Source organism: Dreissena polymorpha, chromosome 12 (assembly GCF_020536995.1).
Source record: "Dreissena polymorpha isolate Duluth1 chromosome 12, UMN_Dpol_1.0, whole genome shotgun sequence".
Taxonomy (NCBI): Eukaryota; Metazoa; Mollusca; class Bivalvia; order Myida; family Dreissenidae; genus Dreissena; species Dreissena polymorpha.
Genome location: NC_068366.1, coordinates 66,211,440 through 66,337,546, shown reverse-complemented (window position 1 = coordinate 66,337,546; position 126,107 = coordinate 66,211,440). Strand labels below are relative to the sequence as shown.

General features: G+C 34.6%; 4 protein-coding genes across 5 annotated transcripts; 3 read left to right on the top strand and 1 right to left on the bottom strand.

Moving 5' to 3' along the window:
• The first annotated feature begins 61,120 nt into the window (after nucleotides 1-61,120).
• Nucleotides 61,121-98,284, top strand: LOC127852240 (uncharacterized). Of its 2 annotated transcripts, XM_052386131.1 has the most exons (9): nucleotides 61,136-61,257; nucleotides 69,659-69,696; nucleotides 70,006-71,081; nucleotides 71,244-71,454; nucleotides 72,047-72,110; nucleotides 73,774-73,902; nucleotides 78,838-78,936; nucleotides 79,643-79,712; nucleotides 86,999-98,284. In XM_052386131.1, the coding sequence occupies exons 3-9, from the start codon at nucleotides 70,022-70,024 to the stop codon at nucleotides 87,058-87,060; spliced, it is 1,695 nt and encodes a 564-aa protein (XP_052242091.1). In that variant the 5' UTR covers nucleotides 61,136-61,257; nucleotides 69,659-69,696; nucleotides 70,006-70,021; the 3' UTR covers nucleotides 87,061-98,284. The 2 variants fall into 2 exon arrangements, with proteins under 2 accessions (XP_052242092.1, XP_052242091.1); XM_052386132.1 differs by lacking the exon at nucleotides 69,659-69,696 and having other exon boundaries at nucleotides 61,121-61,257.
• Nucleotides 74,693-78,701, top strand: LOC127852239 (uncharacterized). Its single transcript, XM_052386130.1, has 2 exons — nucleotides 74,693-76,280; nucleotides 76,653-78,701. Exons 1-2 carry the CDS (start codon nucleotides 75,134-75,136, stop codon nucleotides 77,342-77,344), a joined length of 1,839 nt encoding a protein of 612 aa, XP_052242090.1. The 5' UTR covers nucleotides 74,693-75,133; the 3' UTR covers nucleotides 77,345-78,701.
• Nucleotides 98,285-99,296: 1,012 nt separating the features above from the next.
• On the bottom strand, nucleotides 99,297-114,813 carry LOC127852241 (protein ABHD8-like). The gene is made up of 5 exons (XM_052386133.1): nucleotides 114,774-114,813; nucleotides 109,973-110,962; nucleotides 109,295-109,462; nucleotides 106,400-106,607; nucleotides 99,297-105,050 (listed from the first exon to the last, which is right to left on the bottom strand). The coding sequence occupies exons 2-5, from the start codon at nucleotides 110,929-110,931 to the stop codon at nucleotides 104,841-104,843; spliced, it is 1,545 nt and encodes a 514-aa protein (XP_052242093.1). The 5' UTR covers nucleotides 110,932-110,962; nucleotides 114,774-114,813; the 3' UTR covers nucleotides 99,297-104,840.
• Nucleotides 114,791-116,135, top strand: LOC127852248 (uncharacterized). Its single transcript, XM_052386144.1, has 2 exons — nucleotides 114,791-114,945; nucleotides 115,539-116,135. Exons 1-2 carry the CDS (start codon nucleotides 114,902-114,904, stop codon nucleotides 115,987-115,989), a joined length of 495 nt encoding a protein of 164 aa, XP_052242104.1. The 5' UTR covers nucleotides 114,791-114,901; the 3' UTR covers nucleotides 115,990-116,135.
• The last annotated feature ends 9,972 nt before the right edge of the window (nucleotides 116,136-126,107 follow it).

The following is a 126,107-nucleotide window of genomic DNA, read 5'->3' as shown; positions in this document are numbered from 1 at the left end:
AAATATCGTTAGCGGCGATAGAGACCTTCGTGAGGCTCTTACTAAGTGGAACCAGTCGCCCATCAATGAATACATGTTACAACATCACATTGACTGGCATTTCAACCATTATTATGCAAGGCACAGGGACGGTGTCTGGGCGCGGCTTATACGGTAAATTCGTAGCATTCTCTAGGCTACATTGATGGCTGAAGCAGAGCAAATTCTCAACGATAGGCCTATGAGGCGTGTGAGTAATGACCCCAAAGACCCACCGGCCCTTACACCAAACATGATTCTGCTCATGAGATCGAATGCTTGCCTTCCGAGAGGGAAATCCAAGAAGGAAGATTCTTACTTATGTTGGTGGAAACATATTCATTACCTAGCAGATGTATTTTGGCGATCCTAGATGCAGGAATACTTACCACTACTGCAAATTAAAGAAAAAAAGGCAGAGCGAACTCACAGATCTTCACGAAGGAGATGTAGTGCTTGTTGCTGAAGACAAGTTACGAAGGGGACAGTAGCCTGTGGGACGAGTTGTCAAGGCCATTCCTTGGAGGGATAGGCACGTGCGTAGCTGCTTAGTTCGAATTCGAGGTTCCCAATCACCGAAACCAATCACTCAATCTGTGCTTTTGAGAGACTGCGATCTAAAGCTCTATAGAATTTTCAATCCTAAACTAGGGTTCTTAGACACATGTATGTATTTTTTTAATGACTCATAACATAAGGCGCTTATTGAACCCGTGATCAAATGATATTTATACAAGGTAATGTATTTTATGTAACTTATTTAAATTATATAGCAATTTCAACATTGGCACACCAAAATTGATAATACTTGTTCAAGTCACTTTAAAATTGATTGAACAGTAATATACAATTGTTGTATTAAAGACAATTTTATTTTATCGTCTGATATAGACTGTCGAATGTGTAATTACATCTAAATTATTTCAACGATGGAATTGTTTTATCACAGTTATGTTTGTGGTGCAACTGTTACAAATGACATAAATATGCATTAATGAGTAAATATGTATCATGAGTTATAAATGTTAGGTATATAATACTCACCTATCCTGTTCTGTTGATGCGGTACGAATGTTATATGTGCATGTGTTATGATGTCATATATGTTATATAAAGTAAATGATGTAACATATTACTATTTCCTTTATTTAGATGCAATGGTGAAAAAGAGATAGTACTAGCATACTTATTTAGTAGTACATGTTAATACCTATTATTGTGCTCATTCTTATCTCTTAATATATATGCTTTGATGGTAAGTATACATGTATTAAGTGAAAAATGCAATAATAAATAATGAAATTATTTAAATATTTTAAGTTTACTTGGCGTGTCGTATGCATGACTGTTTTGGGTTTCCCCTGGTAAAATATTGTTTACCTTGTCAGTGTCATAATGAGTAATAATTATCTGCTTTAGGCAGAATGTATGTAAATGTGCTCCAATAAGTATGTCTAATTGAAGTTTAATTGAGGTAAAATTAACTTTTAAATGTCTCTGGTTTTTAAGACCATAAGTTAATTATGCATGATATGTGATGAAATACTGTGATAAATCATGGCGGGGAGTATAAGAACCTACATTATTGTGTTTCGCGCGGCTTCGTCTGCTACGACGACGTCACGTAAACTTACGTCATAAATAGACGTCATAGCGAATGTTATATAAGCAATATATGTGCGTTCAATTGTGGACAGTATCATGCGTTTACATTTTATTCTTCATGAATTCAACGAAGGCAAATATGTCTACGCCTTCCTCATTGTCTTCGTCATCGTCTGCGTATTTGTATTCGTTGAATTTATAAAGAATAAACTGTAAACGCATGTGTCAGTGATTCAGTTAAGTATTTAAACTTTAAATACAAACCTTTTGCAAATTGGAAAGGCATTTCGATGCAAAAGTATAAAGGCAAATATAATTTAATTGGATTCATTATTAATTGATAAAAATATTTATTGAAAGATTGCAATTTAATCACAAAATTTTCATATGTGTTAGCCTACATTAGAGGCCTCGTAGGAAGATTGAAAGAGTTCATGTTCATATAAGTCAAGTAAGTTACTTTCAAACAATAAACAAACGTAAAGCATGCGCTGAGCTGAAATAGGAATAAAGATTAGTAATCTCATAAATGACAGCTCTGTGTGGATATGGATCTATTCATTTATTAAATGTATTTATTTTATGCTTTCCGGTGGTTTATAGAGAAATATCAGTGAATTAAAACTGATAATTTCACTGTTTCAAACAATGAAAATTATCAGTGAAAATTATCGATAATTTTCATTGTTTACTGTCAAATGACGTCATTTTTTGACGAAATGACGTCATTATACCAGCGAAATTATTTAGTTAACTCTTTAACAATGTATATAAACTGTGAAAAAAGCATAAAGTAAAAAGAAAATTTGTTGGATTCAGTAGATTATCAATTTTAATTCACTCGTGATCATAGAGAATATATATTTTCACTCGTGGCTGCGCCACTCGTGAAAACATTATTTTCTATGATCACTCGTGAATTAAAATCATTAATCCACCGAATCCAACAAATATCCTCTATATAGTGTGACAAGAGTATTATATTTCTGTCAGTCTTTACTCAAACAAGGGCTGTTTGTAAAACATGCATGCCCCCATATGGGCTGTCAGTTGTAGTGGTAGCCATTGTGTGAATACGTTTTTGTCACTGTGACCTTGACCTTTGACCTAGTGACCTGAAAATCAATATGGGTCATCTGCGAGTCATGATCAATGTACCTATGAAGTTTCATGATCCTAGGCGTGAGCGTTCTTGAGTTATCATCCGGAAACTATTTTACTGTGTCAAGTCACGGTGACCTTTGACCTAGTGACCTGAAAATAAATAGGGGTCATCTGCGAGTCATGATCAATGAACCTATGAATTTCATGATCCTTGGCGTAAGCGTTCTTGAGTTTTCATCCGGAAACCATTTTACTGGTTCAAGTCACCGTGACCTTGACCTTTGACCTAGTGACCTGAAAATCAATAGGGGCCATCTGCGAGTCATGATCAATGTACCTATGAAGTTTCATGATCCTAGGTGTAAGCGTTCTTGAGTTATCATCCGGAAATCATTTAACTGGTTCGAGTCACCGTGACCTGGACCTTTGACCTAGTGACCTGAAAATTAATAGGGATCATCTGCCAGTCATGATCAATGTACCTATAAAGTTGCATGATCCTAGGCGTAAGCATTCTTGAGTTATCATCCGGAAACCATTTTACTGGTTCGAGTCACCTTTACCTCGACCTTTGACCTAGTGACCGAAAAATCAATAAGGGTCATCTGCGAGTCATGATCAATGTACCTTTGAAGTTTCATGATCATAGGCGTAAGCGTTCTTGAGTTATCATCCGGAAACCATTTTTCTGTGTCGAGTCACCGTGACCTTGACCTTTGACCTAGTGACCTGAAAATCAATAAGGGTCATCTGCAAGTCATGATCAATGCACCTATGAAGTTTCATGATCCTAGGAGTATGCGTTATTGAGTTATCATCCGGAAACCATTTTACTGGTTCCAGTCACCGTGACCTTTACCTTTGACCTAGTGACCTGAAAATCAATAGGGGTCATCTGCGAGTCATGATCTGTACCTATGATGTTTCATGAGCGTAAGCATTCTTGAGTTATCATCCGGAAACCATCTGGTGGACGGACCGACCGACAGACCGACGGACCGACATGTGCAAAACAATATAATAAAATTCCAACGATGTTTTCGACCAAATTATAATCCAATTTATAGAGTATTTTAAATTGTATTAACAAATAACGTATACTATGTACATCTGTTAACACTCTACTCAAAAACATAGTTTTTCAATACGAGAAAATAACTGAAATATCTCCTATATGACAAATGTTGTATTGTATTTTGGATAAACAGGCTTGGGTTGAATCTTTTTTTATCGCGTATGTCAAAGACTTTACAACTTTTACCAACCAAACTAACTAATGAACGAAGGACGGTACATGACAACAATAACTTAAACTAATTTCTTTATTTCTGCCGTTGATAAGATGTAAATATAATTTTAAAGTGGTTGAACATTCATTGATACCTTATTCCACTTATTCAATCTTCAAATTGTTTTAGTTTGAACACTTCCTGTTTTCGAGTTGATGTGGTTAAAGACCCGCTTATTAGTAGAACTCGCGTATATATATATATATATATATATATATATATATATATATATATATATATATATATATATATATATATATATATATATATATATATATATATATATATATTACGTATTTCCGGTCAATGGCGGGCGGAATAAAAATTTGATCGAGCGGTGTTTATATTTAAAATTCTATGTGTTAAAAGTATAAGTAGTGGAATTTGTGGTTCACGAGACAGTTGGAATGGCTAGTTTATCGGTTGATGAGATTATAAGCTCTATGTATGAATCAGACTCAATATCTATGACGGAATACTCAATACCCGTGCAAAACCGGTTCAAACAAAGACAAACTGGCGGCATCGGATCGTCCGACGGCTTCAAACAGTGCAACGAAAACCGAAAAGGAAAAAAGTGAGAAGCAGTAACACAGAACAGTTCGTATATAGATGATAAACTATTGTGCATTTTCGAAAAAATTAACAGCGTTGAAGATAAAATATCACAGTGTAGAAGTGACATAGTGAGAGCAAACACGAATTTCAAACGTATTGACGACAGAGTGTGTGCACTAGAACAGGTATGCGAATGTCAATCAGAAATGACCTGGTCAATGTGTTACCATTCCATTGATAGGGATGCAAGAGACATGAGAAATAACATAATAATATATATGGCCTGTCAGAAAAAAATGTCGTACAATGACAGAACATTGGTGATAAGGTTCCTTGAGAACGAGTTAGAAATCGAAACTGAAAGCATGATGATAGACCGAGCACACAGGCTGGGGAGAATTGATAGTCATCTAAATGATTAAAAACGCCCAATGATAGTCCGCTTTCGCGATTACGTTGACACAGAAACAATTCTTGCTAGGGCCTACAAGCTAAAAAGAAGAACGTTTGGAATAGACAGGCAATATCCAAAGGAGATAGCGAGAGCGCGAAAGGAATTGTATCAATCACATGAAGCTGTACAAGGGAGACAGTAACGTCAGAAAGTCCAAATAAAATATCCAGCTAGATTGTACATCAACGGACGGGTGGTACGCGATATGTTTCCAGAATGGTACAGCATGCTCGCTACAGATAGGCTAAAACAGTGTCCGACCAGTCATACACATGATAAGAGTAGAGTGTACTCTAACGAAACCGTGGTAGAAAGTCGCGAAAATGATGAGGACAGTGATGAAGCTGGAACGGACGAGGTGTTTACATTTACCCAGAGCAAAAGTCAACAAAATCCGTCCATCGTAAACGCCCATCTCGATGTAAACAATCAAGACTGCATGGAAAACACACAAAGCGAAAGTAGGCCAAATAACGCGGACCGTAGTGAAAGCACGAGTAAAGAAAATGGCTACTTACCGAAAGGCAATCTCTTGCACGACGGTTACATTACATTCACCTCTGTGTTGGGCTCAGAACGGACTATTGTTATGAAAGCGTCTCATTCATGTCATGATCATACCAAGCGTTCATCATTGAGGTTACAGTATACTAAACAATCTCTTGCACGACGGTTACATTGCATTTACTGCATTAAAGAAAACCATCTCATACCATGATATCTTATATCAGTCTTAATTCATTATTTAATTATTGATATAGTTTTTGATGTTAAGAAACCAACATACATACACACGTCGAAGCAATTCCTAACGTCACTCAATAAACATTATGTTCGATTGTTTACATTTGTAGAGTGCGTGGAATGATTCCATCTGCGTAAATGGGCAATAAAATAGTTCAAAAGAGTTGCATTAAAACTCGCAAGTTTTTGCAAGATTTATCGTACATTTAAAAGACATATTTCTTAATTTAATGCATGCGATCTTAAATATCGAATCAAATATACATTGAATGCGTTTGTTCGGTTTTACCTATTTGGTAGACAAAATGGCATCCTAAGCCTTACGCAGAGTTGTATGTGAGAGCAAGGAACGACAACTCTGCGTGGAGATTGACCGAAAGACGGTGATAAATCCAACAGGGGAAAATCAATCACGAGCGAAATCGACACAGACTGTTCGCAAAATTAAACGCAAAAAGCGAATTACTCCGATATTTTTATTGTAGTGATTCTGGAATCCTTCGTGTTTTACTATTAAAGGTTATCATGCTGAACAAACATTATACAAAATCAAGTACTGCTTTTACAATTAGGTTATTGTCCGCTCGGATACTACTAAAATGTACCCCAGGTACCCGTATAAATAAATGTACCCCGGGTACGGAAATGATACTAAAAGTACCTGGCGAATTTACACTGTAATCGATTTCTACTCCCGCATAAAATTCGCTGGCGCACAACACGCTACGAAATACGAAACAATTCTCTTTGAACAAAATTTGCCTCAATATTCTTTTTGAGTACGAGCTTCGATAATATTGAGGCCATTTTACCAAATATTGACATAAATATGAACATAATTTATTTGAAAGAAAGCCGGCCACGCCCCATTTAGCGTTAGAATTCCCGGAAACGCTTTAGTATATTTTCCGTACCCGGGGTACATATATATATATATATATATATATATATATATATATATATATATATATATATATATATATATATATATATATATATATATATATATATATATATATATATATATATATATATATATATATATACAAGTATATACAAGAGTACTCGGGGTACATTTAAAGAGTATCCGGAAGGACAATGACCAATCGAGCGTGACAAAATCTTGCAAGATGCATGTTTTAAGTTACAAAACAGTTTGTGTAAACACATCGGTTACATGGCCAAGTCCCTTACGTTTAGCGGGTTTTTGAAGTAAAATGATGTAGTGAAAAGGGAAAACACCCGAGTGATTGGCTTATTAAATGAGCGAAATTGTATGAAGAAAGAACATGATCAAGTTTATTCATTTTGGTCCGAATTAGACATTAAATTGTCAAAAAAACACGATGTATTCCGGAACAGTTAAATTATCAACAACATAATGTTTTATGTCTTTTTGAAAATCGCATTAAAACCCCAAACCATTTCAAATATATGTAAATAAAACAAATGCTGCCTTAAAAGACTGATTAGATACAAACCCATTGCAACACAAATAGATCTTTTAAACTAGTATATGTGATATAAAATATATACTCGTAGTAGAAACAGAGGTACAGCTTTGTCGCATGCAAACCTTCAAACAGATCCCACTAGCCAACCGCTATACAAGCCACCTTCTGCCCAGATTGGCTATTCAATACGAGGAGACTTCCTTTAAATGAAACATTCAGGAAAGCGGACTTCACAGGCTTATCAAGGACCATACTTAACGAATTACCGGTAAGCCTGGTCTCTTCATAGCGCGGCTTACTTAACGAATTACCGGTAAGCCTGGTCTCTTCATAGCGCGGCTTACTTAACGAATTACCGGTAAGCCTGGTCTCTTCATAGCGCGGCTTACTTAACGAATTACCGGTAAGCCTGGTCTCTTCATAGCGCGGCTTACTTAACGAATTACCGGTAAGCCTGGACTTTTCATAGCGCTGCTTACTTAACGAATTACCGGTAAGCCTGGTCTCTTCATAGCGCGGCTTACTTAACGAATTACAGGTAAGCCTAGTCTCTTCATAGCGCGGCTTACTTAACGAATTACCGGTAGGCCTGGTCTCTTCATAGCGCGGCTTACTTAACGAATTACCGGTAAGCCTGGTCTTTTCATAGCGCGGCTTACTTCACGAATTACCGGTAAGCCTGGACTCTTCATAGCGCGGCTTACTTAACGAATTACCGGTAAGCCTGGTCTCTTCATAGCGCGGCTTACTTAACAACGAATTACCGGTAAGCCTGGACTCTTCATAGCGCGGCTTACTTAACGAATTACCGGTAAGCCTGGTCTCTTCATAGCGCGGCTTACTTAACGAATTACCGGTAAGCCTGGTCTCTTCATAGCGCGGCTTACTTAACGAATTATCGGTTAGCCTGGTCTCTTCATAGCGCGGCTTACTTAACGAATTACCGGTAAGCCTGGTCTCTTCATAGCGCGGCTTACTTAACGAATTACCGGTAAGCCTGGTCTCTTCATAGCGCGGCTTACTTAACGAATTACCGGTAAGCCTGGTCTTTTCATAGCGCGGCTTACAGGGAAGTAGTTTGTATCACAGGTGTTGGGCGCGTGGCCAATTCACTGAAACCATATCAATATATCATAAAACAGCATATTTCATCACTTTGACGAACATAAAATCTGATGAGTTCATATATATTATATCATATTTTTTTGTCAAAGTGATAAAATATGTTGTTTTATGACATATTGATAGTGTTTCAGTGAATTGGCCACGTGCCCAACACCTGTGGTTTATATTAATATATTTGATGACCAGTCATCCTTACAGGCTATTTCACAATTTTGGTATGAAATAATTCCTTAACAATATACAATTATTTGCCAAGAAAAATGACTGAAACACAAGAGGCTTACTGAGAGCTTCCATTCATTAGAAGGACCTTTCCACAGACATTTGCATGTATTCAATTTTGTCCGTTAATGCTTAAAATTGATAAATGTAAACATCTGGCCCAGTGTTCACAAAACGATTTTGCAATCGAAAATCGATTTTAACTGACATCGATTTTCATTTTTTCAACTACAATGAGAATCCATTTTCAATGACAAACAAAATCAATTTTCGATTGCGAAAAATGTTTTGTGAACTAAGGAGTTCCAGTATAACAATACAATCGAAAAAAAAGTAACCCACACCTGGGCTTGAAACAATTACCCTTGGAGTAAAAGTCTAGCGGTTTAACCACTCGGCCATCGTTGCCGTCCAGGTACTTGATATATATTTTACACTTTATATAAGCAATCCTTGTAATGTCACAAAATATATTGATTTTGATAACAACAAAACTTTCAAAATTATACAATTTCACCCATTTGTAACGCTTTATAATCATAAGGTTTTTAAATCATGAAAAGATGCTAAACAAATATTTTAGAGTGTAGTAAATATTCAGTATTACTGTTTCCTTGCAAAAAGATATCAAAACATGAAAAGGTCCCATTAACAGCATAACAAATGTGTTACTAAAACACTTACTTAACACTTAACCCTATATGAGCATGTATGAGGTGCATTACCCAAACAATATTAATGTCTAAAAGATACTGAATATTGTTAACAAGGAACAGTCGGAGACGGGTGATGCTCCCCAAATTGTTTTTGGTTACAATTTTGCACTATATATTCAGATAAAAGGAAACGTCTTGCAGGCACAGTAGTTGGGGGGACAAGAATTTGTTTATAGATTTCAAAGGGCCATAACTCTGTGAAAAATGATCCGACCAGAACCCGCTGATAATATGCACATCTCCTCTTGGTATTGAAGCTTCTCATAAAGTTTCATTGAATTCCGGTCATTAGTTGCTGAGAAATAGCCCGGACAAGAATTGCACTACAGTTGAACCCCTCTTAACCGTACAACCCCGGGACCGAGAGGAAATTCCAGTTTAGAGAGGATTCCGGTTTAGAGGGGACATTGGCTATCTAACATTCAGAAAGTCAATTACATAGCCTAATGTGGAAAAAACACTTTCAGCAAATTTTAATTGTTAATTTACATATATCAGCAATATCAGTCACAACAAAAATCAAACAGTGCACCCTGAATAACAAACGATTTTATACATGTATGCATTTGTTAGGTGAATTTACTTTTTTCGCACGATATCCCCGATCGTCGATTTTTCTACCCCATATTTCTCTGACAGCATCTTGAGTGAAGGTTTCGGGAACATCTCTGACTCTTTTATCAATTTGATTTTGTCTTGTAGAGACAATTCCACGCGCATTTGCTTAGAAGGAGGTTCGGACATTTATAGTCTTAGTTATATTAATTACCAATTTGAAAATCTAAATGAATATCTTAATGCAACTGCTTCAATAACTCTGCAAATCACCATTATATATGACACTAAATTAGCAATTGTAATAAACAACACAAAATTAAATAGCATTAAGATAATTAAAAGCACGGGTTCCTACAAAAAAAAAACCACACTTAAGAACTCTTTGTTTGTTTTCAGTAATTATAATCAGTATTATCACCTCTATTGATCGATATGTACATCATAGGACAAGTATCTTTAAATTGTTTTACGATTTTTACAGTTTGCAATTTTTTCGACCACCTTTATTAATTGCACACTTCTTTTATCCGCTATAGACGAGTTAACGCGTGACGTCACACGCACCTGCAAAGTTTAGACTCCGCCCACTGGTTGGCAAAAAGAGGTGGAATTCATATAAGCGCATATAAAGATATGACATGATCATCGTTTTTATTGATAATCATGAACTGTATCAAATATAATTTTACTACTTATGTCTGAATAAAACATAGCATGCGTGGAAATTCATTTTTGGAACGATTATATTGTTGTTATTATTTGTTTTTACTAAAAACGAGCTCTGGAGTGGAACACTATCTACGAGCTCGGTATGTGGTTACCACAAAAATCTCTACTAAACGCAACTTCACGTCCATTTTAGATACACAATTTCAGAAATTGAAATTCTTTTAGAATAAATTAAATTTAATGAGAGAACAAAAATAAGGATGAAAACAAAAAAAAAATAGATCGCTTTTTGTTCGCAACATATAGTAACTGATTTTAACCTTAATATATCTGTACAAACTTACCTTGTTACACAACAAATAAATTCATAAATCTAATTGTTTTATTTAATTGTGCACACCAATTTTGACACTTTTGTTTCAGCATTTCTAACCTGGTGTTTAATTGCACCGTTGTTCGTCACAAGCATATTATCTCGTTATGATCGGAGACTGTCCAGACAATTACACAGAAAAACTTGCCGGTGTCATAAACATAGGGACTTATACTTTAATTATGATACCTCCATGTCATTTCTTGGCATATTGAGCAGTCATATTGAGCAAGCCAAATATTAAAGCCAAAATACGTAACATTTGCTTTAATAAATAATTTAACATATTAAAAAAGAAGATATTTGTCCGAAACGGATTAACAGGAACATGTGTAACGATTGTAATGTATTCGGTTTTGTATGGCTTTGTTTTATAATTGATTAAATGCGCCTCTTATAATACACTTTCGATCGCTGATGAACAATAACAATATCCACACTGTTTATAGTTATAATCAATTTAATATATGTTTTATAAGTTTTGAAATATCTTTTTTTAAAGTCTTACTTTACAAAAGAATACGGCTAATTTATTGTTTTGTTGTGTGGTATTGTCAATATTTAGTCTTCCGACCACGTTTACTCTGATGCTAATAACTAATTTGTATTTTATAAAGAGGAATATATATATATATGAATATACATTTATTGGTACTAAATATGATATATTTGCACTATTGTTTAAGAGTTGTAATGTTTATTTCGGATTTTTATCGTTTAATTGACTAAACAAAAGCCCTTTATACATGTTTTACGTGACTGTAACCAGTGTTTTTGCCAACCAGTCAGTGCGCTTGCGCGGAAAATCCCGAATGTAAACAATAACAATTAACTAGTCTATTCACAACTTTTTTGACACTAGGTCTAAGGTGCAATAAACCGGCCATGAGCGGTTGAGAGAGGTACACTTACGTATGGAATGACCCAATTTTGATCTAAAGAATGATCGGTATTCGGAATTGAGGGGATTCCGGTCTTGAGGAGATATTTTACGCATGATTTTATTGGTGAAAAAATTGGACCGGAAAATTTGTCCGGTTTAGAGAGGATTCAGGTATAGAGAGGATCCGGTTTAGAGGGTTTCCACTGTATATGTACAGGTAATGGAAAAATTCAAAAATTTCAAAGGGCCATAACTCTGTGAAAAATCATCCGACCACAACCCGCTGATAATATGCACTCTCCTCTTGGTAGTGAATCTTCACATAAAGTTTCTTTGAATTCCAGTCATAAGTTGCTGAGAAAAAGCCCGGACAAAAATGTACACTGACGGACAGACAGACAGACAGACGCACACATGGACAGACGAAGCGGCGACTATATGCTCTCCCCAAAATAAATTTTGGGGGAGCATAAAAATGTTATGTACTAAAACTATATGAAACGTTACGTCTAACACTTTTAATTTATTTATTTTTCAATTATAACAATTTGTTAATTGTATAATTTTAGCATGTATATTTGCAAACCATGAGGTGTTTAGATTGACTAGTCTTTATTCTTGAGTCTAAGAATGGCTTGTTGATTACGTGACTTAAATCATGTACATAACAATACTACATAAAGTCACATGAGTAAATTCCATTAACACAAAACAACCTGTCCACAGGTCAATGGCATATTAAGATTTGCCCACTGGGTAAGTGCTTATGGATGTGCCTAAAGTGTCATCATACAGTTTACAGTTTACACAGGCTAATCAGGGACAACACCTTACACACATGCATTTAACCCTCTTTTCTCATAACGCGGCGCCATTTGATTATTTTCATCTATTTGATGACAATATGGACACTTTCTAGGAAAACAGGGCTTAAAGCACTTTCTAAGAAAACAGGGCTTAAAGCACTTTCTAGGAAAACAGGGCTTAAAGCACTTTATAGGAAAACAGGGCTTAAAGAACTTTATAGGAAAACAGGGCTAAAAGCTCTTTAGGGGAAAACAGGGCTTAAAGCACTTTATAGAAAAACAGGGCTTAAAGCACTTTATAGGAAAACAGGGCTTACAGCACTTTATAGGAAAACAGGGCTTAAAGCACTTTATAGGAAAACAGGGCTCAAAGCAAAGTATAGGAAAACAGGGCATAAGGCACTTTCTTGGAAAACAGGGCTTAAAGCACGTTATCGGAAAACAGGGCTTAAAGCACTTTATAGGAAAACAGGGCTTAAAGGACTTTATAGGAAAACAGGGCTTAAAGCAATTTATAGGAAAACAGGGCTTAAAGCAATTTATAGGGAAACAGGGCATAAAGCACTTTCTTGGAAAACAGGGCTTAAAGCACGTTATAGGAAAACAGGGCTTACAGCACGTTATAGGAAAACAGGGCTTAAAGCACGTTATAGGAAAACAGGGCTTATAGCACGTAATAGGAAAACAGTGCTTAAAGCACTTTATAGGAAAACAGGGCTTAAAGCACTTTCTAGGAAAACAGGGCTTAAAGCACTTTCTTGGAAAACAGGTCTTAAGCACTTTCTAGGAAAACAGGGCTTAAAGCACTTTCTAGGAAAACAGGGCTTAAAGCACTTTCTAGGAAAACAGGGCTTGAAGCACTTTCTAGGAAAACAGGGCTTAAAGCTCTTTAGGGGAAAACAGGGCTTAAAGCACTTTATAGAAAAACAGGGCTTAAAGCACTTTATAGGAAAACAGGGCTTACAGCACTTTATAGGAAAACAGGGCTTAAAGCACTTTATAGGAAAACAGGGCTCAAAGCAAAGTATAGGAAAACAGGGCATAAGGCACTTTCTTGGGAAACAGGGCTTAAAGCACGTTATCGGAAAACAGGGCTTAAAGCACTTTATAGGAAAACAGGGCTTAAAGGACTTTATAGGAAAACAGGGCTTAAAGCAATTTATAGGAAAACAGGGCTTAAAGCACTCATTCTAGGAAAACAGGGTTTTAAGCACGTGTGGTAATGTGAAAAAGTTAGAGAGGTATCCAAGCTGCTGATGGACAACAAGTATCACTGCCAAAGACTATAAAAATGTTCAAACTTAGTTTTATACCTGAAAATGAAAGTGTTTGTCTTCCACTTTGAATCAATAAATTAATATTAAAACTATTATAAGAACAATCACACATCTATCAAAACTGTGAATACTTCCATTTAATTTATGTTCTTTGGAGAATTCAATAGACTTACAGTTTGTTTTTTATTTTTATTTTTTAGGGGGAGGCCTGACACTCTTTCTATAACACATGTATATAAAACTAGTTTCAGGGTGAAAATCTTGATTAATATATGGAAACTAATGTGGGCTTGCCAGCATCAATTATATCTCCTTAACATAAAAAATAACTATTTAAACTTTCTTATACTGATATTTAACCCCAATACTATTAATGTCTACCACATTGACTATTAAAAGGCAAAAAAAAAATTTAATTTATAATATTTTTTTTATTTGTTCACACCATTCGGCATGTTATATTGAAATATTCACAATTAAATATAAAATACTAAAGGTGCTGTTTATTATTCAATAAATATTTTGGTGTTGAAATGTGCCTTATCAGTGGATTTTTTTTCAGATTGAGTGATTGGCTGACATAGTATGGTATCAGAGAAGAGATTAGCCCTCCCCCCAATTAAATCAAATTTGCGTCATAAACATTAATCCCTATCAGTGCTCCATCTAGGCCTAACAAAGGTGTGTTGATAGACTTTTGATTGGTTCAGCCACCATCTTTTTGAAAACAAGCGACTTTGGATTGGTTGAAGAACAGGAAGTTATATTTTGAAAACAAGCCTTTTCAGCAACTGACTTTGAGCTAAATTATAGGTATAATTGAGCAACATTAAGACTTGTTATTCTAGTGTAAAATGTCTTGAAATACTTTCAGCATGAAGTATTGAGTGATGAAAACAATGTGTATTTACCACAATGTGTAAATCAACAATGAGTTTGTTGCAAAGGAGATTCAAAGTGGGTGGTGAAAGTGATATGGTCTCATAGTTCAGCAACTGCCTGTTTTTTTAATACTTAAGAACAGTTGTTACAGGTTTGTATTTTCATTTCTGCGTCCCTTTTTTATTTAGTTTATTGAATTAATTATGATCATAATCATATTTATGTATTGTCACTGGATAATGTAAATGGATAAGCAAATGTAATTCAATTTTAAGGAAAAACAACACCATTTGAATTATTATAGCTGTATTTTATGGTTATTGTCATCTTAAACGTTATTTATACCTATTTCTGGTCATTAATGATATTAAATGAGAACTTTTATATTTTTTAATTTGAAGGTTAAACCCCAAGGTGAAATTTACATTGATCGGAAGATTCTTTGGAAAGAAAGTGCATCATCGCCTGCCAAAAAAGGGAGCAAAAGGGGGACTACCTGATGTATGGACTTTAATACCAGGTTTACCCTGCACGAGCAGGCCAACTTGAGGAGAATAGGAATGAGAAAACCGCGCCCTGTCCTTGACCAAGAAAAGCTGGATTTGTTGAGAGGTATAACTATACAGGTTATTGCATCTTAAAGGCGTCACACTTCCGACCAGTCCACACAGCCAAATGAGACCACGTATCTTGGTTCATTTTCAAACAGAATTTTCTACCAAACGTAATTCCTTGTAATTATTTATGAAAAGCGTTTATTCACATGTGATCACGGGATTACAATTGCAAAAACAAACAAACAAAAACAACAAGCAAACAAACTTGTTTTGATTTAATTTTATAATTTTTATAGCAATAAGATTACCATAACAGCAATATTTAACACTTACATTATAAAATATCTTTCAGGACCAGATCTCAAATTTGAGATCATGCACGAGACGCGCCTGGCAAAGGCCATGACAGTAGTTTTCAGACCTGATCAGATGGTGACTGCTCTATGAAGGGTCGTTCAACCTACTCTAAGGGGGAGATTCGAGAGGGTCTCCCGATTGCCGAACGCTGCGCCATAGTTGGTATGATTCTTTTTTTTAGGGAAAAAGGGGATTTAAATATATAAGTGTCATATTGCCTCCATATCCATTTTGAAACAAACATGATGCAATTAATTCAAATTTGACTCAACACATAATCGTCTTGTGTTAATTTAATGCTACTGCTATAATTTAGGAGTTACAAAAAATTATGTTTGTGTATAAAAAAAAGTTTTGGAGCATTTAACACAAAGGCAGACAAAAATATCCTCAGTATAAAGTTAAAAATTAAACTTTTATTTTGAACGATACAAAATTTCAAGCCACAGTAATTCGCCCTCTTGTTTCAAAAACCTCTTTTGAAATCCTTCTAATGTAGATGATGTTAAAATGGGATACCTGAACTGATGATATTGATGTAAAAGCTAATTCCACCAAAATCAAGTCATTGAGATCAGACTTGATTTTGGTGAAATAAACTTCTACATGTATTTTGAATACTGTTATGTACAGTAAAATCTTGAATTGATTGTTCATATACATTTCAGATGTCATCTCCAAAACGTTTGCGCTGCCCTTTCAACAGTGGCAGAAAAAATGAGATGGGCCTTGAGGAGGCGTCGTGCGATGTGCAGCTCGGAGAATTTATGAGATGAATTGTGTAGTGCTGAGCAACTTTGTTGCGTTTGTATATAGGTGTAAATATGTGTAAAGGGATATCCCAGGAAAAAATATGATGAAGGATTCTTTAATAGCGTCATTTTATATATCCGGTACAACCAACACAGTTAAACACAAATTTTATTAATTTTATCCTTTTTATCACCCCTCACTAACTGAAACTGTATACATCATGGCTCATACCCTTTTTCCCGTTTTTACCTGGGATAGCCCTAAGATGAAAATGTTATTTATTTTCATTTATGATGTTAAAGGTGCTGTAATATTGTGATAATGTATCTTGGGTAGATGTTTTCCTGGTTTTGTTAAAAATGCACTGTATAAATGTTCACATTATTTGTTTTTTAATATAACATAGTTTTGCTGCAAATTGTGTGTGTGTTTTTTAACTCACACAGGGCTTGTAATGATCTGTTGTGATTTTATCTCAGTAACCTTTTTTACCAGAAAGGTGTAAAAAAATTTTTTTTACAAAGGTTACAGGTCAGACGAGCAAAACTTTATGATCCCTTCAGTGAACAAAAGACTAACAAAAACCAACTCAAACACACTTTTGTAGACAGAAGTGTGTTTAAGTTGGTTTATGTGAGTCTTGTTGCACGCAAAAAAACACTCAGTTTCGGTTTTTTGTGGGTTTTGGTATGTTGGTTTTTTTAACCCACAAAAATCCAACTTACCAAAACCCACCAAGTGAGTTTTTTCCTGTGTTTTACTCAGTTTTATCCAAGTTGTTAAAAAGACCCACTTTTTAATACAGAAAAAACAACTTACCAAAACTCACAAAAAAACAACTTACCAAAACCCACATAGTGAGTTTTTTTATGTTTTACTCACTTTTAACCAAGTTGGTAAAAAGACCCACTTTAAATACAGAAAATAAACTTACCAAAACTCACAAATAAATCAACTTACCAAAACCCACTAAAAACCAACTTACCAAAACCAACAAAAACCAACTTACCAAAACCCACATATGGTACCAAGTGAGTTTTTTCTGTGTTTTACACAGTTTTAACCAAGTTGGTAAGCTAAAAAGACCCACTTTAACCAACTGTCAATATCGCTTGGTTAAACACGGATAAAACCCGTGTTTAACTCGAGTTTTACACACTTATTTGGGAAGGGCGCCATATGCCTATATATTATCATTTTTTGATAATGACATTGTGTGCATATCTAAATTGTAATTTGTTCAAGTTGTGCTATAAAAATGTTATTTTAATAATCTCTATTTTGACATTTTGTCTCATGTTGGATATGTTATATTTTATTATAGTATTTTTTTTTTATTTTACTTGCAGAAAGTTGCAACCACACATTTCGATGGGTCATGATCATTCGCCCAAGTTCTTGGCGGCACAGTTCTAGCCTTATCAGTTGCAGCGGTCTCAGTCTTTCTCTGCCTCTCAAGCAATTCAAGATATACCCCTCTGCATTCCGACACAGCTTCAAATCAACCCATCTAATTACTTTTTTGGAAAGGTAACACTTTATCAACACATTTATTATTGAGAATAGTTTTTTTTGTTTTATTTTATTGTTTTACCTTTGAATGTTATAGATGATCTTAATTCTTAAAAAGTCTAGAAATAATTTAAAGATTTTTATTTTTAAAGTAGTTGTGCAATGAGTGTTCAATGATGTTTTTATAAAGGTTTCTGTATTTCATTTTCAGGTTATCTAGACTACCAGGCTACCAGTGTACACAAACATTTTCTGTAAAATTTGTTAAAGATGTGGAGACAGAACCAGTTTTATGTACAGTTTTGATTTCAGACACTTAACAATTGAATAGTTCATGTATTATTAGGTATAGCAGGTATTGACTAAGAAAGCATCTTTATTATTTAGAATTTTTCTTTGTCGACATTAATTTATTGTGTATGATATTCACTTTTTTGCCTTGCAAAGAGTGACACAAAAAAGGAAAGCATTTGCATCTTTAAAGTATAAATTATCCTGAATTATTTTTTTATCAAATCTGTAATTTTTATTTTTATGCCCCCGGTAGGGTGGCATATAGCAGTTGAACTGTCAGTCCGTCTGTCTGTCTGTCAGTCCGTGATTCCGTCCGAAAACTTTAACATTGGCCATAACTTTTGCAATATTGACGATAGCAACTTGATATTTGGCATGCATGTGTATCTCATGGAGCTGCACATTTTGAGTGGTAAAAGGTCAAGGTCAAGATCATCCTTCAAGGTCTAGGGTCGAAAATACAAATCGAAGGCAAGTAATAATCTTTAAATGGAGATAATTATCTGACCTGCCAAATTATTTTTTTTAATAAATCAAAGCGGCGCAGTAGGGGGCATTGTGCTTCTGACAAACACACCATGGTAAAAAGTGAAGGTCAATTTACATGGAGAAAACCTAACACACTCCAACAAGCCAGGCTTGATTTCTTTCGAGTCACCAATAATTATATACCACATATCAGAAACTCAAATACACATGCAAGTTATAGATCAGATCACTCCTGTTATTCTAGAACTAAATGTCGGTAAGGTAACACATGGAAAAGGATTATGGAAGTTTAATAATTCCTTGCTTAATGATTTGGAATACTTGAAATGTATAAAACAAAAGATAGAAGATGTAAAGCAGCAATATGCATTGCCTGTCTATAATTTTGAATCTTTGATTACTTTGGATAATAATGAAATACAATTTGTCGTAAACGACCAACTTTTCTTTGAAACCTTATTAATGAAAATAAGAGGCAAAACCATCTCATATTCAAGCTACAAATCAAAAAAGCATAAAGAAAGAGAATGTGATCTATCGAATTCAATTGAACAAATTGAAAAAAATATTACAGTTGAAAACATGGCAGAACTTAATCTATTACACCAGGAACTCCAAAATATTCGTAATGTAAAAAATGAAAGTCTCTTCTATAAGAGCCAGGGCAAAATGGATTGAAGAAGGTGAAAAACCCACTAAATATTTCTGAAACCTTGAAACACAGTATGCGTCTAATAAAACAAATCCTTTTATTGAAAACAGTGCAGGTCAAAAAATATTTGACAACAATGATATTCTTAAAGAAGCTGCACTGTTTTACAAAGTTTTGTATACAAAAAATAATACTAATGTAAATTATAATATACATGAAGATTTAAAGAATATTCACACTGTTAAACTGAGTAATGAGCAATACCAATCTTTAGAAGGCCTTTTTACATTAGAAGAAATCTCAAAAACTTTAAAAAATATGAAAAGTGATACAAGCCCGGGATCAGATGGGTTTACTGCGGAATTCTTTAAGGTCTTTTGGAAGGATTTAGGTCATTTTGTTGCAAGGAGCCTTAATTATCCTTTTAACTGTGGATCTATTTCACTAACCCAAAAACAAGGAATAATTACATGTATAACCAAGGAAGATAAACCCAGACACTTCCTTAAACATTTAAGACCTTTAACACGTTTAAATGTTGTATATAAAATAGCATCTGGCACAATCGCCAACAGACTTAAAACTGTTCTTGATACTCTGATATCTGAAGATTAAACAGGATTCATATTGGGGGAAACACTAGATTATTATATGACATAATGAAATATACAGAAAATAACAGCATCCCTGGGCTCTTGATGACAATTGAGTTTGAAAGGCGTTCGATACCCTAGAGTTTGATTTTATTTATAAAAAAACAATTGACTATCTTAATTTTGGAGTATTAAAAATTTAAAAAATAGATTTCCCTCTTCCTCAATAACACCAAACATCAATTCAAATTAATGGCTTCCTTTCAGACTTCATTACAATAGAAAGAGGTTGCAGACTAGGAGACATCATCAGCTCATACATTTTTATTCTATGTGCTGAAATATTAGCAATTAAAATACTGCATTCTAATACTATCAAAGGAATTGAAATTGATAGCACTGAATATAAAATCTCTCAGTTTGCTGTTGATACATCACTTTTTTTAGATGGCACAGAAGCTTCACTCAATGCTTCTCTTGATCTTTTAAATGACTTTGAATTGTATTCTGGATTGAAAATTAATAACGACAAAACTAATTTAATATGGATTGACTCCAAAAAGTACAGTGCACAATCCTTAAAAACAAAATACAAACTAGTTTGGGGTACAACACAATTTAAAGTTCTAGGTATTCTATTCGATGTTGATTTAAATAGAAAGATAGATATTAACTTCGCAAATAAAATAACTAAATAACAAAATACTACACAATTTTGGAATAGAAGAAATTTAACCCCCCTAGGGAAAATAACTGTCATGAAAACATTTATACTTCCCCTACTTACTCACTTATTTATCTCCCTTCCTAGCCCAGGAGAGAAAGTATTGAAACAAATTACCACCATGTTCCATAATTTTGTTTGGAATGGCCCTGTAAAAATCCAACACAGTATTGCTATTCAATCGTTTGAGGAGGGAGGAATATCTATGATAGATGTATATGCATTTGAAAATACTATGAAACTAACATGGTTAAGAAAAATTGTCTTATGCACTGGAAAATGTTTTCAACTTGTTTATTCAATATTTGATGTTAAAAAAATGATGAGTGTAGGAAAAGATTATGCTGAGAAAATTTGTCAAGTATTAAAGAATAGTTTTTGGAAAGATGTTCTTACATGCCACATTATGTATATCAGTAAGAAAGTTGTTTGCAAGTATGAAGATATACTCAACATGCCTTTATTTTATTATAACACCTTTAAAATAGGTCTTAGAAGTATATATAATAAATTCATGTATGACAATGGAATTCGATTTGTTAGGGATATTGTAAACACATCTGGACAATTTTTACAACAATCTATTTTAGAAAATTATATTGGCACTAAGATCAACTTCTTATTTTATGAAGGATTGATTAGAACTGACAAAAAAAATTCTCAGTCACTCTGACTTCCAAGATATTAAAAAGCCAAATACAAAATGTGCATTTATATCGTCTTACTTGAATAGCATAGTTTTTATGCAAAACCCAAACCAAAATGTTTATAAAACTTGTATTATCAATTCTGATATACCGACTTGCCAAACAAAGTGGAGTACATTGTCTTGTTTTTAATATTTTCAAAAATACTTTCACTCAATGGTTTCAAACAAGAATAGTAAATAGAATCCTAGGAACTAAATCTCTATTGTATAAAATGGATATTTTGCAGGATAATCTGTGCACTACTTGTAAAGAAAATAAGGAAACTATAAAACATTTTTTGGGGGATTAATGTTTTACACAGAGAATTGTGAATTATGTCGTTGAAATTTTATGAGCACATAATGTGCACAAACACTCAGAAATATGTTGTTAAACAATGATATTGGGAAGTACAAAAAGTAATATGACTGATATAAATATTCTTATGCTAGAATTTAAGAAATATATATACCTATGTCAGAGAAAAGGGATAGTTCCAACCATACAAGGGCTAACCATGAGCCTGACTATGTCTTTTCAAATCTAAAACAATGTTAAGTGTCATGAAACAGAACTACAGTCTTTGGCAATTGTAAGTTTGTTTGCTGAACCAATATCATAATATGAATATAATTTCATCCTTTTATAACTCCACAATCAACCATTTGAACGTTCCCAAGTACCAGTACTTAATAAAATTGTCACTAGTCCGAAGCCTTTTTATACTTCCACAATGAAAATAGTTTGTGCATATGCTTTACATAACACTACATTTGCTCTTCTTTTTTTATAATATACTTTATTTGCTTTTTTAAGATGTTTAAACGTTTGTAGATGATATAGTGTATACGTATGTATAAGGATATTATATTCTAACACTTGATTACAACACTGTTTACTCATACTAACACACAAATGTATGTACGGTATGGAGCAGGATTAACTCGACCTGCACATACCTATGGACAAGGTTAATAAAGTATCATTATCGAAAAAAAAGGTCGAAAATACAAATCCAAGGGAAGTAATAAGCTTAAAGGGAGTTAGTTATTCAATATTGAAGATAGCAACTTGATATTTGGCCTGCATGTGTATCTCATGGAGCCGCACATTTTGAGTGGTGAAAGGTGAAGGTCAAGGTCATCCTTCAAGGTCAAATATCAAATACATTGTGTCTGTCCGTCCGAAAACTTTAACATTGGCCATCACTTTTTCAAAATTGAAGATAGCAACTTGATATTTGGCATGCATGTGTATCTCATGGAGCTGCACATTTTGAAAGGTGAAAGGTCAAGGCCATTCTTCAAGGTCAAAGGTCAAATATATGGCATCTGTCCGTCCGTCCGAAAACTTTAACATTCGCCATAACTTCTTTATGCCTCCGAAGGGTTGCATATAGTTTTTGAACTGTCCGTCAGTCCGTCCGTCTGTCTGTTCGACAATCAGTCTGTCCGTCCGTCAGTCAATCCGTCCGTCCGTCCGAAAACATTAACATTGCCCATTACTTTTGCAATATTAAACATAGCAACTTGATATTTGGCATGCATGTGTATGTCATGGAGCTGCACATTTTGAGTGATGAAAGGTCAAGGTCATCCTTCAAGGTCAAAGGTCAAATTTTGCAATATTTAGGATAGCAACTTGATATTTGGCATGCATGTGTACCACATGGAGCTGCATATTTTGAGCGGTGAAAGGTCAAGGTCAAGTTCATCCTTCAAGGTCAAGGTCAAAGGTCAAATTTTGCAATATTGAAGATAGCAACTCGATATGGAGCTGCACAGTCTGAGTGGTGAAAGGTCAAGGTCATCCTTCAAGGTCAAAGGTCAAATTTTGCAATATTGAAGATAGCAACTCGATATTTGGCATGCATGCGACTCTCATGGAGCTACACATTTTGAGTGGTAAAAGGTCAAGGTCGCCCTTCAAGGTCAAAGGTCAAATTTTGCAATATTGAAGATAGAAACTCGATATTTGGCATGCATGCGACTCTCATGGAGCTACACATTTTGAGTGGTAAAAGGTCAAGGTCGCCCTTCAAGGTCAAAGGTCAAATTTTGCAATATTGAAGATAGAAACTCGATATTTGGCATGCAGGCAGATCTTATGGAGCTGCACATTTTAAGTGGTGAAAGGTCAAGGTCATCCTTCAAGGTCAAGGTCAAATGTCAAATTTTGCAATATTGAAGATAGCAACTCCATATTTTGCATGCATGCGTGTCTCATTGAGCTGCACATTTTGATAGGTGAAAGGTCAAGGTCATCCTTCAAGGTCAAAGGTCAAATATATGGCTTCAAAGCGGCGCAGTAGGGGGACATTGTGTTTCACGAACACACCTCTTGTTTTAATTAAAACGTATTAAGTTTATTTTTGTTTATATACAAGTTAAATGTTTCTGATCACTGCTGTATACTTTGTGTTCTTTTAAAGTGAAGCAAGTGAGGCCCAAATTTGTATTTGTTTTACTTTTCCCATAGATGGATGCTCATTTCTTTCATGTTATCCATTTTTTATAAACTTATTAAATGATATACGTTTAAATTATTACTTACTAATTACTTATTTTCGGAATGGTTCAGTTTGTTTACATTTTAACGACGTAAGTGATATTCCACGTCTACAAAAGAAGTAGTTCTCAGTATGGGCGGGACTTGGCAAAAATTGAACGCTGCACAAAATAGTGATGACGTAAAATGTGGGAGGAGTCAAACAAATGTTATTGATAGGCGGTGCTTAAAATTGTTTTCGGATGGGGTATCCGATAACACTTTAAAATATCATGTCAGCGTATCCAACGTAAATGTACAGTAGTGGCATAATAAAATACGATACCGTTGAATGTTCGTATGTTTAAACGCGAGCATGAATCAAAATTGTGTAATTTGCAGCAGCTGCAGTGTTATGGTTATATTGTAATTTAAAACTTTAATCGCCGATTAATTGGCATAGTTTATTATATTTCTTTATTAAACATTTACGTTTTGCAATCCAGTCAAAATCAGTTTTTTCTCTTATTTAACAGTCTCAAGTCAGATTTTAACAAAGTTTCCTTGTCAATTACCCTTGCAGATCGGAATATGTACGCGAAAACGAATAAAAACACAGTTTCATTTTCACATGACATTGTATGACTCCACAAGTAGTATCAATTTAAATGTTTCAACTTACCTCGTACATTGCTGTGGCCTCACGCTCTGTAACGTCGTTTGGGATGACTTCATAAATAACGCTGTCGTTGTAATAACATTCTGCAAAATAAATATATCACAATTGTCATTAAATGTGTGAAAAGACTTATCACACATAATACGTATTAAAACATGTTGTTTTTTTAAATTGTAAATAAAGTATGTGTTTCCGTTTTTTTTATCGAACACATTGCGTGTGTTAAATACCACAACGTGAGACGTATTAAGTTTAACACCTATCATTCAAGAAATGACGTATCGCTTACTGGTTACAAAATATAACTAGGTAATAGATGATTTCAATCACTCGCCTTGTGGACTATTCGATTGTTGTACTTCATTCCTAAACATACAATTTATGCAATTATAAACATGATGTTGATATATATATATATCAATAACGGGGAGTTCAATACAATTTTACGGTTGTATATTCACGTTTGACTTCTTTGATCTCAATCTCAAATTTTAAATACAAAGGAATATGTGTGAAAAGTATACACTTACTGCTGAAGGTCTTTAAGAACCATCTTCCCTGTATTTGAAATAAAAAAACGGGCCTTATCACTAAATTTCATTTAAGCTAAATGTATGTATTATAAGCAATGATTTTAATGAAAACAATGCTCTTTCAAAATACAATAGCGGGTCTAATGGGATAGTATGTTTTACACTAAAAGTATATAATAAAAAAGGAACCTATAAGATATACTAAATTCAAATCAAACATTTAATATTAAACACGAAATAAAACTTGGGTAGACGTTTTGAAACGGTAATCAACATAAATAGGGATTAAAGTCAGTTGATGGTTAGCCTAACCTCACGCTGAGCTCAGAATTAACCACAATATACAATCGCGTATATACACATTTATATAATGGAATCGCAAAAGTGAGATTCAAACAATAAAAGAAAGTAAAGGGTTATTGTCCCCTACCACTTTTCTGGATCCTGCGATAACTTTAAAAGTTTTTAATATTTTTCATGAAACTTGAAACATGGATAGATGGCAATATAGACATTATGCACGTCATTTCATTTTTTTCTACGTATAAAAACCTGGTTGCTATGGCAACAAATAGACTAGAAATACTGCTGAAAATGGTGGTTTTCTGGATCCTGCGATAACTTTAAACGTTCTTCATATTTTTTCATAAACTTGAAACATGGATAGATGGCAATATGGACATTATGCACGTCATTTCATTTTGTTCCCTCGTCAACAATTCTGGTTGATATGGCAACAAATATATTTAAAATATCTGACAATGGTGTAATTTTTAACAATGGTGGAGCCGGTAGGGGACATATATTGCTTGGCAATAGTCTCGTTTAAAATGAAATTTAATAACTCGATGGTTGAAATATTCAATAGCAACGGAATTACAACTTGTTGAATGATTAGATTTAATAAATACAATGTTTGCATTAATCCCTTCTTGCTGATAAGATTTGAGCGCCTTTCATTTACAACATATTACTTTAGTGTCTTACTTCTCTTTCTTCGGATACAGAAGCAAGCAATTGTTACGCCAACTATCAGCAGACATACTCCCAACGTCGCTACAATCCATATAATTGTCGACGATTGCTTTGCATCTTTCTTGGCTATTGCATTATTGATAAAACATAGTACATGTTTAATTGTAAGACTGCTTTATAAAGAATGTAAGTTTAAGTAGTAGTAGTAGTAGTAGTAGTAGTAGTAGTAGTAGTAGTTGTAGTAGAAGTAGTAGTAGTAGTAGTAGTAGTAGTAGTAGTAGTAGTAGTAGTAGTAGTTGTAGTAGTAGTAGTAGTAGTAGTAGTAGTAGTAGTAGTAGTAGTAGTAGTAGTAGTAGTAGTAGTAGTAGTAGTAGTAGTAGTAGTAGTAGAAGTAGTCGTAGTCGTAGTAGTAGTAGTAATATTAGTAGTAGTAGTAGTAGTAGTAGTAGTAGTAGTAGTAGAAGTAGTAGTAGTAGTAGTAGTAGTACGTCCCATACGTTTACTCATTATTTATCCAAATCTAAAAACTTGTTGTACATTTAATGTGTTCATAGATATCTATACACATGTACAAACCTCAAATGATCGATATTATATTTTCGATATGTTGTAAGATGTTTTGATTGTTATATGCGGACGCTACCTATTTTATTTACATGCATAGGGTATGTGTTTTTTGTTTTTGTTTTTCATTTCAATAATATCATTTGCCAACTAACTTTCATTACAAGCTATTCCTGTCCATCCGTCTGTGTAGCCCCCATTTCCACACGCACCTGTAACACCGTCTTATGGGCTCTCACGGCACTGGCATTTCTTTGAAAAGATAACGCTGTAACTTTCGAAATCGCAGCCTGAATACAAACATGTGAACATTCTGGTAACCTGATTGACATGTGGTTCAGACAATAACAAGATGGAATAAAAAATGATCAGTTTTGCGTATATTGCAAATCTTGTTTTTAAAAAAAAAGTATAAATAACGCAAGCGTCTCTTTTTATGTTTTGTCTTCATGTGCCATTAATGAATACAACTTAACATTATTTACGTGAATTCCATTTATATGTTCACTTAATTATTCTTAATCTATACATATATCGAGGAACACTATGTATTTGGTCACATACATCTTTGCACATGTATGAGAATAAAATGGTGAATCTGCTGGCATTGTGTAGAGTATTACATTCGGGCGCTACCTTCCTAAATTGCATATAAGAAATATTTGTTTATAATAGTGGTTCTGTTTTATTATAATTATTTGACAACTTACTTTCATTACACGCTATTCCTTTCCATCCTTATATTCAGCCACCATTACCACATGCATCCGTGACACCGTCGCATGGGCCAAAACGGCAATAGCATTGCTTAGAGAAGTTTAGGCTGTTCCTTTCGAGTGGGTAGTAGTAGCAGTAGTAGTAGTAGTAGTAGTTGTAGTAGTAGTTGTAGTAGTAGTAGAAGTAGTAGTAGTAGTAGTAGTAGTAATAGTAGTAGTAGTAGTAGTAGTAGTAGTAGTAGTAGTAGTAGTAGTAGTAGTAGTAGTAGTAGTAGTAGTAGTTGTAGTAGTAGTAGTAGTAGTAGTAGTAGTAGTAGTAGTAGTAGTAGTAGTAGTAGTAGTAGTAGTAGTAGTAGTAGTAGTAGTAGTAGTAGTAGTAGGAGTAGTAGTAGTAGTAGTAGTAGTAGTAGTAGTAGTAGTAGTAGTAGTAGTAGTAGTAGTAGTAGTAGTAGTAGTAGTAGTAGTAGTAGTAGTAGTAGTAGTAGTAGTAGTAGTAGTAGTAGTAGTAGTAGTAGTAGTAGTAGTAATAGTCGATATGATATGGTCGATATGTTGTCAGATTTCTAGAGTGATATATGCAGAAGCTACCCATCTTATTAACTAATTTGTGATATTTGTTTTATGTTTATTTTTATTTTAATAATATCTTTTGACAACATACTTTCATTACACGATATTCCCATCCAGCCGTCTTTGCAGCCCCAATTTCCACATGCACCCGTAACACCGTCGCACGGGCCCACACGGCATTGACATTGCTTTGAACAGTAAACGCTGTAACTTCCGAGTTCGCAGCCTGAAAACAAACATAATAACATTCTGGTCGTCTGATTGACATGCTTTTCGGTCAAAGACAAAATACAATGAAAAATAACCAGTTTTGCGTAAATCCCATATCTTGTTTAGAAAAACATTGTTTAAATTTAGCAAGCGTCTTTTCGTAAGTTTTGTCTTATGTGCAATTAATCAATACAGATTAATACTATGTATGTGTATTCCATTAATATGGCCAAATAATTAAGATTAATCTATAAATATATTGTTGCACATTATGTAATTCGTTCACATATATCTTTTCACATGAATGAACATCAAATGGTGAATCTGTTGGCATATTTCTAGACTATTTCATGCGGATGCTACCTTTCTTATGTGCATATATGATAAATGTGTTTATTATCCCCCGCCATAGGCGGAGGGATATTGTTTTGGCGTTGTCCGTCCGTCTGTCCGTCTTTCCGTCCGTCCGTCTTTCCGTCCGTCCGTCTTTTCGTCCGGCACTCTTGTGTCCGAAGCCATATCTTGGAAGTGCTTTGGCGGATTTGATTGAAACTTGGTATGAGTATATATATATGGATAAGAGGATGATGCACGCCAAATGGCATTGTACACCATCTGTTTATAACGGAGTTATGGCCCTTTGTATCTTAAAAAACATTATTTTTAGCTGAGTGTCAAATATAACACTTTTGTTAAGAACCATATTGGCGGGGGATATCAATTCAATGAATTTGCTTGTTTGTGTGGTTTTGTTTTATTACAATTAATGGACGACTTACTTTCATTACATGCTATTCCTTTCTATCCGTCTTTGCAGCCATCCTTTCCACAGGCACCTGTGACACCGTGGCATGGGCCTACACGGCAATGGCATTGCTTGGAACAGTGAACGCTGTAACTTCCGAGTGGGCAATCTGGCAACGAAAACAGGTTTTGCAGTCATGATTTGATAGTAAGTACATGTATATAGGGTCGTCTTAAATATCCTAATGAGGTTTCAATTACCAGCAACCAGTTATACGCCGAAGTTAGAGCCATCTTTTGCGCCCTTTATGTATAAAGAATGCACATATTTTTTTCGCTCGTAGAGGCAAACGATATATGTTGAGACCTTCAGATATATTTCGGACAAAGCTGACATCAATACGACTTCGCTGATGCACCATCAAGGCGAGACTGCACTGGAAGCAGCGGCCCCGGTGACTCTTGTATACCGTAAAGCTTTATCGAGATGACTTTTGTATTCAAATACCAATTCGCATATGGAATAATGTGTTTTTGTTTTATGTTGTAACGCAAAAAACGCGTGGTCTTGTTCGTTCATGTATATCCGGCAACCATCATAGTCGGCATAGTATAGGGTCCGATGGACCTAAAAAGGGCCATATTTCGATGCTTTTTATGTTAAAAACCTGATTTTTATTTTTGCTTTTCAATCCGCAAAGGAACTTTTTTTTAAGTCTTCGTCCAAATATATTGCAATATATACATTTCCTATCCAACGTACGTTAACAATACTTTGTATTGATATGCAGTATTCTTTTGTTTATATTAATTTATTTTTGAGTAAAAATGCCAGTTTTTAATGCGCTTTGGATAAGGAATTGTAACTGGTTTATGTTTGCTTATAAAGCCGCAAAACAAAGTAATCAGTAATTATAATTAAGAACACATGTTCTTCAAAAAAAAGTTTATTATACAATTTGCGTCAACAATTATTGGATATCGAGAGATATTTTTCCTTAAGAAAGCTGTTGAAGGTTACGGCGCTTGTGTTATTATTTATACAGAAACTTAGGAATGTTCAGTGCAAAAGTAGACAAATTAAAAGTGAAGATATTCAAGAAGCTGAAAACATGCGGATACGTTACATACAAAGGAAGCATTACCACAAGGATTATAGTGCGATGCTTGCGAAGAAATCAACTCAGTTACAGAAGCAACTGGGATTGTATATTGATGATAATAGGATGATTCGGTGCAGCGGGAAACTTTACAATTCGGGTATGGTTGAAAGAGCGAGACGCCCACTACTTCTACCACAGAGTGAACGTTTTACTAAGTTAGTTATAGAACAAAGTCATAAAGAGAGTTTGCATTCAGGAGTTTCCAAAACTTTAGCCAAAACGAGACAGAAATGTTTGATAACACATGGTTGTTCTGCAGTGAAAACAACTTTAAGATCATGTAATGTATGCATTCGCTTTGAGGGAGGTCCTTACAGGATGCCTCCGATGCCAGATCTCCCGAGTACAAGAGTGAACGAATATACATCATTCTCGAAAACAGGACTCGATTATCTTGGTACACTACAGATAAAGAGCAGTGAGGGATCGAAAAAAGTTCAGATATGTTTGTTTACGTGCATGACAACACGTGCTATTCACTTAGAGGTTATTCAGGATATTACTTCACAGGAGTTTTTTCTTGGATTTAGACGGTTTGTGTCACAACGTGTGGTGTACCCTCAGAAATGTTGAGTGATAACGCAGATCAATTTAAACTTTCAAAACAAGTAATCGAAGATGTTTGGAATACTGTGATTCAAAGGATGTTCATTCGTATGTGTCAACAAATGGAATAAACTGGAAATTCATTGTGGAACTTGCTCCATGGATGGGCGGTTTCAAAAAAGACTAGCGGGAGTTGTGAAACGTTCAATGCGCAAGTCAATTGGTAGACGATTGTTAACAATGATTCAGTTACAAACCCTCATCAAGGAAGTTGAATCAACAGTGAATCCTCGACCATTAGTGTATGTGGAAGATGGCGTAAATTCAAATATTCCCCTCTCTCCAAACCATTTTTTGACTCTAAACCCAATCACTGGAATTCCAGAACTGGATTCAGAATGCCAGGATGAGGATTACAAATCAAGTGAAAGTTCGAAACATAAATTGTTGAAAATATGGACAAAATACGTTAAATTAGTTCTGGCGAATATGGCGTGAGGAATACCTTACTAGCTTGAGAGATATATTTGTGTATATTAGACCACTGTGGAAAAAATGCATTAATAAGAAGCATTGCACAAACATGACAAACTGAAAAGTACGCAAGAATTTCGGACGCCCAAGATTACCGGACAAGACTGTATTTAATCAGTAACAGACAGAGACGTTTCACCGTTGGAGTAACGTCCATCAATGTGCTCATTGATTATTGCGACAGTTATCATCAAGATGGTAGCGGAGTATATAGTCAATGCAAGCCCTAATTGTGCATGGATTGCATGTTGCTACGGTAAGCTACATATTCTTATCATTTGTGAACGCTACGTTTTCATATTTATATATCATCTCATTAGACAAATGCTTCGAAAAGTTTTACAACCTGTGTCAAATGTATGGCGTTTCACAATAGGTTTCCAGTTTTGCATAATTTCAACATCGTTGATTCAATGGCATTGTATTAATTGAGAAGCGCGCCTTTGCAATTATACGATCTGTACTGTGAAATAACCTTATAACAATTAACGCTTTGTATGAGATTTTCATTTCAGCTTAATTACTTAATCATATCAATCCAGAAATCACTGTACATAATAATGTGTAGATACGTAGTTTTTGCATATGTACAAATTTAAATGGTCAATATGTCGTCAGGTTTCTATAGTGTTATATACAGCCGCTACATGATGATGAATAATGATGATGATATATATATATATATATATATATATATATATATATATATATATATATATATATATATATATATATTTATATATATAAATGGAATTAAAAGCTTACTTTCATCACACGCTATTCCTATCCATCCGTCTTTACAGTCGCTATTTACACATGCACCCGTAACACCGTTGCATGGACCCACTCTACAATGGCATGGCTTGGAACAGTTAACGCTGTAACTTCCAATCGGACAGCCTGGAAACAAACACGTGAAAACACATTTTGTTATAAAATAAAATGGAATTTCAAAATAACCAGTTACACCTAAATTCAAAATCATATTCCCAATAGATTTGCGTGAATTAAGCACGCGTGTCTTCGCAAGTTTTGTCTTTCATGTGCAAATAATTAATAGACATTGACACTATTTATACGCATTCAATTAATATGTTCAAATAATAAATTTTAATGTGTACATATATTCATGCACATAATGTATTAATCCACATATACATTTGCACATGTAATAAATGGTCAACCCATTGTCAGATTTCTAGAGTATTATATGCGGACGCTACATTCTTATTTCCATATATGAGATATTTGTTTTTGTTGTGTTTGTTTGTTTTACTTATATTCTTTAACAAGTTGAACTTACTTTCATTATATGCTATTCCCGTCCATCCATCTTGATAGGCCCAATTTCCACATGCACCCGTAACACCGTTGCATGGGCCCACACGGCAATGGCATTGCTTGGAACAGTTTACGCTGTAACGTCCGAGTGGGCAGCCTGCAAATAAACACGTGACAATTCTGGTAACCTGAGTGGCTTGCCTTCTGTTTTACAATTAAATAAAATTAAATATACCGAGCTTCTAACTAAATTTAAAATCTTGTTTCCGTTAACATTGCATGACTTTAGCACGCGTGTCTTCGTAAGTTTTGTGTTCCTTTTGTAATTAATTAATATGCATTAACACGAATAATGTGCATTCCTTTAATATAGTTAAATAATTAATCTTTATCCCTAGATATATTGCTTACATAATGCATGTGTTCATATATACCTTTGTACAGAATGGTCAATCTGTAGTAATATTTTTTTAGAAGTTTATGCGGGCGCTAACTTGGATTATTACCTGTCCGATGTGCGATTTTCTCTTTCCTTATGATATTTAGATGCATTAACAAGAAGTAAAGATGGAGGTATACATATTAAACAAATCTATATTATTTTCGTATTGTTCCCTGACGGCGAAGTTCTCGTATCGGAAACTTATGTCAACGACGGCCTTAATAACTCTCTTTACATTCTACATTAATATTGTCAAAAATTGAATTTAAGAGTGAATATCGAAAAAAAACTAAAGCGTGAATAATTAAGTCCACGCTTTTCGCGAGGATGATTCGACGTTGTTCCTGACTAATAATTTTCGCCTGCGATTAAGCAGAACATGCGATTCTAGAGAAATGTTTACTTATATGTAGGACATAAACAACTTTTGGCAGGGCGTTTCGGAATTCAAAAATTGAAAAACCACGCATTTTCAAAATTCTAACAGGAAATAAAATCTGTTTTGAACAATTTTAAATATATAGATGTAACACTTTATGCTACATTAACAAGTTAGGTAAACACGCGAAATTTTACTTATGCATATTAATAACTTAATGGTGTTATATCGTAATCGTGATCCGTGGATCCCGCCAACCGCGATTGAACGAATCTGTAAATATGAATTTTAAGAAACAAATACATGTATGAGAAAAGTAAAGGTAATAAAAGTAAAGAAACGGTGTCTTCATAGAAACAAAATAATCACGATTTGTATTATGAACATGTAGAATTTTAAATGATAATGATTCCTACTATACGTGTACGTGAGTCTGAAACCCTTCGCACTGCCGCTGGAGTCTGTCCAGAAGACAGTACGGAAAGAGTTCGATTGCGAATTGAATCCCAAAGGTGGCGCTGTCCCGCAGAACTTCCCGATTGACGGAGACAAGGCGTTAGTGGAACTCCAGTGCAAATACTGTAAAGTTCACCTGAAAAAAAGAGACAAGTGATTTAGTGTGAATTAAGTGTGGTGACATGCTGTACCTGTAAAACATATTGCACGTTGGATAACATTTTTTAATCATTTCATGTAATTCTAACACTGTAAAAATGGTACATATTAGAATAATCGTAAATATCAGTGTGATTAGAATATTATTCAGTTTCCTTATAAAATGTAGTTTTACTGTTGATAAATGTAAAATGAGATTTCAAAAAATGTAAAGTATGCACATTGATCCGGCTTCCATCTGGTGCGTTGATGAGCCAGGTACATTTAACATCGTTTTCGTAATATTGTGGGAAGTTGGGGCTCGTGATGACGCCGATGGGATATGTCAGAACCCCGCCACACTCTGTAAAGGCTAGTGATATAAAATGTTGAAATAAAATGGAGTTAGCAATTGAAGATTCAAAGTAAAATGCAATTCAAAAACAGTTTATTATGATTATTTGTTTAATGCACTTAACTCATTTATCGTAATGAACTCGAAGTCCAGTCAATACATGTAACTTGCAAAACAATTGGTTAGCGTCAATTTATTATTTGTTTGCACTTTTACAGAGCATTCAAAAGAAGTAGATATAAGGTACAAAGCTGTCAAAAATAATACAACGGATTTATTGATCGGCAGTTAAATTGTTAGTTGGTCGTTTCTACTAGTAACATGAAAACACTTTTCGTACTCACGCCACAATACTCTTCGTGATAACCATTATGAAAACTTGCTGTAATAAATATTATCATTTTTAGCTCGACTATTATATATGAAATATATATAGTGGAGCTATCCTACTCACCCGGGCGTCGGCGTTCCCGTTCCCGTTAGCGTTAGCGTTAGAGTGCAAATGTTAAAGTTTGCGTACCACCTCAAATATTTTCATTGTCCCTTGACATATTGCTTTCATATTTTGCAAACTTCTTTACAAACATGACCCCAATCTATAAACAAGAGCAGACAACTGTATCAAGCATTTTGTAAGAATTATGGCCCTTTTTTCACTTACAATATGCATATTATTGATAAATGTATGTTAAAGTTTGCGTACCACCTCAAATATTTTCATTGGCCCTTGACATATTGCTTTCATATTTTGCAAACTTCTTTACCAACATGACCCCAATCTATAAACAAGAGCAGACAACTGTATCAAGCATTTTGTAAGAATTATGCCCTTTTTTCACTTATAATATGCATATTACCTTAGTTACATTGCCATAACTTCTGTATTTATGACTATATTTTATTAATACTTTGACAAAACAACACTTACCTGAATACCACAATGTATTCCACCCAAACAGTACCCCACGCCCGAACCCAAAATCCCTGCCCCCCCCCCAAAAAAAATTTTTTTTTATTTTTTTATTTTTTTTTATTTTTCAAACATCGTCTAATAAAAGACCACATTATACCCCCCTCTCAACCCCCCCCCCCCCCACACACACACACACAATTGTGTTTTCCTTTATTTTTATTTTTGAAAGATCGTCTAAATAAATGACCACACCCCATATTATACCCCCCTCTCAAACCCCCTACCCAACCCAAAAAGAATATTGTTTTCTTTGAAACATGGTTAAAAAAAAACAATTATGTATTTACTTTATTTTTGAAGGACCGTCCAAACTTCCCACACAAGCTATTGCTATAAAACCTGAAATAAAATCTTTTTTTTAAGTTTGTTTGTCGTCTTTACAAATGTTTAATAGATTGTGGAAAATATACCTGAACTATTACCTTGATCTTATTGAATAATTTGAACAATTTCCCCATGATGGCTTACATTATACTGCCAAGCACTCGAATAGTCGAGCGCGCTGTCCTCTGACAGCTCTTGTTGTTAGAATGTTCAAGAAAATAAACTCAAAGTAAAGTATAGAAGCAGATTCAAAAATAAAAATGATCTTTATTAATGTTTATTATTATAAGTATAATTCTTATTATTATTATTTATTTTCCTTATTAATCGAACAAGGAATGAGGAAAAGTTTCCGTATACAAGCTCAAAATATCTTATTAAAGCTTTGTTTGTTACAGATAATTAATACTATATATAAATGAATACATTATTTTTAAGTCAATCAAAACAACCGTTTTTTCATTGATGATATCATTTACAAAACGAATTAGTGAATAATGCTTTGTTACCAAATTTGGCATGTATTGAAGCTTGTCATTAAATGCTTTATATTGATAAATTTAAACATTTGAACTATAAATCTCCATTAAAAAAAAACAAGAATACAATTTCAAAAAAGGAAAAGAAAGTAAGCCTCAACAGGGTTCGAACCACTGACCCCTGGATTCCTGGAGTAAAAAAGCATCCCGCCTAGACCACTTGACCATCCGCACTCATATTCAAAGCGGATGTATTGTTAAGCTATTTACGCAATCCTCGTAGTTTCCCAAAATATAGAATCGCGTCGATACGACGCTTTATCTGTTGGACGGCCCCTTTAAGAGAAATAAGTTTCATTCCATCATAAACAAAAGAACCAAATAGCGTATCGGTGATGCCTTGCCATGAAATATGCTTATTTTAAGCACGATTGCACTGAAATCTTGGTTTTTAATGAAACACGGTCAAGTCCGTTCTTTGGAAGAACTAGGACAGGTTGTAGATTAGATCGTAATACCACTCGCTTATCGGGGATCGAACCCGCTACTGAATGATCACTAGATTGACACCTGATCCACTAAGTCACCGACAGCTTAATGGATACTTATACTTTGATCGAATAGTATTGGAACAATAGTTCAACACGTTTTTGTAGAATGTAATTAAGCATTATTAATATAAATGCCGAGACGTAAACATATTTTTGAACTTAAGTGTCAGTAATCTATAGTATTACTGGACTTTTTCCGAATACCATACAAGTACAAACTATTGATTTCGTAACCTTATTCTGAATTAATTTTGAAAACAATTCATGTTCAAACATCTGATTTCTTAGCTCCATATAACAAATCCGTTAAATTGTTTCCGGATATCATACGACTTAGATCGTTTGATTTCTTAACCTGGTCAAATATTTGTTCTGAATTGTTTCTGAATACTACGTTAAAAAATTTGAGTGTGTTACCTAGTATTACATTGACTTTGAATTGTTTTCGAATACCATATGTTTAATTATTTAATTTCTAACAGTAACTGTGGACAGTGTCAGAATATCATACACGTTCAAACATTTGATTTGTTTGCTTCATAAAACGTTACCCGTGAATTATTGCCTACTATTCCTGAAATAAAATACAATAGCTAATACAACAAAGATATGGTGCTATATCATCATCATCTTCTTCTTCATCACCTTCATCATTATCATCATCATCATCATCATCATCATCATCATCATCATCATCATCTTCTTCTTCATCATACCATTGACATAAAGTCGAATACGAATAATGAAAGTAATAATACCTGCGGCTTGGCATGCTTTTAGAAAAAAATCCGAATAAAATAAACGTATGCGTTCGAAGTGTATACATTCTGGGAATATTACATTGTGCACTAGCGTTATTTACGATGTAATGTATATTTGTCAAGACATTTTGTCTAACAAGATGATAATAATGACGTGTCAATTGGTTGCAAAGTTATATATATGGCCAAAGTGAATTACCGCGAAAAACGTATTGTTTAAAGCATTAACCGGATACTGTCTTAATGACTAATTCCGGTGTTTCAAATTATAAGAAAAAAAACTTATCTTTGATATAAAATCATTTGAGTGTTAAGTAATTCAGTTTTTCTGCTCATTACTTCTTGATCGTTGTCTTATACAATTTAGGTACTTTAAGTTCGCTTTTAAATTATTATGCACTATAACTTATGAGTTGTAGAAGAAGTCTTCATTGAAAAGGGGAAATAATGATGAAATTGATCAGCTGGTACATGATTTTTTTAATTTAAGTTCTCTTTTCAATTATTATGCACTATAACTTATGAGTTATAGAAGAAGTCTTCATTAAAAAGGGGAAATAATGATGAAATTGATCAGCTGGTACATTATATTTTTTATTTATTGAAAACAATCATTAGCTTAACTACTATGCACGTTCTTTAATTATGCTTATTTAACGTGATCTGTAAGTTCATTGTAGCCTACAGCTAAAATATTTTATATAATAAAGTATGCCCTATTGATTAAACTAGAGGCTTATTCAACAAGTTGCTTTATTCAACACCTGCTAAGGAACAACATTTGTATTTGCCTTTCACCCCTCGTTCATTTGTTATGCATGAATTGAATGTTTACTTTTCAAATCAATATACCGTATTTAAATAAAAGCCGTAATGTATTTATCCAATGCAGCGTTTCTTTTAAATTCGTTTAGCTAAAGTGAAAAAATCCTGGACTTAACGGGAGATTAAACTAGGGCCTCCCGAGTGATAACCAGACACTCTTACCGCGACGCTAAGGAGCTTGCGCGGTTTAAGATATCTTAGATAAGAAAAAACTTATTTTACTACACAGCTGGAAAATAACTGGATTGCCTCATTCAGGTCAAGGACGCTTATATCTGCAATCGTTATAATTATAACGAGTGTGTGTGTTTACGATGGTTTATTATACTTAATTGTGAATAACAGTGTTGGAATATATTAATGGAATGAAACCGGTGAGACTGAATTTCCGATTTCTTTAAAATGTCGAATGTACTCAAGTAACGCTGCTTTTGTTTAAATTGACGGATTAAGAAAAGCGTCAATGAATTATTCTTTAACTTTCCGTTCTTTAACACACAGACTCTCTCTCTCTCTCTCTCTCTCTATCGCCTCTAGATCTATCTCTCTCTCCTCGCGCTATAGCTCTCGATATGGTATCTCTCTCTACTCTATATCTCTCTCCTCTCTCATCTCTCTCTCCTATCCTCGATCTCTACTCAACCCTTCCCTCACCTCCCTCCTCTTTCTCTCCCTCCCTCCCTCCCTCTCTCTTGACCATCAACGCACCGCGGGCGCGTTATTCAATAATGTATTTGGCTTATAATACAATGAACTAAGCGAAAATTATGAAATTTAAAAGCACATGAACATTCTAAAGAAATTCTTCAGAAAAAAAGATGTGAGACCTTGTATGATAATACTCTAGAAACATTGAAAAGAACCGTTTAGAAGTGAAAACTTTCGGAAATGCAAACATGAGAAACTAGAGAGATCGAGAGATCAGAAGTCGTAAAAGACAGTATAAGAGACATGGTGAAAAGAAAGTAGGGGATATATGCACATTTGATCGTTAGGACTACAAAAGGCTCGGCTAAACGATGAAACCAAGTCGAAAACGGCGATATGGTAAACGCCAAATCTCGTTTTGTTTTAAATACTGGAGACTGACTTTCAAATTGTTTTCAATAAAGCAAAAGAATGTGAAGGATTAAGTTTCGATCAACAAACGGCTGAATTGAAACGCAAAATAGCAAAGCATGGGTAGAATACTTGCCCCCGTATGTATTACTTAAAAACAAGAAGGTAATCCCCAAACTGTAAAATAATTGTTTTATGACAGCGTTAACGCATTTGTATGTGACAAACATATGTTATAAAGCCGATACCATTAACTCAAACATGATACCGACGTATTCCGCTCAACCACCGCTAGATAAATCTTATTCGGACAGATAGTAAAATATTATCATGTGTCTTAAATAATCGCTTAATATTCATTTGAAAAATATGCAATATATCAGTTGTTGAACACACCATAATCCGGACAATGCGTTTCTGTACAGACCTTCGATTTATATGATGCTAAAACATTCGATTCATGCGAAGACAACCGACATTAATAGTTACAGGGTTAGTTACTGACCCAATACGGGATATACGGCTGTGTGGAAATCCGTATCGAGACGAGACCTTCCACAGATATAGTTTTCCACAGAACCGTATATCCCGTATCGATTCATTAACTAACCCTGTAACGATTATATCACGCCAACTACTTTCCATCTCATCAAATTAACAAGGACAAACACTGTTTTTTTATAACTAGCATTATCGAAAATATTAAATTCAAGAACATTGTATGATTCTACTGCCCCATATAGTCTACTGACACCATATAGAATATATGGGTCAGCATGTGACGTCATATAGTCCACTAACACCATATATACTATATGGGGTCAGCATGTGACGTCAAACAGCCAATGAGAGAAGAGTATTTTGTAAATGGCGTGATATATGAGCGTATCATGCACACAATACAAATATTTTAACAGGGTAAATATATATTTCTTGCAAAACTGTTATCACTCGATGGCTAGGGCTAGTTCTACAACATTTCTAAATCATATATCTCAATATAATACGTCTTGATGTAAATGGACTTACTCTGATATAGAATGCTTAGAATCACACGGATAAAAAGGCTCACTACAGTAATCTTGTTCAAGCTGTATAGTAATGATATTGCTGCACATTCAACGTCTATGAACATCGGGATTACGATCTACGTCGAAAATATATGCACTCTGTTGTATGCGGATGTCATTATTTTGAGCGAAAGTGGGCAACACTTACGGACAATGCTTCTTAAGATAAATGAATTGTGTACTTAATCGCAAATTAAAATAACACTTCATAAACAAACTACATGCACTTAAGAAAACTTAGCAAGGATCACACATAACTCATATTCAAAAGAGCAGACGATATATTGAGCGTTTGCTTATGCTGAACAAGGGTTTGCTGTATCTTAACTGATACTTTACTGAAACAGCTAACACATTACCAGACGTATCTTGTAAAGCCAACATTTCAACGCTAGATGTGAAACATGGATTTAACAAAATACAAATTGCTCTTTTTTTGCGGAACAATATATTAAACACGTGTTTATGTACCACGTTATTGAACGTGCGTCGTATGAATAGAAATGGTTGCGGGAAATAAAAAATTGGAACAAAGTGCAACACATAAAAAAAATAAAAACGAGCATTTGGTATCTCTTTAAATCTATATTACCATACCACATCAAGCGTCGAAATGCGGCTACTGCTATACGGAAAGTAAGCCTCAACAGGGTTCGAACCACTGACCCCTGGATTCCTGGAGTAAAAAAGCATCCCGCCTAGACCACTTGACCATCCGCACTCATATTCAAAGCGGATGTATTGTTAAGCTATTTACGCAATCCTCGTAGTTTCCCAAAATATAGAATCGCGTCGATACGACGCTTTATCTGTTGGACGGCCCCTTTAAGAGAAATAAGTTTCATTCCATCATAAACAAAAGAACCAAATAGCGTATCGGTGATGCCTTGCCATGAAATATGCTTATTTTAAGCACGATTGCACTGAAATCTTGGTTTTTAATGAAACACGGTCAAGTCCGTTCTTTGGAAGAACTAGGACAGGTTGTAGATTAGATCGTAATACCACTCGCTTATCGGGGATCGAACCCGCTACTGAATGATCACTAGATTGACACCTGATCCACTAAGTCACCGACAGCTTAATGGATACTTATACTTTGATCGAATAGTATTGGAACAATAGTTCAACACGTTTTTGTAGAATGTAATTAAGCATTATTAATATAAATGCCGAGACGTAAACATATTTATGAACTTAAGTGTCAGTAATCTATAGTATTACTGGACTTTTTCCGAATACCATACAAGTACAAACTATTGATTTCGTAACCTTATTCTGAATTAATTTTGAAAACAATTCATGTTCAAACATCTGATTTCTTAGCTCCATATAACAAATCCGTTAAATTGTTTCCGGATATCATACGACTTAGATCGTTTGATTTCTTAACCTGGTCAAATATTTGTTCTGAATTGTTTCTGAATACTACGTTAAAAAATTTGAGTGTGTTACCTAGTATTACATTGACTTTGAATTGTTTTCGAATACCATATGTTTAATTATTTAATTTCTAACAGTAACTGTGGACAGTGTCAGAATATCATACACGTTCAAACATTTGATTTGTTTGCTTCATAAAACGTTACCCGTGAATTATTGCCTACTATTCCTGAAATAAAATACAATAGCTAATACAACAAAGATATGGTGCTATATCATCATCATCTTCTTCTTCATCACCTTCATCATTATCATCATCATCATCATCATCATCATCATCATCATCATCATCATCATCTTCTTCATCATACCATTGACATAAAGTCGAATACGAATAATGAAAGTAATAATACCTGCGGCTTGGCATGCTTTTAGAAAAAAATCCGAATAAAATAAACGTATGCGTTCGAAGTGTATACATTCTGGGAATATTACATTGTGCACTAGCGTTATTTACGATGTAATGTATATTTGTCAAGACATTTTGTCTAACAAGATGATAATAATGACGTGTCAATTGGTTGCAAAGTTATATATATGGCGAAAGTGAATTACCGCGAAAAACGTATTGTTTAAAGCATTAACCGGATACTGTCTTAATGACTAATTCCGGTGTTTCAAATTATAAGAAAAAAACTTATCTTTGATATAAAATCATTTGAGTGTTAAGTAATTCAGTTTTTCTGCTCATTACTTCTTGATCGTTGTCTTATACAATTTAGGTACTTTAAGTTCGCTTTTAAATTATTATGCACTATAACTTATGAGTTGTAGAAGAAGTCTTCATTGAAAAGGGGAAATAATGATGAAATTGATCAGCTGGTACATGATTTTTTTAATTTAAGTTCTCTTTTCAATTATTATGCACTATAACTTATGAGTTATAGAAGAAGTCTTCATTAAAAAGGGGAAATAATGATGAAATTGATCAGCTGGTACATTATATTTTTTATTTATTGAAAACAATCATTAGCTTAACTACTATGCACGTTCTTTAATTATGCTTATTTAACGTGATCTGTAAGTTCATTGTAGCCTACAGCTAAAATATTTTATATAATAAAGTATGCCCTATTGATTAAACTAGAGGCTTATTCAACAAGTTGCTTTATTCAACACCTGCTAAGGAACAACATTTGTATTTGCCTTTCACCCCTCGTTCATTTGTTATGCATGAATTGAATGTTTACTTTTCAAATCAATATACCGTATTTAAATAAAAGCCGTAATGTATTTATCCAATGCAGCGTTTCTTTTAAATTCGTTTAGCTAAAGTGAAAAAATCCTGGACTTAACGGGAGATTAAACTAGGGCCTCCCGAGTGATAACCAGACACTCTTACCGCGACGCTAAGGAGCTTGCGCGGTTTAAGATATCTTAGATAAGAAAAAACTTATTTTACTACACAGCTGGAAAATAACTGGATTGCCTCATTCAGGTCAAGGACGCTTATATCTGCAATCGTTAATAATTATAAAGAGTTGGTGTGTGTTTACGATGGTTTATTAAATACTTAATTGTGAATAACAGTGTTGGAATATATTAATGGAATGAAACCGGTAGAGACATGTAATTTCCGATTTCTTTAAAAGGTCGGAATGTACTCAAGGTAAACGCTGGCTTGTTGTGTTAATTGACGGATTAAGAAAAAGCGTCAATGAATTAGTTCTTTAATTTTCCGTTCTTTAACACACAGAAATCCTCGAGAGAGACGATGAGGAGATAGAGAGAGAAGAGCGCATAGATATAGCTCTCTCTCTATCTCTCTCTCATCTGCCCAGAAGAAAGTCTCTCTCGATATATGAAGATAGCAGAATTCTCCCTCCCTCCCTCCCTCTTCTCTCCCTCCCATCCCTCCTCTCGCTTGACCATCAAACGCACCGCGGGCGCGTTTGATTCAATAAAATGTATTTGGCGTAGAATACAATGAACTAAGCGAAAATTATGAAATTTAAAAAAGCACATGAACATTCTAAGAGAAATTCTTCAGAAAAAAGATGTGAGACCTTGTATGATAATACTCTAGAAACATTGAAAAGAACCGTTTAGAAGTGAAAACTTTCGGAAATGCAAACATGAGAAACTAGAGAGATCGAGAGATCAGAAGTCGTAAAAGACAGTATAAGAGACATGGTGAAAAGAAAGTAGGGGATATATGCACATTTGATCGTTAGGACTACAAAAGGCTCGGCTAAACGATGAAACCAAGTCGAAAACGGCGATATGGTAAACGCCAAATCTCGTTTTGTTTTAAATACTGGAGACTGACTTTCAAATTGTTTTCAATAAAGCAAAAGAATGTGAAGGATTAAGTTTCGATCAACAAACGGCTGAATTGAAACGCAAAATAGCAAAGCATGGGTAGAATACTTGCCCCCGTATGTATTACTTAAAAACAAGAAGGTAATCCACAAACTGTAAAATAATTTTTTTATGACAGCGTTAACGCATTTGTATGTGACAAACATATGTTATAAAGCCGATACCATTAACTCAAACATGATACCGACGTATTCCGCTCAACCACCGCTAGATAAATCTTATTCGGACAGATAGTAAAATATTATCATGTGTCTTAAATAATCGCTTAATATTCATTTGAAAAATATGCAATATATCAGTTGTTGAACACACCATAATCCGGACAATGCGTTTCTGTACAGACCTTCGATTTATATGATGCTAAAACATTCGATTCATGCGAAGACAACCGACATTAATAGTTAAGGGTTAGTTACTGACCCAATACGGGATATACGGCTGTGTGGAAATCCGTATCGAGACGAGACCTTCCACAGATATAGTTTTCCACAGAACCGTATATCCCGTATCGATTCATTAACTAACCCTGTAACGATTATATCACGCCAACTACTTTCCATCTCATCAAATTAACAAGGACAAACACTGTTTTTTTATAACTATCATTATCGAAAATATTAAATTCAAGAACATTGTATGATTCTACTGCCCCATATAGTCTACTGACACCATATAGAATATATGGGTCAGCATGTGACGTCATATAGTCCACTAACACCATATATACTATATGGGGCCAGCATGTGACGTCAAACAGCCAATGAGAGAAGAGTATTTTGTAAATGGCGTGATATATGAGCGTATCATGCACACAATACAAATATTTTAACAGGGTAAATATATATTTCTTGCAAAACTGTTATCACTCGATGGCTAGGGCTAGTTCTACAACATTTCTAAATCATATATCTCAATATAATACGTCTTGATGTAAATGGACTTACTCTGATATAGAATGCTTAGAATCACACGGATAAAAAGGCTCACTACAGTAATCTTGTTCAAGCTGTATAGTAATGATATTGCTGCACATTCAACGTCTATGAACATCGGGATTACGATCTACGTCGAAAATATATGCACTCTGTTGTATGCGGATGTCATTATTTTGAGCGAAAGTGGGCAACACTTACGGACAATGCTTCTTAAGATAAATGAATTGTGTACTTAATCGCAAATTAAAATAACACTTCATAAACAAACTACATGCACTTAAGAAAACTTAGCAAGGATCACACATAACTCATATTCAAAAGAGCAGACGATATATTGAGCGTTTGCTTATGCTGAACAAGGGTTTGCTGTATCTTAACTGATACTTTACTGAAACAGCTAACACATTACCAGACGTATCTTGTAAAGCCAACATTTCAACGCTAGATGTGAAACATGGATTTAACAAAATACAAATTGCTCTTTTTTTGCGGAACAATATATTAAACACGTGTTTATGTACCACGTTATTGAACGTGTGTCGTATGAATAGAAATGGTTGCGGGAAATAAAAAATTGGAACAAAGTGCAACACATAAAAAAAATAAAAACGAGCATTTGGTATCTCTTTAAATCTATATTACCATACCACATCAAGCGTCGAAATGCGGCTACTGCTATACGGAACATTGATTTTTGTTTATGTCTTAACTGTATTTTTTCGAAATATTGTACACAATTTTGGTGGATTTTGAGTAATTATGTTACTTTAAAGTAAAACAAAATAAGCGTGAGCCTATGTTAGACTAATTGATATTGTGTTTATATATATGTGCCTTGTTCTGAGAAAACTGGGCTTAATTCGTGTGCGTAAAGTGTCGTCCCAGATTAGCCTGTGCAGTCCGCATTATTATTATCATTATTATTATCGCTATTAGTATTATACAGAATTATACACATATAACTATTTTACATTTTTTCCTGTTTTTTTACTTTCGGTAAGAGGGGAGATATTTGATGTTTTACCATGTACATTAAACCTTTTTATAAAAATCGGACATTGTATTATCATATGCCAGAATGATAAGATTGACCACTCATCAATTAAACATCTTAATGTTAACATGCTAACCTTTCATCCTCGCACATTGCTAACATCTTTGGTACTGGGACACCATGATCTTTGATACTCATCATTACTTGAAACTCTTTCCTCAGGTCAGACGGAACATAGTCCACGATCCACTGGTCTTATGTCAAAACGCGCTACAAATTGTACTGCAAAGTCATTCTTAGGTCAAATAGAGCAAGAAATATTTGGTCGCAAGGTCCAGGTAAAATAGAACATTACCTGTTCGGCTGGAAAGTAAAGAAGAAACAGTGCCTACATTTTCACTGCGTGGTCATTATCAAATAGTGAACACAATTGTATGAAAGTTCGAAGTAAAAAGGGCATAAAATCTAAATATTTAACAAACACAAATTTATGCAGTTTAATTAGGCTTTTAAGACAAGATTTAGAAAACTTTTAACTATTATATTAACTTTGTAGAAAAGGAGATATTTTGTTTTTCTCTTGTTGGTTGGTCATTAAGTTTGTCGACCATTCGTTTCCACACAAGAACTAGAGAACCTTTGACCAACAACCATTCAAATTGTAATGATGCTTTTATTGAAAGAAAGAAAGAATCCAATGCAATTACCTATAAACAATTCTTAAGAAGACAAATGAAAGTAATAAAACAGAACATAAGATATAGGATGGTACTTGCACCAAGAAAATGCAATCCACCATTAAATAAAACCCTATTAGACACGGTATGTAGATAACATTATAATGTATCACTGTTAATATCCTCTTCAACATGTCTTATTGTATTATAATGCATGCTTCATCCTATTAAGTGCTGGAATCACCATAGATATCTTTCTGTGTGTCTGTCCATGGGTCTGTATGTCTATCCATCCATCCTAATCTACAAACTTGTTTACTAGCTGGCGTTATCTTTTCAACATAAAAGATGCAAACTTGTAGACACTTTTCATAATGATATGAAGCTGCATGCGTGATTATCATCATAAGTTGTTAAAAGTTACACAAGTTATGCTCCTTTTTCAACTTAAACCGTTTAAGATTTCATGATTATTGATTACAACGTTTAGAAAAAAAGCAACTCTGGAACCACACGGTTCACAGGTTATATATTTGACATGTAACCTTGTATAGTTTTCCATTACACAATTTTGTTACTTTTTACCCCTGCGTTTAACACCTGCATCGGCCAAAAGGTAGCAATATTATATAGACTTCTGCAGAACAAAAACTTTAAAAATCTTCTCCCTTAAAATGAAATGTGCACGGGCTTCATATTTGGTATGAAACTTTTTTTTTGTGGTCTTCAACACAACTTGTTCAAATCATGCCTTTAGGGGCAAAACTGGTCACGATATAGTTTTCATTTATAAAGACGTTTGCATAACAATATTATGTTGGCACAGTTTACAATTTGAAATATTACATGGGATAATGGTCATAAACAAAGTTTCTTGTTTAAACAATGTCCCTGTCATCAAAAATGACCATGCCCAAGGGGTAACTTTTTTATCAAATTAATACATATAATGACGCTTACTTCTATTAAATTGTATTGTCCTCAGTTGTTTTTTCAAAAGCAGTACACTTCTGGGATTTACAAAATATTAAAGGTAAGAAAATATTTAAATTTCTCTATTGTGCCTTTATGGTATGGACCAGTTATAATGTATAATATTTGCTTTCTTATGTGTCAAATTGTATTACACGTTATGTTGCTAAATACCATCTTTATCTTAACAAACGCTCCCTGTGTTATAAATGCGTCCCAACGTGAGCTGCAAAAGACCCGGGCGTGTTTATTAGGATGAGGACACCAAACACGGTTCAGGTAACACAATACTCACATGTTTCTTCTTCATTACCAAGTTCTTCCTTGCATACTTGATCAAATAGGTCACATGTGATCTTCCGTCGGATAACAAACGCACCCATGGCTCAACTATAAAAAAAGATCAAACACTCAATATGACAATACAAACACTGAGATTATTTCTTTTCAGTCGCAAACATCTTTAAATTGTGAAAATGAGTCATACACTTCTCAAATTTGTGAAAAATTGCATTTCTCTAAGGAGAAAAAGAAGCCCTGAATGGTTAGGTTTTATACTTTTTCAAAGCTTTGACATTTCTTTTAATAAATGAACTACAAACAGCTGCGCTGTGATTTAAAAAAGTGTGAAACCAGTCACTTGACAAGACAGAATTTCTCACCCTTATCATGTAGCTTGAGCTGTGTGTTGAGGTAACTCGTGAGTTTCTCCTTATCGAGGATCAGTCTATTAACTCGATAAAACGGTGTGCTCCACTTCATGTATCCTCTCAACGTCAGGCAAAGGTGCCGCTCTACATCCATGATGGCCTGGTCAGGGTCCTTAACCTATGAATATAGGTCTTGTTCTGGTTAAACTGGGCTTAATGCTGGGCTGTCTGCACATTCTAATCTGCGACAACACTTTCTGCATAAAAAGGATTTCACTAAACGAAAAATACCATAAAAGCGGAAGGTGTCGTCCCTGATTAACCTGTGTGGACACGTGTTGCATTCAATCAAAATTTGAATTCCTAATTGATTGGTAGTTAGAATTAAATTGTTACAGTTCTAACTGTACGCTCATCAGTTTATTACCCTTTCTCGATTGAAGGTCAATAACATAAGATCTTTGAGTAGATTCATATCGAATGATGCACATGTTTGTGTTCACGCAATTCTTAAACACATTTTTCATCAAGATTTGTCAGTATTTATACATGTAGAAATTAAATTAATCTTAGAACAAAAGACAAAAAATACAGACAAATTCAAATAAAAGTTTTTTTTCAAATTAAAACAAGTTTTAAGGACCTTTGTTTAAATAACCAAACAATCATTTTATATCATACAATTGCTAACTGAATAGGGTGCCTAAAGTAGCCTTGCATATCCTCCTTGTGTAGGCTTTTGTACACTTATTTTCACATTTTTACGAGAGTACATTCCCCAAGACCACTTTAGTAGATCCCTTTCAATTAAATATGACCTCCTTACAGAATTCTTATTGAACCTCTGAATACATATAATTTTTGTATGAACATTTGAGTCTTAACTCATGTTTGTGCAATTAAAGCAGCTAAGTATGAATATTCTGTGTTTATACACATAAATGTTAACACTGTTCATATTTAGTTTTGTTGTTTTTTCTTTACTTTAAAGGAAATATATGCGATCGTATTACCTTTTTGAAAAAAGGTAAAACGTTAATAAATCAAAATTATAACAGTTAAGAAGAAGTAGTGCCAGAAAATAAATGAAAGAAAGTTGTATTCTATTGCAAAAACGTTTATCCCGTACAGCAGAAAACTCACTTATTTACATAAGACATAAACTCTTTTGAGCAATCCTCATTAGTCTGTGGAGATTTGTTCAATCCACACATAGACACAATTTGGGTTCAACAACAAATATAAGCAAACTTGTCGATATGAGCTTTAAAGGGCTTGTTATAAATTTCACTGATCAGAAGTAAACAATATTTTATAAATGTTAATTAATTTTATTAAACATTCTTTGGTCATACAAATATTCATTGATTTGTTTAAGGTTTAAAAAGGAAATCACATGTTATCATTGAAATCTTATATACTTCCTTAAACTTTGAGCACAATGGTCAAACCGTCCTATTTTGTTTGAGAGTAAAACTAGTGCAGAAAATAACATGAGCATTGTGCTGGGAAAACTGGACTTATCGCATAAGCGTAAAATGTTGTCGCATATAAGCCTGTGTAGTCTGCAACGTCTTATCTGGGACGACACATTCATCATACGCAGCATTGTCATTTAGAAGAGACTTCATTAAACAGAACGAGGCAAAATTGATGGGACTACTACACAAAAAATGGCATAATTTACGCTTTTATACCTTAAGGGTATTTATACCAAACAGACTCGCAGCCTTCAAGTTTTTGCTAATGTCATCCAGGAAGACGCACTGTTGTCCTGGCAACCCTAGCTCCTTGAGAACGGTCTTGTAGATTTCAGGATCTGGTTTCCTGTACCCAACCATGCATGACTCCACAACCTGGGAAAGTTACAGCGCCACATTCAAAAGTATCTGACACACATTGTTAACACTTAACCGCCTTGCAAACGGACAGGGGCCACATTCAGAAAGTATCTTACACCATTTTAAACACTTCACCACCGGTAAAAGGACAGGGACCACATTCCAAAAGTTTCTTGCAGAGTATTAAAAAACTGCAATGGCTACAGTAAGAATGTTTATAACAGTGATTTAAACAAAGCGCCACTTGGGAACGGACAAAGAGACACATCAAGAAAGAATCGTACTTTGATTGTTAACTATCCACAACCTCTAAAAGGGACAAGGGTCACATTTAGAAAGTATCTTACATAATCTTTTAACACTTCACCAAATTGGAAAGAGGCCACAGCACCACCTGCGAAAGGGCTATGGGACACATCAAAACAGTATCTTAGTGTGATTGTTAACTCTCCAAAAACTGAAAAAAGGTCCGAGACCACATTAAGAAAAACATCTCAAAATGATTTTAAATACTGCACCACCTTTCAAATAATAAAGTGGACAGGAACCACATTCAGAAAGTATCTCACCCCATTTTTTACATTTCACTGTCTAAACTCACACAAAGTACTGTTTTTAGGCAGATACAAACTAAACAAAATATGCCCGTACGGGTAGATTCTTACCACATCAAACAAAGTCCAATCCATTGGTATAAAGCTCTCGAAAAAAATTATTTGAGACCAGTTATTAGGCAGAAGCGCCGTCTTGAGTCCCTCAGCCCTGAGGCACTCAATTGCATCGATCATTTGTGGGTACGGGTGCACAAACGTACTGTTGAACATGGGCAAAAGACCTGACATGTCCACTTCCTTTCCAAATTTGAAATAGAGACCGAGTAATTAAAATGTTTGGATACAAACATGCAGAAGTTTTTTAAAAGCGTATATGTATAATCACTAATATAACTTACAGATTAATACGGATAATTCAAACGTATTACTCAATAATCAGAAATATTCTCTTTGTAGAGCCCAGAATGTTTTCGTTTCTTAGTTTACTTAAATATCCGCCATTTGAACTGATTATTTTGCAACCACTTCTATGAACACATTTTCAATAAGAATGAAACTATAAAAGTAATTAATATGAAAAAAATGGAATGGCTCATTTTATGCAAATGTAAAATTTAAGTATTCTTAAATTATTATGAAAATGTTGTCATTCGCTTCTTAACTTTGACTACACACACAGACCAAAAGCTACACATTGATTCATTTTTATCATTTAATCATTATCGCCTTAAATCAAGGGCATATTACTGTGCAACAAATAGTGCGATATACATATAATAATGTAATGCAATTAGACACTGTATAAAGAACACCCATTTAAAGTTTTGTATTGATATATTTAAAGCTGAGAAACAAAATCACGCAAAATGTACACATTTAAGCATCTAAATCCCAAATGTGCCTAAGCTCAACGGCACTTAACTCTGAAAGAGAATACTATGACACACAAAACAATCCTGTCTTGCACATCTATATAATATAAACAAAAAAAATTATTTGATTTCCTGTAAACACAGACTTTAATACGCAAAGAAGTCTTTTAAATGGTGTACTGAAAGTATCCAAAATTTGCCTAAGTTCAAGTGCAGCTTACTTTGCAAAGGATATCGCAAAATACACCAAAACAAAATCTTACAAATCTACATAGTATAAAAAACATACCCAAAAAGTTTCATGTCGACAAGCATAAAACTGAAAGTTCATGACACAAAGTACACATGCACAATGATGGGAGTATCCAAAATTCAAGGGCAAATAACTCCGAAAACAATATTGCGACATGCACGAAATTTACATTTTTTACTTCTATATAGTATCAACAACTTTTAAAACAATATAAAGTTGAAATGCAGAAAACTAGTTGGTGACACAAAGCACACACGTGCAGACTTACAGACCAACTTACCGACCAGACGTCTGACAGGGCGATTCCAGAAAAACCCATACAAACTTTGTTTACAGTGGTATAATTAACATAATTGAAAGAACGAAGCAATTAAAATAAATCATATTAAGTTTATAATGATATAAATGATATTTATTACATAAGTCTCATTATCAGAGCAATACAAACCAGTGTTGAGAATTCCTTCCCGAACTCTTTGGCAAATTTCTCCATGCCCTCTACCAGCCGAGTCCAAGCTGCAGAGTTCTTGTTATAAATGAGCCCCTCATGGAGTCCGGCCATGAACTCAAACTATTTCACGAAAAAGATTAATTAAATGAGTTTGTGCAAATAACAGTCTAACAAAATAAATGGCAAACCTGAAATATGTTAAGATACTGAGAACAAGTTAAACAAGAATATTACAATAGTGTGCTGAATTTCCATTAATCGGGTAGTTTAGCTCAAGCAATTTGATCTTTGATTAGTAAGATTTGTATAGCAACAGCAACATTTCATAGTCGATCCATCCTGAGGGTGGAATCTTAAGATCTCTAAAAAAGTACTGGTTTAACCGGGACACAGATTTAAAAGCCTCTAGATAAGCTATTGACTTTTGATGAAATCAAGCTAAAATAAATAAGTCTAAACTAATTTGGGTAACTTTTGCCAGTCTAGATAGTCAATAACGCGGGAGTACTAAAACAAACGCATCACATCATGCAAACTCGGACAAGAAGGACTTAATAAACTTATAAACGCAATACACACAGCGCTCAAATGTACATACCTTTGAAAATAATCTCTGGGGATGGCAGGACGACCCCCCACATATCAAATATCACAGCCCTTGTCTTGTGTCTTTCCGTTTCTAATGTGCTCATGAACCTTGGTTGCACAGTCGACGTCCAGTGTATGTGTTGTCATAATAGCATCTTTTGTATGCATCTAGTTCTGTACATGCTGAAAATACAAAAATAAAATACATATAGTACTTAATACGCTGGCATTTGTCCTTTTAAAATATATTATTTTCAATAAAAGGTGTAATGTCATTTTGAGTCTCTGTACTTATAAAATATGCTGCATCAATCTATAAGTGAAAAAAACCTTAGTGTATGCTAATGATATAAACAAGTATCTTAAATCTTGAGAGGCTAGGCCACGAAGCTTTCCCAACAATAGCAACTAAAAGTCCCAATAGGTGTCTCAAACACAGCCCCAACGGCTTCTACGTCAGTTTCATCGACAGTTCGTGTATCTGCATGATCCAATACTGATTTTATATTCTATATGATGATTTGTTATTCAAATGCTTAAAAAATCGGTGCTCAATTTCGAAATTATTTCATTTATTCGGCGCAAAATTCCGCATACCAATAGTTTAGAGTATATCACTTTTATTTGATCTAAGACGATGCTCTTGTGAGCTATACTTCATCTCACTATGTTCAACCATTTGCTCAGTTAATGTCTGTCTGTCTGTCTGTCTGTCTGTCTGTCTGTCTGTCTGTCTGTCTGTCTGCCTGTCTGCTGTCTGTCTGTCTGTCTGTCTGTCTGTCTGTCTGTCTGTCTGTCTGTCTGTCTCACACACTATATCTCTGTCACTAAAATTCAGATCTAAAAGGCTTAAAGGGATCTTTTCACGCTTTGGTAAATTGACAAAATTGAAAAAAGTTGTTTCAGATTCGTAAGTTTTCGTTTTAGTTATGATATTTGTGAGGAAACAGTAATACTGAACATTAACCATGCTCTAATATAGCCATTATATGCATCTTTTGACGATTTTAAAACCTAAAAATTATAAAGCGTTGCAACGCGAAACGATTGAATAATTTGGAGAGTTCTGTTTTTGTCGTTAAATTTTGTGAAACTACGAAGATTGCTTATATAAGGTATAAAATACGTAAAGAAAGTACTCGGCGGAATAGCTCAGTAGGCTAAAGCGTTTTTACTTCAGGACTCTGGCAGGACTCCAGGGGTCACTGGTTCGAAACCTGCTCCGGGCAATGTTCTTTTCCTTTTTTTATTTTTTTCTTGTTTTTTTTACTGGAGCTTTTACGATCCAATGTTTACATTTATCAATATAAAGCATTTAATGAATAAGTTAAAAAAATGCCAAAATCTGTGAAAAGGCCCCTTTAACAGTTAGTTTTTTTTTTCTAAATCAAAGATGTTTACTTAAAAATTCAGTCTGACATAAAACAAGGGTAACTCTTCGAAAGTATTAATATAAAAGATTCGATATTTCATCATTTTCCGAGCTTATCAAATTGGCGTTATTTGGAGGGATCATAGGGTAAAAAAGCTGTCTAGTTATGTGTTATCTGTTAGCTCTATATTTTCTCCAAAGGTATAGGTGAACCGTAAACTCGTGACGTCGAATGTAGCTTTTCCAACACCGGATGTTAAAAAGCAATAGTTTACACGTTTACACATATATTCTTAACATTTTATTTCACACGCTTATTTTGTTATCGGATGCAGTTTTTAGTTGTGAGCGTAGGCTCACAACTAATTTAGAGAGGCAGTTTTGCAGGTCAGTCTGCTTTAGCTACGCTAAGAACGATAACTGCAAGTCAGTCTGCTGTAAGCTACACTAGGAACGATAACCACTGCCTGCAGTAAAATTATGCAGACGACGAATGCTAGGAGCTACTGCAGTGTCTGTATTTAATCAATAGTGTTTAACAGCTTGTAAGACGACATTGGCCAGTCTAGTGTTTATCATTGAAATCTGTACATATTGGCTGCTTTCAGGGGAAACGGGGCTTAATACATGTCAAATAAGATTAGCCTGTGCGCACATGATTTTATGGTATTTTTCGTTTCAAGACAGTCTCTGGTACTGGGATGACAATTAATGCATATGTATTGAGCCCTGTTTTCCAAAAATGAAGCTTAAATTATCTGTTTTATTAATTCTTTAAAAAAAACGTATCTCAACCTGTGCTTTAAGACACACTCTTTATAAATTTGAATGGGGTGTGTTCATTTCGTTCAACTTGCGATATAAAAAGCTATAGCATAATTTTTAAAAACTGAGTTGCGTCTAAGATTATACAACAGCGAACAACTTCAGTGCCTTCAGCGCTTTGATGTTAATATGAAAAGATTGTAAACGTCATTTTTAATGTCACTCAGGATTGGTCTACACACAATGGCAGTGCACTCTAGCAGCAAGTGTGACATCGTCTCCTCTGCATAGTTGCATATACGACAAGTTGGATCAACTTCACTTTTGTTGAAACGTGCTCTAGTACTCTGAAGAATCTATGTTTCTGTCATCAATTTTACCTTTTCCAGGGCTCTGTTGGCGTCCCAAGATGATCTTGCAGGTATCTGTAGCAAAGGGTGAGGTCTTCCTATGGCTATGTGTTGTAAATTTGGATGTCGTAATGTACCCTCGTTTAATTCTTTTGTAAGTATCAAGTCTTGCCAGTGACTATAGATGGCAGATTTAACTCTTTTTTCCACTGTTTTTTTTTATTCTGCTGGGTCCCCCAGGTCATATTATTTAAACTTTTTTAGTCTTTACACTAACTTGGCGTAGGGCTAGACGCCCTTCGACCGCATAGTCTTTCTGTAGACACACGGAGTTGAATGTAACAATGGCACGTTTATGGATCATAGCTTCATTTTGAAGAAATCAACTCAACAAAAAGATCGCTGCATCGTAGGTATTTATGTGTTAAATTAAACGTTTTTTCGCCATCTCCAACTTGCCAAGGAGACTATGACATGACAGCACACCTGTCAGCCCGTACAGCAAGATGGGACTGACAAACATTTTAAGGGCGTGTAGAGCTGATCGTGCATCTAGTCCTCCTACAGCATGGAGTCCACTTGACACAAAGCTGTACACAGATCTTCTAGCCTTTTGAATGTTGTTATTGACATTCTGTTCAGCAGTTCCATTCAGTGCAGTTGCAGTCCAAGATGTGTGCTACAGAAAGACTTTATTGATTTTATTGTCATAAATTAAGAACTCATTATCTTTATGATTTTTTTTAAGATGGGAGTACCATGAGTTTCAGTTTTCTTTGGCTGTAGTACATATCTTTCGCAGCTTGAAAAATCCTCAGCCGTGCTTATATGAATTTCGGCATCTGCAGCGATATTTGCATAAATAGTAATGTCATCTACACATGCACTTGCATTGCACTTAATAGTTCCAATCGAGCACCCGAGATCTGCGGATTCCAGACGGTGTAAAATTGGGTCTCTTTTGACTTTATATACCGGTTGTTTTGTACTGAGCACCCCTCCCTGTCGCACTCCTTGATTTATGTGGAAAGGATCTAACAACTCACCATTCCATTTTACTACAATCATTGCATCTGTATTGATACTCTGAATGATTGCTCAGTGCCTGTCTGTTATTCCAGCATGGCATACGCTTCGAAGTAGGTGGCTATGATTAACGACGTCGAAGGCCGCTTTTGCATCAGGGAATATCAGGTATAAAGGCTCACCGCTGTCTTTGCCTTCTCTTGTTACTTCCTCCACACTCAGAGCAGCTTGTAACGGTGAGGTGTTCGGTGTGAATCCTTGCTGGTATGGGCTCTGCTTTTTTGCTGAGGGAACGTGTGATTCGGTTTCTGATCACTTATTCTAGTATCTTTTCTTTAACTGGTAGAACTGTAATTCCCCAGAAATTACACACGTCGAACCCAGCTCCCTTGTTTTTGAAAACAGGTGTTAATAATCGAATCTTAAGTCAAGTTGGGATTGTCCTGAGTTTAATAATATAGTTCAGTTATGTTAACAGTGCTTTGTGTAATTTCTCCCCCTGCTTGATACTTTCGATTATCGGCAGATTTACGCTTACTAATGTTTTTCATGTTTTTTTCAATTTCGTCTACAGTTTTTATACTAACGTCTCGATCCTTTACTAAGTCATTGATAGTTCATTATGAACAGTTTCATGATATATGCTGTGAAACTGTGTTTTCTCCGTGTTTGTTGCTAGAGATAAAGAGTGTTCATAAATCCTTGCAGGATTTCATTTATACCAGTATGCTGCATTCCATCAACATTTAGATCATCGATATGACATGATTGATTTGCGTTGTCTAGCCTATAAAATAGTTTTTGTCGCCGCTCTGTGCATTCATAATATTCTCTCAATTTGGTGTGAGTGTTCGCTCATGCTCACGCCTGACTGAGCTGCGAAAATGTCTTTAACATTTCTACATTTCTTCAAATAGATTATTTTAAAGGTCCCTTGGTTTTCATGCTTCTGTCCATAACTTAAATGCGGAAAGTAATTCTTTTAAGGCACAACTATTTCAAAGTCCAGATTTTTAATTTTGGATTTGATTTTTGCACTTTTACCATACTGGAGAAGGATTTAACAGTGTCTTCGACAATTTTCATGACTTAAGGAATATGCTTCAATGTCTTCATTGTTTGTTAATTCAAGAAGATTCAATTCAGACAATATTTTATCCATTTTATTTTCATACACAGCACTATCAATTTTGTCCCATTTAATCTTTTAAAATTTGAGTTGAGCTTTTTCCTCCCGATTTATACTGCTTAAGTTCACAGGAATTATAGTTTGATTGGGTAATGGTCTTATGTGTTTGACTCCAAGTTCCCGAGGATCTCTTTTTAACGGGTGCTGTTTGATCTTGATGACTCGGATGCTTTACGAAGAAATAGTCAATTTCTTAGCATTCACGGCCTTTAGGGTCGACATAGGTTTTCCCAGAAACGTTAAACTTCAAATTAAGGTCTGTTATTAATTCAATAAGATATATTAAATTCTGGGCAGTATAGGTCTAAGAAGAGAAAAATCTGTATTCATGTCCCCTCCAATCACTGTGCTATGAGAGTTTTGGTATTTTATCATAATTTCCCGCAACTGATCGGTACACTCTTGGAAATCTGATTCAGCATTCTTTGCTTTTATTTTTATTTGTATTGTCTCTACAAAGCATGTACGCTTAGATGATGAGCACTTTTGGTTCACTATTGACCTCGACACACTGTATTATCTCATTTCCGTCGCTACTGGAGTATTAAGGTGGTCTTTGCTTTTCTACCATAACATCGCTTCACCTCCATGTCCTCTTGGGAGTTGAATTGGAAACATTGGGTTATCCTGGTCGGTAGCTTTTCCAGCATTGCAGATTCCTTTGCCAATATCTCCTAGTAAAGACAATTTTCACAGAAATAACCAAGTTTCCCGCAATAGTACAAATTCTGCATTTTTCATTAATTCGTTTATTAAGTGTTCACTTGTAACTATATTTGTGCAAGTGAAGAAATTATACCGGGTCCGGGGGTTGGGTGCGCTCGGCAAAAAAGACTTGATGTGTTTTTCCTGGTGAACCATTTCTGTCTTGCTTTCTATTGGATTCACACTAGTGTGGATTTTGTGCGTTTTATTTTCTGTGGTATAGATAGGCGACTGAGTTATCTCGTTTCTTACTGGCTGTTTGTAAACAACAGTAGGGTAGTACATTGGTACCGTTGGAACCATTCGTGTACTGCTTTCGATTGGATTCACACTAATGTGGATTTTGTGCTTGTCTCTTTCTTATACGGTATGACTTGACCAGTGAGTGCTGTATGTAAGTGTCCAGTAGGCACTACCAAATAGCCTCGGGGAATTGATATCGATTGACTACCTTTTGTGTTATCGAGTTTCAAACATTGGATCTTTCATTTTCACAATTATTCGTAGAATCATATTGACTGTTATGAATTGTTCCATTATTTCTAATGTTCTGGTTCACTATGTTTTTGTTCAGACTAGTATTCCCCTGTGATTCATCTCTAATAAATGTCGGGATCTGTGATTCTTCTGTTGATGGTACTTCCTTGTTTACTTTTATAACTGTCGGGACACTTGTGAATGTATTCAAGTTGGTACCTGAATTTTCTAGTTGTTTGTTCATCTGCTTCAGAATAAAGTTAGTTACTTTGGAGTGTATGGCGAGCATAATATTTTCATTCTCCCTGGATAGTGTTTGACCGTTTATACTTTGACAACCAGTGTCCTTATGTGAGATCATTTCCAGATATGAGATTATAAAGTTCAGTGTTTTAACGGTATATTAATACTCCTGGTATCTTGCTTAAATTTGTTTTACGTACATGGCTTGCTTTATCAATGGATTTGTTGGCTTCTATTATCTCCTTATCTTTAGTTTTTAATTCTGATTCTAAGTTCTTGATTTTCAATTATTTTAGTTTCACATCATCTGCACTTATCTTATTTTCTGTAATTGCTTGCAATCTACTATCCGAAGTAGGATGTATCATCTGCGTTTCAAGTAAGGTTGGTTGAGGCGCTACAGCAGTGATATTATCCAGATGGTTCTGCCACGCTTCCCTGTCGTCTTCATCCTGGGTGGTCATCACATTATGATTGGGTCTTGTCATCTGTGCTGTCAGACTAGCACATGTAACACAGTTAGAAGTGATTTGGTCCTCACTAATTAAAACACAGTGTTCATCACACAGAGCAGTGTAGGTTGTTTGAACATAATGAGTAAGATCTTTATCACAGACAGAACAGCACGACGTTTTAAAATCATTTTCTTCATTTAATATGGACTGAGCCCTATTTACTTTTGATGTGCCAAATGAGGATATAACCAGCTGTATCTTTTTATCGCACTTTTTGTTGATTTTGTTACATTGAATACACGTGTCATTGTCTTTTCTTTTCTGGTCCACAACCATTTCGATATCGCTCTCGGACAGCCCCGAGCTGTAGTATTGCACCCAGTGAAAGCTAGAGTCAAAATAGTCACCTAGATTTGCATGGTATTGAGCATTTAATACAAGTTACATCTTTTACTTCATTGTTTTTAATTTGAACTGTTTGCTTGTTTGTTATACCTCTCTGCTTCTTACCTATTACTGCAGCATTCGTTTCTTCGTTCATGATGTTTTCAATCCCTTCTGCCAGGAGTCTGTTTATACCCGCTACATCCACTGGTTTTAAATCTAGTAGAGCACTCAACACAATGTCCTGTATCTCACAAATATCATTATCTGAAAAAAAGACTGGTGTTTTTCCGTTTTAATTTGCAAAGAGTCACGTAGATATTCATGGTGTTTTGCATACTTGTTTTGATAATGATTTAAACTAAATTCAAGTTTGATTTGTCTTTCACGTATGTCATATTGACCGTTCCTTTGTCACAGGGACAGTTATAGTAGTAAACTAAAAATCCGCCGCCAGTGAGTTCAAATATAAGGCTGTCCACTTTTTAGCAGCTTCTAGTTTTTGTTTGCCATGTCTTTATTCACAAAAAATGTGTATCAAGTGACCTTAGCTTTGTCCCTAACTGGAGTAATCCTGGGCTGCTCTGTAGAACGGCTCGTCTTGTTGTTCTTGGCCTTGACCAGAGCACCAGGAACATGGCCCCCGATCTCAGCCAAAGTCAGGATAATAGTGTTGTTGTCCATCACGATTTCTGATCGTCTTTATACATTATAAAGCTATGCTAGGCAGATAAGTTTAGAACGGTCTCGTTTTACTTAAGAATGAAAATACAGCATACATATGTGACTTTAACAGATACGTTATGAATATCATGACAGGCCTTTAAAATTTTAAGGTAAACATTACTAGCACTAGGATTTGTTGCATCATTCAAGACAACAAAAAACTGTACCAAAACTTGGATACTTGCATAAGATTCATAAGAAGTACATGTTGTCTCATTTTGGCAACCTCGTGCTTTGTTTTGATAACAAAAAGATAAACAGCAGACAAAATCAGACAAGTTTTTTTTAATTTTGCTATCTATCACAAAGTCACAGAGAAATACTCTAGATATCATGTGATGCAAAACAATTTAGAGTTCATTTTTCAGAAATAAAAATGACATCCTTTCTTCCAGCCCGACAGTGTTCTCATGATAATCAATTTACTTCTAATTCCGTTAAAAATAGTCTTAAACCACTAAAACACTGATAAAACACGTATGTATTACTCCTATTAAAAACACTTAAATAATCTTAAAACACTAAATAACACATTAAACCCTTAAATATTAATGAAATATATTCTCTTGTTATTTTCTGCCACCCTGCCGCCACCGTCTACCAATAATCAATCTTTTTTTACTTGTTTGTAGCCTGCGATACTCGTTCAACCGGTTGAGTTCCGTTAAAATAGTATTCGAATTTATATTTTAATGATGTAAAAGCCCACACCGAAGTGTGTATATTAACAAAAAATCAACAACATAACAGTTGCGCATTATGTTATATTCCAAGTGTATGTCTGTCACTTGAATAATTCCAAAAGCGCATGTTAAATAATCTTTATGTGAATTAAATATCGGGTAAGTGTTGCTTAATATTCATTTGCATTTCAGATATTTTCAAAAGTATTTTGAGACCACAGGACATTGTGGTCTCAAAATACTTTTGGGAAGCAAAGATACTGATCAGGGCTTATTTCCTTCTTTGGGCTTTGGCAGGGTCCTTATACAGGCACCTTAATTCCCCGAAGAGAATGGCCCCTTTCCCTAACATAATTTATTTAAAATCATGCACATTCCAAAAAATTAAAGTAAACCAGAGCTCCAGATGATTTACAGACGTTTCGCGCCCAAGTCTTTTCGCACCCTAGTTATTTCGCCCCCAAGACGTTTCCGCCCAGGTCGTTTCGCACCTGGTCGTTTCGCCCCCATACTAGCGGAACAATAGTTGTTGAGTAGTTTAATTGATGACAATTATATAATTTTATTAAGAGGATATTTATCACGTCAATGACTAAACTTATAGTCTAGACTCTAGAGTAGTAACAAAAAACTAAAAAGAGATATTTTTTCTGACCTATTTATTCATTTGACATACAATAACGTAGAATAACAGTGTAAAACAACGTGATGAACACATACGATATTTCAGTAGTTTAGTTACATAAAACGACAATGAAAGCATTCTTTATTTATATATTTTATGAACCACATAAACACAACAGCGTATAAGCAACACAAAGAAAAGTCCATAGAGTCTATTTGTTGTTTTATTTGGCATAAAATAACGTAGAATTACAGTGTTGTAAAACATCGCGATGAACACATACGATAATTCAGTAGTTTAGTTACATAAAACGATTTAGAAAAGGAGATTGGCAATTCTTCACAATGAAATTAGATTACATCCATTAAAGTCATGCAAGTGAGTTCAGTATAAGAACATGTAATCATGTAACTTCGAAACACAATGTGCAGTCACTATGACCAATTTGATTGTGTTAGTCACTGAGAGATATAGTTTTGTTCTCTACATGAAGATAAAGTTTCATATCAACACAATTAAGCTTCAAAAGTATTTCTTAAAAAAAAGGCTTGTATTACTCTACAGCTAACTTAAAATTTTAATGTTATATGTTTTTAAGTAACATTAATGATTAATTTCTTGCTCCTGTGTCTGCCTTGAAAAGAAAACAAGACTTTAAACAGCATCTGAATTAATGTGACAATATGAATTAAAAATGCATATTTTTCAAGTATTATTTATGTTATAATTACATGTTTTAATATATATTTCATGTTTTTTTTTCTGACATTTTAATGCAACTTGTGTCACTTAATTAACATTTTTTAGTAGTTTAGTTACATAAAACGACAATGAAAGCATTCTTTATTTATATAGTTTATGAAGTACATAAACATGACAACACGAAGAAATGTCCGTAGGGTCTATTTGAACACATTCGATATTTCAGTAGTTTTCCGCAGGCACGCAGGTAGGTGAGTTCGACAGCGTACATCACTCCATGTCTGGCGGTCCGTCAATATCGCCGTCATCGTCCCCGTTTCCAGTTGTGTCGTCCATTTCGTTTCCGGTAATGTGATCACCGTCAATAGCGCCATCATCGTCCACGTTTCCATTCCCTTCTGCCCGCGTACTGTCCAAGTCCTCGTCGGTGACGTTGTCATGAATGTCGCTTATGTCGAATCCCATTTCCCAATTTGCAGCAAAGTCATCGACATCAATATCGGCCTCTGATCTATGTGTCTGTTCTTTTTTAGAACAAGGACTGCAGACGAAGTCAAGCTCGCATCCTGACGTCACAGCGGCTTTGTATTCCTCAAGAGAAATACCTGTGAAACGAAGGAATTATTGTTTAATTACTGCATAGCGTCTCTTAAAATAAATACATCTAAAACAAAGGCCTCATTCTAAGAAAAAAGTAATCGCCATACAAATTTCAACTTCTACCTTTACGGAGAATTATTAGAAATAGTGACATCCTTTTAATACTTAGGTATAACAGCCCAAACACTAGCAGAACGCGAAAATAGAGCTCTACATAGACTTTTCACTATTATAAATTAATACGAAAAAATACATACAAAACTACTGCCATGTAATTTAATGTTTGTATAAGTAAATAATTCTTCAATTTTCTCGTATTACAATTTAAGATATAATTTTATAGATTAAGTACTGATGAATTACTGTCTTTTTGTCAACTACATACAAAACTACTTAGACTATAGCAATGTTATTTAATTAATTACATATAATATATCGATGGATTATATAATAACTTTTTTATAATAAGTAAATGTATATCGTTTTATTAGTAAATCAAGTACATAGATGAACAAGTTGAATTATCATTTCATTATAAATAAATAATAATAATAACCCTAAAAAAAACGACATTTTTAAAATCATTTTTACTGTGAAGCGAATACACGACAATCTTTATCTGATAGTTAAAATAATATTACGCAACAACATCGGATTAGTGGCAATGTTAAGATAAGCTGTCCGCATTGAATGGCATGTTTATAACACCTGTTCATACTGTTTATCAAATATCCATTTAGGGAGCACTTTAAAAGAAAACTGATTTGTTTATTTATTGACAATCGAAGGCGGGTGTCAGTAATTGATTGTTGCCTAAGCACCACTTAGTGCGTAAGCTGTCAAGTTAATCAATGGAACTTATCGCAATTAAGATGTTTAATTATGTCTTACGACTTAAACATAGAGTTTCAAGGTTTATTTCTCGTCCATGACATGTACAATATAATAATACATAAAATAACACAATTTACAAACATGCATGGCCAATCTTACAGATTTGCCCCTGTTAACCTTATGTTAAACACCTGTTATAAAATATTGAAGTTGATACAACACTGGTGCTTGTAAAACTGGGTACTAATGCGCATAGTGAAAAATGGTGTAAAAGAGCGACGACCTAAGTGAACTGGTTAACAGTGGCTTTCTGTATTTTTCCTATATAATAGATTCTATACACAAAATATATTCAATATACCATCAACTTATGACTAGAATTTCTTACTATACACAAGTACATTATATAACAGAGATAATAAATATACTATCGCTGCTATTTAGATAAAATAAGCAACACTACTACTTATTTACACATGTCATCACTTTCTTATTATTATTTCCATTTACAAAGTCTTTTTTAATTGAATTTAATAAATAGTAATACTAATAGAATATCACGCATACAAGAAACCAACTGTTTTATTTCCATACATTGTATTGTATTAAATATGAAATTGCACTACATGAATATTTTTTGGAATATAATAGAACAGAACACATAGTTTATCCGAGTATACATAGCACACAATAATAAATTACAGCAAAGCACATTTATAAACTGAATGAGTCGTAATTATTTACATTACAATATATAGCAGCACTGTTATTCTTTTAATACAGATCTCCAAATGTTTTCACATTTCGTTTTCTACAAATGGTAAGCGCTATAGCTACCATAACTAACACCTGTTTTATCACAATTACATAATGAGGGAATGAAATGCATTGTTAATTTAAGACTCATGCTATTTAAATTTACGGTCAATTGCCTCGTATATATATATCTATATCTATATAACCCGCTTATAAAAGATACTCATATCAAATTGATTGGATTGTGATTATCAAGTCAATTAAAAAAATATCTGCATTCATTTTACATTAATATATATACTTATGATGGCTAATTGCTTTTATCACCTACCCTTTGTCGGATAAATGCGTGATATACTTACATTATTGAATATAATGGTCACCAATTTAACTTCTCAACACCTAGTGTTCCACTAATATACTTACATTATTGATTCAGGGTACTTTCTTTGATGATTATATAATGGTCACCAATTAAACTACTCAACACCTAGTCCCTGGTCGTTTCGCACCTTATATGGGGCGAAACGACCAGGTGCGAAACGACCAGGGCGGAAACGTCTTGGGGGCGAAACATCTGAGGACCCTCCAGATAAGGGCCGTACAGCCGTAAATACACCTTTCTCATGAAGGTTTATGCATTTAATTTTATAAACTGGACGTACAATTACGACTTTAATATCCATTTTATGCATTAACAAAAAAACATCTGGCCATACCGATACGTCAGCGCGGCGTGATTTGTTGGTCTAGATCCTAACAGCGCTTTTTGGTAATTTAAATTACCGAAAAGTTGTAGACTGGATTCCGGTAGTATTGTCTATTCTGTCGCGTGATTTCCTGTAACTTGTAAACCCGTCAAAAACAATGTCTGCGCGCAACGAAAGGTCGGCTTAACCGGAAGCGGTTCAAGACAACACTTTGTTGTCATTTAAGGACTACATACGGTGTCGTCTAACCATCCTGACATTCAATCTGTAAACCCAGAAAAAGAAATTGTCGCCCCGATATTATACAATTTGATTGCATCTGTGGCTTAAAACGTTAGAAAACACGATGGGAAACGGATGAGACAGCAACATAAGTGTTCATTTACTTAGCTTACTAGCTGGCTTGTGTTTTCTTGTCAAGATTTGAAAAATGAAGAAATAGGGTTAGTCATGAGTTTTAATGTGTAGTTGTATTTGCATCATAATTCAGAATGGAAAACCTAATCAAGTAACTGTTTAAGAAGCTAAATATATATATTTGAATTGCTGCAAATGTTTATGTTAAGTCAGATATACACCCTTCAATATCCAAGAACACGGGTAGACTACAGTACTACCTGTATTTTTGGATATGGTAGTACAGGTACTAATTGATTTCCAGCGTCACTCCTTTTCTTTCTGTCAGTGGCAGTACCGTTACTAATTTCACAAATCCTTATCTGGAACTTTGGTAAACCTTGGAAATAGTTAACGCCTTCCTTAGCTAAAGAAACTTCAGCGTACAGTTTATATAGTATTGACATACCTGTACGCTGAAGCCAACCCCGTATCGAAAGTCAACCAGAGTCATAAAATATTTATGTCACGCTATAAATCAAAGAAAGCTCATTTTCTTGAATACATTTCTATATATATTGGTGAATGAATATAAATTACTGCATCGGGGAATATTTTAAGGTTCAAATGTTTCAAATGCATAGAGATCTTACAATAGATGAAAATAACTCTCATAAGTCTGAAATTCACAATTTTGACGCCATTGTCGCTTTGTCATGTGACGAGTTTTCATTTGGATACTTTCGGATCGACCTTGACATTTTTTGCTGAAATTGTAAACATTACTTTCATTTTCTGAAATCTATTATTTGTGATTAACAACTGGTGGATTATAAGACTGATTTCAGTGTGAATCAGGTAGTTTTAAATAATACATGTATTTACCTTGAGTTTGTATTTACACTACAATTTGTTTACAAAACATGCCAGAATAATCTAAAATACCGGGAAATGTCATTCTGAATTTGAAAACACTTGAGCACATGGTATGTTACTAAAAATAGAAATAACGTCATATGACTGTGAAATCGCATTTCAAGAAAGTCTGTCACATCGCTGTTTTTCTCGAAATGTAAGAGCAGAATAGATAAAATTGAAATGTTTAAGATAGTATTTTGTGAAAGAATAAATCAGTTTAATGTGAAAAATGTCAATCTTTCCGATCAAGTGGTTGTTTTGGGCCAATAACTGCATTTAAATGTCAACTTTTCGGGAATTTCTGGTTGACTTTCCTAATGGGGTTGGTCCATAACTATAAAGTCGCGCCTGTCAAAAACCATAAAAAGCGACATTTAAAGTTATGGTAGCCAGAACTACCCCTTCCTCAGTATTGTGGATATTTCCCCCTAAAATTGAAGGCTGGGTATTTTCCCCACATAAAAAATACTGTAAAAGCATTGCTTGTATTTAAGTGACTGTTACAGTGACCGAAGAATGTAAATAAAATATTTTTACAGAAAAAATCAAATTTATACTTGTTAGGAATCAATTAAGTACCTAAAACAACATAACACATGTGGGATATCAATAACATATACTGCTTCAATTGGTTGACTGGCTGTACTAGAGGGATATTCACTTGAATCTAGAAACCATCTTCATATATCAGATAAATGATTTAAAGGACAATCATATTTAACTTAACTTTATTGGACAATTGCCTTGCGACGAAAATCCTTTAATATTTACTGCCGAAGAAACAAATCCAACACCACTGTCCGCTATTGTTGTTTATTTTTTCGCCTGGTAGATACGCGGTAAATAGGTTAAACAGCACCAATATGTAATTGAACATGAATAATCAAAGCTCTGACATACTATTGAAAGTTACAATGAATCATGTATATAACAATTTAAATACATGGAATTTAAGACATAAAATAAATAAATAGCACAGTAATGTTGAAGCACTTTCGTATTTTTTCGTTACTACAATTAATTGAACTATAAAAATTCAAATTTTGTTAAAGTCCGAGTTTTACAACATTTAATTACCAAAAATTGGTTCCAACCAGGCTGTAGCGAGAGATGTTTTCTGTCAGATTTTACAAGTAGGTCACGCAGGTTTGTTTAAAAACAATGTCCCGAGGGCGCTAATGAAATATCGCGAGTCAACCCGACCCGTGAGTTAACCGGGTTTGAGTATATATATAAAAGACTAAGTTTAAAAAGAACAATGCATTTATCAGTTTTAAGAAAAACAAATCAATAATCAGTATTGCGAAAATTTTAGTGACACCTTATAATTTCTCAGTCGCGAAATTATACAGAGGTTTCGCTGCCTATCGCCATTGTAGCAACTTGCGCCAAATTTTCAAAAGTGGCGAAGAATTTTTCAGAGTGGCAAATTTCTGACCTTATAATTGTAGTCTGTGCTAATCTTTATGGCACAAAATCATCAGAATGCGTTCAAACAAGCCCGATGGTCACTGATTGTTATCAGGTTGCTGATTGCCCCTATGTTCCAGATGAGAGTGACATCCTGTGAGAGATTATTTTTAATGTAATAGCATCTGTTTCACACTTGGTTGGGCACACTCTGTTGAAATCAAATCAGCATTATTTGTTTTTAATCCTAGTCTTTTGAATAAATTTTTTGCAAAATAGTGATTTTTAATTCAAAATAACTGTGATCATTTACAATTTAAACATATTTTTGAATTGGCAAATGTGGCTTCATTGTTCACATTTTATAGAAATATCAAAGCGTTCATCATAATCAACCAGGGCAGGTAGTACACACATGGGCCTATGATCATTTCAAGTGACATACATGTGGCCATTATGTTACATTTCGTATGCTTGATTTTACTGCAAGTAATGGCGGCCAGCATTAAGTGTTGTCGCTCCCTCAAAGCTTGTGTTCTCATTTTCCAAAATCAATTTTCCAAAACATTGGTGCTTAGCCTTTAGGCATGCTTTATTTGGGTTAACAAATAATTGACAGCCGACTGTGAATCTTTTTCAAAATTTTCTCTGATGTCAATATCTCTTTGATATTTAGAATAAGCTGTTTGTATTTGACAACTTCGCGCTAGTCAACACTCATGAGACCCCTGTATAATAAAGAATGAAATGCATTTTCATATGTTAAGCTTTGACCAAACAAAAAACAAATCTCTGATACCTGTTTAACTTTATAGCTGATGATGGCGATGTTAAATGTTCCTTATAAATATACCGTAAGTGAAAGGTACAGCTTAACACTATTTTAAAACATTACATATGTATCTAAAAAACCTTCATGTTTATTTGGTTACTTTATTAGTTTAACACTATGTGGTAAGAGAGTTATTATATAGAAAAAAGTGTTATTAAAAAAAAAAATTAACAAAAGAAATGTTAATTTATTGTATATGAATGTTATCTATTTAATAAAAAAAAGTTATCTTCTTTAAGAACATTAATTATATAGTGGGAGATATTCTCTTAAAATGCAGCCCAATTTAAGTAACATTTAGAATATAACCATGCTAGACAAACAGCATGTCCATTTCAATCCTTTCGTTAAGTTTGTAACATGATAAAAAGCAATTTACAGACATTATCAAAATTATGTACAACTACCTGGATAATCAACTCACATGTATACCAGTGCTTTCTACAGGAAGTTTTTCAGACGCCCCGAGGCTATTAGGGAGGGCTTTCCCCTCCATACGTTTTTGTTTTACTTTTGTAGAATCAAATGATGTTATTTGTTAGGTAATTGATAACAGTACTGCGGTATATGTGACACCCTTTTCTGCATTGATACGTATAATTATGATTCAATCGCTTCCCCAATACATCATATCAACACGATTCTATCTATTACTGCACACTTACTACTTTTCCTGTCACTATTTGTCGCACAATAATCATGTATATTCCATTCTAAAAATCAAATTCTGGTAAATATCGGGCCGTAAATATCAACGATTAAAGTGCTCCAGAATTTCATAGACACAATTTGATTGCAATTTTTTAAAAGTATCAAAGTTGAATGATTTTACTGCAGGTATGAACTGCCTACGAGTGCTGTTGCTCATTCCAAGGGTAGGTTCTTATTGGCCAAAATTGATTATCCAAAAAGAGTTACATGTCAGTTGATGATGTCATTGACAAAGAATCGTTAATCGGCTCTACACATTTTCGGATAAGCGATATAATTAAGAATGGCAAGTTGCAGTTACTGAACGAATACACTGACCTAAAAATTTTCAAGTGCCAGCAACCTCTAATTTCATCATTCAAGCGCCCCTGCGAGGGCCTGTGGAAAGAACATTTAATTTATGTAATGTAGACAATAGGCTGAGAAAAACAGACTGAAAAGTGACAAATTTACTGCATCTGTATGTATTTCAGCCTGAAGAATACAACCATGGAAGGAGGTCCATCTATCAGTGACTATTCGTGTTCAATAAGAAAAAGAAGGTCATGCAACAAGATATCAGATTCTTATTCTGCCATTCAAGATGGTGCAAGAAAATCCGCTCGAAGTGGCTCTAGTTACAAACAATGTTTGATTGTGGATAACAGTGATGTCAACTGTGTGGAAGAAAAGGATGTTGGTCATGAAACTATGAAAAAGGATGGCACATCTCATAGTTTGTATGCAGCATTGAATTCTATTATAGACTCCCCCCAAAAAACATGGTCAGGCAACAAGAGATCTCATTCTGATTCTGCCATGGAAGACAGAGCGCTAAAGTTAGCTACAAGTGACTTAAGTAACAAACATAAAACTATGATACATTTAAATAAAAAATTGAAAGATTCTTTGAAATCCATCGATACCTGCCTTGAATCTTCAGCTGAAGTTTGTGAACGTTTTACACGTTCAAAATCCAGAAGACAAGGTCGAGTTAATACTAATGATAGATTAATTGATGTGTTAGACTTAAATATGAACACCACTTATGCAAAAAGTCCAGGTCAGACAAAGAAACATTCCGATATTGAACATGCGATTCATATAGAAGAGATATTGTCAGAAATAAGGAAAATAAGATCTCCCCGAAAAACAGAAAACTGTGACAACACTGAAATAGCCCGCTTTGAGCATACATGTACTAGTCTTCCCAAAAGTGTAGGTGGTAATTTGGAATTAGAAACCATTATAAACACAATCAATAAATCCGAACATAATAGCCTTTTTCATGGAGAAGCTTGCAGGTATTACACAAATCGTCTTGAAAATCTTAACATAGAAATGGCTGAATCAGATTTAAACAGCATTTTGAATGAAAAGGCAAATGTTAATGCTTCTACGTTGGAGGCTGAGAACAAAGATTTGGAATCTGAAGGCGGCTGTGTGCATGATTCAGTTGAACTGCATCAGATTTTGGGGACAGATCCTTCCATGTCTGATCTCTCAGGCTCTGACAGCGATAATGACAGTCTGCCAGATTTGACTTACTTCCTTTCACCAAGAAAGAATTGTAAGTACTGTTTGAAATATAAATTTAATGATTAATTAAAATTATAAAGCACTTATTATACATTATTTTTGAGATGTTATTAGAAACAAACACATATTCTTTTTTTCGGCGGCTTGGCCACAACATACTTATTAGTTTACTTATTATGTATCTTTTCTAAAGCCATACCTGTTCCAACAACAACTCCCTGTGACCTTGAACAATCAGTGACCCCTGTTGACACACCCTTGGAATGTTTGGATTCCAAAGAGAGTAATACCATTACCTGTGACCCAGAAGTCGATGACGTAAAGCCCAGTCTGTGCATGGCAAAGACGGGGCAAAAGAGAAAGAAACGTCCCAAAGATGAACTGTCAAAGAAGGGAAAAGAAAGGTAAGAAATGCATATGTGCATAAACATTTTCCCACAACTTTTTACCTGATCTGAGCATGAATTTGGTGAGCAAAAGGTATTTTCACGGCGCCATCTCTTGTCTGTAACTATCCACGCAAGGTGGACTGCTGTTGAGATAGTGTCTAAAAATGTACTCATTACATTTTTGTTATTGTAGAAACCTCAACTGTCATTGTTTTCTTACAACCTTCACAATTAAGCCTGCACAACACGCAATAAAATTTCACAGTTTTTGCATAAATATTTTCCCAGTTCTTCCATGATTGCAGTTATGCACATACACAAACTCCATAATTGCTCCAGACTTCTAATATCCAACAATTGTAAGAGGAGCTTTAAAACTTAGTTAAAGCCACGATTTTAGTAATAATACAAGGACCTTGCAAAATAAATATAAATGTGTATTAAGGAAAATTTAAATTTAAACATATACATGTTCCTATTGCTATCTCATATATTTAACCAAAAAATATTACACTTTGTGCATTTACACACTGTGTGTAAAATAGTTTAGTTTAGAAAGCTTGTGCATTTGATGACATTGACAAATGTTGGGTGTTTTTTTTTTCAGACAACGGCGGATAAGAGAAAAAAATGATGTTGTTGTACGGTTTCTCACCTCGGCAGAAATGAAGGTATGAACACTAAGTATCATGATAATATAGCATTTTGGATCGCTTTACTCCAGAATCTATTTTGTCTGTCTGTCTGTTTGTGTGTTAGGAAATAAACAAATTGCAGCGCTGTGTGGCTGCAGATTGATAAATTAAGCGTTGTAATTTATTAGAGGTTTAATAACAGAGGAACCTTTGGGCTTTATATTTGTGATTTATCTATCATGTTTATTGCAATGTGCACATCATTCATTAGGTGCTAAAAAAAGGTGTCAGTGTTTTATGTTCTTTATGAGCATAGTTTTACATGACTGTTGTTGAAGTGAAGATCAAGGTATTAGATTTTGTAGCTCCTTACCAGACTATGGAAATGCTATATTGTGCTGCATTTGACATAAGACCAATTTTTTTGCAAGATGGGACTCACTTGACCAAATATGAATACAATTAATTATGTTTATATATTTTTTAAATGTAGAAAATAGTAATATTATTTTAATTGAATCATTAAATTTTATTTATACACTTTTACTACAAGATACATACTAACTAATGACTAACTAACTACTCTTCTGGACTCCATTTAAAGCATGATTATGATTATAAGGGAAGATAGTTATTATGTACACTGACAAAAATACCACTACACTCATAGCACAATCATTTAGAGAAATAACCACATCAATTGTATTATTGTCCTTCTATTTGCCAAAACCTATCCAGAAGTTAGGGATGCTCATGTCACAATCAACACTAAAATGAACTGCTTCTTTTATAACTTATAAAAACTTAATTGAAATAAGCCTTGATATCTTACTTTAAAAACCATACAATTATGATCTAAAATTGATTTTCTTTATAAAAAATCATGATCTCTTGTTTTGTTTACTAAAGTGGCTGTTACGATTGTTAAAATATATTTCTTGATTCCTGATAAACTAATGATTTAAAAGATTTCCGAGTATACAGATATTATGTAAGCAGCTCAACAACTGTGAAACATTTAAAACATTTTATTGAAAATTTAGACACTTTACATGATACATGTATAAAGCCTCTTTAAATTGTCAGCCACATTCTCAATTTGTTTAATCAACAGAGACAAGGCCTACAGCACTCAATATTAGATAAGTCTATTTGGTGAATTAAAGAGTAAGCCTTCAGGGCCCTCACTTTTACCGCCGAATATCGGCGGCTTCCCTTATGAAAAAAGTATACTTTTTTCCCCTATTTCAGCTTTTTTTGTATACCTATGTTGCCAGCTGGTATTATGCTACTATCCTTTGATTAAATGTATATTTATTTAAATCACATTAAAATATAGCAATTTTAGGTGTTGAATGGATGGTGAAAAGATCTTCTAAAATTCCTCTTTTCGCCCAAAACGACGCGAAATTCCCGCCTCTAAGGGCCCCTGCCCCAATGCCCCAAAGTGTAGCAAGGGCCCTGGCCTTACTATGTAATGATAAACAAGTTAATGAAAGACAAAACACCCTGAAGAAACCTACTGATCTTGGTTGTAATTGACTCATTTTGTAAAATATCAGGGGAAGCGTTGATGTGTTAAAACCAATCAGTCGCTTTTTCTGCTCAGATGACCTCTGCAAACACATATGCCATTTGTTTTATTCATTATCTTTAGAAACTATTTACAGTACATGTACGGTAATTTGGTTGATAACAGAGACACTTGACGAAAATCCTGTCTAGTAAAGAGCCCAGCACCATGCACGATGAGTATAAGAAGGCAACTCCACGAGAGCGCAGTGTTATGCAGCAGCGGGGATTCGGCCCTCTTGACGACGAAGATCAGGTAGACTACACAAATAATGACCCAAAAAAAATTACGTTCAAAACAATATTAAAAACATGTATATTAAAAACAACAAGAATAGAGTCTCAGTCAATATTGAAAATAATGACTAGTATGGTATAAAAATATTGACAATATAGCTGTGTTATGATATCAGAATTATGACATTTATTTTAATTTGTGTACTTTTGAAGTAAATGTTTGGGTGCAACAACTCCTATCTCTTGCTGACACGTGGCGTCTCATCAGGATCCAAACTGTTTGCTTATTCTGATAGTATTCTATCAAAAAAATCGAAGAAAATGCTAAATTTAGAAATTCAGCAGACAACAAATTTCCCAGCATGCAAAGGGTTAAAATAGATACATTTGACAATTTTCTGCTCAATACTTGAGGTGGAAATATTGGCTGATCTTGCATAGGGTAGTATTTGAGTTAAGTGGGGTCAAGGTCACTGTTACAAAAATAGAGAAAGAGAGTCCACTCAATTGAGGTATTATGCTGTAATTGTGAGTGTAGTAAGCCTACATGCAGACCTTGCTTTCAAAGTTAATAAACTTAATGAAAGTTTAACTAAATTAATTTGTAAAGAGTCTAGTTTCTATGCATGGTCACATTTCTTGTTTAAATTTCTACATTTGGAGCTTGCAGTTTACATAATACACTATAACTTCTACAGATGTTTACATATGTGCTGAATAACTTCTAAAGATATTCAACGTCAGATGGGTCTTTGTTGTCATTTGACCAGGTGACTGACAAAAAAATGTGTATTATTCTATCAAAACAGAAGATAAGTTAAACTCACTGTCTTTGGACAGCTGTCGTTTAATTTTTATGCCGCCTGATCGAATGATCGGGGTATATTGTTTTTGGCCTGTCTGTGTTTCATTGTATGTGTCTGTCATTGAAGCTCATTGGGTCATTGTCGACCTGAAATGGCTTGAAGTCACCCGGAGGTGACTAGAAGCCGATTCTTGACACCCAAAGGGTGACTTCAAGCCGATTCATGTTGTCGTGAATATTATATGAGATTTTAGGCGTAGCGTTGATTGGCGGTTGCCGCGAATGAGCACGTTACTATTATTATTATTTTGACGTCATATAGATTTGTATTGTTGTTGACGGGCAGTTGAATTAAAGGATCGAACCTGAACAGTCGTGTTTTGCATATCAACTCAAAGTACACCATTATACCTTCGTGAAATTGGTGCCGTGAACAAACAGTAAAATGCCGACGACAATAGAGAAGTTACTAGGCCAGCGGCTAGGTTTGAAAAATATTATTGACCGTTTCGACAGTAAAATAGAAGAAGCGAGCGATGAAGACGATGACATTCAGTTTCAAGCGCTTATCGAGAAATTAGAAGAAAAAGTGGCATGTCTGCTAGTCCACAATGATAAAATTCTCTCGCTCACCGACGCCGACGCTGCGCCAGAGGAGATGGTCAAGGCAGAAGAGTATACCTTCGACGTAGAGGTCAAACTACGAAGATACAAGCAGCGTCTACAGCAGCCTAACATTGGCATCACAGACGCCGCCGATTTATTATCGCTTGCATCTGGTTCCGGTAGTCAGCAGGCATCCGGTCCACTACCACCAAACAACCAACGCAGGGTGAACACCAATTCATCAAACAACAGCGGCCAGTCAGCGCCCGAGATAAGTACATCTAGTACTCATAAATTGCCGAAATTAACACTTCCACGATTTGACGGTGATATATTACAATGGCAATCATTCTGGGATTCATTTGAATCGTCAATCCATTGCAATGTCAACTTGACTGATGTGCAGAAATTCAATTATTTGAAAGCACAGTTGGAGGGTACAGCCGCCATGACTGTTGAAGGATTTGCACTCACGAATGCAAATTACACGCGCGCAGTCGAATTGTTACGTGAAAGGTATGGTCAACATTGCAAAATTGTTCATGCAACCATGCAAGCGTTATTGAAATTGTCATCACCAACTTCCACAGTCGCGAGTTTGAGAGGGCTTTACGACCGCATGGAAACGTATATCCGGGGTCTTGAGTCGCTAGGACAACATCAAGATATGTACGGTAGCCTATTGGTGCCAGTTGTATTGGAAAAATTGCCGATGGATAAACGTAAAAATCTCGCCCGCGTAAACGAGAATAATGACTGGTTTTTGCAAGATCTGCGACGAGCGATTAACAAGGAAATCAACATTCTCGAGATCGGCACCGGAAGTTCCTATGAGTTGCCGGAAGTTAGCGACTACAACTCAACAGCATTGTTTCATGCAAGTGCGAATGGTAAGAAGACTTCATACACTCCTAGCAACAAGTTTGGCAAAAGGAATACGCAAAATTATTCTAGAACATGTGCATTTTGTGATCAAGAACATTTAAGTTGTGAATGTAAAAACTTTCCTGACACTGCTGCCCGAATGAATGTTGTGAAACAGAAACAGCTTTGTTTTAACTGCTTGGGTAAACACCGAATCACAGAATGCAAGTCAAACAGACGCTGTCAAAACTGCCACCGGAAGCATCACACTTCTATCTGTAAGGAGCTACAAAGAAAACTGGAAGTTGAATCACCGCAACCGGAAGCCGCCGTATTCTTCTCGTCTACAAAGAGGTCGAACGCAGACGTTATATTAAAGACCGCCATTGCCCCTGTTTCGTCGTCTCACAATACAACGGATGCTGCCATATTAGTTGACGAAGGCGCACAGCGAACCTTTATCACCAGAAAGCTTGCTGACGATCTTCAACTAGAGAGTGATGGAATAGAAACACTTAGCCTGACGGGATTCGGAGGAAGTAATAACAGAAGCTTACAGCAACTAGAACGCACGACAGTGTACATAGTTTCGAAGAGAAAGAAGATACCTGTTAGTGTACTCATCGTCCCCACTATTGCGGCTCCCATCAGATGCGGATATCTTAGATCGACTGCGGAACTTCCGTACCTGCGGGGATTGAAGTTGGCTCATTCCGTTACAGGTGAAACGTTATTTGACATTTCATTACTTGTTGGAGCTGACCACTATTGGGATATTGTCAAAGATCATGTTGTTCGAGGGAACGGGCCGACCGCCGTCAAGTCTAAGATTGGTTATTTACTGTCCGGTCCGATGCCCTCCACGTCTCATGCATCAGCTGATAAGCACATCTTGAACGTACTTGCATCGCGCGCCCCAGAACACAGCATATTAGAACGTTTCTGGAGTCTTGAGAACATGGGTATCTCACCTTGTGAACCTGACCGGAAGTCTGTCGAGTACCTACAGCAATACCAAGCGACAGCTATTGAGTACGACAACGGAAGGTACCATGCCAAACTACCATGGAAGCAAGACCACCCTGCTCTACCAACAAACCACAACATAGCCTTGAAGAGAACTGTTGGGGCTATTCAGAGGTTGTGCAATGAACCGGAAGTGCCTCGGCACATGGTGACATCATAGCAGAGCAGGAAAGACATGGCTTCATCGAGCGGGTACCACTTGGTCAAGAGTCAGCTGAACAAGTGCACTACATTCCTCATCACCCAGTGGAAAAAGAATCATCAACGACACCCATACGCATCGTCTACGATTGTAGCTGCCGTCAGTCACGTGATTCACCAAGCTTGAACGACTGCCTGAAATCAACGCCACCGGCATTGAACGAGCTTACGTCGATTCTTACAATCGTCACAGAAATGGAGGCTGTACTTAACGATCGGCCATTGACGTATGCATCAACAGATCTAAACGACCCCGCGCATATCACGCCGTCGCAGCTGTTATACGGTCGCCGAGTTACAACGCTGCCACACGATGACGTCACATTCGATGCCGGGAGTACTGTCGCTGCAGCCGATCATGCTACATTTAACCGCATGGCAAGGCGACGAGAGCTGCTCATACAACAGTTATACAGACGCTGGAAGACTGAATACCTTACGTCACACCGCGAGCACCACCGAATACCTGGTTCCAACACGCAGACGATCAACACCGGGGACGTGGTGCAGATCCATGATTATGGCCCGAGATGTTGATGGAAACTTGCCGTGGTCGTCGATGTTGTTGCCGAAAGGGACGGGCATGTTTGCGAGGCGAAAGCGCGAATCAGTAACGGATTGTATACCATAAGGCCAATAGCGAAACTTTATCCACCGGAAGTGAAAAGTGCCAATAAAAACTGATGGACAATCATGATATTGTTGTGATGGACTGTTTTTAAATATTTAAGCATTTTGTTATGATTATCGTATTCGTATACTTATGTGAAAACTCTGTTTTTATCATTTTGCGGCCCCCAGTATGTCGTGAATATTATATGAGATTTTAGACGTAACGTTGATTGGCGGTTGCCGCGAATGAGCACGTTACTATTATTATTATTTTGACGTCATATAGATTTGTATTGTTGTTGACGGGCAGTTGAATTAAAGGATCGAACCTGAACAGTCGTGTTTTGCATATCAACTCAAAGTACACCATTATACCTTCGCGAAACATGTCACCCTGGGGTGACTAGAAGCCGATTCATGTCACCCTGGGGTGATTTCGAGCCAATTCTAGTCACCCGGTCGGCTTGAAGTCACCCCAGGGTGACTTCAATCCATTTCAGGTCGACAATGACCCAATGAGTGTCATTGAATGTGTCCCATAACTTTAACCTTGGTCATAACTTTTGCAATATTGATGATAGCAACTTGATATTTGCATGCATGTGTATCTCATTGAGCTGCACATTTTGAGTGGTGAAAGGTCAAGGTCATCCTTCAAGGTCAAACGTGAAAAAATAAATAAAAAAATTCATAGTGGCGCATTAGGGGGCATTGTGTTTCTGTCAAACACATCTCTTGTTTGAATCATGATTTGATATTATAGAAATTATAAATCTCTTTTTACAAGGCTTCCCTAAATCATTAAACAAGGCATTGACCTTGTATTTCCTACATTTTCAGATAGAGACGGTTCTGAACACTTATGTGGACTGGGTCCGAAAGATGGGATTAGAACCGGTTAACTATGTAAACTACTTCTTTGCTGTTTGGATACCTGAGGTACGTTGAAACTTGCAGAGTTGATTGGATTTTAGTGGTGAGGGACATATTGTTTTTGCCCTTTCTGTTGGTTTGTGTGTTTGTTTGCATCAAACTTGAACATTTGCCATAACTTTTGCAATATTGAAGATAGCACTTTATATTTGGCATGAATGTGTATCTCATGGAGCTGCATATTTTGAGTGGTGAAAGGTCAGGGTCATCCTTCAAGGTCAAAGGTCCAAAAAATATCAAAGCGGCGCAGAAGGGGACATAGTGTTTCTGACAAACACATTAATTGTTTTCAGTTGTTTTCATAACTGTCAATCCAATGTAAGGCTTCATTCCTAATTTTTTTTACAATACAAACCCCAGCAGAATTTAGAAAGAAAGTTGCCCATATTATCATGTATCAATATCAATTTTATGACAATGAAGAAAGTTGGTAATTGCCATATAGTTGTAAATAAGATTGAAGACTTGACACTTTTAATAGTGAACAATATTGAGTTGTTTCTGTTTCAATACAGAGACTTCACAATAGGTTAAATATTGAACAATTAAGCTTTACAGATTGAGACTTGGGGGAAATTTAAATAAGAAATGTTGCACATAGGGACTTGCTGACTAAATGCTGGGTATTGTTTCAGTGTTAACTGGGTCCATTTTAGTTGCCATTTCTTTTTCTGTTTATATTTTGTGCTTATCATGGCTTTCTACCTTTCAGGCTATTGTATATTATTTCCGCAAACAAAAAAGGTACTCCAGACCGAAGGCCTTAGAGATGTTTTATAAAGGTAAGCATGTTTGTAAGAAATATAAATATATTTTTATGAAATAGATTTTCTCATTTGACATATTTAATTTTTTCTGTATTATCATATTCATTAGTTTAAACTCTATATAAGCTAGATTACTTTGAAAGCTTATGTTTGATAGTGGCGCTTATAGCCTTTTACTATGGAGAACCAGTACTTAGCATATTTTGTTAAGAGATATTGAACGCTCAGGTGGCGTATTAAATCCTGGACCTCACTATCGCATGGCTGACACAGGGCTATAGATAACAAACATATTTGCGTTATTACTAGAGATGGCAACGGTTATTCGGTTAACCGGTTATCTGTTTGTTAAGGAGGTTAACCGGTTACACAATTAATATTCTGTTAATCTTGAAGAAAACACACACTTTTTGGTTGAACGCAACACATGCTCAAATTGTTAGTTTTGTTTTACTTCATTTCACTGTAATGGCTAATCCACTTATCCTATCGCAAATTATCGGCAATTACCATCCCGTGATGCCCACCTGTGGATCAAAAGCGATTAGAGTTGTAAACCATCGGGGTGCAGCGGATTAATGACCAGACACAAGAGCAATAAGCACCTACTCTGCAGTGTGTTTGTTGAGCACGTTACATTCTATTGTGCCATTGTGTTGACTACCACTGCTTGATATAATCAATAAAGTTGGACACTGTGATTACACCCGATCACTGTTGTTTTAACAACTTTTGCAAATTTAAACGCCCTAATAAACAAAATATATTTACGATAATTGACAATTGTTAGTAATCAGCAAACTGTGACTGCATGCACGGACTCTAGATTACACAGATAAGAAACGGAACCGTTACGCAAAATATCTTGTTGTGTCTAAGTCACGTGACCGTGTCGTAACTATCGATCTTTTATCGAAGCGCCGAGGTTATACATTTGATGTACCCACTGACGTATTTTGTTAAATTATAATTTCATTTCTAGGCCAATTTTGACAAATTATATATCATTGGAAAGCTTACGTAATGTAGTTTTCAGATATATAAATATATATTAAGTTTTATTTCTGATTTTGGCAGCCCGGCGAGTTATAACTTAAACTTTTGCAAATATCATACCGTTTTGGAGTTTTAGAATCTAGATTTACGGTTGACATGTTCGTACTTTATACCGATTTGTAGCGTTTATATTTGGAGTTCAGTTTTTAAAATAACATCTTGCTTAGGAGAATAGAATTCTGTATATGATAGAAAAAAAATTGGTTTAAAAATGAAAGCAAGTAAGGAATGAAGGCGGAAAAAAGTAGCACGCGGTCCTAACGAACGGAACTGATGCTATGGTCTTGGCGATTATGCTTTTGTTTAGATACCGGCCATTGAATTTCCTTTGCCATGATTATATTATAGTTTTTTATGGAATATATTGAAATTTTTTGTTCTAGAGACATATCAATAAAGCTAAGTATTAATGAAGCTTAATAAATAAACGATTTTAGCTCTTGATTATAACACAGAAAGTGTGTTAATTTTATGATGAAACAGCGTATATAGCGGACCCTCTTGATATTTTTCGGCTTTGCATACTTCAAATATAATGGGTGTCAAAACATTCATCGTTTGTTGTTTATTATCAAAAAGGTAATTATAAAAAATTATATGAAAGGTTATTAACCATAAATCATCAATTAAATAAAATTATTTAAAGATTCTTGAAAATCACGGTCAACTGCCTATGCATGTGTATTGAAATATCTTTATAAGTTATCAGAGTTATAAATATATAGAATTCTAAATTATAACTCTGTATTATTTGTATTATTCGGAAAGATTATTTAACCCCGTTGTGGTCAAATGAGAATGCTGTTTTTAATCATGTTGTTCCGTACACTACCATACACGTTTTATAGGACTACGAAATGACAGAGTTTTTACCGGTACCCGCTAAATACGTTCAATGTTAAGTATTAGATTTTTTAAATGTTTAAAATGTACATGTATTAAGCACTTATAATTATTATGATTAAGCTGGCTAACATCTATACAGTATGTAGTTTATGGCAATCTGTATGGGCAGATGACTATAAATGTTTTCAATACGCTACATATCTTATAAACGCAAAATTGAGTATTTGGCGTTACATTGGGCTTCAGAAGTCAAAACAATGCTATTTCGTTATGGATATGGAAATGTATGGATAAGTCAAGAAATTGGTGATGTTAATTTATTCATTAGACACTTTCGCCAACGTATTATTGATTGTTATACTCAAAACTGGCAAAGTGATAAAAATAATTCTTCTCGCTGTCACCATTAGATGTACATGTATTACAAGACAATGCTAAATACTGAAAGATATCTTACCTTAGAAAACATACCATATAAACATAAAATTGCATTTTCTAAATTTAGATGTTCTAATCACAAATTAAATATTGAGATTGGTAGACAATCAAATATCCCATTTGATGATAGACTATAGATGTTATTTTTGTCTGGATAACAATAATATACGTGTTATTGATTGTGAATTTCATGCATTTTTCTATTGTTTTAAACACACAGACATCCGTACCCAATATCTTTTTAATTGGTACCATGGGGGATGTTCAATATCTGATTTTTATTCATTAATGGGATCAAATAATGATGAAATTATCCATAAAGTCGCAAGTTTTGTATACCATCTGTTAAACAACATCAATTCATAACTTTGTATTTATATGTATATCTACATGTGAAACAACGTCAATTTGTATGTATTTATTTATTTATCTAAAAATGTATAATTAAATATGGATAGAAATAGTTACAAGGCAACTATGTGATTGTATACAATTTGTGTATATTGTGTATTTTTGGGCCGGTGGCCTGTATTTACTTCAATAAAATTGTTTGAGTTGAGTTGAGTTGAGTTGAGTTGATTACTCCAAGAAATGACCACTAATACCACGAGAAGACATGGAGGTATCATAAAAAGTGTAAACTTACCAGACATTGCCACCTGTGGGACCAATATACAAGTATAGGTCCCTGCTGTGGCGTATGACACCATAGTGATATTTAGTATTAGTCGGCACAGTATCTGATCATAACGAGATAATTGGTTTGTGCTGAACACAGGGGCAATAAAACCACAGATCTATCAATAAACAAGATTATTGAGATATCTTTTATTGAACACCGCGATAAAAATGCTCAAACCACGGACTCTAGATTACACGGATAAGAAACATGGCAACATTCTCAGAATCATCACTGCTATATGTGTAATCACCTAACAATTCGTCTAAAAATAATGTATATGTTTGAGTTGAAGACGATGTACTGTTGTATAAGCCTGAATAAACTATCTGTCTGCCTGTCTAAATCTAAGCCGTCATCGTCCCAGTGAAAAAAATCTGATTTTGAATAGTTGGACATAATGCCCTGATGTCAAAATACGAAATGACCCGCGTAACACCGACCGTGATTTTCAAGAATCTTTAATAAATTGATAATTTAAGGTAAATAACATTTCATATAATTATACATAATTACCTCGTTGATAATAAACAGCAAACGATGAATGTTTTTGACACCCATTTTATTTCAAGTATGCATGCAAAGCCGAATAATATCGAGAGGGTCCGCTATATACGCTGTTTCATCATAAATTTAACACCCTTTCTGTGTTATAAACAAGAGCTGAAATCGTTAATTTATTAAGATTCATTTATAATAAGCTTTATTGATATGTTTCGTGAACAAAATACTACAATATATTCCATAAAAAATATAATAAGATGGCAAAGGAAATTCATTGGCCGGTTTCTAAACAAAAGGATAATCGCCAAGACCATAGCATCAGTTCAGTGCGTTAGGAACGCGCGCTACATTTTCCCGCCTTCATTCCTTACTTTCTTTCGTTTTTAAACAATTTTTTTTTCTATCGTATACAGAATTCTATTCACCTAAGCAAGATATAATTTTTAAAACTGAACTCCAAATATTAACGCTACAAATTGGTATTAAGTATGAACACGTTAACCGTAAATCTAGATTCTATAACTCCAAAACGGTATGATATTTGCAAAAGTTAAAGTTATAACTCGCCGGGCTGTCGAAATCAGAAGAAAAACTTCATATATATTTATATATCTGTTTACTACGTAACGTAAGCTTTCTTATGATATATAATTTGTCAAAATCGGCCGAGAAATGAAACTATAATTTAACAAAAGACGTGAGTGGGTACACCAAAATGTATAACCTCGGCGCTTCGCTGTACGCGAATTGTAAAAGGTCGATAGCCACAACACGTTAAAACGCGCGGTGGTAAAATATAAAATGTGTATTTCTTGTGTTTAACTCGCTATAAATCCATTAATAACAACGGGAATATACTTAAAGTTATATTTTTTTGAAAGAGGAATTAATAAGCAACAAGATAACGTATAAACCAATAAAATCGGTTGAATAGTATTTGCATAAGATTGAATTTACTACAGTAAGGGTCAAATACTCGATTCATCTCCTATCAATATACACTCCGTGCTGCATGTAATTCTTAAAAGATAAAAAGTGTTAATAAAACACAACATAATTCAAATTCTGCACTAGCTTTTATTGATCAAGGTGTAGAACAATAATTATGTGTAAATGGCATGAAGGTAATATAACAACAAAGAAATATCACAGTTCACCGACAAGCACGTAAAAAATGTTGGAAATGACTTTCGGAAATGACTGAGTATTATATTCAAAATGTAAAATATTAAATTTAGAATTTGATTTACCAATTTAAAGGCCATAATTTTAATGCCATAATTATTGCCCTTAGATTGTCCAAATTTTCATTTTATTATACAAAATCCTTGTAAACACTCTAGAGGTCACAATTTTGTTTCAGATTTTATGAATCTTGGTCAAAATATTGATTTTTGTAAGCAAAGTTTGATGTTTGGTAAGGAGGGTCAACTCAAAATAAAGGTCACCAGGTAAAAGCTTCCAAAAACATTAACACTCCATACGCCAGAGTTTTGGTTCAATAATGATGAAACTTGACCAGGATGTTTGTCTGGACAATATCTAGGTCAAGTTTGACATTTGGTAATTATTAAATGAACTGACTCCTCTCGGGTGAGCAAACTAGGGTGATCTTGGCCCTCTTGTTATTATATTATATATGTCATTCCCTAAATTACCCACTTGAGTTAAAACACCGAGGTTGTAAAACCCATTTAAGCTCAAAAGTAGGGGGTGAAATTTTTTGCTAAAACTATTGAATTTACAAAAACACTATTGTTGTCAAAAACAGGGGGTAAATTATCCAATATACCCCAAAAGTTATCTATAGCCCTGCTGACACCATATCCTCTAGTCCACCATGATCTTTTTAAGGACACATCATTTTGTTACAGTAGAATAAATTGAAATAGCAATAATTATGTCAGCCACAGTGCTCCAGATAAGGATTTGTGAAATTAGTAACGGTACTGCCACTGACAGAAAGAAAAGGAGTAACGCTTAAAATCAATTAGTACCTGTACTACCATATCCAAAAATACAGGTAGTACTGTACTACCCGTGTTCTTGGATATTGAAGGGTGTATAACTGACTTAACAGAAACATTTGCAGCAATTATAATAAATATATGTAGCTTCTTAAACAGTTATTGTATTAGGTTTTCCATTCTGAATTGTGATGCTAATACAACTACACATAAAAACTCATGACTAATACTATTTCTTTATTTTTCTTGACAAGAAAACACAAGCCAACTAGTAAGCTAAGTGAATAAACACTTATTTCACTGTCTCATCCGTTGCCCATCGTGTTTTCTAACGTTTTACGCCACCGATGCAATCAAATCGTTTAATATCGGGGCGACAATGTCTTTTTCTGGGTTTACAGATTTAATGTCAGGATGGTTAGAAGACACCGTATGTAGTCATTATATGACAACAAATTGTTGTTTTGAGCCGCTTTCGGTTAAGCCGGCATTCAATTGCGCGCAGACATATCGTTTTTGACGGATTTACAAGTTACAGGAAATCACGCAACAAAATAGACAATAATATATGAACCCAGTCAACAACAATTTTTCTGTAATTTAAATTAACGAAAAGCGCCATTAGGTTAGAGACCAACAAATCACGCCGCGCTGACGCAGACGTATCGGTACGGCCAGATTTTTTTCGTAAATGCGTAAAATGGATATAAATGTTGTAATTGAACGTCCAGTTTATAAAAATAAATGCGTCAATCTTCATGAAAAAGGCGTATTTACGGCTGTACGGCCCTTATCTGGAGCTCTGGTCAGCCATGATTTGTTAGATTGTTGGTCAATTGGTCAGTTTGTCAGTATGTTGGTCTGGTTTCTTTGTCAGTCAGTTGGTAGACAACTATGTTTTGTAAGTCTAACAGTTTCGATTGGGTCTTCACCAAAGTGAATGAAAATATTTGTTGACAAGTGAGTTAAAATACCAAATGGCTACAGAAACAGCAAATTTAAGATTATTGATTGATCTCAAATTGACATCTTTACATGTTTTAATGTCCTCAGATAAAATGATCAGGGGGTATATTGTTTTTGGCCTGTCTGTCTGTCTGTCTGTCTGTCTGTCTGTCTGTCTGTCTGTCTGCCTGTCTGCCTGCCTGCCTGCCTGCCTGCCTGCCTGCCTGCCTGCCTGTCTGCCTGCCTGTCTGTCTGTCTGTCTGTCTGTCTGTCTGTCTGTCTGTCTGTCTGTCTGTCTGTCTGTCTGTCTATCTGTCATTGTATTTCTGTCATTGTATGTGTGTGTCTGTCCCAAAACGTTAACCTTGCTCATAAAATGAGAACTCTTGGGTCTAAGTTCTTTAGACTTCACATGTGCATGCATCTCATCGACAATCTACAATCAAACTTTGTTTGAGGTCACTAGGTCAAAGGTCAAGGTCACTGGGGGCATTGTGTTTTACAAACACAGCTCTTGTTTCTCTTAATGTCTACTAGAAAGGAACCAAAAGTTCATTTGTTAATAATGACCACTGGCCCATAATAAAGCATACATTAAAACTTTGTGAGAAATGGCTCTGGTACAATCATACACAATAATCATGCGATAAGACAGCTTAAAATGCATGTAATTATTTTTTGTAGTGCAACTTTATTTGTTTATTGCATTAAACATCTAAAGAAAGCAAAAGCGACAGTTTCCGGTCCACTCCCAGATCAATATTGTCTAAAATGCTATTCACTTGCAGAGGAAATTCAGCTTAACATATCAGCAGGATGGGTATGTTGTATTATGTTTGTACTGAATGCAGTCCCATGTTCTTCAGGGTATCGGAGGACCAAAGAAGAGCGGCAGGTTTTGATGGCAAGCCTGCGCAAAACCAGATAGCTTCACCGTTTGCAATAAACATTCTGTGCCGTCATTAATATCAACTCTGTACTGTCATTTAAAGGCGTTGGTGTTCAGAGCTTGCTGTAAAAGAAGTTTGAGAGTAATTTGTTCCCAATGTTTGACTCATGACTTCAAAATTGCAGCCAGAAGATCATGGGCTAGTTGTGAAAAAACACACTTGTTTCTGTTTTCTTCTGAGTAAATTGGCATATAAACACCTACCATATTGAAAAACTACTGACCTTTTTCAAACTTCTGTATTGTTATCTAAATTTCCAAAGTAATAGGCCAGGAAGTTCAGACTTGAAAGCCAATGTAAGATGTGGTTATTAAATAAGGGTGTAAAAGAAGTGCCTTGTGGGCTTAATACAATTCTATATTGAAGGATTTAGGAAATGTTAATAGTTAATAATAAACAGGATTTTTTTAAGTGAATAGAGATTGGCATGATGTGTGTTCTTTGATGCTCTTGTAGCCCACGCAATAATGTATTTTTAAAATATTTGTTCTAATATTAAAGTATCTATTTGCTGCTAGAGCTAACACACAGTCTTGATTCAAACTGTACACGCTGTTTGCTCATATGACTGCTGTGATACAATCCCAGTTTCTTAAACAATTTGTATAAAATAATGTATTTATGTTCCTGTCAGAGTATAGACATAGTTTCCAATAAAAATGCCATGATGTACAAAATATGGCGCTTTCTTTTATTATGCTGCCCACATATTTATATATGGTGAGCATAATAGTTGCCAGTTTGGGGCTCCTTCTTACTTCCGTCACACTTTTGTTACCGTTTCTCATAGGGCTTTCAATATTTTTACTGCTCTCTTACATATTTGGCATGTATGGACCTTTACCTTTTGATGATGTTTGAGGTCACTGGGGTCAAGGTCACTGAGGTTTATAATAGATTTTTCCGTCACAATTTTGTTACAGTTTGTAATAGCACCTTCAATATTTTTCTGATCTCTTACATATTTGGCATGTAGGTACCTTTCATGGACCTCTACTTTTTGATGAGGTTTGAGGTCACGGGGGTCAAGGTCAACGAGGCTAATAATAGATTTTTCTGTCACAATTGTGTTACAGTTTCTCATAGGCTAGCGCCTTCAATATTTTACCGATCTCTTACATATTTGGCATGTACCGGTAGGTACCTTGCATGGACCTCTACCTTTTGATGAGGTTTGAGGTCATGGGGCTCAAGGTCAAGGTCACCGAGGCTAATAATAGATTGTCTCAAGGTCACACTTTGGTTACAGTTTCTCATAGTGCCTTCAATATTTGATCTATCTCTTATATATTTGGCATGTAGGTACCTTGCATGTTCTTCTACCTTTTTGATGATGTTTGAGGTCACTTGGGTCAAGGTCACTGAGGCTAATATTAGATTTTCTCAAGGTCACACTTTTTTCCACACAATTAAACCATATATCGACAAAGCATCATTGTGGAGCATCCATCAGTTTTACTGATATCCTTCTTGTATGAGCTGTCTGTGTTTAATTTAGACTTGTGTATTGCTTTATGGGTTTACAAGACAATTCAGGGAATGAACCTATTTTCATTATTTATTAGATTGTTTGTTTGCATTGTTATGCCCTGACTCCCCTTTGGTCTGTTGCATTCTTCTGCATATGTTAAAGCCCTGTTTTACAAAAAACAACAACAGAACAACTGTTATTAAACCTGTGGCAGGGTAACTCCACAAAATTTGCATCTAGAGTGGCAGGAAAGATAATACAAACATTTTAATCAGCATGTTAATTTGCGTCCTTGGGTATTTGCAACAAGAGCAGGTGTATTGCCTCTTCTTTCAAAACATAACCTTTAAAAAACTAGAATAGCTGCTAGTGTGATCTCACTTGTAATTGACCAATATCGCAATGTGATTTTGTGCTATTGGCTATTTTTTAACATTAGTTTATTCTAAGACAAATGTGTAATGTGGGCGACAAAATTTTTCTACAAACACAAGGCTAGTTTTTATTTAGTTTGTTTGAAAATTGTACAAATGTTGTTCGTTTTTGTCCACAAAGTGGAATTGTTTAATGTTTTTTCTATTGTTTGTTGGCACCAGTAAGATGAATGCATCAGTATGCAGTGCCAATAATTGCAGGTTAACTGACTTTGCCTTTTCAAAAGTTTTAATTCGATTTTTACCATACATATAAGAATGTTTGTGTGCATAATATAGGCAAGTTTTTTGGTGCACTACTTTTTATGCTCCCCAAAAAATTATTTTGGGGGCAGCATATAGTCACCGCTTCGTCTGTCCGTGTGTGTGTCTGTCTGTCAGTCCGTGCACAATTTTTGTCCGGGCTATTTCTCAGCAACTAATGACCGGAATTCAATGAAACTTTATGGCAAGCTTCACTACCAAGAGGAGATGTGCATATTATCAGCGGATTCTGGTCGGATGATTTTTCACAGAGTTATGGCCCTTCGAAAATTTCTATTAAAAAATTCTTGTCCCCCCAACTACTGTGCCCTTTTATATCTGAATATATAGTGCAATATTGTGACAAAAAAAACTTTGGGGAGCATCACCCGTCTCCAACGGTTTCTTGTTTGTAACAGGAAGGGACAAATAATACAAAACTTGAAACACGGTTCAGGGGACTATTTGTTAACTCTGTAAATGCCACATTTATTGTCAATTCTTAATGAAAATTGCTCAGAACATTTTCCCCAATGTTAAATCATTAGAGTTCGAATCTGGGTCACAATTGGTCAGATTGTGATCTAGGCCAAGTTCGAAAATGGTTCCTGTCTGTTGAAAGACATGGCCACCAGGGTGGGGGCAGTTGGCCTTATTTGGGTGTAGTGAAACCTAGTTAACACTCGTAAAGTCGTATATTTGGTCCAATCATGATTAAACTTGCTCAGAACATTTTTTGTACTGATAATTTGGGCAGTTTTCCTAAGATGTCTATAGTGAAACCTTGTTATAGCACTCTAAAAGTCACATGTTTTATTCAGTCATGAAACCTGCTGAGAACATTTATAATGATGACTAAAATATATTAGTTTTATGGATGCAGAGAATTGAGTTGGATTCAGGAAGACCTCAAATGTTTTTATTTAAAAAAAATTGTCTAGTTATTGTTAGTTTTAATTAGTATCTCAACATTAAAAGAAATGATTGAAACTCATAAACCAGCTTTTGTAAAACCAGTGTTGTTAAATGAGTTTACCATTAATCCTGGTTCACTTAATTATTAAGTTTCAATATTTGAAACTAATTGATTTCAGATACTGGAAAACACCATTACCTTCATTGTAGCAAAATACAAACATGTTTTTGAATCTTCGCTATTTAGTTGCCAATTGATGTATGTCTTCCTTTTTGTGCACATAATATGTATATGCAACAAGCTTTAGTGAAGCTATACTAGTTTCAGTACATATCATAGTTATATTTTCTAAACTAAACAAATGTTAACATTGTGTTTTCAATCTTGACATATTCCTAATTAAGAGTAATTATTTATCATTTGTAAATAATGGTACATTGTAAATAATGGAAGCAAATTGTACACACTAATATCTTATTTATATAAAAATAAAATATATTTGTATGTTTATTATAGAATGTTTTGTTGGTCTATAAATTTATGTTTTTCAGGGTGTGTTTATTTCTTTATTTTTGCGTTATTTATTTATTTTTATTTAAATCCTTTAAATATATACCTGTGCAGAAAACTGTTTGTGAAAGAAAAACTAATAATAAGGATTAATTATAATAAGAATTATTTTGTGTATTTTGAATTTGCTTCATTAACATTTTAATGGTAGAAAGATATAAACAACAAAGTAATCTTCAAATGTCTTCTATCTATCCATATGGTTTGATTTACATGTACACTATTATAGAAAATTTCATTTTTTTACTTTTCACTGTTGAAAAAAAAGCAACATTCTAATGACCTGCATTTGCTATCTTTTGTCGAAACCTGTCTGATTTACTTTTTGTATTTTATGTAATGGTGTGCCATTCATTTGTATATTGTCAAAAATATCGGTATTTGTTTTTATAAATTTTAAAAGCCCATATCCAGGGTGCAGGATCGGGGTTTACACACGGGCTGGACAGAATGTAAACATTATAAAGAGCTTTATTTTTGCAAATGTCTTATGTTATTGAATTACATTTGCAAAAATCTGTAATGCATAAGACAGTTTTCTTGCAGTGTGTGCCAATATCTTAAGGTATACGAATAAATCCTTGAATATGTCTGAAATCGTTGACAAAATTTCACATTGTATGAAGCATAACCGTGTAGTACAAATTGAATTTTTGAACAAGAACATTGGCGTATTTAATAAAGTAATTCTGATGTATTTCACATTGCCATAAGCAGCATAAAAACGTTTCTTTAATGCACTCGTTGAAAATCTTATGAAAAATTGTTTAAAAAAGTTATTTGAAAACAAAAAGCACCACTTATCGGTGTGTTTACATCCATTAATGTTTAACCCACAGTCACATGACCATGCACCCTGATATGATTGTTCCATTTTTAAACTCAGAGACAAAACAGTACAAATATTCCTTTTTTAGCCCACATCAGCATATAGTTCTCACAGTGAATTATGGTGGTCAGTTTTGGTCTATTGTCTTGCTTTTTTTTGCGTGTCTTAAACCGTCAGTTCTTTATCAATGATATGTCCTTTTTATTCCATGTTGATGAAACTTTATCTTTATCTAAGTAGAAAACCTTGTTACCACTCTATAGAGTTCACATGTATGACCCATTTGAAATCAAACTTAAGCAGAACAAGCAAATTCGTTGAATTGATATCTCCCGCCAATATGCTTCTGGACACAAAAGTATTACATTTGACACTCAAATAAGCATTTTTTTAAGATACAAAGGGCCATAACTCTGTTATTAACTGATGGTGTACAATGCCATTTGGCGTGCATCATCCTCTTATCCATATACATACTCATACCAAGTTTCATTAAAATCCGCCTAAGCTCTTTCAAGATATGGCTCCGGATGGAAGGACGGAAAACGCCAAAACAATATCCATCGGCCTATGGTGAGGGATAATAATAAACTTGACATCTTGGCTGAGTAAGGTTCTGGCGCAAGGTCATCCAAAATTTATGTAAACAGGTCAAATGTTAGAAAAACCGTGTTACCAGTCTAGATGCCACAATTATCACTCAATTTCAATGAAGCTTTGTCAAAATGTTAATAATGACAATACATGTATCTAGGTGGATTTTGAAATAGGGTCACAGTCATACATTTAGGTCACCATGTCAAATATTTGAAAAATCTTGTGAACACTTTAAAAGCCACATGCATGACTCAAGCTTGATAACACTTTGTAAGAGTATGTATCTTGACAATGTTGAGGCAAAGCTCCAATCTGGGTCATGTACATCCAAAAATAAGGTCTCAAAGATATCCTAAAAAAGAAAATAACCAACAGCTATCAGCTGGGTTAGAGTAACCCAGATTTATACAAATGGCTAAACTCTTATAACCTCTCAATGAAACCCATGTTAACATCAATCATTATGAAACATGGTCAGAATGTTATCTTCTTACAATATCAAGGTCACATGAATTTGGTTAAAGTAGGTTTCAAAGTCAAGTTTTCCAGACTCGTACCTTGCTCTCTGGTCTGAGAACTTCAGAGCCAACGTTGCCTTTTTAGCTCGACTATTATATATGAAATATATATAGCGGAGCTATCCTACTCACCCCGGCGTCGGTGTTAGAGTGAGCATGCAAATGTTAAAGTTTGCATACCACCCCAAATATTTCCTATGTCCCTTGACATATTGCTTTCATATTTGGCATACTTCTTTACCAACATGACCCCAACCTATAAACAAGAGCAGACAAATGTATCAAGCATTTTGTAATAATTATGGCCCTATTTTCAATTAGAATACATGTATGCATATTATTAATAACTCTATGTTAAAGTTTGCGTACCACCCAAAATATTTCCTATGTCCCTTGACATATTGCTTTAATATTGTGCCTACTTCTTTACCAACATGACCCCAACCTATAAACAAGAGCAGACAACTGTATCAAGCATTTTGTAAGAATTATGGCCCTTTTTCCACTTAAAATATGCATATTATTGATAACTCTATGTTAAAAGTTTGCTTACCACCTCAAATATTTTCAATGTCCCTTGACATATTGCTTTCATATCTTGCAAACTTCTTTACCAACATGACCCCAATCTTTAAAGAAGAGCAGACAACTGTATCAAGCATATTGTAAGAATTATTGCCCTTTTTCCACTTAGAATATGCATATTATTGATAACTCTATGTTAAAGTTTGTGTACCACCTCAAATATTTTCAATGTCCCTTGACATATTGCTTTCATATCTTGCAAACTTCTATACCAACATGACCCCAATCTATAATGAAGAGCAGACAACTGTATCAAGCATATTGTAAGAATTATGGCCCTTTTTTGTCTTTGTAACTTTGAATATTTTGTTACATTATGTGTTTAGATCCACTTTACTTCTAAAGTATCAATGCTATTGCTGTCAAACTTCAACTGCTTTCTTACTATCATGATGTTACTGTACCTGGCAAGTTGAATTTGACATTGACCTTTGAATGACCTTTACTCTCAAGGTCAAATTAATAAATTTTGCTTAAATTGCCATAACTTCTTTATTATGCCCCCCTTCGAAGAAGAGGGGGTATATTGCTTTGCACATGTTGGTCTGTCTGTCGGTCGGTCCGTCCACCAGGTGGTTTCCGGATGATAACTCAAGAACGCTTAGGCCTAGAATCATGAAACTTCATAGGTACATTGATCATGACTCGCAGATGCCCCCTATAGATTTTGAGGTCACTTGGTCAAAGGTCAAGGTCACTGTGACCCGAAATAGTAAAATGGTTTCCGGATGATAATTCAAGAACGCTTATGCCTAGGATCATGAAACTTGATAGGTAGATTGATCATGACTCGCAGATGACCCCTAAAGATTTTCAGGTCACTAGGTCAAAGGTCAAGGTCACCGTGACCCGAAATAGTAAATAGGTTTCCGGATGATAACTCAATAACGCTTATGCCTAGGATCATGAAACTTGATAGGTAGATTGATCATGACTCGCAGATGACCACTAAAGATTTTCAGGTCACTAGGTCAAAGGTCAAGGTCACGGTGACCCGAAATAGTAAATAGGTTTCCGGATGATAACTCAATAACGCTTATGCCTAGGATCATGAAACTTGATAGGTAGATTGACCATGACTCGCACATGACCCCTATTGATTTTCAGGTCACTAGGTCAAAGTCACGGTGACCCGAAATAGTTAAATGGTTTCCGGATGATAACTCAAGAACGCTTATGCCTAGGATCATGAAACTTGATAGGTAGATTGATCATGACTCGCAGATGACCCCTATTGATTTTGAGGCACTTGGTCAAAGGTCAAGGTCACGGTGACCCAAAATAGTAAAATGGTTTCAGGATGATAACTCAAGAACGCTTATGCCTAGGATCATGAAACTTGATAGGTACATTGATCATGACTGGCAGATGACCCCTATTGATTTTCAGGTGACTAGGTCAAAGGTCAAGGTCACAGTGACCCGAAATAGTAAAATGGTTTCCTGATGATAACTCAAGAAAGCTTATGGCAAGGATCATGAAACTTCATAGGTACATTGATCATGACTCACAGATGACCCCTATTGATTTTCAGGTCACTAGGTCAAAGGTCAAGGTCACAGTGACAAAAAACATATTTACAAAATGGCTGTCACTACAACTGAGAGCCCATATGGGGGGCATGCATGTTTTACAAACAGCCCTTGTTTAAGATCAGATTTGATTTATACTTTGACAAAACAACACTTACCTGACATACCACAATGGACTCTACCCATACCATCCCCCACGCCCCTCCCCAGAATCACCCCCCCCCCCCCTCAAAAAAAAAATCTTTTTTTTTGCAAGATCATCTATTAAATGACCACACACGCACATTATACCCCCCTTTCCATGATGGCTTACGTTATACTGTCAAGCACTTGAATAGTCGAGCGGGTTGTCCTCTGACAGCTCTTGTTTGTTATACAAACACGGCCGTTAATCACGCGCGCCACCTCTTTTTAGAGACGCATTGATAAATGAGCCAATGCAACTTCCGAGGTGGCGCTCAGGCCCGTATGTTTTGAAATTTAATGGATGGTTTTACAGGGTGATTAGATTTTACATTTTTTTCAACACATTTCGCAATGTTAAAAAAATCGGCCAATGTAGTACGATTCGGCGATTATAAATTCATCTAAAAATGTAAAGAAACATACAATCACAACCCTTTTGGAAACGTGAGAACCTTTATAAGTTGTGGCATGGTAGAATTCCCTCATTACATAAAACGATTGCTTTGAACCTGTGCAAGTAAATGCGAGCACAAAAACATCGGCTTCTAGCCGATCTTATAGATAAATTTGCATTTTTCAAAAAAAGATGGAGCCAATGCCAAGGAGGTGGCGCTCAGATTAGGAGATGCCAATGCACATTTATACTTTTCTAATAATATATTGATCGTCTTTGTAAGATAACAACATTTAACATGTAACATACAAAAATGTTAACGAAAAAAGACCGAGCTATCTTCATTTTTTTTTTTAAACAATATAAATGAGCCTAATTAAGATTCGTTGACCTTGGCCTTTTAGTAAATTAAGCATTTGGATTAACGGCCACAAATCATAGTTTCAAGAAGAAGTGTTATCTTATACTTATTTTGTGAATTATCATACTGAATACAATTATTGATGTCGTTGAATTATTTTGATAATGTTGAACATTAAGTTAATGGCGTGATTGAGTATTACAAATTTTTGGTATACATTGTATATTTTTTATTTATGTTGGTGACTTCTCTATTGAGTTGATCACTTATATATTAAAAAAACTACATCTTATTTATTATAGATTGTGTTTATGTTTTGTAAAGATACATGTATGGGCCTTAGTATGTACGTTGAAAAATAAATTTGATTACACAAATAACATTATCTATCAAATCTACGTCATGTGATAATGTCATTGCGATACGACTGTTAATTGATACATCCTGCATTGGCGCCACCTCCTAAGCATTGGCTCCATCTCTTTTGGAAAAATGCAAAATTTTCTACTACGTCGGCAAGAAGCCAATATTTGTGTGCATGCAGCATCTAATGTATGTTGTACGCAATCGTTTGATGCCGTTAGCGATTAAATTGGGTGGACATTTTCTCGTCACACAGGAAAAACTCATCCAAATGCTTTTTAAACTCCACCATGCCAAAACTTATAAAGGTTCTCACGTTTTTAAATGGGTTGAGAATTTACGTGTCTGTACATTTTTGGAAGAATTAATCTTCGCTGAATCGCACTACATTGCCTGATTTTAAAAATAATGCAAATTATGTTGAAAAAACATGTAAAATCTAAGCACCCTGTAAAATTGTTCATGAATTTCAAAACATCCGGGCCTGAGCACCACCTCGGAAATTGCATTGGCTCATTTATTAATGCATCGCAAAAAAAAGGTAGCAGCGTGATTAACGGTCGTGACAAATCGTTCTTAATAAAGAAGATGCAACATTCAAAGATTAATTAAATAGCTACAAGCAATATTTAAAAGGCTTGCAAAAGAGTTTGTATCACTTTGTAATTGTTATGAAATCATTTCATGCTTTTTGGGAATTACAAATATAAAACTTTGTATTATCTCTGTATTACCTCTTACCCTATATACCTCTGCGGTCTTTCTTATTAGCATGATAGATGTGTAGATTTCTGTATTGCCTCTGTTTGAGAAATTTTCTGTGAATCATGTTGAACCTGCTTCATCATGTATTGTGATTAATTTTTATACCCCCATTACCATTGGTAATGGGGGCTATATAGGAAAAAGTTTGTCGGTCTGTCTGTCATGAAAATTTCATCAGATCTTCACTAAACTTGGTGAGAAGTTGTATCTAGATTATGTCTAGATCAAGTTTTAATATGGGTAATGCCGGGTCAAAAACTAGGTCACGGGGTCACTTAGTGCGTTTTAAACCGAAAGTTTGTCTGGACCATAACTATGTAATTTATCGTTAGATTTGAAATGAATTGTTACATTTGTTCACCATCATGGGACGGTGTGTTATGTGAAAGAAGAATGTTGATATCTCCAAGGTCAAGGTCACACTTGGAGTTGCCCATTAATGAGCTTGTCCGGGCCATAACTTTTTCATTTATTGTGAGACTTAAAATTCATTTGGCACATTTGTTCACCATCATTGGACGGTGTGTCATGCAAACGAATTACGTCGATATCTCCAATGTCAAGGTCACAATTTGAGTTCAAAGGTCAAAAATGGCCATAAATGAGCTTGTCCGGGCCATAACTATGGCGTTCATGGTGAGATTTTAAAATCATGTGGCATATTTGTTCACCATCATTGGACGGTGTGTCATTGGAAAGAATTAGGTTGATATCTCCAAGGTCAAGGTCACACTTTGAGTTCATAGGTCAAAAATGGCCCTAAATGAGCTTGTCCTGGCCAGAACTATGTCTTTCATTGCGAGATTTTAAATATTATTTGGCACATTTGTTCACAATCATTGGACGGTGTGTCATGCGAAAGTATTACGTCGATATCTGCAACGTCAAGGTCACACTTTGAGTTCAAAGGTCAAAAATGGTCATAAATGATCTTGTCTGGGCCATAACTATGTCATTCATTGTGAGATTTTAAAATTATTTGGTACATTTGTTCACAATCATTGGACATTGTGTCATTCGAAACAATTACGTCGATATCTCCAAGGCCAAGGTCACACTTGCAGTTCAAAAGTCAAAAATGGCCATAAATGAGCTTGTCTGGGCCATAACTTTGTCATTCATTGTGAGATTTTAAAATTACTCTGTACATTAATTTTGTTCACAGTCATTGGACAGCGTGTCATGCAAAATATTCTGTGTCAATGCAGCATGTGGGGGTATACGTCACGTCTGTGACAAAGCTCTAGTTTATACTGTCTTCACAAGATGTGAGTCACAACCTTCTGGAGATAACATGGTCACAAAGAATAATTATAGTATGGTTACTCTATTTTCTTTGTTTCTATAGATCCACAATTGAAATAATTGAAATTTGTATTTGGGACCAGTTTGCTCAAGATCAAGGTCTATTTTATTGAAAATAAAACTTTCCACTGAACATCTTGAGTTTGGCTGGTTGTATTGATCTCAAACTGTGTTTGCAGGTAGATAACATGCAGACCTTGCTTGAGATTGTAGATAACATGCACACCTAGCTAGGGATTGCACAATAATTTAACCCTTTGCATGCTGGGAAATTTGTCGTCTGCTTAAATGTCATCTGCTGAATTTCTTAAATTAGCATTTTTCTTCATTTTTTTCAAAGAATACTATCAGAATAGCAAACAGTTTGGATCCTGATGAGACGCCACGTTCTGTGGTGTCTCATCTGGATCCAAACTGTTTGCAAAGGACTTCAACATTCGGTTTCAGCACTGAAAGAGTTAAATAAAAAATTAACACATTAAAACCATGTTTTGTGACATTTCCACGTTTCTTGTTTTATTGTTATATCAAAATCGAAATAATTTGTATCATTTATGTTGGGTCATCTAATATTGCAATTATAAAATATTGTTACATCAACTCGTGTTGCTTTCTTTCAATGTACCAATCTTCATGACAGAAGAGGTAATTACAGTCGAAATTAAAAAGTGACATATATTTCAGCTATTAAGATTGATCGTTTTCCAGAAGCGTCAACTGGATGTGTGGCAGTTCCTGGAAATCAACAACCATATTTGGTATTTTACAAGAACAAAAAAACTTGAGCTGAATAGTTATTTCCAACTCTTTAAGTGTTGCATCAGGTGTATGCTTAAGCTTTGTAAATTGTCTCTTAAATGGTGGTAAGGGGCAAACATGATGATTAAGGGAAAGCACCCTAATGTTGGTCACCCATTTCATTGCAACAAATTTAAAGCTTATTAACAATATTAAATCGCTATCATTACCACAACAACAGACTATTTCAATTCAGAAAAGCAGTTTTTAAAATATAATGTATAGAATTGTGTCATGGGTAAATTCATATTTTCTGCTATCAATAATCAGTATCAATATTCGTTTCAGTTCTGAAATATTTTTTATATTCCATAAATGTTCTGCTCATAACCATATGATAACAACAATTAAAAGGAAATAAATTTATCACTCATTTGCAAGAAAAAAACAGCTTTTAAAAGACATTAAAAATATCACAGTCCAAATTATAGACATACTCCTCATACATAACAAGATTCAACAAAGTGATATGAAGAACACAGACTGGAAAAGATAAACAGTGACTCACAGAAAACAACATTTCAACAATGACGTAGTGAGTTGTAAAAAGGCACCTAATTTAAGAATCAAGAACCGTGTGTAATACTCAACAATCACACAATGCCTTAAAAAAGAACAACTTCATATATGTACTAGCTCTATATACAACCATTCTATGCTTTGTTTTATGCACTTATATTCAATAATTCATACACTACATGTAAACTAACTGCATATCACAAACTTATTACAATCTTATCAAAATAGTTCTTTCTACCAGTAGAGTCATATACATAAACTCATACATTTTTCATATACATAAAATCTCCATTGATTGGTGATATATCTTGTAGAAAATATTGTCAATTTAACAAATAGATGTATCACCAAGTCAGACAAAATGCACCTGTAAGACGATAAAAAACAGTTAAAACAAATACGCTTCACAAAAGATAATAACAATGGACATTATTTGATTTTCCAAGCATGCATGTATTGAATTGCAACTTCAGATGTCAGATGTGATTATCTAATGTTAACCCTGTGTATTTGCATGCATTGCATTTGAAAGCATAAGGCATTCATAGAAAACAATATTAATATTGATAGTATTCATAGCACATAACGCACATAAATGTACCATAGACATTCCTATTCACCATACAGAAGCTGAACTTTTATTTATGAGGCAATGCTAAAATTTCAATTTAACATGTTATAACATTTTGAAACAAGGTGTGTTTGTGTTGTGAAACACTATGTTCCCCCATATATTTGACCTTGAAGGATGACCTTGACCTTTCACCACTCGAAATGTGCAGCTCCATGAGATACACATGCCAAATATCAAGTTGCTATCTTCAAAATTGCAAAAGTTATGGCCAATGTTAAAGTTTGACGCAAACCAACGAACAAACAGACAGGGCAAAAACAATATGTCCCCCAGTATAGACTGGGGGACATACAAAGAAATGGGCAAAAAGTAGTGGCAAAAAGAGTTTACAATACTTAATTATTATTTGAGGTTCTATAGGTGACTTATTATTCCTGATCTTTTATTAGAAACCTCATGCTTATATCTGCATATTTTACAATAAAAATAAAAAATGCCTTGAATGCTAATTGTTTACTATTTTAAACAAGAAATATCTTTAAAAGGATATACGGCGACGATGTTGTAATGTTTGCGACCATTGAAAGGAGATGGAATGAAGTGACCATGTATTTTAATGAAGGTAGGGAGTGAAAAGATAATGTGGAGTTGTTCTTAAATAACTGCAGTATTTATACATAATTATATAATTATGTTCTAGCACAAACACACAAAATTAGACACAATTCCACTAAAATGCTGGACTCTGTTTTGGTCATTGGCTACACCAAAAACATCATGACCACAACAGCATGTGTGAAGATGCAGCATAATGTATCTATAGAAGTTACAGAAAAACATACTTTTTGCATGAAAACCAAAGGAAAATACTAAATACCATATATCTTGCACAATTCAGCAAATAATCTAGCAAACAAATAGACAATGTATCACGTCCTTTATAACAAATATTTATAAAATTTCAACATAAAAAAGTGGACGGTTTAAAACATAATGTTACATTATGAGCACATTCTATAAGGATGTTTTAAGACAAAAATGTGAAAAATTGACACTTTTACAATAATATGCACATTGAAAATCACATAGATGAAAACATTCCATGGTATTGTAATTGTAAAACATTTATCATGAGATTGATTATGTCATACCAGTATCAAACATTAAATTCGAGATTGAACAATAGTCAGGTTTAATACAATATTTAATACATAACATATGATTGGACATGAGTAGGATTGTTGCTTAGAAAAGAAAAACTTAACAACAAAGCATTAATAAATATAAAGAAGAACATAAAAGGCAAACAACAATCAATAGCATGAACTGAGTGATATTTTTGTCCCAGAGTTTCATGTATTTCACGCATAAAATACAAAACAATATGGGTATGCAGGGACGCAAAGTTACTTTGCAATATATTGAGATCATAAAAATTGAAGAAGACAAAAAGATAGTAGAATCATGCCGCAAAAGAGAACAAGAGCTGTCCAAATACAATACACTTGACAGTTTTTCCCCTTTCACAGTGTAATTATGTCTGTCACTGGATATAATGAATACAATTACTGATTTGATTGTGAATACCTGTTGTAGCGAACTAGTAAGTTAGTTTTATGTGAAATTATACCCACACATTTGGAAATATAGCAGTACCTCCAAAAAGTTTTCTTTTTTTAAAACTTAAATAATGTTAATTTAAACAAGAGCTTGCCAAGCAATATGGTCCCTTACCGGTGAAACTCCACCATTGTAAGTAAAAAAAATAAATATATATATATATATATATATATATTTGTTGCCATAGCAACCAGAAATTTTTGACGTAGGAACAAAATGAAATGACGTGCATAATCTCCATATTGCCATCTATCCATGTTTCAAGTTTCATGAAAAAATATTAAAAACTTTTAAAGTTATCGCAGGATCCAGAAAAGTGTGACGGACTGGCTGACGGAAAGACAGACAGACGGACTGCAAACCTTAAGCCCCCTCCGGTTTCACCGGTAGGGGACAATAACTAGGCAAATCCAGGCAATGTTTACATTATACATGTAAGCTACCTACCAGTACATACAAATTCAAAGACAAAACCTCTCTCAAAACTAGTAAATGGGAAGCGACTGTGTTTCTGTTTAAGACCTTCATTTGGACCTTATAGGCCCAAAAAGCCATTACAAGCATAGCAGTTTAACTTATTTAGTGGAAATACTTTGTAATAATGACCTTGACTGGAGAGTGATAAAATGCAATAACGGCTAGCTCTGCATGTACCATAAAACTAAGCATATGTGTTAATGTTTCAATATGATGATGTTGTATGTTGACCTAAACCAGAGCAGGGTACCGGTAGTTTTGATACCTCTACAACTACCTACACACAAATGAACTTATATACAAGAATAAGTCAGGTTTTTTACCAGGCAATTCTACTGTTTACCAACTTATTGACATGTATAACCAAATATGTAAATCATTTGATAAAAAAAACAATCTACCTGTATCGTAAATTGCGACATAAGCAAAGCCTTCGACAGGGTTTGGGATTGAAAGAACTTGGGTTCTGGCGGATTTAAGTTATTTAAACCTTGTTCTATGGACAGGCAACTCACAATGAGTCATTATTTGCTGTGATACTGTTTGTGATTATAAAAAAAATAAACTTAAACTTGAAACTCTTTGGTCCCAACAATTTCTTATTTAGACCAATACAAAAACAACATAAGAAGGACAATTTTTTAAAACTAACAATAAAATAAACAATATTTATACATCACTTAATTTTTTTAAAGATTGTGGGTTTTCACTAAATTTGCAATGATTGTTATTAATTGTTTATTAAAAACTTTTTTTTAAATACTGCCGGACTTAAATATGACACATAAACAATATAAACATCAGACAATATATGGGTAAGAGAAAGAATGTGCAATAAAACTAATAGTTATAGCTATTGATTATCCAGATTGTGAAATAAAACAAAAATAGATAAGCAAGTTATTTAATGCTACTCCTCTGACTCCTTAACAAAAACATGTGATAAAAAAATTCAACACCAATTGTAAAACACATTTGAGCGTCTGTTTATATATAGATACAAATCTCAACTGAATGATTTTGTATTTACATACTGTAAACAACAATATAATATACTAACTATACTGCAGCTTGCATATGCATAGTAATTTCATAGCACTTATAATGCTGTACCACTCATATTCTTGTGATTTTGTGGCATAATATGGCATATAAAATATTGAAATATGTATTTTAAAAATACATACTATTAAACAAGAGCTGTCACCATAGGATGACATATGCCCCCTATAAACCCTTTGATAGAAGTTGAGCATTTTTCGAAACCTAAAAGCAGATTTTGAAACGTTAACGCGGGCCCCAAGTACCAGGTCAAGGTCACAGGGGTAAAAAAAATTGTGCGTATGGAAAGGCCTTGTCCATATACACATGCATACGGAATATAAAGGTTATTTCCAAGGGATATAGAAGTTATTAGCATTTTTCAAAACCTAAACACAATTTTGAAACCTATACGCGTACCCCAGGTTAAAGGTCAATGTCACAGGGGTCAAAATTTGTGTGTGTATGGAAAGGCCTTGTCTATATAAACATGCATACCAAATATGAAGGTTCTATCTCAAGGAACATAGAAGTTTTGAGCATTTTTCGGAACCTAAATTGCAGATATTAAAACCTAAACATGGACTCTAAGTTCAAGGTCAATGTCACTGGGGTCACAATTTTTGTGCGTATGGAAAGGCCTTGTCCATATACACATGCATACCAAATATGAAGGTTATATCTCAATGGACATAGAAGTTATGAGCATTTTTCAAAACCTAAACGCAGATTTCGAAACCGAAACGCGGACCCTAAGTTCAAGGTCAAGGTCACAGGGGTCAAAATTTGTGTGCGTATGGAAAGGCCTTGTCCATATGCACATGCATACCAAATATAAAGGTTATATCTCAAGGGACATAGAAGTTATGAGCATTTTTTGGAACCTAAACACAGTTTTCAAAACCTAAACACAGACCCTAAGTTCAAGGTCAAGGTCACAGGGGTCAAAATTTGTGTGCGTATGGAAAGGCCTTGTCCATATACACATGCATACCAAATATGAAGGTTATATCTCAAGGGAAATAGAAGTTATGAGCATTATTCGAAACCTAAACGCAAAGTGTGACGGAAGACGGATGGACAGACGGATGAACAGTCCGATCACTATATGCCCTCCTTCCGGGGCATAAAAATAGGGTAGGACAAAATTATTTCATTATTTATTTTATTTAGGAAAAGGTACACTTATATTATGATTCTAAAACTGAACAAAATATTCAAACCATATTGACCAGTTTTTTTTTACCATTGATTTGAAGTTAATCACAATGAAACTTGTATTAAATAAGTTAATGAAAAATCTGAAAGGGAAAAAATGTAAACACAAAAAACAACAGAAAACTAGTGTCAGGGGTTTGGTTCATTTGGTTTCATTTTGGTTCATCCAGGAAATGTGTACCTTTTGAATTGGACTAATTCAGAAAGTAGGTCATTGCCAAGGTCAAAATAATGGCAGGTGATGTGAGTGTGTTGAAAGTGTTCATAGATCACATCCATGCCATTATCAAAGCTGTGTGAAAGCACTATTGATGTGAGACGAAAAAATTTTGTTAATCTCGCATGAAGGGAAGATCTAGTGAACAAACAAACAGACTGTTTGTTTCACTGCATTTGTAGATGCTGGGGGCATAAAAACATGTTCTTTGATTATCACCACTAATCACGCCAGCTGTTTTGATGGGTGTTTCATCCTTCCAGACTTGGTAGATTTGCTGCTGTTTGGTCGAGTTCTTGACGTGTTGGGTTCGTGAGCCTCGTGTGTGGCTTGGAACACGAACTCATAGATGGCCTTGTTCACTTCCTGCGGGGACTCCATCATCACCATGTGACTGGCATTGTCAATGATGACAAGCTCAGACTTATGCAGGACCTGGAACAAAGGAAGAATATTATATTAAATACATAAGTTAAACATTAATGGCACACAACACTGTGATGTAAACCAAGCACTTAACTTGATTTAACTCTTTAATTTTCATTCTTGTAAAAACAGCAAAGGCATGAAGTAAAGTGAAATTTCAGCAAAAATTTGACATAAGGTTACAGCAAAACATCCAGTATACGCAAGTGACATTATATTGAACATGTTCACCATGTCAGTAATTTTGATGTTTTTTTTATTTTCAGACATTTTCCATTTGGGTTTTTTTTTCCAGTGAAGACGGAAAATGCAATATTGATCATATTGATAAGATAAAAAGAATGCCAAGTAGTAGTAGTAGTTTTTGTTTTTTATCGAGTGCACCGGGATTGTCTCCCATATGGCCATCGCCCCCAGAAAGACGTGTTAGTTGGTTTCGGGGGAAAGTGCAAGATACAGGAAACACCCCGTTCCAGAGGTGACCCAGGGTCTTTTAGTGCCCGGTGTATAGCACCTAGTACACTGCACCTCGGTTTAACGTCTCATGCGAAAGATGAGTTAGTAGGTTAGGTGCAGCGGGGGATCGAACCAGCGATCTCTGGATAGTGAAGCCAGTGTGTTACCACTAGACCACGGATCCGCTACAAAGAATGCCAAGTAAATGTTGAATACATATAAGTGGTTTTGTTTGTCACAAAAACATGACCACTTTGATTGCTCGTAGTTAAAGTCTCACTAAATTAATTGATCTGTATCCAACACTAACCTACCTTTAAACACTGTGCATTGGCACATTTCTGACAAATGGCAAATTTGGAATTATTTTGTTTAATTTAGTGTGTGTACCAAGCAGTTTATGATGTCCCTATTTGTCAAAGCTGGATTATGTGAAGAGCCCTAATTTGTCCTGGCAGCGGTTTTTCATTTGCTTTGAAACTCATTGAAATTAGAAATGAAATCTAGCCACAATTTCCAATTAATTAATTTTTCTAACAGAAACATTTTAAATTGTTTTGCTTTGTGGTGAAACAAGCATACCAAGAAGAAACTAGACAAATTAGCAAACATATTGTTGTATTTTAAAATACAAAAGGCTAGTTTAACCTTTTCCCGATAAGGAGCAAAGCGAAAATGACTTAATGCAGCCAGCATAAAACCAGAACAGCCTGCAAGTAACACGCAATCTGTTCAGGTTTTATTCTGTTTGCTGCTTATCAGTATCGTAGTATGGAAATGAAGCCTTTAAATATTGAATGTAGTAAAAAATGTCTTCATTTAATGTGATTTTCTAAGGGACTACAAACACGTCAAAATTTGATTCTAAGGGGTCAAAGTTTAATTTCTAACACATTTCTCACCTCATGCATTTCCTGTTCCTCCTCCAGGGTAACAAAGCTGTCATACTTGCCGTGTAGCAGCAGTATTGGCATGGTGAGCCACTCATGAAAGAGGGCGTCGCCGTCTAGCCAATCCTGTCCCTGCATCATGCTTCGTAACACGTGAACAGGCACGTCAAACGCATGCTGACGAGATTCACCTGTCTGCGCTGTGTTGTGGAATGCATTCCTGCAAAGAATGCTATATTAAATTGCTGTGTTGTGGAACGTATTCCTTAAAAGAAAGTTATATTTATGCAATGTGTTGTTGAATTAATGCAAGCAAAGCAAAGAATGTTTACACTGATTTGTATGTTTATTTGTTCGTCTGAGGGCAATGTCCTCATGGTGGTAATTTTTATTGCCTTCTAACGTTTGTTCTGCATAAACTATTCATTCAAATGTCATCTCCTAATTTGCTTGCAGGATTTTGATTGAACATGACAGGAATTATTCTCAGGTAACTTTTTTTTAAATTGTTAAATTAATACTTAAATCATTCCTGTTAACTACATATGAAGGTCAACAAAGCAAAAACTAAATTGATACAAAACATATTCTACAAAACCAAGAAGCCCAAAGCTAATCAGATAAAAAACAGGGACTCTGGAGCACTGTTACTTATCTAGTGACCACTTAACTGTTGCCAATCATAATAAGCTCCCCTTGTTTGTCTAGGATTGTTTACTCAAGGATTTACAGTGCGTTGATAGGATCATGTAACCATTAAAATAACTGGATAGTAACTTTGAAATAACTGAATAGTAACTATCATTTTATCAACTTCATCCTTGACTGACAATTCACAACATACATTTCCCCTGAGGCAAACATGTAGTTATTTAACCTTTTTAAAAAAAATAAATATTTTTTTGGAGTGTGAACTGGTTCTTACCTGCAATGCATACCAAAACATGTCATTGTAATTAATTGACATTTATTTGATAACGCATCATAATATTGCAAACTGACTCATTCTCAATGCAATATAATTTTTTCTCAAATGGAATAAAAAATATAATTGATAGGTTAGTAATTTAAATGACTTTTTGTTTTATTACATTTTTATGCGGTTAAGTACCATTTCCTCTTTGACAGCTCTTAATGTTTTAAATTGCAAGGTTAAAATGTTTGAAAATAATTTGGTTCGTCCAAATAATACATAAAAAGTACACAAGCAAGATGTTCAGATTTATTGTACAAATGAAGTTATCATCAAATGGACCTTTTCACACATTTTGGCATGTATTGAATATTCCCATTAAATGCTTTAACTTGATAAATGTAAAAAATTGGAACTAAATAGCTCAATAAACTGAGGAGCTGCGCCATGAGCGCATGATACGCCCGTCGTTCGCCAATGAAGTAGTAAGGTAATAAATAACCCTTTGAATCATTTTTTTACTTCAGTTTATTTGTATTTGAATACATGGTTTATTTTATAAGTACATGAGCATGGAGCGCCGTCTCCTTGACATTCATACCATATCTTTTTTTGAGTATATGTATGCATTTCTTTAGAGGATATGGAGTTGAAGTAAACCTGTTATAGATATTTTGACCAATAATAAAAGAGAAATGTAGATGGGTAAGTGGTAGTGTACAATCGGAATAGAAAAAAGCTCACCTTGTTCAATTTTTCAGGGATCCAAAAAAAAAAAAAAAAAAAATCCATCGAAGGATATTTGAGCTACAGTAGGACATTCAATGAAATCACGAAATTTTGACGAACAAAGTCCCATAACTCTGGAACGACAATTCAGAATTCCGTCAAAAGCGAAAGGGGATCAGGGTTTATCAATATTAAGATTGTGTTAAAATTTGAAGAAAATCTGTCAAAGGATATTTGACGTAGCGTACGACATTAACAGACGGACGGACGGACGGCTACGGTAGGACATTCAATGAAATCACGAAATTTTGACGAACAAAGTCCCATAACTCTGGAACGACAATTCAGAATTCCGTCAAAAACGAAAGGGGATCAGGGTTTATCAATATTAAGATTGTGTTGAAATTTGAAAGAAATCCATCGAAGGATATTTGAGCTACAGTAGGACATTCAATGAAATCACGAAATTTTGACGAACAAAGTCCCATAACTCTGGAACGACAATTCAGAATTCCGTCAAAAACGAAAGGGGATCAGGGTTTATCAATATTAAGAATGTGTTAAAATTTGAAGAAAATCTGTCAAAGGATATTTGACGTAGCGTACGACATTAACAGACGGACGGACGGACGGACAGACGGACGGACGGACAGACGGACGGACAGACGCGGGGTATACCATAATACGTCCCGTCATAGACGGGCGTATAAAAACAAGAAGAAACTTCAAGAAAGAAAGTATTCCTTCTTTTGGCTCAAAAAACTAACCCTTGGAGTAAAAGTCCAGAACCGATACCTCTCGGCAATCCTTGTTCTCACATATGTGTTGTATTTTATACTTTATTTGAGAAATTCGCCTAAAGTCACAAAATATAACGCTAACAAAAGAACTCGCCAAATTCTTCAATCCTTTCGTCAATTTAACAAAACGCGAAAAGGTTCCTAGGTAAGTCAAATTGACATTTACAGGTTTGGGCACATTGGCAGTCCCAACATGATTATCAGGGACAACACTTTCCATTGTATGGTATTTTCGTTTAAAGGAAGTCTTGAATATAGAAAAAAGGCTAAAAGTGATGTCCCTGGTATGGCTGAGCAAACTATACAGGCTAATAGTGGATGAAATTGTATGCACAAGAAATTAACCTCAGTTTTCCCAGAACAACCTCAAATAAAATTTGAACAATTGTTCTAACAGTTACACTTTATTCGAAGTCTGAGGCTGGTACAAAGACTAACCCCTGTGAGTGATCAGGTCACGCATACCTTTCAAACCTGTTAAAGATGCAAGGTTTGAGACAGGACAGGAAGCACACAGGTAGTGAGAAAAGGCCCGTTTGAGGGGCCAGCGGTACAGGGGCCCCCCCACTCGCCAGAACCAGCTTGGTGACCCGCCGCACACGACGCCGACCCAGTGCAGCTGCAAATGCACACCTGTAATTGAACATTAGATATATTCAGTAAATAGGTGGCTTTATGCTTTAATACGTCACAATATTTTGTAGGGGATTTACCCATATGCCCCTTTCATTAATATAAATGTGTGCATTGCAGATTTAAACTAAGAAAAAAACTAATGATAATAGATATAGCATTGAGTGGATGAGAATGTGTTCCTCAAAAATCAGTGCATATTTTTGTCCATTCAAAACAGTCAAAAGTATTTATTTCAAACACAATTTTAACAAAATTTACAAATAAAAAACTTAAAAATATGTATCCGATTTCTCGAATTGCAAGCTAGATATTTCTTATTTTAATAAAATCACATATTCCATTGGCAAAATATTCTGCGTAAGAATTCCCTCTCCACATCCCCTGGAATGGCTGTGGCCCCAATCTCCCAGGATTGTGAATGTACCCTAAAAATTTACAATGTGCATGCCTCTCTTCCTTTACATACTAAAAATAAGAAAATGTATGATATTTGTTTAACGTATTTACCCATAAGAATGGCCAATTATGATATTCTCTCTTTTACAATATTTATCGAACATTGCTTCCATATCAGACAGGATTTCTTTAAAATGGTATGCAGCCGCATTGGAAGACGCTGGGCTCAAACCATGGCCAATCAGGTCTGGGGCAACTATTTCCAAACCCAGACTTCCGAAAAACTCAATCTGAGAATTCCAGATGTCAGCCGATCCACCGACCCCATGTATGAAAAACAGAGTTACATCTTTGAATGGAGAATCTTTGTGAGAGGATCTACATTCTTCAAGATCTGGAAAACAATCAGAGAGTGCGCTTGAAACACTTGTGGCAAATGACCGCACATTTAAATTTTTAGCACTAACAGGTCTATGTCCTTTAGTTCTTCTTGGAGATCGAGCACTTTTGGGTGCAGGAATTGAATCACTTAGCTCCTCCTCTGATTTCTCGACAATACCATCAAGATGGACGTTAAATGAGTTGGGTCTGACATCTAAATGAACATTTGAAACTGACTCCGCACTCGTAGAGTGGTTAGAATGCGATGGTGACTGGACCTGCAGCCTACCGTATGGTTCCGTCTCAGACTTTGGTCTTGCTATTTGTAGGGTGTCCGAATAGCTTCTGCTTAATTTAGGGTCAGGGGTTCTAATCTGATTGGGAGCACTGATTTCAATGTTTTCATTTGTGGTTGATCGTTTTTTTGCATCTTGAGTTGAGGTATCAATTGGCTTAGTATTCCTTTCATGCACTGATGGACCTGGAATATTTAACAAGGCATTTTCTCTGTACTGCATATATGCCTGCATTTCGTTTTTAAATTTTTCATCACGTTCTCTTGGGTTCACATGGCGAATATGCAGCTTTCTTTGGTTTCGGATCTCAATGACACTTTTCAAAGATTCATTGGATGGTGCCACCCGGCGGGAATGCCTGGAGTGCAGTGAAGTTGTTTCTATCTCATCCATGGTGAAAGAAATACCAGTAAATCAGTGTTAACTGGAAAAAACATAAACACACATCTTAAGGTGTTGCAAATATTTTACAAGAGCTTCGCAGACAGAGACAGATGCCCCCTCCCCCCCCACCAAACAGGGCCTTGACACACAATTTTTTGCAACAAAACTGACCATACAAGTTGTTCTAAGTCATCATATTAGTGTGACAAAGCCACTTAAATAAGTTTCTGTTGACACAGAGTTATGCACTTCTGTTAAATCATAGTTATAGTTAATGGATTGAGAATATTATAGTATTATAACTACTGATGTCATGACGATAGAATTAAATCGATTTATCATTGTTGGATGAGAAGGTCAGCGATAGTCCATTCTCTTTCCGGAAAATCGATGTTGCTGATTTAGTGGATAATTATTGAAAAGACTGAAATTGAGATACACTCAGTCATCAGTCAGTGGTATTACACAGTTTAAAGTTGGAGGCCCATCAATCAATCCTTTATTGACATATCAAATTTAAACCAATTTAAAACTTAATGTTACAGCAGCGATTATTTTCCTTCTTTATAAAGTACCGGAAAACGGTTCTTTCCCAATTAGGAAAAAACTAAAATTTTCCAATTGCTGTAAAAAAAATCCCAATTAGAGGTTTCTAAAAAAAAATTATAAATAAAATGCAACATTTAGTTAGTTTCCCTATGCAGGTATGCAGCTCTATATAATATTGACAATTTGACAACATTTAGTTATCAGTTTTAAAGTAATTGGGTTCAAAAAATCAAATATACCAATATGAAGACTTTACAACGCGAATTTTCCCAATATCAGGGTTTTTCGCGCACAATTTTCCCAATTGACCTTATCGCGATGACGTCACAAAAGGGGCAGTCCCTTAGCGACGGTGAAAACAATGCCCTAGATACGGTCGATTTACAACGCTGATTGAGCACCTCTGCTGATATTTCGTCAATTGCATTCCTATTGGGAAGTCAATAGGTAATTAAATGTCCTGTAATTGGTGTTTAAATGCCTTTTGACTATTATGAAGGGTTAGATTACACTTCGAAAGCCCGATATGATCAGAAAATAAAACTAATTGGACTTAATGAATGTCCGTACAAATTGCAAGCTGGATGTTGGAAAAATGACCCGACCAAGTGGCCGATGATCGAGTACGACGACATTCATGATTAACTTTCTCACTAAGACACCGGGTAAATTCGTTTATTCTGTAATAGTGGGAATATCCTTGTAGATGTTGATGTAATGAGTATTGTCGTTCTTTTCAGGGTTCATTCATCTTCGAACATTATAATTATATTTCTACTATGTCAATTTATCATGCTACTGTGAAGCTGTAAAATACGTAGGGACATCTGGTACATGACTTACTGAAAGCCTTAGTTGTGTTCATTGTAATGAGTACGAGTGACAAATATTAAAATTAACACACATATATCTGTATAAATATTTGTTTTTCAAACATTATTTAACCCTGTTGCTGTCAAACGTAATTTCTTTTTTATGATGTCGATCGTTTATTGTCGTAACATTAAATCTTAATACGGAATGACGTCTTTTTAATTAACTGATACACGCTATAAACGTTACTTGTTTTTTTACGTAAATTTTATAATTATTTATTACTTTAATAAATTAATCGGGCTAGTATCTTTACGGTGTAAATTTCTGATAATCTAAATTGGACATGACTTTTTATTTGACCATATGTCACATATCTAATTTAAGCAACTGTTAAGTACATCGGCGTTAATTATTCATCCAAATGACTGCTTAATACTACCAGAAAGAGGAGACATGGTGGCATCTATCGTGTTAAATGACACTGTCGGGACCACCCAGTGTGGTTTATGACACCTTTTTGTCAGTTAAGTTTGGACAATATTTGATCAAAACGAGATAATCGAATTATGCAAAACAAATGGGCAATTAAACACCAGAATACAAAAGCTTACACGATTTTAAGACTGAAGCAAACAATCAAATGAAAAATATTGTATTTAATTTAATTGAATGTTTATTTAAGGTGTCAACGTGTTTTATAAAGAAACTGTATATTCAATTATTTCGGCATCAAAAATTTGGCTTAAATGACTGCTCAGTATGACAAGAGATGACATAGAGTTATCATAAAGTGTGTTTAATGACCACATGTGGTTTATGCAGAGCCCCAAGTATAGGTCCCCAGCTGGCTTTATGACACCGTGTTTTCTTTGTCTGGACAGTATCCGATCATAACGAGAAAATCGGTTTGTGATGAAGAAAGGGGCATTCAAATACCTAACATGCGGAAACAAAAAGTGTCGAAATTGGTGTGAATTCAATAAAAACAATAACATTTATCATGAGAATTTATTTAATACGTAACAAGGTAATAAGGTAACAAATATAGAGGTTCAAATCAGCTACTATAGTATATGTTGCATACATTTAAAATTTATTGGTTGTTTGTTTTCATCCTTATTTGTGTTCGTTCATTAAATTAAATTTATTATGAAAGAATTTCTATTTCTGGGTATTTTTATTCTAAAAAATGGTCGCGAAGATGTGCCTTAACTTAAGAAAATTGCGAGCAGTGTTAAATATTTCAATGCAAATAAAATGGCGACAGCGCTTTTGTTTTCACCGTCGTCAAGGGGCATGTAACTCTAACTGACGCAAGTGCCCGGATGTTGGGCTGGTACCAGTACTTGTCCCAATTGTGCACACAATTGTGTCAATTGTGTCATTAACTCCTGAAGTGTCATTGGAGTGGAAGGGCATGATAATATGCACATGTCGATCCTGTAGGAAAACTGCATATAAAATTTCATTAGATTCCGATCATGCGATAAGACACAGAAAAATAAAATTTGATAGAAAAAACAAAAGGCAATTACAACTACCTAGTTACATATAATAACATTGTGATCATTATTGTCTAAGATTAAACCCAAAAACTAATTAAATCTATTAAAATGAATGAAATTTCTGAACAATTAACTGAGCAAAACAGGGGAACCTGAAGATATTTCATGCCAAGCGTAAAAGGAAAGGTAATGTGAAGTTTCAAAGTTTCAGAAAATCCATTTCATTAGTTCCTGAAGTCTTGTGCAGAAAAGGTAAGGCAGCCATTACAGACTTACATCAAAATAATCAAAAGGCATTTACTACATGAAACATGTTTTAAACAGAACGACCTAAAAGTTATGTAGGGACCTAAAAATTATGAGCATGTCTATCATATAGAGAGTTTCATCAAAATCTGATCTTGCCTGTCTAAGATCTCACATGGAGATAAAAAGTTTGACAGAAAAACAGATGAAAGATTAGATGGATATCAAGTAAGACAGAAAAGATTTTTCCAGAAAATCGTTAAAGACCATAATGAAATCTATTGAAAATACAAATTTGACTGACAAACCAAGTGGTGACTGTATGCACTCTATCTATCTATATATCTATCTATGTATCTATCTATACTGTTTAACTCCCCTAGCGGGTATCATTGACAGGTCAATATAGAATAAAAATGTTATCATTCAGAAAAGAATTACAAGCTAGAATCAGAATAATTCATAATGAAAATAATTGAATAACATACCTTACAATACTGTCATGCAAGCATAATTAAATGCCATAGTCTATGGCATTGACAAAATTGATTACGGACATAATTATACGGTAATATTTTATACTTGTTATTTTTATTTATTGATCGAATATATGCCTAGAATCAGGTCATTGGATTAAACTAGCAATAAAACACCTATTATTGTTGTGGTTTTTGAACCAAATTCATGAAAAGTACTTTTTCAGTGACATTTCGAAAATGAAATGATATTGTTTACCATGTTGTCATCAAGCTGTCAAATTCTCCTTGGTGAAGAGTACTCACGCGCAAGGGATGTAACTTAAATCACGAGCGCACAACAACAACATTAGGCAGTGTGCCCTTCAACACATTAGTTCTTTTAAAATGCTGAAACAACTTATTTCTAAATTGTTTTGTAGAAATCATTCGTAAGCTACTTTTTCGTTTATTGCGTTACATGTTGAAAGTCATCCGTCCATACGTAATGTGTAAAATAATGATTAACAGTGTGTCAGTATTACCGGGTATATATCCGGATTCATTCGTATTCGGACACATGGCTGAATATTAATTAATATCATCTGTGTGTGCATATGATAGTCAATCGAAGACCAACTCTCATAATATGCGTATCCATTATCATCAAAATCATAAAATGTTGATTCTGTTGCATCATAAAACACTTAAAAAATCTAGACTTATGTTGTTCTTCTGATTTGGAACAAAAAACACAGCAACATGTATAGGGATACATAAAATATACAAATGACCCTGTGTTAATTCCCTTGAATAAGAATGATTGTTTTAACAATTACAATACACATTAAAGGAGCAACATCAGTAAAAACCACATACATTTGTATCGGTGTTTTAAATAAAATAAAAATCCAAAAAATTATGGAGTCAATGCTAAATAAGACTTTATTAGAAAGACTTGGATACATTTCATAAAATCTTATCTTTACATGTAGGAAAACTTTTAGATGATTTAATTTATAGCTTTTATTTTTGTCATTTTCAGATTCTCCACATTACAGAAAAGCTGCTTGTCCTCACTGACCAGAACAACAGCTGTTGGTGTACAACCAACTTGTCACCACGGAAACCGTAACTATGGCAACTTTAAAAGCCAGTTTAACACAACATTTACAGAATCACTCCAAAACTGGCAGTTCAGTGGAGCCCCAGCACTAAATTTGACATTTATTCGAACTAGTGCCTACTACGCCTACAGACCTAATGCTTTGAAGAGAATTAAGAAACATGGACTGGAGAAACGCTTGAGCTGTCGATCACAGAGGGAGATTCTTTTTAGGAAAATAATCAAAGGGAAGAAAGTACTCACAGTGTTTGATAGATTTACCAATATCTACCCAGAGAAAGTGGACAAGACAAAGCGAGTGAATCTGTTCGATCCAAAACGTGGTTTCAGAAAGTTTATTAAGAAACCAGAATATTTTAGATTTGCCTAAAGTGTTGAGCGATAATGTAACTTGGATTTTTATATGACACACAATTAAATGATGCTGTTTCGTTTGGCATGTTGATTGTTGTAAATAAATTATTTGTTTAAGAAAGTAACAAAGAAAACATGAAAATAAAGTTGTGTTTAAATTTGGACATTAAAAGTTTTAACTTTAAATAATTTGAAGAAAGCAAAAAAAGATGTTCAAGAAAATGTTACAAATAATCACAAAACTGTATCACATAGATCTACCATTATTGATCATATTGTTTATTTTTTAGTTCCAAAAAGGTGGGTTAAACACATTTTTTAGGCAAATAATTAGTTTTCAGAGATGAAATAGCCTCGGGGAAAATTAAATAATCGTGATTTTAGTTATATTTTACTGTACATGTGCGTGAATACTATGTACTATAAGAGAACATGACATTTGTACTTTCAATTCTCAAATGTCACGCAAGTAGACAACGGATTTGATGACTGTTTTCCTTCAATAACTGTTTTTATCACACTTCTACGATCTTGAAACAAAAAACCGAGGGAAGCTTAAAACACCATAGAGCCAAAAGGGCATATCCATTTAAAATAAATATAAACACATGTGGCTCGCTGGGTAAAGATATTCGCAATACCTTTACGAAAAACACAAAAGCGACGCAATCTAGGAAGTAAGTTCCAACTTACCTTGCTTTAACCCGGTAAGCTCCCCTTGATTTTGGAGTGGTGCTAGGTTTTCTGTATAAACACCACCTAGTCAGTATGGTTACTCAAACACATGCGGAGATTGAATGCCTAAGAAGGAAGCTCTGGTACCTTTCACTAGGCTTATCGGACAGCCGCAGAAAAGGTGCTACTAGAAGCACATTAAACCCAGACTTGGTCGCTTTGTATCTCCATGTCACAAAAGCCCTGTGTAAGAGGGAATCTTGGTACAAATGTACTGCATACTCTCCTCTTTCGCTGCAGCGTCTCCAGAAGACTTGTGTGCTGATACGTTCACATATTGGCAGTGTTAAATATGCATAAATACACACAAAATAATGGTCTTAATGCAATGGAACATGTCCCAACAGTCACATTTATATATTTAATTAATTCTTAAAAATATTTAAACTAAACCGTTTAATATTACAAAAGAAAATATTTGTCTTACTGCTTTGGTTTTCATCTTGCATAAAGTAATAAAAAATATAGTTCTACTAAGTATATTTGATTAAATACTGAATTATAAAATGTCAATAAAATAAGTAGGAAGTGCAACATAATATTTCGTTTTTATACTTATTTTTCAAATACTAAAATACAAGATTACTGTCCTTTCCTGCCAAATATAACAGTATACTGTGTAAATGTATACAAGAATTCTCCTCTATTACTCTAATAACTGATACTTCAAATTGTTACTTCTCATTTTTTGTCCCAACAGTCATGGTTTTAGAGTAAAACCTGTTTAAATGAAAACATAATCAGAGATATGATTGTAAGAAGAAACTCTTCTTAAACATGCCTTCAAAGCCTGGCTTCACTGAAAAAAAGCTTATTTTGCTTTAGGCCCAAGATTATTGCTTTCAAACTTCAAATACTTATTTACAATCATGAGGGAACTGTACCTGGTAAGCTGAATATGACCTTGACCTTTGAATGACCTTGACTCTCAAGGTCAAATAAATAAATTTTGCCAAAATTGCCATAACTTCTTTATTTATGATCAGATTTGATTCATACTTTGAGAAAACAACACTTATCTGACATACCACAATGGACTCCACCCAAACCACCCACACGCCCCACCCCAGAATCCCCCCCCCCAATTTTTTTATTATTTTTTGTTATTTTTGAAATATCTAATAAATTACCACACACCCACATTAAACCCCCATCTCCCCCCACCCACAACCCAAACAGATTTTTTTAACATGGTAAAAACACAGATATTTATTTATTTTATTTTTGAAGGACCGTCCAACCATCCCACCTAAGTTCCCCCCACCCACAACCCAAACAGATTTTTTTAACATGGTAAAAACACAGATATTTATTTATTTTATTTTTGAAGGACCGTCCAACCATCCCACCTAAGCTATTGCTATCAAACTTGAAATAAAATGGCATTGGTTTGTTTTATGTCTTTACAAATGTTCAATAGATTGTGGAAAATATACCTGAACTCAATATCGTCTATAAAGTACAACTTCTTTAAAACATAAGCGATCAATATGTTTCAATTATGGTCCTCTTCCACTCAGAATATGACTATATTACCTTGACCTTATTGAATATGAACAATTTCCCCATGATGACTTACTTTATTCTGTCAAGCACTCGAAAAGTCAAGCGCGCTATCTTCTGACAGCTCTTGTTCTAAAACTTGTCGTTTTTGTTCGATAAAACAATATTTAAACAAACTTGAAATGTTATTAGTATTTGACCATAATATAGAGTTGTCTCTTGGAGTAATACCATCAATTTATCTAAGGCATTCCACCTCAATCGTTTTTATGCCCCTTGTAGAGTGGCATATAGCAGTTGAACTGTCCGTCCGTCTGTTCTAAAACTTTAACATTGGCCATAACTTTTACAATATTGAAGATAGCAATTTAATATTTGGCATGCATATGTGGCCATAACTTTTACAATATTGAAGATAGCAATTTAATATTTGGCATGCATATGTTTCTCATGAAGCTGAAGATTTTGAGTGGTGAAAGGTCAAGGTCATACTTCAAGGTCAAAGGTCAAACAACAAAATCCAAGGGAAGTAAAAGGCTTTAAAGGGAGATAATTTCTATTTTATATAATTCGGCAGGTACAGATCATTTTCCCAAGGGAAGTAATATTTTTTAAAGGATATAATCTATAACAAATGTTAAGGTCCAGGTCATCCTTCAAGGTCAAAAGTAAAAAAATACAATCCAAGGGAAGTAATAAGCTATAAAAAGGAGATAATTTCTAATCCTGCCAAATGATATGTTGAAATTTTATTTCAAAGCGGCGCAATAGGGGGCATTGTGTTTCTGACAAACACATCTCTTTTTATTTACCATAATTACGGTAATATCGTCTTCGGGAACCGGTTGCTTTGTTTACAATAATGTATCAATCATTTCCGATTTTTCATAAAAATGGCATCTGACACGCGTACATATGAATATGGAAACCGAACACGAAGTACATTCTAGTATGAGGTCGATCCGCCTTGAAATGCTCGGGAGGTCCCGAGATCGATCCGTACTTTGAAAAAAAGTTCCCAGTCACTCATTACCTCTGGTTTTGGGTGCAATCGTCCTTAATAAATAGATGTAAACTAAAACAATAAATAGACCGCTAACCCTAAACGTATTTAAAAGGTTTGTATTCAAAATATTTGATTCAATTAAAATATTACGTTACTTATTGAGATCTCAATATCATGAATATATGACATGAATATTAAAGGAAATGCATTATGAAACGTTAATATTGTTAGTAGTAACTGTTTTTAGTTTTTACAGATAATGAACACAGGTGGTTAGCGTGTTGCTGTGATATTAATTAGTGAAAACATCATTTTGAATGATAAATAATCATATTATAACGAAAAAATTACTTTTCTGAAAAAAAAAATCACTATCAAATATATATAACATAACAAGGTATGCATTCTTATTCAACGCAGAAATGTCTTGCACTATTTATCTTAAAAGTTGACCCAGCATTTGTAAAAATATTGCAAGACATATACATTTCCAGAAAGGAAATTCATTTCTGCGTTGAATAAGCCCGAGATCGTGAAAATCGCTGCACAATTGATGAAGATATGGCTGTTCAAAGCGATGCACCCCGTTTTGGGGGGATTTTGAGTTGCATACCTTGTTATATATATATTTAATAGTGAATTATTTTTTTTTTATAAAATTTAATTTTTCGTTATAATATGATTATTTATCATTCAAAATGATGTTTTTACTAATTAATATCATAGCCACACGCTAACCACCTGTGATAATGAATTAGGTACTGAACATAGTGTACGTACTCGGATTTCTGTAGTTGACAACCTTTTGTCGTTTGTTTTTTTTTTTCAACAAAAAAAACATACTCAGGAATTTTATTTCATTTATTATATTTTTAAGTTATTGTTATAAAAACAAATAAGGTTATTGTTATAAAAACAAATAAGGAGGAAAACAAACGGCACATAAATATATTCCTTGCACACAACATTAAATAACTAAGTGGAATCTGTACATGTCTGAAAAACAACTAACCTTGTTAAACATTAGATAAATTGTACATTTCTGAAAAACAACTAACCTTGTTAAACATTAGATAAATTGTACATGTCTGAAAAACAACTAACCTTGTTAAACATTAGATAAATGTTATTGACTAACGTTGTCGTCTGAATATCTGAAAGTTTGCACCATTCTTCGGTGTTAAATGGCCCCTTGTTCAGCACAAACAGATTCTCTCGTTATGATCAGACACTGTCCAGAAAATTTACTCGGTAAAACATGGTGTCATAAACCACAGGTGTCCGTGGATGTCTGCTCATTAAACATTATTTATGATACATCCATGTCGTTTCTTGGTAGTATAAACGCCAAAATACTTAACTGTAGCTTAGTTTAAACATATTTAGTTCTTATGGCAATAACAATTAAAGCGGGTATATACGATTTTTTTATATGTATTTAATTGTAATATATTGATAAAATATGTTACAAAAACATAAAATGGGAAAGAAAAATTATACATTAAAGCCGAATTTCATAAAATGCAGCAAAGACAAATTAGCGCCCCGAGCCGATTGTGACGTACATATTTTCCTACAATGACCGAAGCATTCGTCTTTGTATTAGGATCGGAGTTAGTGTTCGTGTGTCGTATGAATAGATATCGTTGCTGGAATTCAAATAAACCGTTAAACTAAGTTTAGATTCACATCGTGCATGTAGGCCTATGGTATACATGCTGGCGAATTCGGCCGTACAGCCGTTTTCAATTTCAGAATTAAATATCTGGCTTATTTCGCATTTTTCGACACATGTTCTTCTTAACTTTTATTTTAATTTATATTGAAATATATATATATATATAATTTTTACACGTTTAACAGTTTCGAAAAGATATAGAATATGTCGTAAAAACTATTGATTGCCAAGAAATTGATGTTAAAAATCTTTACCCATCAAAAGAGAGCCGTACATCGCTCTTTAATTTATTACCCAAAGTTCATAAAGTGCATGATACTAAACTACCATTAGGCTTTCCAGGTAGACCAATTATATCAGGCTGTAATAGTTTAACTGAAAATATTTCATTCCATATTGACAAAATTTTAAAGCCTTACATGGAATGTTTACCATCTTATGTTAACGACACTTCTGATTTTATTAAGAAATTACATAGTTTGCAAGACTTAACAACCGATTCGTACTTAGTTACATTAGATGTATCTTCACTTTACAGTAATATCCCTCATGATGATGGTATAAAAGCATGTAACTATTGTTTACGAAAAGATAATAAATCTGAATCTTTTATTACTTCAGTATAAGAACTTATAAAACTAGTTTTAACCAAAAATCATTTTCAATTTAATGATGTTGATTATTTGCAAGTCTTAAGCACTGCCATGGGTACAAAAATGGCACCAAGTTATGCATCATTATTTATGGGTCAATTTGAAGAAAATTTCTTAAAAAATTGCCAGTTTAAGCCTGTTATATGGCTAAGATTTCTTGATGACATTTTCATGATTTGGAACCATTCCGAAAAAGAGCTTATAAATTTCCTCAGAGATATTAATAGTTTTCATCAAACAATTAAATTTACATACAATTTTTCTAAGGAAAGTGCTGTTTTTTTTTAGATGTTAATATTTCTAAGGATGAAGATGGTTGCATTCAAACATCAGTTCATGAAAAGAATACTAATTGTCATCAATATGTTGAATATTCTTCATGCCATCCTATGTCTTGTAAAGCTAATATTCCATTTTCACAGGCTAAACGTTATAGAAGGATCACTTCTAATAATGATACCTATACAAAAGAACTGACTCATCTCAATGATATTTTTCTTGCACGTAATTACCCAAAAGAGGTAATAGACAAAGCGCTGAAAAAAGCGTCAATGCTATCTATGGAAGATGCATTAGAAGTTAGTGTTAAAAAGTCAGCTAATATGAAAATTATCCCATTTGTATGTACTTACAACCCTTCACTGCCCAACATTGGGAAAATTCTTAACAATTACTGGAATCTGCTTAAGTTATCTCTTAATGAGAGTGTGAAACAAGTATATAGTCATAAGCCATTAGTGGCGTTTAAAGCGGGTATATACGATTTTTATATGTGTTTAATTGTAATATATTGATAAAATGTGTTACAATAACACAAAATAGGCAAGAAAAATTATACATTAAAGCCGAATTTCATAAAATGCAGCAAAGACAAGTTAGCGCCCCGAGCCGATAGTGACGTACATATTTTCTTACAATAACCGAAGCATTCGTCTTTGTATTAGGATCGGGGATAGTGTTTGTGTGTCGTATGAATAGATATCGTTGCAGGAATTCAAATAAACCGTTAAACTAAGTTTAGATGCACATCGTACATGTATGGTATACATGCTGGCGAATTCGGCTGTACAGCCGTTTTCAATTTCAGAATTAAATATCTGGCTTATTTCGCATTCTTCGACACATGTTCTTCTTAACTTTTATTTTAATTTATATTGAACTATATATATAATAAGTTTTTTACACAGTTTATATAAATTCATAAATTTTTGACAAAATCGTATATACCCGCTTTAAAAGACCCAGAAACTTACAGGATATCTTAGTACATACAAATCTTAATAATAATAATAAAAATAGAAAAATCCATTCAGTTATCAAGTGCAACAGAAAACGATGCACACATTGTAATTATATTACAGAAACAAATGGTTTTACCAGCTCTACATTGGGTAAACAATTTACTATTAAGACTAATTTAAATTGTGCATCATCAAGTGTTATTTACTTGATAACGTGTAAAAAATGTCTAAAACAATATGTTGGTCAAACTAATCAAAAATGTAGTCAACGAATGAATAGCCATAAATTTGACATTAAACATTTTCCCAACTGTTTAACTAATGTCTCAGAACATTTTAATTCGGCTGGACATATCATTGATGATTTTTCTTTTGTTCCTATTGAACAAAAACAAAATAACTGGAAACGTCTATTAAAAGAATGTACTTGGATGCATTACCTAGGTACTATAGCTCCCCTAGGTATGAATTCTAAAGTTCTCTTCTAATTTGCTAGTTTTAAGGTAGTTTTTACTGGTTCATTTAACATTTTCGCATTCAAACTGCATTTTTCAAGTAATTTTGTATCATAACTGCTCCTACTTTAATAATCTAGTTAATTAGATAACATATACATATATGAACTGTATGCTTTTTATAATGATGTATATTATTTTGGTTTTATGTTAATTTTAACGCCAAATAGTATGTAACACTTTGCCGTTGTTGCAATTGACGTCATGTGATTGTGACGTCATTTCCTTTATTTAATAACAAAATGTTTACTCCTGATGAAGGTCTAAATTGCATTCTATACATAAATGGTGACGTCACTACGTTATTGTCAGTAAGACCGGTGTGACACAATGGTCTAAATTGACCGAAACGTTGAGTGAATAGATTTTTTTTTAAACAAAGAAGTTGTTTCTCTGTTTTATATAATTATTTATTACACATTTTATATAAATTCATAAATATTTGACAGAATCGTATATACCCGCTTTAATACAAATCTTACTCAATATAAGCAGAAAAGGATTGAAACGAAAGAATCAAGTTTTTATAGATATAGTTGCTCTCATTATGATTAAAATGTACACATGGAGGTGGCAGTGTTTAAAGACTTCAAATTTCATGATACATTTGTATATACCAGTAGTAAGAAAATGGGATATAAACATTCAAAAATGTGAGGTAATAAAGCATGGATGAAGGATTTTGATTATGAGTCAAAGGCAAATAAATGCAACGTCGAGTCTGGATCGGATTGTTATGAGAAACGCTTAGATTCAATGACGTACTGTTGGACATTCATAAAGAAAGATTTTAGAGTTATCATCATCGTTTAGGGATGCATTGCCAAACAGAAGCGTATCAAGGCCTACACGGCTTATATTTCCCAGAATAGCGTTCATTAATTTTGTCCGTATTAAGCTATAATATGAACATATGAAAAAAAGTGAAAGTTAGACTCGATATCTCCACAGCGGCAAAGTGGAGAATCAATAATATTTTTTGCGTAGAGGTGCTCATTAAAGGGGCCTTTTCACAGATTTTGCCATGTTTTGAAGTTTGTCATTAAATGCTTTATATTGATAAATGTAAACATTAAATTTGAAAAGCTCCAGTAAAAAATCAAAAATAACATTTAAAAAAATACAGTCCACTCTCGTTATCTCGAAGTCGGCGGGAACAACAAAAAATATCGAGATAACGAGAGTTCGAGATATCCGATTCGGCGTTTTCAAAGAAAACATGAGACGAAAATTTACCTTGTTTTTAACACCGAAATACCTGCTAAGTGGTCTAATTAAAGCCGTCACCGTGTGGCATAATACTCTCTACCTGATATATACGCGTTTTTACGAGGTACGATTAATTTTGCTATTCAAATGCTTAAAATGACGTTTTAAGTTTTACATAATTGCATGAACACATGCGGTTATAATTTTTCTAAACTGTCGAGTAAACATCCGGTAATGTTGCTATTTAAAGTTATGATGCAATTGACGTCCAAACACGACGAGGGTTTTCCATCTGAACATGCGTAAATCACTTTCCGGAATACTGAACTGTACATGCACATTTTGTTGTTTGAAATGCTAAGTTCAAACGATTATTAGTACAAGATCAAATAAAAATGAAAAGCCATTTTGAGTCTTGTCTTTATTATCTTTATTACTCAACATCCCCAGATCTACATACAGGCTGTGTATTAACTGCAGTTAACTGATGTTAAAGTGACAGTTAAAGTGACAGGCCTTACTCAAGTGTTAAGGGCTAACGACATTACACACGTGTGATCATTGATGCAATTAACGGATCAATTTCCTACCGCACAGTATCGTGAGCAGCCGGGCGAAGCGGGGCGGTGAAGAATCAAAGAAATTTGTTCTCACCTTTTGCCGACACTGGAACAGTTATTCGCACTTCGAGATAAACCACAGTAAATACATGTAAAATCGGAACTCGGGACAAAATTTTATATCGAGATATCGAATTATTCGACATAACGAAAATCGAGATATGCGATGTTTATTTATATAGATAAAGAAGGAAAAAAGTTGGGACATTGAACTTACTTCGACATATCGAGAATATCGAGATATCCGATGTCGAGATAACGAGAGTAGACTGTATAAAAAAAAATAGCCCGCAGAAGGGCTCGAACCAGTGACCCCCGGAATTCTGAAGTAAAAACGCATTAGCCAACTGAGCTATCCTGCCAAGCATACATAACATGCGTATTTTAAACGTAATATAAGCAATTTTCGTAGTTTCACAATTTTAAACGACAACAGAACTCTCGAAATTATTCAATCGTTTCGCGTTGTAACGCTTTATAATTTTTAGGTTTTTAAATCGTCAAAAGATGCATATAATGGCTATATTAGACCATGGCAAATGTTCAGTAATACTGTTTCCTCACAAATATCATAACTAAACCGAAAATTTGCGAATCTGAAATAACTTTTTTCAATTTTGTCAATTTACCAAACCGTGAAAAGATCCCTTAAAGGGTACTGGATTTGGTCCTTAATCGCGTGTAAATGACTTGACAATGACGTTTAACTATGTAATAAGTACGATGGTGTTATTACTTGATTTCTATTTCTAAGCTTATATTTATATGCATTCAACGATTCACTATTTTTAACATCATCTGGTTATATTATTCCATTTTCGAGTGACTGCGGGTACAACTGAATTGTAGTAAAGGGTTTTTCTAGAATCGGAAGTGCGTAAGTCATTAGCATTGCGAAGATTATACCTAGCATTGCTAGCAATAGATCCAACATGTCGGGGTAGAAGGTCGGTCAAATACTGTGGGGTAAGTGC

Coding starts and splice junctions, on each gene's coding strand:
- LOC127852240 (XM_052386132.1), top strand. CDS start 70,022: ATGGAAGGAGGTCCATCTATCAGTGACTATTCGTGTTCAATAAGAAAA. Junction 71,082..71,243: donor CCTTTCACCAAGAAAGAATT/GTAAGTACTGTT, acceptor TCTTTTCTAAAG/CCATACCTGTTCCAACAACA. Junction 71,455..72,046: donor TCAAAGAAGGGAAAAGAAAG/GTAAGAAATGCA, acceptor TTTTTTTTTCAG/ACAACGGCGGATAAGAGAAA.
- LOC127852248 (XM_052386144.1), top strand. CDS start 114,902: ATGCTGAAACAACTTATTTCTAAATTGTTTTGTAGAAATCATTC. Junction 114,946..115,538: donor TTGTTTTGTAGAAATCATTC/GTAAGCTACTTT, acceptor TGTCATTTTCAG/ATTCTCCACATTACAGAAAA.
- LOC127852239 (XM_052386130.1), top strand. CDS start 75,134: ATGCCGACGACAATAGAGAAGTTACTAGGCCAGCGGCTAGGTTTGAAA. Junction 76,281..76,652: donor TTGTGATCAAGAACATTTAA/GTTGTGAATGTA, acceptor ATCTTCAACTAG/AGAGTGATGGAATAGAAACA.
- LOC127852241 (XM_052386133.1), bottom strand. CDS start 110,931: ATGGATGAGATAGAAACAACTTCACTGCACTCCAGGCATTCCCGCCGG. Junction 109,463..109,972: donor ATAATTGGCCATTCTTATGG/GTAAATACGTTA, acceptor GTTCAATTACAG/GTGTGCATTTGCAGCTGCAC. Junction 106,608..109,294: donor ATCTTTAACAGGTTTGAAAG/GTATGCGTGACC, acceptor CATTCTTTGCAG/GAATGCATTCCACAACACAG.